We start from the raw sequence: 144,179 nt of genomic DNA, 5'->3' as shown, positions 1-144,179 counted from the left end.
ACAGCAGGGGTGGGCAACCTTTTCAGAGTGAGGGCCAGATGAGACTTTTGGGAGCAGCAGCCTGTGGGCCAGAGTGACAAATGAGAACACAAAAGTGACTATATACAGGTACAAGAATTTTATTGGAAAACATGCAAATCAGTGAGACGGCTGGTGCTGCTTGCCATGAAGAATTGATTCAATGTCCGGCTCAATGGATGAAGCAGACAACAGAAGAATGTCATTGAGGTGACAGTTGGAGAGCTGGGAGCATAGACGAGACTTCATGTACTTCATTTTGGAGAAGAGTTGTTCGCAACAGTAGGTGCTGCCAAACATGGCCACAATGCGCTGGACATGCACAATGTATTTTGGAAAATTGCTAGAAGGGAGAACGAGATCACAGAAGGGCAGCGGAGATGAGGTGCAGAACTTCACCTTCAGTTCATCGTTGCACTGCAGTTCCACCAACTCCATCTGCAGGGGGGCAGGGGCATCATCCACTGGGAAATCAAAGGGGGCAGTGAACAGCATGAAATTCGCAGCCAGCGGTCTGATTCCTGCAAAACGGGAGGCAAATTCCTCCCACAGAGAAGTGACAACACTGACACAAGTGTCCAGATCCATGTCTTCAGGGACACAAGCAGCAAGGCGAGGAAAATGCATAAATTGACCAGCAGTCAACTGAGCCTCCAACAAACACAATTTAACCTCAAAGGTGGTGATGTGCGCGTGCATGTCTGTCACAAGAATTTAATCTGTTTTGGCTGGGCTTTCGCGGGCCGGATTGCCATGTTCATGCCGGGCAGGTTGGCGGGCTGGACACTACACCTTCACGGGCCAGAGGTTGCCCGCCCCTGATCTACAGTGTATATGAATGCAACGGAGTAATTTGATTGCAAGGTGTTGATAAACCTGAGGTGAAGACTGTATCCAATGACGCACTTGTCCTGCGACTGAGGGACTTTCAGTGTTGTCTGCTACCTAGCTGGCAAGGTTGGTATGGAAACATTAGCATATCATATCATTTTTGTGACAAATATTTTCTTAGCTCAAACACCAATTAATCACTCTATCTCATACTCTTTTCCTGCTATTTCAATATGTAAAAAATTTACATTCATATTTCTATATACAAAAGTAATACAGTATAAAGCCATTTGAACACAAAATAATAATCGTACAGATCAATTTAAGATCATCTGCACTGACTTCACGCACCATGTGTTAGGCATTTTCGTGCCAGTGATTTCACCCAGCAGTTTTGTTTTCCCATGTCTCCAGTTTTGAAAATTATACTTCTTTTCATATGTAACATTCAGTATATTCATTTCAGCATTTGCCAGATGAAGCATTAATCTGTTTGAAAAATAGATGACAGGCATTTCAAAATAAACATGCAGCGAGACTTGTAATATGCGATGAATACTCTTGCACCACTTGCCGTTATATGTATTTTAGTAACTGTTCTGCAATATTTTTCTTAGTAAATCATGACTAGAAAACTGGTATTATAACTAATGACTACATTATTGCAAAATTTCTGTACTGTTCACAAACAGATACTGTAGAATGTAGACAGACCCATATCAGTGCCTATTTATCCAAACCTAACTTTAATTTTTGTAACAACCCAAGCTTATTTATCCTATTTTATGCTAACCTAACTAAACTTATCCTATCCTAACCTAACCTAACCTTACCTAACCTAACCTATCTCATATGCTATGTAATTATATTTTCCTTGTTTATTCACAGATCTTCTTCATACTCAAAAAAGCACTTCTGTACACCTTTACGAAGTCACCAAATCAATTCAAAGTTTGAGTTTCTTTTTCCATTTTTAAGAGGTGGTCCCATGTCCCCTTAAGGAGTACCTCAATTCTGTTTATTGCATTCACACCTCTCAGTCACTTCAGTGTGCTCTGTTAATATTCTCCCTAAATTGGGTGTGTGTGTGGGGGGTGGGTCTTCTCTATGACACTTCCGTTGCAAATGCATCTTTATCGTGGCTTAATTCTCATCCTGTACATAATTTCTACAAATTGATGAAAAGCAATTGATTCAGTTTGCACACCTAATGTATGAAATGCAGTATGACTTCTTGTAGGCTAAGTAGTGCCACAGTCATCACTGCCACACAGATGCATTCTCCCAGTGACTAAGTAGCGTTACTGTCAATTTTAGCTCAGGGAGTAGGAGGCCTATCCTTTCCAGTTCTATTTTGTATTAAGTAAACTCTCAATTGTCCGCTGACACAATATCTAGTCCAACACAATATCCGACGCTGTTGGCTCAGCTCAAATTAAGGCAATACCTGGCACCAAAATGGGACATAACCAGTGGTTCTATGCAATATCCGGCAATGAGGTGTATCAACTGGCTCGTAAATGGTAGCCAAGCAGCGCTGTACTACTGTACTGTATCATTATTTTATTGTATTTTATGCTTAATTTTCACCTTTTACTCATGGGAAAGTTTTAAGGATAGAATATCAAGATGGAGAGTAATGCAATATTGCATCCGGCTCGATGCTGAATACCGGTACTGAGCCCATGGGGGATACTACGCAACATCTGGCATTTTGCTTTAACTGGCATAGGGCTTGGCTGAATTACGTTGGATAATTGAGAGTTTAGCATGTTCAAGTCAGTATTGCTTTATTAGTTCTTGGTCGCTATACTCAGTGAATATCTCTTCTTTCTTGATAAACATGCTGATGCCGCTGATGTTTTTGGTGCTGGTTTGCCATGGTATGAACCAGCAAACGTCTGTTAAGAGGATAGATAACCTCCTGAGGTCTGCTAGCTTACCAGAACTGTTACGGCCCTTAAAAATTTTGTGTATGGAGTGAGAGACTGACTAGGACAGTGTATGTGAGTGAGGTGAGAAAGGTGAAGAGGGAGGGGACAACTGAGGATGAGATGGAGTGATGGAGTGGAGACGTATACGGGAGAGGCGGGTGTAAGCTGGGGGGAAGGCAATGAAATGACAGGGGACAGGGCAACATGGAGGGGATTTGTTTGTGCCCACCCCTTACGAGTTTAGGCTGTGGCATCTGGCTATAGACAGATAGATTGACTGATAGTGCTTTTTAACTATTTGTCTGCCTTAACAGATATTTGCTAGCAGTGAAAAGTTTTGTGTATCTGGGACCTGATGGCTAAACCTCACATTTCCCAAACTATGCCTGACTTGACTTTGCCTCTTGCTTCCTCAACATTGTTCACTACCCGAGTGAGGGATTAAAATGGCCGGCAGGAAATGGTAGTGTACGGAAAATGTATCGATCTTTATGAAGAACTATAACAGGTTGATAAACTTGGTTCTTTTATTTTCGTTATCTGTCTATCTGTTCCGTAATATGGGAAATGGTAAAAATAAACAGAAAGAACACATAAAACTAAAACAGATAATGTATGGTAAATACTATACATCTGAATAGGAACTTGCTTGAAATAAATGCTTTGGAGAGGGTATCACTTTTAGCAACATCACCATATTCACATACCGACATATGTTTTGCAGGTTAGTATAAAAGACAGAAATACAGTAAGCTTCTTCAACTAATCGGTGCTCCCTACGTGTCACGTGGGGTAGGTGGAGGATTAGTGCCCCTCCCTGTAAAACAATTAACTCTAAGCCCTTGGCCACCCCGGTTGGGATACATGGCGTCTGGCAATGAATGAATGAAACTAATCAGTCAATAGGCCAATAACTGATTTTACAACAAAGTGGCAGATAACTGATTACGCTATTCGACAAAGTGGCTGATTACTGACTACTGTCTCCCTCTTGCCAGATGCCTTAATCCCATAAGGGATGGCCACAAACAAATTGCCTCCATGTCGCCCTGTCCCCTGCCATTTCACTGCCCTGCTCCCAGCTCACACACCCCTCTCTCATATACCTCTCCACCCCATCCCTCCATCTCATCCTTTGCCTCCCCCTCCCTCTCACTCACATACACTCTCCTCATCAGTCTCTCACTCTCCATCCTCTCCACATGGCCAAACCACCTCACTGTGTTTCTCCTACCGCTTCCTATCACATCCACATCCACACAACAGTGCTTCTTCACTTCCTCATTTGTCAGTCTGTCTCTCCATGTGACTCCACATGCTCCTTTCAAATAACTCATTTCAACTGCTCTCACTCTTGACTTGTGTCCCTCCAACAAGGTCCAAGCTTCACTTCCATACATTAGAGTCGGTATCACAATACTGTCATGTAACTTTTTCACTTCCAAGCTCACTTCCCCATTTCTTATCACCGCTTTCAAGGAACCAACAACCTCTCTTCCTTGTTGTATCCCTTCAAGAACCTCACCCTTTAAACTTCCATTCTAACTCATCACAGTACCCAAGTACTTACATGCACTCACATATTCCATTTCCTCCTCATCCAACTTCACTGTACATTCACTGACTTCACTTCTCTCGAAGACCATAACTTTACTCTTCCATACATTCGTTCACCTTTACATTCTGTTTCTTACACACTCTCCCAGAATCATCCACCAAGCCTTGCAGCTCCCCTTCATCTTCACTGAACAACACAGTATCATTTGCAAACAACAGTACAGGAAGTTTCTAAACACTGTTGTCTCTCATTAGGGCCACTCCAACATCCACTGCCCTATCTTGTATCTCTTTTATAACCCCATCTATATACAGACTGAACAACCATGGAGCCATAACACATCCCTGTTTCAATCCAACCTTCAAATAAAAAAATTCACTCAGTTCACTATCCACATGCACTGTAGCCTTAACACCCTCACGGCATTCAACAACTTCCCATTTACTCCATACACTATATTCTTAATACTTTCCACAATCCTTATCTATCCACCCTGCCATATGCTTTCTCCAAATTCATGACAGCTGCATACAACTTCTTTCCCTTCTCTAGAAACTTTTCCACTAAAGACCTAAGAATGAATATCTGATCTACACAACCTCTTCCTTTCCTAAAACCTCCTTGTTCTTCTCCAACTAATTCTTCTGTTCTTTCCCTAACTCTGTCAGTAAGTATCCTAGCATACAGGCTACTTTTCCTAATACACTAAGAAGACAAATGCCCCTGTGATTACCACACATATTTTTTTCCCCTTTTCCATTGTACAAGGTAATAATTATACCTGACTTCCAATCCCCCAGGACTCTACCTTCCTCCCAGGCCAATCTACACATCTTCCACATACTACTACCTCTCCCCCATGCTTCAGCATTTCACCACACACTCCATCAATTCTTGGGGCTTTCCTCATTTTGACTTTCTTCACTGCTTCCACAATTTCCATCCTATTGATTTCTTCCTCTCTTCTCACATCCCTCCGTCTCCCAGCCATATATACTCGCACTGCTTTCATTCTCTATGTTCATTCCTTAAAGTGTTCTCTCCATCTGCTCACTTTTTCTCCCTTCTTCACCAGTAATCTTCCATTTTTATCTCTCACTCCTCAACTAACTTCTTTGACACCCTGTCTAACTCTCTGCACCTCTTTCCAGAACATTTTCTTACATTCCCTCCACTTTACACTCAAATTCCTTTGACACCCTGTCTAACTCTCTACCTCTTTCCAGAACATTTCCTTACATTCCCTCCACTTTACACTCAAATTCCTTCCAATTTCCTCATCCACTCTCTTCTTACTCTCTCTTACTAATCTTTTCACCTCTCACCTCTCTACATATTCCGACTCTCAACTTCTTCCACGCCCCAGTTTCTAATCCACTCACTACCACATATGCTCTCCTCTATTGTGCCTCAGCCTGTCTGATTACTGATTACTGTTCCCTGCACCCCTTTTCATCTTCTCGTCATCCCACACGCTGCACAGATTTCTTCCGTGAATATCTTGCACACACCTTCCATGTCCCCCATCTGCTCCAATCCATATTTACCCAATCGCTCCTCCACCTCTCTCTTATATTCTGCCTTTTCTCTGTCCTCTTGTAACCTTTCCACCCTCCTTGTATGAACTACTTCCTCCCGTCCTACTCTCCTTCTATTTCTCCATTTCATTTGGACCTTGATTTTCACCACCATCAAGTGCTGGTCAGAAAGTCCACTCCCTCAACCTCTATATGCTCTTGCATCTATTACACACCTTCTCATCGTATCATCCACACAAACATACTCAAATTATTGTCTTCCGTTCATTCAGTTCACCACCCACCCCAATTACCTGCCAATTAATCGGCCCAACCCTAGTTAGGTTAGATTTAGTTAAGCACATATGTTTGGGCAGTACTTTCCACCATTATGCTGATGAATCAAACGAGTTGGCACTGTGGAATAGGTTAAAACAACAGGGAAACAGATTACGCATGAAACGCTGTTATACCACCCCTGAAATAATTAGAAAAATATAAGTTATCAGGAAGAAGAACTAATTTGGTAAAGTGCTTCTGCCTCAAATAAAGCGTATGTTTACCTTACATAAGAAGGTAGTTGCAGAACGCATATATACTGGTCGAAAAACAAAAAAATGCAAAATTTATGGTAGAGTGCAAACAAAACTGGTGAATGCTACCCACCTTTGCCGCAGCAAATCTCGTCGTAATGGTTTCCGGTGTCAAGCTGAATGCACTCGATAGCAAATCTGTATGTTATTCTTTGTTTCATGGGCTTCAGTGTGTCCTCTCCTCTGTTGTAAAACATAAATCGTCAACAATGTTACAAAACCAATGCCAACACTGTCCACTCCTCACCACAGGTCCTTCTAAATGCTGCCCGAGACTCCGAGAGCTATAGATTATGCAGTGTTGCCAACCCCCACAGACCTCTCAGCGCCACACAAACGCTGAAAAATACCCTCCATTTCCCTCCATTACCCTACGACTCAGAGGATAATCATGTTACTAAGCTAGTTGGTACTGTTCTAGCTATATGCCGGTATATAGCAACAACAACAAAATGTGGTTTCTCTTATTAGGCCTACATCTTATTGAAGTTGCAGAGCGCTAATACAGCAAAAGGTGATGGGTGGTTTAGATTATACCATCATCCTGCGAAAATAATAATTTAAATATATATATGTAGATATTACGTCTCTCTGAATCAAAATCAAGCCTCTTTTGAAAAAGAAATAAACATTCTTAAAGTTTTATTATATAAGCATCCTTAAAGTTTTATTGGAAGTAATTTTATATTCTTTTTCAGCCCAAAACAGAAATATTGGAGCCACGCAATCTTAATTTACAAATCATTCTAATGATTTTCTTTCATTTTTGAATGCATACATAGACATTCTGTAGTTCATAGTGTTTAGCTCACTGAGCTGAGCTCTATATCATGCAGAGGCTTCCTCATGGGTGGTACCACATAGTTTGTGTAACCACCGCCAGGGGCCTAGGACGGCGCTGATGTTGTTTATGCACTACACCACGCCCACGCCTTTTGAAATATGGTGCCATGGCCCATTGCTTAGCTTATGTAAGCAACAGCGAAACAGAAACAGCAAGCTAAGAACAGTGATCCAAATGCATTACCATGATGGAGGCGACGAGTGCTGGTGTTTCAATGTGACCGCCAAAGTTATACGCTCGCTGCGAGGATAGCCTCTCCATATTCTTCCCTTGCTACCATGCTAGGCTTTGTTCCAAAAGAATGGCATTCTCTGTAATGATGGGTGTTGTGCTAGGTGTTTAAGGGGCGGCTTCCCGTCCCTAGAACACCTAGAAAGGGAACCCAGCCACACTCTAGGCCCTAGAGTGTGGCTGGGTTCCCTTTCTAGACCGGAGCTTAGACAAACTAGAGAGGGCAAGGACATAAAAACACAGGGCGACAATCTTACACGTATATTGACAGATTCAACAGCTGTGGAACAGGTAGACAATCTTATACAATCTCATCGGCAAAAATCAGTACATAGGCAAGTATTAGTGGGTAAAGTAAAATGCCAGGAATAGTCACCAAGGGCATCACAACACTCTCAGGAGGAGCCTACGGAGGGGCAGACAGAGCGCAACCCGACCCCGGAGACAGGGACGTAAGTCCACCCGGGCCGCGCGCTCCTATGACCCGGAACTCGCCCGCTGCCACCATAGCAGGAAACGGACACTACCTTGCGGTCGAGCTGACCGTCGATAGGGTAGGGGTGGAGCTACTTCCTCAACTCCAAGCAGCACCCCAGCTACGGCCAGAAGCCGCACCCTTTGTGAGACGGCCAGTAGCTGCACAGCCCTTCAGCTGCTCGGAAGGCTTCCCAGAGACGGCCGGTAGTCGCTCTGCCCTTCAGGAGACGGCCAGTAGCCTCTCCCCCGTCAGGTGCTGCTATACCCCCCTACAGGAACCAGTGACGGCCGGTAGCCACGCTGGGTAGAGAAAGGTACATCCCCTCTCCTCCTGTAGTTGCCTCAGAGGACACGACACAGGTGATGGTCGGTAGCCATGCCCGTCAGTAGGAGTGTCACGGGGTTTTTAAAATGAATGAAATTATTAAATGATAATGGTCAATAATATTGAAGAGCAGGGACATTGAATTGTCTTGCTAAATCAAGCAATGATTACTTTATACAGGCTTGCTTCGCTGACTCTCTCTGAACGAGAATTTGTAAACTTTCTCAACAGTACACAGCAGAGACTAATTACTCACAGTCGCTGTTTATTAGTACTGTTAGCCTCTGGAGAAAGTGACTTCACCCCTGACAATAAGTAACTAATGCTATTAATAATATCAGGTTCTTGCTGATGCGTAACTCCTAGAAGGCACAACGGATTTTAAGCTTAACCCGTCACGTCCCGAGGGTTTCCGCACCTCCGACATCCCCCAGTCCTGAGATATTTTCGATTTTTTTTTTTTTGGCTAAAACCTTCGCTTTTGGTGAGAAACATCGAAAATTCATAGAGAAATCGCTCACCTGAGGTTTAAAATACCCAATCCAGGTAGGAGTTCCTCCTTACCTGACTGGGTTTTCTAACATGCTGGCACCAAAGAAGACGAGTTCTATGGGAGGGTAACTATTTTATCCACCCATAAATGGTATTTATTTATTCACTTGGTACGAATGTATATGTAGTATGAGAGTATATTGGTTTTCAAGCAGTAATAAAGGCATTATAAGCATTGTTTCACTCACGAATCACCATACCTGACCTTTTTTGCCACATTACCTGATCATTATTTCTGGCTGTTTCTTCTTCTAATGCTATGTAAACATTGTCCTCCACATTGTCATCGATTGGAGAATCACTCTGGCCCTGAATATCTTTACTAGCCAGGTCACTGGTAACAGGTGAATTGCCGAGACAATGGCGTGAGGGGGGGAGGGGGGAGGTTATGCGGTGTAAGGCATTGTCCCTGCTTGGCATCTTGTAGAGGAATAGAGGAAGGTGTCCCGTGTATACATACGAAAAGTCGCGCGAAAATTGAAAATTGTGCAAATTAGGGTCCTTGCAATTGCACGACGTACCGGTACGTCACCGGGACTGGCAAATGCAAATCATTGCAACGTACCCATACGTCGACGGGACGGGGCAGGTTAATACAACAAGACTGGCCTAGGTACCAGTTATGAATAGCAAAACGTTTATGCAAGCTAGGAGCTATAAGGGAAATAAGCTTAATTGTGGAGAAATGAAACACAAGTTTACATTACATTAAGCTCAAAGAAAAAGAACTGTTAAATTTATTAATTACAAAGGAACAAATTCAACGTTACATTTCAAAATGAATTCAGATAAAGAGATCGCACTCACTCATTCACTCAAAAGCTAAATTCTTACGCCTAGGAAAACAACATGTGGCGCAGCCGGCCAGCATGTGAGGAAACAGCACACTTAGCTAAACTCTTAAGTCTAGGAAAACAAAAAGAAAATACTGGTCAATGTAGCGTATCACCAAAGAAGGGTGGGAGCCTGGAGAACTGTAGTCTAGTGGAGTCTGGGTGCTAGATGACCTCTCACTCTCTCACTGCTGGAGCACAGAACCTCACTCCGTCGTGACAGACAAAAGACTGAATTCAAATACAGGCCAGCCGAGAGAAGGCATGGCCAATGGTTGAGGCAAGCAGGGGTGAACAATAAAGAAACAATAATATCGTTCAGTAGAGCACTTAATGACGTTCATTAGAACGGTCACTTTTGAAACAGTGACGAATGTTTTGAAAAATGTATACCATCAAAATGGAGAGAGAAACGGTTAACTGAACAATACACAGTGAGTTTTCCACTAATAGTTTGTGGTTTCTCACAAAAGGAAAATGTCGCGAATTTGATTCGTGACATTACACCCCTACAAAATAAAAATTTTTCCTTATGGAAGAAAATTTGTGGATATATATATATATTTATATATATACACATCCTAACTCAGTCACACAAGATTCACACTGTGGTGTGTGTGCTATCCTGCTACAGGAGAAAATCACTATCGCCAATGAGCGTAAAAATCTCGTATTTACGTTAATAGAGGCAAGCTAGAGGGAAAAAACTCCGTGACGACGGTGAAAATCCTGTACTCAGGTCAAACTGAGCGAAAGGTTCGCTACATTTGCACTGACAACTAATTGTTGTGTAGCGTGGTGTATGTGATACACGGTGTAGGTGTACCTGCGTGTAAAATGACACAGTAAATAATAATATGGCGACAACGAAGGCAGAGGAGAAGAGGCGGTAGCGTTCGGCAGACGATCAGCTGGCCCGCAAAGCAAAACTTCTACACCCATCACTGTACCTGCAAAATCAATTGAGGTGGAGCATCAAAAGTGTCAATGAGACAAAAATTCTTATTACATTACAATTACTCTCTCTGCCTAGCAATAAGTACGTGCTACGAAAGGTATGCTGTAGCTGAAAAATACGAGTGACAGACTAAGCTTCGTACATTCGAGGTCGCCGTTAATTTATTAGATTATTAACCAGGAAACGTAGTTGTAAGGGTTCTTAGCGGGGAAGCTCTATCCTGGCATGCACCTTGCTCAACATGCAGCACAGCCGGCCAGCATGTGAGGGTACAGCACCTTAACAACATCCCATCACCCAGTTTAGGGGGAGCTCTAACCTGGCATCCACCTCGCTTAACATGCGGCACAGCCGGCCAGCTTGTGAGGGAACAGCACCTTAACAACATCCCATCACCCAGTTTAGGGGGAGCTGTAACCTGGCGTCCACCTCGCTCAACATGCGGCACAGCCGGCCAGCATGTGAGGGAACAGCACCTTAACAACATCCCATCACCAAGTTTAGGGGGAGCTCTAACCTGGCATCCACCTCACTCAACATGCGGCGCAGCTGGCCAGCATGTGAGGGAACAGCACCTTAACTACTCTATGGTTACGATTAATGACAGGAAGCTGAGAATCGCTACGCAATCTCGGGCAGGTCACGTTTTTACACCCACTGTGGGTGTGAACACTCGTGTGGATATTGTGCGAGGTTCCACAAGGTAATTATACACAGCCTCGGACTGTCTCTGCAGGATTCTCAAACTTCCCCCCTTAACTTATGGTATACATGTATGTACAGGCCCTGGACATACTGTGTCCTGTGGGGCCAATGGGCGAGACGTCAGGTCTGCACCCACTTCACCACTACTGTCTCTCAACTGTCTCAGAGATTACGGGTGTGGTTACAAACGGCACAGGAAGGACATGTCCCTGATTGGTGTTACATAGACACACATTGCAGGAACGCACAAAACTATCTATGTCTTGTCCCATCCCTGGCCAGAAAAAGTCAGCTCGGATACGGCCCTGGGTCTTCCTTTTGCCCATGTGACCTCTTGAGGCTGAACAATGACCCCATTGTAACACTGCTAGGCGGTACTTGGCGGGAACGACAAACTGCAGTCAAACCTCACCCTCGGGTGTTCGTGACTCACGGTAGAGCCGTCCTTGTTTGCGAAGGAACTTGGCTCGACCTTCCCGTGAATACTTTATCACTTGACCCTTTTGCTTCTTCCACACGACAGCAAGTGTTGGGTCAGAATGTTGTTCTTGAACAACAAGTTGGCTACACATCAGATCTTGCGGCGATTCAATGGTCACTGGGGTGACACAGTCTGGAGCCTCAGCCATGGCTCGTGTTACTGTAGCCGAAGTCTGAGTAGCGTCATCTTCGGTGCAACTATCCTTGACACCGGGAATATTGCCTATGATTAGGTCAAATAAAGGTTCTGGCATGACAACTGCGAGTGTCGTACCAGTATAAAATGGAGATGCCACCTGGATACATGCCTCAGGGAACAATCTCACTGATCCATCAATAAAGTTTGCATGGATCTGTCAACCTGTGTACTGCTCAGGCCGAACTAAAACTCTGCTTGACAGAGCAACCTGAGGATCCATTATCTCTCAGGACCTTCACAGGAATGTCTCCCACAAACCCTGGCTGAACAAGGAAGGTACTGTCACCTGTGGGAGGGCCTGTGGAGGAAGCAGCAAGCCACTCATGAGGCTGCTGAATAACTGATGTGGCAAACATTGTGCCTTGTGAATTAGAAACTTGAGGGGTCGTACTCACTGCCTGTGGAAATGGAACATTGGCAATCTGTGGAGGGGGGTTCACTGTCACTGTGGGACTAGTGAACTGTGGGGGAGTACCCGTACTGGTAGGGACGTGACCACCGTGCTGCTGCTGAGGAATGAAGGCTGCATTTGCTTCCTGCCTATCATTCACTTGAGCTGGTGGTGAAAAGGACGGTCCCGACGGTCGGTTGCATGGCTGATACTGCTGCTGGTTAGGGTACCTGTTGTACTTCTTCCACTCAGGTTTCTGAGTGTTTTGCCCCTGGTCCTTCCACTGCGGTTTTGGACCTTGGCCATTATTCTGAGAATGGCCTTGTTCCTGGGGTTCGGTCTGAGACGGTTTCCCAGATTTATCAGCTTTTCTGTTCCAGGTATGCTGCTTGCGAGTTTGATACCCATATGCAGTGAAATATGCGTCAGCCTTTTCTACCATTTGGCTGGCATCTTTCACCTGGCAGATCTTAAGCTGTGCTATGAGCTCAGCAGGCCACGACCTCTCTAGCTGTGTACGCAGCATAAGGTCAATTATCCCCTCACGTGTGGAAGGAGTTTCATCTTTCTCCATCCACTCACCTAAGTAAGCAGTGAGACGGTCGAGGAACTGAACAGCTGTCTCCTTGTCTTAGAGACGAGCTCGCATGAACTGAACTTTGGCGTCGTCTACTGTGAGACCATACGCCTTAATGAGAGCAGCTTTCATCATCTCATATGTGAGATTGTCTCCACGAATTCTGTGGAGAATATCGAGGGCAGGGCCCTCAAATAAACTAAGAAATTGGAGCCACTTAGCTTCCTCATCTAGTTGATACATGTCTGCCATGTCCTCAAAACGAGCTATGTACAGCTCGATTCGTTCGCCTTCCTTGTATGAAGGAAGCTTGATGCGTGGGGTCGCCAGGACATGTGTAGGAAGAGCACTAGTGGAGCTTGGGTTGGCTGCAGCAGATGTGCCTGAAGCCAAGGAATCTCGCTTGAGCTTCAAAACCTCAAGTTCATGTTTTTCTCGTGCCTCACGTTCGGCACGTTCATATTCACGTTGTTCCCGCTCGTATTCGCGCTGTTCTCGCTCCTGTTCGTGCTCTCTTTCACGTTGTTCGCGCTCGCGTTCAAATTGTTGTCGCTCTTGTTCCAACTCGAGCTCGCGCTGTTTCTGCTCGTGTTCGCGCTGTTCTCGCTCGTGTTCGCGCTGTTCTCGCTCGTGTTCGCGCTGTTCTCGCTCGTATTCGCGCTGAAGCTTACGCTCTTCACGGGCATTGTTCTCGCGCTGCTGCTCCTGATTATGCCGTGAGAGTATGTACTCTTTAATTGGGTCTGTAAGACCCATATCTTTGGCTTCCTGTAAAAATATGGTGGTAGCCATGTCGCTAATTTACTAAGCAAGCCGAAACTGAGTACTGACTGCTGCTTCGCAAATGAATGCTAATAAACACAAGTAAAGAATACAGACACAAGCTAGTGGTGACCAGTCTTATCTACTTAACTGGCAAAGAATAAAGCAAAAATGGAAATGACTGGGAAGACTCAATAATTAATGCAATGGGTACGGCGACTTCCCAGGAGCGAATAAAATCGTCTGGCGTTACCAAGAATAAAGTACTAAATAGAGTTAAGTACTCTATGGATTAATAAAGCAGAAATTCACTTGCTAAACTAACGGTAAACACCAGTAAGCTTGTGCCTATAAACTTTAATGATAAATACCTAAATATGAACGAGTGAGTATTATCTCGTGAATAGCTTTAGAGCTAGGAGTTAATATCCTGGAATGAGGTCGCCAATTGTCACGGGGTTTTTAAAATAAATGAAATATTAAATGATAATTCTCAATAATATTGAAGAGCAGGGACAATGAATTGTCTTGCTAAATCAAGCAATGATTACTTTATACCGGCCCGCTTCGCCGACTCTCTCAGAACGAGAATTGTAAACTTTCTCAACAGTACACAGCAGAGGCTAATTACTCACAGTCGCTGTTTATTAGTACTGTTAGCCTCTGGAGAAAGTGACTTCACCCCTGACAATAAATAACTAATGCTATTAATAATATCAGGTTCTTGCTGATGTGTAACTCCTAGAAGACACAACGGATTTTAAGCTTAATACAACAAGACTGGCCTAAGTACCAGTTATGAATAGCAAAACGTTTATGCAAGCTAGGAGCTATAAGGGAAATAAGCTTAATTGTGGAGAAATGAAACACGAGTTTACATCACATTAAGCTCAAAGAAAAAGAACTGTTAAATTTATTAATTACAAAGGAACAAATTCAGTGTTACATTTCAAAATGAATTCAAATAAAGAGATCGCACTCACTCACTCACTCAAAAGCTAAATTCTTACGCCTAGGAAAACAACATGCGGCGCAGCCGGCCAGCATGTGAGGAAACAGCACACTTAGCTAAACTCTTAAGTCTAGGAAAACAAAAAGAAAATACTGGTCAATGTAGCGTATCACCAAAGAAGGGTGGGAGCCTGGAGAACTGTAGTCTAGTGGAGTCTGGGTGCTAGATGACCTCTCACTCTCTCACTGCTGGAGCACAGAACCTCACTCCGTCGCGACAGACAAAAGACTGAATTCAAATACAGGCCAGCCGAGAGAAGGCATGGCCAACAGTTGAGGCAAGCAGGGGCGAACAATAAAGAAACAATAATATCGCTCAGTAGAGCACTTAATGACGTGCATTAGAACGGTCACTTTTGAAACAGTGACGAATGTTTTGAAAAAAGTATACTAACGAAATGGAGAGAGAAACGGTTAAATGAGTGATACACAGTGAGTTTTCCACTAATAGTACATGGTTTCTCACAAAAGGAAAATGTCGCGAATTTGATTCGTGACAAGGAGACAGCCTGTAGCCTCTCCTCATCGGCACGTCGTCCTCCACACAGGGCTTTAGCCATAGCCTGCTCCTGATGGCGTCAATGCTGGCAGGGGACCGCAGCCAACGGGCCCCCGAGGCTGCCCCCATTGGACCCCTGGGCCATCGCTGGTTTCTGTAGGGGGTGTGAGAAGCACTGGGTGGAGCGGCTACAGGCCATCTCCTAGTTAGTGGTCCGGCTACAGGCCGTGACCTTTTTTATGAGCGGCTACAGGTCGTCTTTGGTGCCCACTTACAGACCATGGCCCTTTTTGGTGAGCGGCTACAGGCCGTCTCAGGTGCCTGGCTACAGGCCGTGGCTGGGATGCTGCTTTGAACTGTTAGGCCAGTTTCACCCCGATCCTGTCGGAGGTCAGCTCGCCCAGAAGGTAGTGTACTTTGACTAAGATGGTGGTGGCGGGCGAGTTCCGGGGAATAGGGGTGCGCGGCCTGGGTGAACTTATGACCCTGTTGCCCGGGCGCGTTCCGCGCGCTGTCTAGCCCTCCGTGTCTTCCTCCTGGGGGTGTGGTGGCGGCATGCATTGTTACAGCCGGCATTTTAATGGGTGAGATATTACTTATCGCTGAAATAGTTTTTCTTTTGACATAGTAAACTCTAAAGGGTAATGAAGAATTTTTAAAATAAGCATAGTGGAAGAAAGATTGGGAAGGTATGAGCTAGAGCAGATGGAAGGGGTGGAAGACGTATGTAAGATATTCACGGAAGAGATAAGCGCAGCGTGTGAGGCGGTTTGTGGAGTGAGGAGGAGATGCAAGGGTGTGCAAGGGATAGCATGGTGGAATGATGAGGTGAAAAGAGCTGTGGAACAAAAGAAGAAGGCATATGGTGAATGGTTGGCGAGTAGAGGTAGGGGAGAAGATGAGAGAGAGAAGAGAGAGGTATATGTGAGCAGGAGAAGGGAGGTTAAGAGACTGGTGAAGGAGAGTAAGAAGAAAGTGGATGAAGAGTTTGGGAGGAATCTGAGTGTGAAATGGAGGGAGAGTAAGAAATTGTTTTGGAAGGAGGTAAAGAAAGTAAGGCAGTGTGAAAGGGGAAATAGTAGGGGAGTGAAAGATAGGAATAATAGATTGTTGGTGGAGAAGAGAGAGAAATTGAGGAGATGGAAGGAGCACTTTGAGGATTTGTTGAATGTAGAGAGTGAGAGCAGTGTGAGTATAAGTGGTTGGGGAATGGCTGGGAGAAGAAGAGATGAGAGGAGGGAGGAAGAGATCAGTAGGTCAGAAGTAGTGGAAGCGATGAAGAAGATTAAGCTGGGAAAGGCCCCAGGAATTGATGAAGTGTGTGGTGAAATGCTTAGGTATGGGGTGAGATTGTTGTGGAGTGGATATGGAAGTTGTGTAGATTGGCTTGGGAAGAGGGAAGGGTTCCAGAGGACTGGAAATCAGGTATAATTGTTCCTCTGTACAAAGGAAAAGGGGAGAGAGAAGTATGTGGTAACCATAGGGGTATTTGCCTTCTTAGTGTGACTGGTAAAATATATGGTAGAATACTCATTGATAGGGTTAGGCATATGACAGAGGAGCTAGTTTGAGAAGAACAAGGGGGATTTAGGAAGGGAAAAGGGTGTGTAGATCAGATATTTGTTCTAAGATGTTTAGTGGAGAAGTATCTAGAGAAGGGAAGGAAAGTGTATGCTGCCTTCATGGACTTGGAGAAAGCTTATGACAGAATAGATAGGCAAGGTATGTGGAAGGTATTAAGAATATATAGTGGAGGGAAAATTGTTGAGTGCTGTGAAGAGTATGTACGAGGGAGCTAGGGCTACGGTGCGAGTGGATGGTGAGCTGAGTGAGTTCTTTGATCTCAATGTGGGACTGAAACAGGGGTGTGTGTGATGTCTCCATGGCTGTTTAATATATATATGGATGGGGTTGTAAAGGAGGTGCAAGGTAGGGCAGTGGATGTGGGGGTGGCCCTAATGAATGAGGGTGAGATTTGGAAGCTTCCGGTGTTGCTGTTTGCTGATGATACAGTATTGTTGAGTGAAGATGAATGGGAGTTGCAAGGTCTGGTGAATGAATTTGGGACAGTGTGTAGGAGGAGGAAGCTGAAAGTTAATATAAACAAAAGTAAAGTTATGGTGTTTGAGAGGAATGAAGTCACAGAGTGTGCAGTGAGGTTGGATGGTGAGGATATGGAGAATGTGAGTGCATTCAAGTACTTGGGTAGTGTGATGAGTAAGGATGGAACTTTGGGGGATGAAGCACGTGAAAGGGTACAGCAGGGAAGAAAGGTTGTTGGTACACTGAAAGCAGTGATGAGAAATAGGGAGGTGAGTATGGAAGTTAAGAAGTCACTGCATGATGGTATTGTGATCCCTACCCTGACGTATGGAAGCGAGGCGTGGACCTTGCAAGAGGGGAACAAGTCAAGAGTGAGAGCAGTGGAAATGAGTTACTTGAGAGGAGCATGTGGAGTGACGTGGAGGGACAGGTTGACGAATGAAGAAGTGAAGGAACGTTGTGGGGTAGATGAGGATGTGGTTGAAAAGATTAGGAGAAATACACTGAGGTGGTTTGGACATGTGGAGAGGATGGAGAATGAAAGACTGACCAAGAGGGTGTATGTAGGTGAGGTGGAGGGAGCGAGAGGGAGGGGTAGACCGAGGATGAGGTGGAGGGATGGAGTTGAGAGGTATATGAGGGAAGGGGGGGTGAGTTGGGGGGAGGGGAGTCAAATGGTGGGTGACAGAGTGACTTGGAGGCGTTTTGTCTGCGGCCACCCTTTGCGGGATTAGGGCGTCGGGCTATAGATAGATAGATAGATAGACCTTTTTTTTTTAGCATAATCCCTATCTGTATGTCATTTATCTTTTGCAGCAAAATTCGTATCACTCATACCAAATGCTCAGATTTTGTAAAATTACCCTACTGCCCTACAGACAGGAAATGAGGCTGCGATACACTACGCGCGTAGGGTAATTACCCTACGGTTGGCAACACTGGATAGATATGTTGTTTCCTTAAACCTGAAATTAACTCTATTACAGTTCTCCTGCTGCAATACATATTTATTAATTTTCTATGCAACTGAATTATATCAAGAAAATTACAATCTATCTATCTTTAGCCCGACGCCCTAATCCTGCAAAGGGTGGCCGCAGACAAAACGCCTCCAAGTCGCTGTCACTCACCATTTGACTGCCCTCCCACCAACTCACTCCCCCCTCCCTCATATACCTCTCAGCTCCATCCCTCCACCTCATCCTCGGTCTCCTCCTCCCTCTCCCTCCCACCACTTCATCTACATATTCATTCTTCATTCTCTCCACATGTCCAAACCACCTTTGTGTATTTCTCCTATTTTTCTCATTCACATCCACATCCACCCCACAACGTTCTTTCACTTCTTCATTCGTCAACCTGTTCCTCCATGTCATTCCACATGTTCCTATCAGGTAACTCATTTAATTTCCACTGCCCTCATTCTTGACTTGTTCACCTTTAGCAAGGTCCACGCTTCGCTTCCATATGATAGGGTAGCGATCACAATAATATCATGCAGTGACTTTTTAATTTCCATACTCACCTCCCTCTTTCTCATCACCGCTTTCAGTGAACCAATAACCTTCCATCCCTGCTGTTCTCTTTCAAGCACCTCATTCCCAAAATTTCCATCCTTACTCATCACACTACCCAAGTACTTGAATGTACTCACACCCTCCATATCCTCACCATCCAACCTCACTGTGCATTCTGTGACTTCATTCATCTCAAACACCATAACTTTACCCTTGTTTACATTAAGTTTCAAATTTCTCTTCTTACACACTGTCCCAAATTCATTCACCAAACCTTGCAACTCCTATTCATCTTCACTCAACAATACTGTATCATCAGCAAACAACAACACTGGAATCTTCCACACCTCTCCCTCATTCATTAGAGTCACCCCCAGATCCACTGCCCTACCTTGCACCTCCTTTACAACTCCATCCATGTATATATTAAACAGCCATGGAGACATCACATATCCCTGTTTCAGTCCCACATTTAGATCAAAGAACTCACTCAGCTCACCATCCACTTGCACCGTAGCCCTGGCTCCCTCGTACATACTCTTCACAGCACTCTGCAATTTCCAATCCACTCCATATATTCTTAATACCTTCCACACACCTTGCCTATCTACTTTCATATGGTTTCTTCAAGTCCTTAATGGCAGCATACACTTTCCCTTTTCTAGATACATCTCCACTAAACATCTTAGAACACTAAGAAGGGAAATACCCATATGGTTACCAAATACTTCTCTCTCCCCTTTTCCTTTGTATGATTTCCAGTCCTTTGGAACCCTTCCTTCTTCCCAGGCCAGTCTACACAACTTCCATATCCACTCCACAACATTCTTACCCCCATACTTCAGCATTTCATCACAAACTACATCAATTCTTGGGGCCTTTCCCGCCTTGATCTTCTTCTTTGTTTCAACTACCTCCGCCCTACTGATCTCTTCCTGCCTCCTCTCCTCTCTTCTTCTCCCAGCCGTTCCCCAGCCACTCATATTCGCACCGCTGTCACTCACTGCATTCGACAAATCCAATAGTGCTCCTTCCATCTCCTCATTTTCTCTCTCCTCACCACCAAGAATCTATTATACTCATCTTTCACTCCCCTGCTATTTCCCCTTTCACACTGTCTTACTTTCTTTACCTCCTTCCAAAACAATTTATTACTCTCCCTCCATTTCACACTCAGATTCCTCCCAATTTCTTCTTACTCTCCTTCACCAATCTCTTCACCTTCCTTCTCCTGCTCACATATACCTCTCTCTTCTCTCTCTCATCTTCTTCACTATACTCGCTAGCCAGTCACTATATGCCTTCTTTTGTTCCACAGCTCGTTTCACCTCATCATTCCACCACGCTATCCCTTGCACACCCTTGCATCTCCTCCTCTCCACAAACCACCTCGCGTGCTGCTCCTATCTCATCCCTGAATATCTTGCATACCTCTTCCATCCCTTCCTTCTGCTTTAACTCTTACCTTCCCATTCATTCTTCCACTGTGCTCGTATCCGCTGCCATTTTCACACTCTCTTGCAACTTCTCCGCTCTTTTCACAGGATCTGTTTCCTCCTGTCTTCCCCTTCGTCTCATCCATTTTCTTTGCAGCCTTACCTTGGCCCTCATTAAGTGATGGTCCGGGATTCCATTCCCCCACCCTCTCCAGATTCTTGCATCCAGCACTTGTCTTCTCATTCACTCATCCACACATATAATCTATCATTACCTTTCGTTCAGCAAGTTCACCGTCCATCCTCTTCATGACTCTCCATGTATGCCTGTGGACCATCTTATGCCAAAAGAAGGTGTTGGCTATTGCCAACCCCTTACTAGCACAGATATCCACCAAAGCACTACCATTCCCATCTACTTCAGCTGGCACACCCCACTGATCAACCACTCCATCCACTCGTACATTCCCAACTTTGCCATTCATGTCTCCAGTCAAAAACACTCTCGCTCCTCTCAGACTTATCCATACACGCTTCTACACTCGCTCAAAACTCATCTTTCACACCTGCCACTCAGTCCTCTGTCGATGCATACGCACATACAATCGCCCAAGCTTGTATACCTACTTTCATCCTCATCCATACAGCCTTGCACCCACTGTTCCATACCCGGTACACTCTTATATTCCCCTTCCACTTCTTGCTTGTCATCAGACATACTCCCACTCTTTACGTACTCTGAACATTGTATCATGAAGTGCATTCAGTATGTTTACAATGACTGATTGGCCTATATTTATTGTTGTAAAAGTATAGAGTAACAGAGTACTTATACATTAACCCATTAGCACCCAGTGTCCTCAATATAGAATGGAACTGGGCATTTTCAAAATCTGATAAAGAAGGGAGCCCCGGGGTAGGGACCTATGGGCTTCGCGACTATGAGCCGACAGGCGGAGGGCGGTAGGCCTATCATCCTTCCAACAAAATTCCTCGCATAGGAAATCTAGGAGCCAATGGAAAAAAAAATGGTGGTGGGTCTTGCCCATTGAGCTCTATAGTATGGAGAGGCTTTCTCATGGGTAGCACCTCGTAGTTTGTGTGCCCGCCGCCAGGGGCCCAGGGCAGGCTGTTGATTATGCACTACACCCGACGTCCGCGCATTTTGAAATCAGCCAGTGCATTCGGAAAATATAGTACCATAGTCCATCGTGCAGCTAAAGTATAGTGTCATGGCCCACTGCTCAGCTTGTGTAAGCAACAGCCAAACAGAAACAGCAAGCTAAGAAAAGTGTTCTAAGTGCATTACCATCGTGAAGGCAACGAGTGCAGGTGTTTCAGTGTGGTGGCCACAGTCACTCGCTTGCTGCGGAGATAGCCCCCTCCATTATATAGAGTTCAGTGTTCTTGCCACACATATTCAGTGAACAGGTATATAAAGTCACTGATAAGCCTATGAATTCGTGGGTGTAGCCACACGCCCTTAAACAAATACAAACTATAATATATGCTATAAAATGTAAAGGAATTTATAAGTGTTACGCTAGGTGTTTAGGGGTCAGCTTCCCGTCCTTTGAACGCCTAGTGTGTAGCTGGGTTCTCTTTCTAGACCGGAGCTTGGACAAATAAGGGAGAGGCAGGACACAAAAACTCAAGGCAACAACCTTACACGTGTATTGACAAATTCTATATGTGCAACAGGTAGATGTCACAACAACAGGAATCTGGGTAATTATAAGTCATATGCAAGTATCATGGGCAGTAGTATCACGCAGGATACTATAAAATAATTTAGACAGTAGTTCAGGATAGCAGGTGAACAGCACAACGAACAGTGTTTGAGGTCTTTTGGGCAGGGGAATAGATCACGGTCACTTTGAGGGAAATATAAACTGTGCTTAGGATGGGCAACTTCTTCACAGGTCTTGCAGTGCAGAGGAATCACACTATGAAGGCCGAGTCTAATGTTCACTGAAATCACTGCACTCTTGTTGGATCTTCCTTCTTTCTCTCCCTATTTCACTATCTGCCCAAACCGTGACTATCACACATTAATATGCCTCGGACTTAGATTCTCTCGGATAGTACACTGCCTGATATTCAGGTCACGATCACACTGTCACTGCACTTTCACTGTCACTCACTGTTGGTGGGGCGGCGGCACGGTTAGGGGGGCGGTGGGAGAACTAACAGCCCGACTCCTGATGGGGGCTGAGTCCCACCTGTGGCCTCTATGTCCAGTGGCCACGGGATCATTCATAGGGGTGTCCTCTCTCGTCTGGAACTGTGGGCGGTGAAGGGCCCTGCACTGTCGGGGCTGGGGGCTGGAGTGCGGCCCTTGGGGCTGGGGCCAAAAAGCCTCCTGATGTACTCACTTAGGTGCCTGACGGAGGACGAGGGTCGTCTGTGTCGGGGTGGGGAGAGGCCTCGCCTGGGGGTCCTGGGGGCGGCCTCGGGGTCCTGGTGGCTGCGGTCTTCTGCCGTTGGGGATGCAGTCAGGGGTGAGCTGCGGCATTGGCCTTCATTGGAGTCTGTCCGGTAGGGTCCCTCTGGAGCCGGCTGGATGGAGAACAACCCTGGGGATAGCACAGGGCCTCTCCACAGATCCTCGGGACTGGGACTCTCCTCCTGAAAGTTGTCACGTTGTAGGGGTGTGGCAGGATGGAGGAGTGGCTTCTGGCTGTCTCCTGCCATAGGGCCCAGCTACTGGCCTTTTAGGGGCGCGGCTTCCAGCCGTTGCTGAAGCCCGGCTACTGGCCGTGGCCCGTGTGGGGGAGCGGCTACCAGCTGTCTCCTGAAGGAGGGATGAGCGGCTACCGGCCGTCTCAAGGGCACCTTCAGAGCGGCTACCAGCCATCTCCTGACAAAGGCGGGAGCGGCTACCAGCCTTCTCCTGAAGGAGGAGTGAGAGGCTACAGGCCGTCCCATGGGCACCTTCCAAGCGTCTACCGGCCGTCTCCTGGTTGCATCCCGAGCAGCTGCAGGCCGTCTCCTGAAGGAGGGTTGAGCGGCTTCTGGCCATCTCTTGGGCACCTTCCAAGCAGCTACTGGCCGTCTCCTGAAGGAGGTTCGAGTGGCTGCAGGTCGTCTCACAAAGGGCGTGGCTTCCGGCGTCGCAGGGGTGCTGCCTTGAGCTATAGGAGTAGCTCCACCCCGGTCTTGTAGAGGGTCAGCTCGCCTGTAAGGTAGTCTCCTTTTCCTGCTATGGTGGTGGCGGGCGAGTTCTGGGTCATAGGGGCGCGCGACCCGGTCGGACTTAAGTCTCTGTCGCCCGGGGTCGGGTAGCGCTCTGTCTGCCCCTCTGTAGGCTCCTCCCGGGGGTGTCGTGCTGCCCTCAGTCACTATTCCCGGCATTTTAATAAACTCCTGTATATTACATAGAGGAGAGAGAACTAGCACCAGAACAACACAGGAGCACAGTATCGCAGCACTTGCCTCAGCCTTATCAGTGGGTCGTATGGGGTCGGTGACTCGGTGAGTGAGTGGTGACTGTAGAGCTCAGTGCCAAACACCCACCAGCACGACACCATTCTCTCTCTCTCTCTCTCTCTCTCTCTCTCTCTCTCTCTCTCTCTCACTACTTTTAGTTATTTATTTTATACGTCCTTCATTGGTACACGCTAGCGTTTTTTTCTCTTACGTAGGCTTGAGTAGTATATTTGTTGGCGCTTATAGCTAGGTTGTGGAAGACGTAGGCTGTGAGATTACTTGGGCTTGAGTAGTATATTTGTTGGCGCTTATAGCTAGGTTGTGGAAGGCGTAGGCTGTGAGACTATGATGTAAATATACAAGCGAAATATGCACAGTATTGAGTAACGTAATGAATGTTACCGATAAATGTAAGGTAGATTGAAGAATAACTGCTTGTATGTGTAACTATACATGTTATGAATGTAGTGTTTTCTAGAACTTAGGTACAAATTCAGTTTTTTCACAGAGAATGGGAAGTAACAACCATCCGGTGTATTGAAAGCTATCTATCTATCTATCTATTGCCAGACGCCTTAATCCCGTACGGGGTGGCCACAAACAAATCGCCTCCATGTCGCCCTGTCCCCCGCCATTTCACTGCCCTGCTCCCAGCTCACACACACCCTCTCTCACATACTTCTCCACTCCATCCCCCCATCTCATCCTTGGCCTCCCCCTCCCTCTCCCCCCTCCACCTCACATACACTCTCCTTGTCAGTCTCTCACTCTCCATCCTCTCCACATGGCCAGACCACCTCAGTGTGTATTGAAAGCACAGCTCATAAAGTCCACTGCACATGGATTCCTTCCCATGCTGGGATACCGTTCAATGAAAAGGCTGACGATCAAGCTCACAAAAGCTCTGCATTTGGACTCTCCCGATAATAATGCTGAATACAGCCATACTTCTGTCAAAAATGTGATTAATTCTCTTGTTAGTCATGATATTACTGGACGGCTTCATGCTGTCATAGCAAATTGCGTTACTAGCTGTCTTCACTATGTAAATGTGTCTCAGAATGCTCAAGGAACATACGACCAAAGAGGTAGACTTTATGACGCTGTTGTCATGAGACTGAGACTTTGTTATAAATATTGTTACGTCCCCGTCCCACACTGCCACAGGCTCCAGTAGGAAGAACATTGCCCTGTGAGTTGTTCTTCTCATGGTCAGCCTTGCCCGTGCAACAACGAGATCAGCTCAGGCGTGGTAAATAAATACTGGCTTCTCAAGTTCGCTGTCTTTATTTTCCAAATAATTACACTTAATGCTTGCCAACTTCACTGTTTTCACAAGTACCCGAGCTATTGGTCTGCAGTCTGCACTGACATTGAAGTGACACTGAACTAAACTCAGACTGAACTGAGGCTTCTGCACTCTGCAGTCCCTCCCCCATCCTTGTATAAGCTCCCTTTATACTGGAATGATCTACTACATTCTCGCAGAAGCAAGTTACCAACTCGAAGAAATCCAGAATATCCAGAGTTTTCTTACACTAAGTAACACTCTAAATTATTTAGCATACAAACTGAGATAAAATTACATAATTTAAGAAACAGTCTCATAAATAAAACATTATAGAGAAATCCATCCATCCATCCATCATCCAATCCTACGTTGCCCCATGAGAAGCGTAGGAGCCCGGGGCTAGGCAAGTAGGTCCTGACATTTAAGATGAGAGTGACCAGCCTCACTCATCCCTGAGTGGCGTTACGTGAGTAATATATACTCCTACCACCCCTTGGATATAATCCTTCACCGACTCAATCCGATTGGAGCGCCGTAGTTACCCACTAAACCACTCGGTGCCAAAATTTGGTTATATGGTTACCAACCAGCATAGTAAATAGTTTCCTGGTGTACAGGAAACCATTTGGCTTGTCACTCAGTGTAGAGGCACCCACAGGCAGAATGAAAAGGAAAGAATGAAGGAAAGAAAGACAAAAATAGGAATGTAAAGTCACCCGTAGGATTATAGAGAAAAGGAGCATAAAATTTAATGCATAACTTTACATAATTCCTCCCCTCACAAATAGCAGACTAACCGGCATCTCTGACACGTAACTGAAAAAATACGGGAAATACTGACAACCTTCCAATACTACCTATCTAGCAAATCCCGCTTCTCGACAGTATTATTGGGAATTCACCAGAGATGACCCTGTACCATGTGCAGTATGTGGGGCACCTGCAGCACACACACTGTACCTCTATATATTGGAATGTCCATTTACTGCGAAGTATAGAAACCCACAACTTGTGACGCTGACTGAGGAAATCTGAAAGTTACTCGATGAAGTTATGTTAATTCCCATTGTCCGTGAATATATTGAATTTATCCCTAAGTTCTAAAAAGCACTACAATCATAACACGTAGCCTATAGTCACACATACAAATACTTGCTGTCCTTCAAAATATCTTCCACTTATCGTCAACATTCACTACGTTTCTCAATTTCTGTGCATTTTTTGCTTGTGTATTTATATCATAGCCTTACAGCCTACGCCTTACACTACGTAGCCATAGACGATAACAAATATACAGTGCTACTCAAGCCAATGTAATAGAAAACGCTAGTGTGTACCAATGAAGGACATGCATCAAATAAATGAACAACTAGGCGCATTTAAGATGAGAGAGAGAGAGAGGTCGTGTTGTGGGTGGTTTGGCCATCACTCACCGACCCCATTACACCCACTGATAAGGCGGTGAGATGTCATTATCTAAGGCTATGGCACGTGCTGCTATGCTGTGCTTCTATACCGCTCTGATGCAACTTCTCTCTCCTGTATGTAATATGTCTTATATATTCCTTTACATTTTATAACACATACTATAGCTTATATTTGCAAAAGGGTGTGTGGCTACAACAACGAATTTATAACCAATGACTGTATATAACTGTATTTGCTGAAGAAGGTGTGAGGTAAGACCCACCACCTTCTTTTTGTTGTGTAAGTACTCTGTATCCTTTACAACAATAAACATTTCAATTCACTTCAAATTTTCATTGATGAACCATGAAATTTCCTGTCATTGTAATAAGCTGTGGATTTCTATACCTCGCAGTAAGTGAACATTTCATTATGTAGTGATGGAACGTGTGCGCTGCAGGTGCCCCACACACTGCAGCAATAAGCAATATGAAGAAAAGAAATATCGAGAAGAACAAAAGAAACGGCAAGAGGCACAGAAATAAAAAAAACAAAAGAAATATCAAGGAAAAGGAAACATTAAGACAAAAGAATGATATCGTCGCAGTGTTGAGAGCACAGCAAAAACAAAAGAAATATCTAGAAGCACTGCAAGAAGAACCAAAGAAAGATATACTTGCAGAGCTATAAGCACAACAAGAACAAAAAGAAGCACAGGCACAACACTAAACAAGACTAGAGGAACAGCCAAGTGGGAGGATACAGCAGCTTCGTCAGCCATGTGAGGAGCTGCAGGATGGGACCAGGAAACTGAAAAAACAGCAAGAGGTGGCATTCAGCAAAGTGGAGAGAGTAAGCATCCAGGTAAGAGAAGTTAGGAAAGAAGTTTCCTCTATAATGGACGAAAAAGTGAGAAGTGATATTACAGGAAGTAAATGACACTGTTGAAGTCCTTGAACAGTGTTTCGTTGAAGGTCAGCATCCAGAACACCCCTCTGAAACAAGTGACAGGTGCATGGAAGGGTGTGATTAAGCGTGTTGAGTGGTTGTCGACACAGGCTTATAGAGAACTTTGGTACAGCTGGATATGGTGGGTCAGCAGTTTCCAGAATTTGCAACGGCTGTGTGGAGTCGCAGGGCGCTGCATTGGGCTTGGGGGACCAGTGGGTGTCGGGATGCGGTGAGGAGGAAAGGAAGAGGTCTTGGCCGTGTGTTTTGCCTACATCTGGGACCTCTGCAACTTGGGTTGGGACTGCCTTGTGTCCCACTACTGCCTGCCTGACTTCCATTCAGTGTGAATGCAGCTAAGAGGAGGGAGTATTCCTCTGAGGGCCATGGAGCATGGAAGTCTAGTAGTGGCGACCAGATGGACTACAGTTATCCCTCCCGAGTTCGAGATGCTGCTGCCCTGCAAGATCAGTGGCACGCTACACATTTCATTGGGACTGGTAAAGCACAGGAGCCAGGGCATAATAGAAGAGGGAGTGATGGTGGGCAGGACCTTGGTTGACGCAGTGGAGGAAGAAGCACCTGTCACCATAGCCAGCTTTTCACTTAGTCCTAAGAAGATACAACAGGGCACATTCGTGGGACTGTGCCAAGATCTCGATTAGAAGCCACCAAGTTGTGCGTGCAAGAGGAGTACGGTATAGCCCCAGCAAGAAGTACCCGACCACTTGCGGTATCTGTTTGCCAGGAATGTCCAAGATCTGGAGAGGCCACTGATGAAGCAGCTGAAAAGGCTCTTGGTGAAGTAAGCTAATGTATTTTCCACAAGAGACCTGGACCAGAGAAGTACACTTGGAATGAAACCAAGGACATACTGGACACCTGAGATACCAGAAGGGCCCAGGAGTCACGGAGTCATTGACAGCTCTGTTGATCTAGGTCTTCTCGCCGTGGGCACCGAGGTGGCTATCCTTCCCTTGCTTGATGCTCAGAACGCTGCAGTTAGAACGGATAACTTCATGGGCAGTTCGGGAACCGAGGGCACTCCAGACTCCGTTGAACCCAGACAGCAGAGGCAACAGCGACTATCCACTAATCGGGATGATTATCATGTATATACTTTATATAGGTAAGATTAGGTTGTTGTGTTGGTTATGACACAGTTTTGAAGGAGGGGCAGTGTTGTGCCGGGGGATTAGGTTAGTGGCTTATATCTGGAGGTGTGGGGAACATTCTAGGAATTTTGACATGTCTGTTTGATTTTCTTTCTTTTTTTCCTCATGAACTGGTCCTTGTAATTATTCTCATTGTATTGTTTATTTAAGTGCATTATTGCGAGAGAAAATATGAGATCTGTCCTAGACTCTAGAATATTCATTACCGCGCTAGTGGTAGAGTTGGGGGTATTTATAGGGACTGTCCCGCCTTTTCAGTCAGAGTAGAGAGTGATCAGCCAGTTAACGGACGGTGAGTGAGTAATGGTGAGTGAGGACGGAGGTAGAGAGAGAGAGAAGCCACAGTGTTTTGCTAGTGTACTTCAGCTTTGCCTGGAAGGAAGAAAACCCTGAAGTGTTGAGCGGCCTTTGATTAACATTCTGGCTTGCCAAAGTGTCGTGTTCGACGTACCAACGAACCCCGAGGTGTAGCTAGATGAATAAATAATATATATACCGTATATTTATTTGTCTTGGGTTGTACTCTTACGAATATTTTTCTAATATTTTATCCTGGCTGTATTCTTACGAACATTTCCGTTCTGATTTCATCTCAGGGTTATTCCCTTACAAAAAGAAGGAAGGAAAGAGGAAAAGGAAAGGGATGTTGGAAAGAGGGGTAAGAAAAAGAAAAAGAAAAATTTCTTTAATTCTTCGTTCTGCTGGCGCCTGTTCACATTCGACAAAAAAAACAGAGAGGAAAAAAAAAAAAAACAGTGAGTGACAATGACGAGTACAGACCAAAGGGTGTGAAAGAAGAGGAGGAGAGGTAGGCGATGCCGGAGGAGGGAAGAGAGGTGGCGGGTGAGGAAAAGAATGAGCAAAAACTAGCTGTGCAACATCGTGAGGAAAAGGAACAGCAGCATCAAGAGGAGGAAGAGGAACTGGGGCATCGCCAGGAAGAGGAACAACAGCATCAAAAGAAAGAAGAGGAAGAATGTAGCCTGAATGGAGGTAGAAGAAAAGTGGTTGCGGGTAGAGGAAGAATAAATCAGCAAGAATCGAAAAAGGGAAGAAAAAAGATAGCGTCAAGAGGAGGAGAAAGAAAGGGGGCAGGGTGTCGAAAAGAGGAAGAAATAAGGCGTCGAGGAAACAAAGAAAAAGAAAAAGAAGAGCATTGACCTAGAGCAAAATAAACGCTCAGAGGTGGCCCAGCAAATGGTCCAGCGAACTGAAGATGAAAAGAAGATGAAGGCCATGAAGAGAAAACGACTTGAAAAAGACAAAGATGAGGAAAGCGCGCAGCAAATAAAAGAAAAAGAATAAAAAATGAGTCTGGGAAAAAAGGTGCGGGTGGAGTAATGATTAAGGAGGAAAGAGAGGAAAAAAAAATCAGATGAAGAACGAGAAAAAGGATATTAATTTGGAGGCTGAAAAAGCACTAAAAGAATGTGAGGCCAGGGAAAGGCATCACGAGAACGGAAACGAATGTCAACAAGAAAATAATGATTTTCGTTTTTTTTATGTGTCCGACTCTGGGCAAAGGCTTCAGGGCCTATCCCCAGGGCATATCCTCAAGGCCCAGTAGTCCAACATCTCCACATGTCACCATTTCAGCGCTAACACCCACCGTCCACATCGAATATATGCTAGGGCTGTCTCATACAGGACTGGTGTATTGATATTAGTGGGGGTGCTTGTACGAATCTGACTAAAAATAATGAAATGGGCCATGAGGAATGCCCAGAGGAAGCTGGTGATGTGAGCATGGGTAATATTATGAAAACCGGCTCCGTGGGGCCAGCCCAGCCTCTCCGGAGGCCACTGCCCCGCCTGCTGCTGACGGACGTGAAGGGGCCATTTCCAGGGCAGACGGGAGGGTGGCCCGACCCATCCGTACTTTATTGTTCACTGATTACTTTGTCGTCTCAGTGCACTGATTTTTAAAATCGGTACTCTGTTATCCCCTGATTATTTTATCGTCCCTGTTATTCACTGATTCTCAAATCGGTACTTTTTTATCCACTGATTAGTTTATCGTCTCTATTGTTCACTGATTCTCTTATCGGTGCCTTATTATTCACTGATTATTTTATCGTCTCGTATTCACGAGTTCTCATAATGGTGCATTATTATTCACTGAGTATATATTTTATAGACTCAATTATTCACCGATTATCTTACCAGTATTTTATTATTCAGTGATTATGTCACTGACCCATATGTTACTCGTTTTCACTTGTGTACTTTTTAAATGTGATCTTTTGATGAAAAACAATGGCTGAAGGCAACAACTGTTGGCGTGTTTGGGGCCAACGTCCTGTGTAGTGCTGGGTCAGATTTTTGATGATTATGACCCTCACAACACAGTTCGCAAGGGTGGAGGCCTCGGTTACCCCCTGACCACCAGTGCCCAGTAAATTCGTCTAGGCTGGAGTGGGTGGTAGTGGCTGGTCAGACAGGAGCCCCAGCTGGCGTCGTCATCAACTTTTACGTTCCTCTTAAGTACTAACTATATCACTAAATCACAAAAAACACCCAACACATCCCTAATTGGATAGAGCAAGAAAACATGCTCGTGAACCACTACTCAAGCAATAATCAGCTAACATCAACACACTCTGAATATGAGGGAAAAAAAGAAAAGAAATCTCAACCAATCCTTTCCACTCGATCATAATGCAATCCCCTTCATTCCAGAACAGACGCATGACGTTATCAAGAACACAGAATATAAGCAGAGGGCTTATGACATCAGTAACTTCCACCTGAAACCTTAGGACCGTACGGAATTCAGTCCCTTACAAGCATCAGTAACGACTCATACACACACACTGTAGCTACCCGAGCATTTGACAATATAAAACAATCATCACTATACTTAGACCCATAACACTACTTGGTGGGCCATTCAAGATAACTGAATGCTTCATTCTCAGCAAAGTCACACCTTATGCTCCCCCCTCCCTTGCTCCTTCACAGCACGGATTTAAAGCACTTCACTTTACAAACACCTTATTAACCCCATACAACAAGCATCTGACGACGTAAACTCCGCTACACAAACACAACGCACACTTCTCACAACAACAGACATTAGTAAAGCCTTCGATGCCCTCTTCCAGCGCAAACCAATCACCAGGATTTACAACAAAGACATGGAAAGCAACATCAAACGCTGGTCTTTAAACTATTTATCTGGTAGACAAGTACATATTACACACTCGTACCAGAGCAAGTCATCACTAACACGAAATTTCCCTAACGGCATATCACACGGCTACATTCTCTCGCCCACGTTTTTCATCCTATTCTGTACATGCATTATATTTTCTCACCCTAGTCTCCCACAAACATTGCCTCATATGCAGATGACACCAGCATAACAATCACACATCACAATGCAGACACAGCTTGCACGACGCAAAAGGACTATCTCAACATACTGCAGGCTTGGGTCGAGGACAACTGGCTGACGATTACTTCAGCCATATCCACCACTACACTCATCACTAGCAGTAAGCATGAACATACGTACTCTCTTGACATCACACTTAACAGTATATCTGTGCCACACACCCTATACACTAAGACCATGGAGTGACATATAACTGGATTCATCTTCGAAGACCAGGTACAGGACATCGAGGTGGTGCACCCCCTGACTCAGTGTACTCTGGGCAACTACGGCGGCACACTTTGAGCAGCAAAATGAAACATTCTTCATTCTCTACAAACGATACATTTAGATCAGTGATGTCCTATGCCTTCCCGGCATGGGTCCCCATCCTCTAACACTCACTACAACACCTTGGAGGCCATACAGAACAACGTTCTGAGCATCACCACTGACTGCACAAAAAAAGACTCTCACAGCTCACTTACACTCTGAAACTAAAGTCCTCTCTGTTAGAGACTATGTTGATATGAGAGGTACACAACTCTGTGCAGCAGCCTGTGTCAATACACAGCACCCCTGTCATTACATTGCAGACGCACAGCACACCTAGCCACATAAAGTAATCACCACAAACATTATCATACCTTCTACAGCTACATCCCACCTCCAGACATTCCAATAGTAGCAGTGAATAAACTAGCCCCTCCTCCTGACATCCACCCATCGGAGGTGTCCTTAAATAGAGATAATCGAGTTCATGTAGCTGGGCTTGAAACAGGACATTACCCAGTCCTCCTTAGCTACCAGCTATAGATCTGGTTTGGGTGTTATCACAGATGGCACTTGCCCTGCTTTTAGAACAGACCCACACAACATAACCCACATAATGGATCACTACGCAGTTTATGTCACGCTGAGAGGTAGATATAATATCAAAGTTGTAAAGAGCTTGTTGGAGAACCCCTGTAAGGGCCATGCGAAACTTACTAAATTAAGCAATGTACTGGCCGGGATTTAGACTCAGGCCCTCACGCTCCACGTGTAACACATTGCATTTGAGCCAAAGAGAGGATCCCCTCGTTGCCTCTGGCAATGCAGGCTTATATAGACCTCATAACACTCCTGTTTTCTTCCTTTAGTGATTAATTTGATGAGTTTAGAACACAGGCGCACGCACGCACACACACACACACACACACACGCGCACACACACACACACACACACACACACACACACACACACACACACACACACACACACACACACACACACACACACACGCACACACACACACACACACACACACACACACACTCGCACGCGCGCGCACACACACACACACACACACACACACACACACACACACACACACACACACACACACATGAGTTAAACAATACCCGCTTTAGTGCGAGTATAAGAACTACGTCAAGGGACTGTAGGGGTTACAGCACATCGCTTGGGACCGTATTGCACTTTCTAACTCCTATTCCTTAGAGATTTAATTTGTGTATTTCCCCTTAACCTCCTCAACACGGTGCCACCACTTTTCATACATATATTCTTGTTACTTCCAGACATTTTTCTGTAGCTTAAGAGGTTAGGAAAGACTTCTCGTATCCAGTGAAGACTGTGTCTGTTGTAGCATCCCCAGTTCGAAAAATCCCCTTGAAGTAAATAAATATTCTAGATGTAGATGGCGCTTGCCCTGCTTTTGACTCTTCCATATAGCTCAGATATCGATATAAATAGCATAGATAACATACAAGTGAATAGATAACATATAAGTGAATAGATAACATACAAGTGAATATTGACGTGCTAAAGGCTGATTGGAACCGACAAGGAAGAGGTACATTGGAGCCCTCCACGCCAACGAGTATACGACCCTGAATGTCCCTTAGGCGAAGGTCCTCCCCACCCTCCATTTAGTCCAGATCCCGAGAATAAGTATACTCTGTTCACTTCATCGTGGCTAAAAACTGACATCTTTGTGTCTTGAACGCTGAATTGTCACACAAGAGACTGACACTAAAATACGGTGCTAGTCACGAAAATGTGTAATGGAAAAGGTGTAAGATCATAGTCCTGCATGTCTTATTTTGGCACTGAGGTGTAACGAGAAGTTGACACTAGAATATGTTGCTAGTCATGAAAATGTATAATGGCAAGGGTGTAGAAATGTAATATTGTTTTGGTCTACCACTAAACTATGGAAAAGAAGCTTCATAGTAATGAAAATCTCCACTAAGGTTAGGTGGACGAACTTCAGTAAAAGTAATCCACTTGAGACATCCCTGGGCTCTCTCTCTCTCTCTCTCTCTCTCTCTCTCTCTCTCTCTCTCACACACACACACACACACACACACACACACACACACACACACACACACACACACACACACACACACACACGCACACACACACACACACTAGTAATATTTCTTTAGTGTTCCATCCACTTTTTTTTTTCACTAACACACCAAGTACACTTCCATTCCGTGGGCGTACCTTGTCAACTTGCTGTTAAAACAGCCCAAGGAAGCAAGGTAAGAGTACAGTGCAATCTTCACATAAAAATTAGTCATAATACTGTGTGTTAAAGCAGTACTTTAAGCCAATTTCAAATGTATAGATATGTAGTGATCACTAATCTAACACTGTCAGGGACTCTGAGGTAAGCGTTGTGGTTGCCATGACGACAGAAGTCTAGCACGCACTGATATTGAACATAGAGCTCCCAAGCCGCGCTGCCTCCACTTGACAAATCTGCTTCTTATTATCCACAAATTACTTCAGCAAAGGTGGCATTTCGTGTGTGACAGAGCTGAATATAGGCAGTGCTTAGCTCGTGACTCCTGCATTGATAGTTTTTCTTTTGTCTCTGAGAAGTAAAATAACACCGATTCTGCTGTAAGGTCCTGCTGCAAGTTTGAGAGTTTGCCACAAAATCATCACGATGAAGGTAAGGCTTATTCTGTGACATATAATACTAACTTCTTGTATCACATATTCAGTACTCTGAAATTTGTTCATCTTTTATTTGTTTTCTTTGCTCAACTTTCTTCAATATAGTACAGACATCTTTGCTTCTTTCATCTTACATTCTCCCATAAACTTTCAGAGAGGAAGGAAAGCGTCACCATGAAATAATTGCAGTTGGTTACTCAGGTCAACAGGTACAAACACTATTTCTCCATGCCAAATAAACACTTCGTAGTTTCAACACCTTGAATTAATAAATCAACCTTCTTTGATGTTTAGCAGCTTGTCTAAACAACCTGACCGAACTAGCATAACCCCATAAACAATCTGACACATCAGTGAAGGAGAAAAAAAATATATATATATATATATATATATATATATATATATATATATATATATATATATATATAATGAAAAGACGGAGTACGCCTTCAAAAAGTGAGATTGGATATAAGTTATTCTAGTTGGGCACTAAAATGTGATATGAATAACATTCCTGTATTTAAGCATAATAACTTTTTAAAAAATAATCTCAGAGTTAGCACACACATACACATGGTGCTTTATGCCATTACACAAAGCATCTCTAAACTCAAAAACTTTGGGTCCTTCATATCAAGGACTTTTCTGTTTATTTCATTTCTGTTAACTCCAGATAGTTTAGTTAATTTCGGGAAGACTTTTCAAATTGGAGGGATCAGATCAATGGTTCGCAGCCTGGAGGCCATGGTTTATCTTTGGGGGAGGAGGCGGGCAATTCTTAACCACATTCCTTTGACAAAATGGCCATTGGAACTGTTAGAAAAGTGTGGAGGAAAACCACGAAGAGCAATAGATAGGGGCTTGGTTCAAGAAGCAAGCCACGGGATCTCACTGGGTGTCAGATTGGTGGGGTTTCGGGTGATTGGAACGATGGTTTGGGTACTGGGAAGCTTTTTGAGTATGGATAGAACAAGATCGAAGTTTTCCTGTCTTGCATCCAGGTATGGCAAAATGGTTGTGGATGATGAAAGACAGATTCCAACGAGTAAACAAGGGTACTTTGCTTTCATCTTTTGGAGGGTCAGATAATGTGGAACAGGTAACGTGGTGACGGTGCAACTCGATTCTATTCAGTTGCAGGTATGAGGTCACAGTTTTCAGTGGAGGACCTCGGGCTGGACACATTCTGCATGTTATGAGGACCAGTTATCAAGATAGAAAACAGTCAGCCGTACAGTTTTAACCATGTTCCTGAGGATTGAGAGGTGGCAGTTTATTCTTGTTTCATATGCTGATTTGCAGGCTGCTTATCTGGTCCTTCAGATCGTCGAGCCAGACTGGGAGGTCGTGTGAAAAGCAATTATACTTAGTGTACGACAGCACAACTGAGATGGTACTAATGATGAGGATGTGCAGCTGGGTTGGATGCTGAAGCATCTTGAGCCATGGTGAGGGTGATGGGTGAAGAACAAGAGAAAGGGAGGGAGCAAGTAGTGATGGAGAATTGTGGGACATCATAGCCAAATACAGGGGTGGGAGTTTTTAAAGTATGAGGTCTTTGAAGGAAAGTATCAGAAAGTTAGGTTCAGTGGGAGGTGATGAGTTCCTTAAGAAATGATAAGCAAATTCAAATGCTGAACGAGGATTGGACGCAGTCCCTTCGTGATTAGGCAAAAGCTACTGCAGCCACTTGTAATGCCTTCCTGAAAGCCTCCCTGAAGGAGACAAGATTCCGTCCTTGAAAGGATTATACTCAAAGACATCCCCCTCTTGCTGATGCTGCCCTCCCACTTCCACTGGGGCAAAATACGTCTTATGCTGCATAACTAGAGTGAGGCATCACCTCCTGACCTGAAACAGGATATCATGGTTCTGATAACCAGTCTCTGATATCCCTCAGGCTGGACCTAGACATTTCTAGTGAAGTGCATGCCTAGGTGGGTCCACAGGTGAGGGTGTGTAGTGTGGAATGTTGAGAGTAAGGCAGCACAGCGGAGAGGGTGTGTAGGATGGCACGTCAAACATTAGGTGGTTCATTCTCACAGACTGTAGTAGTTGTGAGGAAATATAATGAGGTGGATCAGCAGGAATATGTGTGCAGGGTGGCACTTTGAGTGTGAGGCTGGTTGTTCCCACAGCATGATGTGACAGTGAGGACTAAGCATGAGGTAGCTCAGGGTAAACAGTTTCAAAGACGGCAATAGTTGTTTGTTCCGGTTTTGCCGCATCCCCTGGGGTGTACGTATAACTTCATATCATCCAGCAGGAGTTTGCTCACATGTAGTGTTGTCATTCAGAGCTTCGCTTTTTTATCTGCTGCCTCACACCCATTATTTTATGTGTATCCCTTTACTGAGTGTTTTGTTGCTGCCTATCTGGTTCATCATTTTCTCTCTCATGGTGGACTGGTGCAATTTTCATAAGCCCTCATGGGTAGTGGCAAGTCCACTTCCTTCCTGGCCACATTCGTTCTTGTTCTTGGATCACGCTTGGTACTTGGAGTTCTGACTGGGCCGTAACAACCAGGAATATGAAGGAGATAATTTCGTGTCACGAAGGGCCACGTGTCACAGAGGAAAACCTGAGTACTGGATCATGAACAGACTGAGATATCCAGATTGCGCTGAGAAAAATATGCGTAAATTTTATACTTACGTTGAAAAAGTTAAGTCTGTTTTCACACACTACAGAGCGAAAGTGATATTTAGAGCACCACTCGTGCGAGGTAGACATTATGAGACTACGGAAAAGACGAGGCATTTTACACAGCGTCAGAGACAACGAAAGAAAGTACACTGAAGCTGTACTGATATTTTATAGAGTTAGTTAGGTTGTCGTGGAAAAAAAAGAAACGAAAAAGAAAGTGCTGTATGTGCTATTTAACTCCTGCAGTACGAGAACGTTGGAAGTTGAAAAACCAAGCAATAAGTGATGCCTTCTATTGTGAGATGAGTACAGTGATGGCTGAATAGGGAGCTGGAGGCAGAAGTGTTAATGAGTAGTAAGGTATAAAGCTCTCAGGAACAATCTCTTAAAAGTTGCTGATTCAGTGTGTGGATGAACAAGGGATCCACCATGACGTAAGATAACTAGAACACACTCAGAGAGCGCATACCTCCGCCAATGCCATTGCCATTAAAAAGGATCCGCATCCTGATCCGTGGATATATTGTGTGGAATACATAGGATCCGGATCGCCCCCAAATTTAATCAATTGTTCCTTGACCCATGGCTCACTCTGCACAAAATTTGACTGAAAATTACTGAGAACTTTTGGAGACATTGTGCGGGATACATAGGATCGGGACCCGGACCCACATCCGACCCCAAATTCTTTCTTGGCCCATGGCCCACCCTTCCACAAAATTTCATTGAAATTCATTAAGAGCTTTTGGAGATAATGTGCTGGATACTCCGGATCCTAATCCGAATCCGCCCCAAAATTTAATCAAATCTTTCTTGGCACAAAGCCCACTCATTCACAAACTTTCACTGAAACTTTTGGAGATATAGTGTGGACAAACAAATAAACGAACAGACAAACATTGATGAATACTTAGCCTCCTCCAACTTCGTTGGCGGAGGTAAAAATTGTTGTGGAATGAGGGTGTAGAAGTTGCAGTTAAGGAGAAAAGAAGGCTTTCCGGGAATGGAAAAAGGGTGGTAACAGTGAGGAATACTTGGTTGCCAAGAGTAGGGCTAGCACAGAAGTATCCTGGGCAAAATCTGAGTCTGTGAGTCTTTTACTGGATAACCTTAACAGTGCTGAAAGGAAGTTGTATTTAAGGTGGCAAAACAGATTAAGAGAGAAAACAGGGTTATCACTGGCGAGCAGTTTGTGAAGAATAATGAAGAAAAGGTAGTGGTGGATAGTGAAGATATTAGTGGTGCTTGGAAAGAGCACCATAATCGTTTGCTCGGCGAGAAGTGTGACTGGAACAGGGAAGGTTTGGAGTCAGCGGATAGAGTGTCTGGCTTTGGAGTCAGCGGATAGAGTGCTTGGCTCTTGGCCTTCGATTGTTGTTGCTACTGTCAGCAGTGCAATCGGCAGAATGCAGTTAAGGAAGGTGGCGGGTGTGTCTGGGTTGACTGCTGGAACTTTGACGGCCTCGGGAGATACTGTATTTTTTTTTTCTTTGTGTCCGACTCTGGGCAAAGGCTTCAGAACCTTTATCTCGGGGGTAGTGGCCTATCCCAAGGTCCAGTAGTCTTCCTACATCTCCACATGTCACCACTTCGGCACTAACACCCACCGTCCATAATGAATACATGCTAGGGCTGTCTCTCACAGGACTGGTTTACTGGTATTAACGAGGGAATTTTTACATGTCGGCGGGTCTTCTGGTAGATCAGGAAAGTTTGCTTTTCATGAAATTCAAATCCTTAAACTATTTCCTGCCCCATTCGGGATTCGAACCTGGGTCCACTAGGATTGCAGGCCATCTCTCTACCGTGAGTTGTTCCAGATGACTGACTGAAAAATGTGACTGTTAGTGTGTATAAGGGGAAGGGTGATGCCTTGGAAAGAGAAAATCATAGAAACATAAAACTTTTGAAGCAGAAAATAAAGGTAATGGAGAGAGTCCTGGAAGGTATGATAAGGGAATGAGGGAATAATGATGAGCTGTAGTTTGGGTTTATGCCAGGCAAAAGGACCACCCATGCAACATTCATTGCCTGACAGCTTCAGGAAAACTATATAGAAAGAAAAGGGAACTGCACCTTGTTTTTGTTGATTTGACGAAAGCTTCTGGCAGAGTTCCTAGGGAGATAGTGAAGTGGACAGTCAGAAAGCGGGGATAGAAGTGTGGATGATTAGATTTTTTTTTTTTTTTATGTGTCCGACTCTGGGCATAGGCTTCACAGCCTGCTATCAAGGCCCAGCAGTCCTCCTACATACCATACACCTCTACATGTCACCACTTCGGCGCTAACACCCACCGTCCATATTGAATACATGCTAGGGCTGTCTCATACAGGACTGGTGTATTGGTATTAGCGGGGGTATTTTTACGACATGTCGGCGGGTCTTCTGGTAGATCAGTAAAGCCTGATTTAATGAAATTCAAATCCTTAAACTGTTCCCTGCCCCAGCCGGGATTCGAACCTGGGTCCGTAAGGACTGCAGGCCACCTCTCTACCAATTGAGCCACCGCCTCCCCATGGTTATGACTGTGTATGTGGGTGCTCACACCCAGGTGAGAGTGATTGGAGATTTGGGTAATGAGTTTTTCGCGAATGCTGGCTTGCATCAGCGGTCAGTCTTGAGACCTTTATTGTTTATTATGGTGGTTGATGTAATTCCATGGGATATGTTGCATGCTAATGACTTGATGTTGATTGCGGAGAATGAGAAGAAGATGGAGGAAAGATTTGGGAAGTGGAGAAACTAAATAGGGTACAAGAGTTTGAGAATATGCGCGCATAAAACACAAGTGATGCTATGTATAGGGCTGGTGACGGTACTGTTATAGCAGAGGGAATGTAGTCACGTACAATATATTACTGTGGGGTAGGCAGTAACTCCATCCTGTGCAGTGTTTGTGATAAGTAGGTGCATTAAGAGATGTAGTAGTATTAGAGGTGCGCTGCGAAATAATGCTGACTTCGTGTGTACATTGTGTCTGGGAGAGCATGTAGAGATTAAGAGGCATGAAAGGATTGTTCTTGCTGGAGGGTCTCTGGTGTGTGTGGTGGAGTTTTGATATTTGGGGGACATGCTACATGCTGGACGTGAGGCTGGAGTTAGTTCTTGGGCTAGGGTATGAAGAGGTTGGAGGAAGTTCAGGGAGCTGTTTCCTTTCCTGACACTAAGAGGGCTCTCCCTCCTTGCTAAGGGGTCACTGTATGCAGCATGTGTTAGGAGTGTAATGCTGTATGGTACTGAGACCAGGGCAGTAAAGAGGAAGGTATTTGTACACTGAAACTTACAGAAATGATAATGATTAGATGGATGTGTAGTGCGTCCTTCAATGAGAGGCCTGGGTGGGGAGGAAGTTAGGATTCCGACTGAGGAGTTGAGAGGAAGGATGAGACTTAAATATATTAGGTATGTGATGAGGAGAGGTAGAGTGAGATGGTCTGAGTATGTGGAGAAGATGGAAGATGGCAACTGTCTGCGGAAGGCGAGAGTTGTGAACTTCGCGGGTAGGGTTGCGAGAGGTAGACCCCTCCTCAAAAAAAAAAATAATAATAATAATAATAATAATAAATAAAAATAACTGGGACGAGGGGATAGAGTGTGACCTCAGGGATAAAGGACTGAACAGGGAGGCTGCCAGAGATCAATCAGCGTCGACAGCAGCCATTAGGCGACCAAGGCCAGGTGAATGCAAGCATGTCGGAGCCATTATAAAAGCAAATAAAACCGTCAGGTGATTTATTCTGTCTTTGTTAAGAAATGTTAACTGAATAGGTTAGAAACAATTTCCACCAACTCCTCTGCTTTTATGACTTATTCTTATGACCATCAGATGACTTTGATTATCTTAAGGAAAACCTTTCGTACTGATGGGATTATTAAGAAATATACGTATGGACACCAAATACCTGTTTCATTTTTTTTTCACAGTAATGGCAGCAACTCACAAAATCACACAACATTTGATCCTGCATGAATATTCACATGTTCTACAGTCTCAAGGGCTCACCGCATGCATTGCCAAGGAACAACAATAGTTGGGCCACAAGTATCGTGGCTGACTCTCTCTGACCTAAGTTTGATGGCTGCATATATGACTGTTGTGAACCTCGACCTGTATTTACAATCACAGAGACTTAAGATATAACTAATTCGCTGTCATAGCAGCCAGAGAAGCGGTCGTTCTAGGAACAATTCATCATGATCAGCTAAATTTCCAACTGACTAAGCTCACAAACCATCCACATCTGATAAAGATCACGATATTGACGACGACAACAGTGATGATGATAATGATGATGATAATACTAATAAGAAGTTCAGATGAGTGCCCACCGTCTGGCTGTCTGGCGCCAGGTACAGGTCACGTCACTAAACCAGTTTACATTTACTGGTAGTGCACTGGGGATAAGCTGTAAAAGAGGTTGGAGCGTTGGAGCAAGTGTGTAAATGTACAGTACTCAGTGATACAGCATCATTCAGTTGTTGGTGTAGCACAGGAACCAATTGAATGCTTTTCCATGACTCTACTCCTTAAGTTGCCCGCCAGTCACCAGTGATACAGACTGCTCGGGTTGTCCCTAAACTAAGTGGTAAGAGAAGCATATCCGACCACTACCAGTATGGAAAAGACGGTAAAACTTTATAAATAATCTCTGTCACCATATTAAAGGAAACATAAATAGGGATGTGGTGGTCAAGCGGTTAGAGAAGTGTCCTGTTGTCTGGCAGAACGCTAGTTCTATCCCAGAATGGGGCAAGGAACACTCTAATGATTTGAGCGTCGTCACAGCAGAATATATCGATCTAACACAACTCCCACGGACATGGTAAAAAAAAAAAAAATCTAATAAGCTCACACCAGTTCTGAATGAAACAGCCTGAATACAATCAGCCTGTATTCAGTTTAGTGCCGAAGTGGTGACCTCTGAGGGAGTGTGACAATAAGAGGACTGCTGCGTGTTAGGCAACGGGCTATAACGTCTAAGCTTAGAGTCGGATTCATAAAATATATGTGTATATGCAGTATATATATATATATATATATATATATATATATATATATATATATATATATATATATATATATATATATATATATATATATATATGCTTTTTACTCATGTCAGACACTAATCATCATGTCGAGTGGTGCAAGTGAAATATTACAGTGTGGCCAGAGCAAAGGTTCCCAAATTATAACTAGATGCACACAAAACTTGTCTGTTCATTGATCATTATAATTGTTCCAGCATCGTTGTATGGGATAATATAATTCATTCATCCATTTCGATGTCTTGAGATGAAATATGTATTTCTAAATATTAGGCTCAACTTACGTGAACCTTAATTATACCTGAACTAGAACATGTCCGTGCTATGAGCGCCGAGGTTGCGTCAGACACTGTCTTTTGATTCTGTTCCCGAAAGCGAAGTCGAGGGCTTAAGCGGGCTCGAGCCGGGAGAACAGTTATCTGTGTGTCCGTCAGTCCGTCAGTCCGTCTGTCTGAGATCTAGTGGCCGCAGTTATGGGCCGATTTTGACGATTAAGGTGTCAAATGAATCTTCACCTGACGGTGTGCTCTTGTCGGGGTTGTCAGCACGCTCAGAGCAACGCGAAGGTCACAATGACCATTATTTTTTATTAACAAAAGTACAGGCAAAAAGGGCATCACTGGAAGGGCGCTCAAAGTGATGTAATTAATCTATTCATCACAGTTTTTATACAACCCACTTGAAACTGGCAAATTGTGCGCCCATGTCGCTAACTCGTTAGGAGGTAGGCAGTTAAGCAGGTAGGGAGGCAGATAGTTTGTAGGCAGAAAGGTAGGTAGGTAGGTAGACAGGCAAGTAGATAGGGATGTGGGTAGGTAGGTAGACAGGCAGTTTTGTAGGCAGAAAGGTAGGTCAGTAGACTGGCTAGTAGACAGGGTTGTGGGTAGGTAGTTTGATAGGCAGGTAAGGAGGGAGCGAGGAAGGTAGGAAGTGAAACAGGTAGGGAGATAGGGAGGAAGCAAGCAGGTGAAGGTATAAGTAGGTAGGCAGGGAGAGAGGTAGGTAGAGAGATTGGCAGGAAGGTAGGAAGGGAGGTCAGCAGGGATGCAGGTAGAGATATAGGAAGGAAGGGAGAGTCAGGTGGGTAGGTAGATAGATAAGCTAGGAAGTAGGGAAACAAATAGCCAGGGAGGTAGACAGTCAGAGAGGTAGGTTGATAGGTAGGTAGGGAGGTAGGCAGGGACGTACATTAGGAAGAAAGGTAAGTAGGTAGGATACAGGTAAGTAAGAAAAAACGACAAGAAGTGCAAGTTGATTTTTTATATGCTAAAAGAATAATTACTCGTATGATGCCTCCCGGTTAATGGATCAAACTGTCTAACAAAGTGGTTGCAGATCCTGTGATCATCGCGTAACAGACAATTCGCTGTACACGGCAAGGATTAAGAGACTTCATCTCTGGGACCCTGGCGTGGCAACTCAGTCAGTACGACTTATGGAGCAGACTGAATAGATATATTATAACATGTGTTCTTTCTCAGGGCTGGTTGGTCAACCAAGGACGAAACATAGTAACTTATTTTGCATTACAGAGTACCCTCCCCAGCTTAGCTTTGTGTATCACGCGTCAAAACTAACAGAAAATAATTTACCCTCATAAAGAATTGAGTTCTTATAAACTGTTGGGTCGGTGCCGAAGTATGATAGGTTCTCAGAATCATTATCAATGTTAAAGGTACCATAAACAAACAAATTTTGTGAATGCAGTCTCCAGCAACAACAACAAAGCATCATCAACAACATCAACACCTACAACAACAACACCAGCAACAACAAACACAGGGTATTCATAGATCTTAACAGCTTTACGTTACAGGTTAAAATGGCCAACATCATTATTGGTTGTGTGTGATATAAAACCGTTGTAGCTTCAAAGCTGGTTGGCGTCTCCTGCTAGGGACTGAAAGGATGAATGTTAAGCATCACATTTTTAATTCTGTAAGTCAAAAGATTTTACAGAGTAATTTCGTATTGACTGACCTAAGTAACACTATATACATGATTACATAGTATCATATATATAAATGTTACATGATGTTTTAATAAGTAGAGGTAGAAAAGGGTTTGCATGTTAAAGATTATGTTTTAAAATTTCATGATTAGGTTTATATAAATGATCACTGCATGATTGCATATGCATGTATCAATATTTTCCCAGATATTAACTACATAATGAGACACCTTAGTCAACAACAGTATATTGCTTAAAAAACTGTATTTTGCTGTGTCAAAATACACATTTTTCTATCCACGAGAATGAGCTGGAACCATCCAAGGAAAAGCAGTCTTGGCACCCGACACTCCCGAGTGACAGACAGAACCATCTGCTCGTCAGCATAGTAGCATTTCTAACACCTCATCGTTAACGATACATTTTCTTTACTACGCATAGTTGTTCTCATGCATGTTGTTTATATTATTTAAATACCGATACAGGCTGCATAAATAGCATTCAGTAGAATATTTATGTGCCATAAGCAGCAATAACCTAAGAGGAGGTGCTAGAAAGCCTCCTACGCTGACGCGAACACAGGCCTGGGGAACATATATTTTCACTTAAAAAATTAAAATCTTTGGTAGAAGACTCCAGAATGCCAAGAGATAACCAGAAACCAGGTTCCCAATGGTTTGTAAAGATCAGTCACGATCAAAGTTTCTGCGAGAGCGAGTAACCAATCTCTTTTTCCCGGTAGGTGTTTTGCGTTTTGTCTTTCTGTTGTGGTTACATAAACAAAGTAATCAAACTATAGATGGAGTATAGGGAGGTAGAGATGTCAAGAATCTTGGGTTGGCAGAACAGCTGGATTGCTCCAGGCCATTCCCTTTGCCTGCAATTGGGATTTGGTATAGACAAAAGGCTGTTGCTCTTGTTTCCTAAATCCGCATTAGGAAGGATACCAAAGCTGGAGGTGGGACTTCAGGTCAATGGGCAGGGTTAGTAAACCATTAAAGAAAAAAAAAAATCCACTGTGGAGTTTCCGAACCTGGGACAAAAGCCTGTTTAGATACAGTATATATAATATGAAACGATTAGTTAGATCTGATCACGAGTGTTAACCAGTGCTTCACTGTCCTTTCAGTGTTATTATTATTATTATTATTATTATTATTATTATTATTATTATTACTTGGTATAAAGGCCTTCACACTGGAGACATGAATCACAAAACAGTAAGGTACTGAAAACTCGGTCCATAAAACTTAGAGCTCAATACATCCACAGTCCTTTAGAATGGCGGAGTCATGATTATTCCACGCAGTCTACTGTCTATAGAGTAGGATACCCAGAGAAGCACTTCCCTTTGATCAAAGTGGGTCCATGAAACAAAGGGAAGCTGAACATTGTTGTAATACGCAACACTTAACAGTAAGACACTAAGCAGACTGGATTTGGAAAAGAACAGCAGTTTCCCAGTGGACGATCCATGGAATCGTAAGAACCAACCTCTGTTAACGTAGGATGTGTTATAAGAATAAGCAGAGTCGCTGAGACATGGATATTACTAATCACCGACCAGAAGGCGAAAGATGGTTCATTACACGCACAGTAACTTTGATCACGGCCATTCTTTCCAAACCACTGGGACCTTGGTTTCAAATTATCCTATGACTCTCCCGCATTTTGTGTCATCCAATACCAAGTTTCTCAAGTCAGATGTAAACATTCCTCAGTCAGCCATCTTCCAGGGAATGGCAGACCGCAAGAGACGATTTTTCCTAGTGAGGCTCCAGGAAATTAGCAAAGATAGAAAAAAATAAACATTATGTTGCCCCCTGAAACTGAGATAAATTTCTTAACAGAATTCCTAAAAGCATCTGTTATGATATGTAAGTAATTAGCGGGTAACACCTAAGTAGTAACTAGATTATATATTATTTCAGCAAATATAAATACATTTGATGTAATGAAGGACTGCTTGAAATAATATCTTGAGTAGTAGTTGGTCTTTTGCAGTGAATCAACCTTTTGGTGACGGTGCCTCTGAGAAAGATTTACTGTGGTTAACAGATCATGTATAATGTAATCCACCGCTGAGGACTTTACTGGTATTGTAATGGTGTCCTGCTTTCCATGCTGGACACACTACACCCCTGAACACTCGGCACATAGTCCCGAGTGTCTCACCGACAATACATGGGTCTAATTAATAATGATTAAAACACTGAGCTCAATAATTTAAAATAAGCCTACTGTACTGTACCAGTTGATTAATATATATTCACAAATTTTTCTCTCAGGTGGTCATACAGTGCAAACTTATTTCTCAGACGCATATGTCGTAATAAATAGACTAAACATACCGCAGCATCACGGCCACTGCCAAAAGCATACTAAGATGTGCCACGGTGCCTGGTACAAAATTTATTGACTGACATTGACTTGTAGGGCACTGCTACCTCCATTTGTTAGGTTACTTCGATTTTACCCTGGTGATAGTTTCTCCTACTTTCGTGTTTTCCTGCTCCAGTTTCTAGCTACTGTCTACTCCAGTACCCCTTCTTTCAGTATCAGGAAATAACTCTTATATGAAGATCTTCAACTTCCATCTTCATTTTCATTTTGTTGCCATCCACTTCAGTTAGATACCATTGTGTGATGTGGTACCATACGCAGGGAGGTGATGTGATAAAGTAGATGAATTGAAAGTTGCAATTAATGAGTATGAAGAAAATAATGAAATTAAATACTATTCACTAAAGACTCACTGAACTTATAATCTGAATTTGTTATTTCGATCATTTGATAATAGTAATAATAATATTGACTTCATGGTACGTGCTTTATATAGTGAGTAGACTGTAGCACCAGTCGAGCAGGGTGGTACTCCCAAGGGGATGGAAAGCTGATGACGGGGAGAGCTGGAGCTCCAGTTTCATCAGCCCTCGAAACTAGCTCCTGATCACCCCCCTTTGCTAAACTTTTTCAGTGTTTCAGTAACACAGAGAGTAGGACAGCATGCTCTCCAATATAAGTTCCTCTAACTGTCAACACCAAACTACATGCACATTACGCACTACACTTCTTATTCAAAATTCAACAAAAATGGCGTCCTATCACCAATCCTCAGAGTCCCTGGGGGGGGGGGTGGCATCAAAGCCCCCACCATTTGCCCCTCTCCCGGTGACGACCAAGCGAGATGCCTGGAACCACTGTCTGACTCGCCTCTTCATTTCTGCAACATTCGCGGCCTTTCCTATAACTTTCTCTCTGCTGAACACCACCTCTCCTCCTGTAAACCTCACCTTCCCCTCCACACTGAGACTCAGCTATCTGAGGCAACTAATAACAAACCCTTCTCTGTGTCATCCCACTTTATACTAATTTCAAAGTCAAAGGTGGCTGTTGTGTTTATGTAAGCAACGACATATCGTGCTCTCTTGTTTCTGAACTTGAATCTTCAGAATTCTCTACTTTCTGGCTTCGGCTATTCTGCCATTCTCTGACTAAATATATTTGTGTTGTTTACTGATCCGCTAATTCTACTGACTATGAAAAATTCCTCGACTATCTTGCCTCTAAGTTGGAACACATCCTCTCAATTTCTCCTATCTTTGAAATCTCCATACTAGATGATTTCGATGTTCACCACCACCTTTAGCTCTCCCGGTGAACAAGCCTACATATATTCTATCCTTAATGACCTGGAACAGCTTGTAGAGTCTCAACATACCTGACCTCTTCCTTACATCTAATCCTTCTGCTTACGCTATTAATCTTTCCTCTCCGCTGGGCTCCTCCAATCACAGCCTTATCACCTTAACCTGTCCTATCGCTCCAGTATGGCCTGTAGATCCGCCCAAGAAGTGGTCACTTTGACACTTTGGAGCTGCTGATTGGGAGGCCCTCAGGCAGTACGTCTCTGATTTTCCCTGGAATGGTTATTGTTTCCATGCCTGTGAGCCAACTGAATGTGCCTCATGCAATATGGAGTTTATTCTCTCGGGCATAGAAGCATACATTCCTTTCTCATATCCTATGACTAATACAAAAAACACTTGGTTTAATCACGCTTGTTCTAATGCTTTCCACAACAAGGAGAGGTCCTACAAGAGGTACCGGAGCCAACCCACCCCTGAATCTCCTCTCTTTTATGTTTATGCCAGGAATCGTCTTAACTTTTTTCTTCACTCTGCTAAAAATTATTTCATTCGTACTAAATGATCTAAAATCTCCAACTCAGATTCTCCTCACTCCTTTTGGCACCTTGCCAAAGCTTTCTAACAATCTCATCATTCTTCCCTCCTCTTTTCAACTTTGATGGTTCTGTAACTATTTCTTCGACGGATAAGGCAGAATTCTTCACTCAGGCTTTCTCCTTCAATTCCACCTTAGACGATTCCGGTGCTGCACTTTCATCGCTTCCCCCCTCTGACTTCTCCATGGCTGACATTAAAATGTCTTCAGTTGATGTATTTTCTGCCATCACTAGCCTCAATACCAACAAGGCATATGGACCTTATGGGGTCCCTACTGTGCTTTAGTGCTTACACCCTACCTAGGTAAACCCTTTCGCCTTTGCCTTTCAACTTGTACCTTTCCGTCTTGCTTGAAGTTTGCTCTTATTCAGCCTGTCTCAAAGAAGGGTGCCATTCCCAGCCCTCCAACTATCTACCGATTACTTTAACATTCTGTATTTCAAAAGTTTTTGAGTCTGTTCTTAACAAAAAGATTTTAAAGCACCTTTTCTATCACAACCTTCTTTCAGAGCGTCAGTATGGGTTCCCCCAGGGACGCTCCACTGGTGATCTTCTCACCTACCTTTGACTCCTGGTTATCCTCCTTTCGGAACTTCAGCAAAAGCTTTCACACTGCATTTGACATCTTAAAGATTTTTGAGCGATTCTGGCATAAATCTTTAATTTCCTAGTTACCCTCTTACGGTACCTATGTTTCTATCTGTACCTTCATCTATAGATTCTTTTCTGGTCGTTCTATAGCTGCTGTTGTATTTAGGTCACAGTTCTTCTCCCAGAGCTATCAATAGTGGTGTTCCTTTGGGCTCTGTCGTATCACCAATCCTTTTCTTTTTATTCATCAACGATCTTCTAAGCTGTACATCTAACCCTATCATTTCATACGCAGATGACTCCATCCTCCACCTTTCCATTCGCTTCCTACAATGCCTAGCTCAGCACTTACTTCAACAAAGAAAGGATGAGGCTATGGCACACCTAATGTCTGACTTAAGTCATATCTCTGCTTGGTGTAAAAGTAATTTTGTTGTACATCTTTCAGCCTGACAAAATCTGCAGGAGTATCCTATAAATTTTAACAATATCCAACCAATTCCTGCATCATCTTTAAAGGTACTTAGGGTTTCATTCTCTCGGAAATTATCTTAGGAAGATCTTATTACCTCTCTTATAAAATCTGCTTCCAAGAGACTAGGTGTGCTAAGCCGACTCAATGCCTCTTTAACCCTGCAAAGTTGTTGACTTTTCACACGAGTTTTATTCGCCCCTGTGTAGAGTACAACGCTCACGTGAGGGGAGGCTCCCCACATACAGCTCTCCTCAACAAGGTGGAGTCAAAGGCTTTTCGTCACATTAACTCTCCTCCTCTTACTGGCTCCCATCAACCTCTGTCTCTTCGCTACATTGTTGCATCTTCTTTATTTTATTTATTTATTTATTTTTTATCGCTACTTCAATGGTCACTGCTCCTCTGAACTGTCCGCTTGCATCCCTCGACCAGTTCGGCAGGCATGTAGCGAAACAAACTTTTATCCCTTTTCTGTCCAGCTCTCTAATGCAAGGGTTAACCGTTACTCCCAGTCCTTCACGTATGCAATAGGTCAGCTCTGGAATTGTCTCCCTCTTTCCATATTTCCTACTTCTTACGATACCCAGTCTTTCAAACGCAGTGTGTCCAGGCATCTCGAAATAAAAAGATCTTGAATTTGGCTCCCCGTTATCTTGTTTTTGTTTTTCTTGGAGGGAACAGTCTTGCGGGCTCCTGACCTTTGGTTCCTTCTTTCTTGTATCAATAAATAAATAAATAAATGAATATATTTATATACTGTATATACTGTATCTATATCTATATCTATATCTATATCTATATATATATAGATATATATATATATATATATATATATATATATATATATATATATATATATATATTTATATACTGTATATATATATATATATATATATATGCCATATGTACTTTAAACACAGAACTACATTATGTGATAACTGTAAATGAGTTATTTGAGAGGAGCCTGTGGAGTCACATGGAACGACAGACTGACAAATGAGGAAGCGAAGGAGCGTTGTGGTGTGGACGTGGATGTGATAGGAAGCGTTAAGAGAAACACAATGAGGTGGTCTGGCCATGTAGAGAGGATGGAGAGTGAGAAGCTGACAAGGAGAGTGTATTTGAGCGAGGCGGAATGGGGGAGAGGGAGGAGAAGGCCAAGGATGAGATGGAGGGATGGAGTGGAGAGGTATATGAGAGAGGGGAGTGTGAGCTGGGAGCGGGGCAGTGAAATGGCGGGGGACAGGGCCACATGGAGGCGATTTGTTTGTGGCCACCCCTTACGGGATTAAGGCGTCTGGAATTAGATGGATAGATAACTGTAAACCTGACTGGATACCAAAGATGATGCTAACAATGCTGGCGGGTGGTGTTTGTTCTTGTGTGACCACTACAGGACCAGATGGCACGGAAGAAGACCGAGGCGCAGCAGCTGTTGATAGAGTTGGACTGCGACAAAGACTGGACCAACGCATGCAAGAGGCCTGGCCTCCTCGGTGAGTTGATAATTTTTGCATGATCATAAGGAACATCATTCAGTTCTATTCTCACATATCTATAGTTCCTAACCAGCAGACTGAAATGCACGAAAGCACCACCGGTAGGATCTGCAGCCAGATACTGTATATAACACTAACCTTTGTCAGGTCTTAGAGCTTTTCCGCATACTCTTCTTAGGAGGCAATGACGTAGCAGTGATATTCCATGTTGCTGAGAGGGAGTGTAAGCACGTATTTGTGTACTTTTTGTGCAACCAGAATTGAGTGGGTTTAACAGACCTTTCGTGGTACAGACATCAACGCATATTTTCTAGTTGTAATTTAATTTTACTTTGCTGGTGACAAAAATAAAAGGAAAAGAAGATATCGGACCTCTCATTTTGCGACGTGGCGGCTGTGGGCCTGCTAACAACATTCCCTAACATCCCATGTCAGTGGTGGACGTGTACAGTGACTGGTGTGGCCCGTGCTCCTCCATGACGGGTCACCTCAGGCGCATCAAGCTGGAGCTGGGTGACGAGTTCTTGACCCTCGCCACGGTGGGTACTGATTCACTCACATACTCTCTTACGCATCCTCACTCGCTGACTTTCTAACTTCCCCACTCACTCATCCTCGTGCACTCATCCTTATTCATTCACTCAATCACCTATCTTCACCCAGTTTCTCATTCACACTCTTTCCATTCCTCCCACCCGCATTTTTCGATAATTCACATTCTTATCCTGGTATACTCAACTCACTACCTCACCCATTTCTTGATAGCTTTGTTAAAAAAAAAATTAAAGAAAAGTTGTATATGCAGTTACTACATCGCTCCTAGTATCTGTGTTTTGGTTCTTATTATAATCCATGAAATGTTTTCATAGACCTTGTACAAATTTCATACTGATTTTCGGGCGAATATCATTCGATTGAACACTCAAAGCCAAGCTGATAATCAAGATTTAGCAAAAGGAACAAAAATGATGAAAATAAAAACAGCTGGCCTTAGAAGTAGCCTGTTGCTGCCATGGACGCACGTGGATATTTCATTTAGAATTACATCTACACCATGTATTCCCGGTGTGGGAATTTTTAGTGGAACACAGGTCAGTCAAAATTGGTTTCAATTCTTTAACCGCAGGAATCTTTTTTTTTTTTTTTTTTAACTAAATAGAATCGTCTTGTGCTAATATAGATCAAATGATTTAATGCATCCATAGGCTTAAAAAGGGTTACTAATTCAAGCAAACCATGGACATGAGTGGAGCAAAGGAACAAACACTGACACTGACTTCAACAGAACGATATCCAGAGAGGGTGATAACAAGGTGAATTTTTTTAGCAGGTAAGGCGAGTGTTTGGCGTTGGAGGCTTGAGCTTAAATGACGTTTGTTTATAATTATATCTTAACTCAAACTCCAGTGAAACATGTATATGCAAAATCAGAGTGAATAATAAATTGAAAAATACGAAGAAAGTCATTACTATGGAGACGCGTATCGCAGAAACTGACGAAAATCCTTTGTGATTACGGACCCTGATGAACTGTACCCTACTGTGTTGCTTTTTAAGAGATTTCCTTCATGTACTCAAAAGTGGAGTCAAGTGCTGGTGAAAAGCAGAGTAAACTTAACGTTTCGCGAAATCAAACCTCAGCTCATTAACCTCTTCAGTCCAAGGACATATATATAGCTTATTTTATTTCTATAGCTACTAGACGATTTTATTAAGTTTAGAAGAGCCCCCTGATCGTAAAGGAGTTGAGGAAGGATATGCTGAACCCTTCCAATTAAAAATCTATATATCCTAAGCTGCTGTAAATCGCCGCGGGAGAGCAAGTACGATATAAAAATGATAATCTCTGGCTGAAGGAGCCAAGCCAGGTTAGGGATGTAGCCTATGCTATTAAATAGTATAAAATTTTTATGGTTAAAGCCCCAGCTGTTCTCTCTCTCTCTCTCTCTCTCTCTCTCTCTCTCTCTCTTCCAGGCCAGAGCGGACGCAATAGAGGCCCTCGCCAAATTCCGCGACAAAGCTGAACCGACTTGGCTCTTCCTTGGGGTGAGTTTTTGGCACAAAGACAGTCCTCCCTGTGTGTCTGAAATTTGTTCGTGAATATTATGCTTTTTACCCCATAACTGGTACTTATTTTGGATGAATCTGTAGAGTCAGCGTTGAGGTACCAATGGAAACTTGAATCAATTGGCTATGGTGGCTTTCTCATGGGCAAAGCCAAACATTAATCTTTAAGTTGGAATAAAGCATCAGTACAAAGCTCTCGAATCGTGACCAAAATGTTGAAACAGATTTTAACTTCTTCCTCTCTTATCCTTTTTTTTTCTTTCTTTCTTTTTTCTTTTCTTTTCCCTTTTGCCTTTGTAGGGAGTGACGGGTGTTAGTGACAGTGATGGTTGTTTGTAATTTTGGTGATATGTAGAGTATTATTATGAAATGGATAGTTCATTTTAATTGTCTGAACTGATCCAAAATAAAATACGAAGTTCTTATATCGCTGTCAGAGGGTGATTTGTATGTAATTTATTGTTGACCTGGTGTCCAAAAATTAACGTCAAATAAAGGCGGCATATGACGATGACTTCTTACTTTTGTGTGGTGTGTTTGTGAGTGTGTGGTGTGTTTGTGAGTGTGTGGTGTGTTTGTGAGTGTGTGGTGTGTTTGTGAGTGTGTGGTGTGTTTGTGAGTGTGTGGTGTGTTTGTGAGTGTGTGGTGTGTTTGTGAGTGTGTGGTGTGTTTGTGAGTGTGTGGTGTGTTTGTGAGTGTGTGGTGTGTTTGTGAGTGTGTGGTGTGTTTGTGAGTGTGTGGTGTGTTTGTGAGTGTGTGGTGTGTTTGTGAGTGTGTGGTGTGTTTGTGAGTGTGTGGTGTGTTTGTGAGTGTGTGGTGTGTCTGTGAGTGTGTGGTGTGTTTGTGAGTGTGTGGTGTGTTTGTGAGTGTGTGGTGTGTTTGTGAGTGTGTGGTGTGTTTGTGAGTGTGTGGTGTGTTTGTGAGTGTGTGGTGTGTCTGTGAGTGTGTGGTGTGTTTGTGAGTGTGTGGTGTGTTTGTGAGTGTGTGGTGTGTTTGTGAGTGTGTGGTGTGTCTGTGAGTGTGTGGTGTGTTTGTGAGTGTGTGGTGTGTTTGTGAGTGTGTGGTGTGTTTGTGAGTGTGTGGTGTGTTTGTGAGTGTGTGGTGTGTTTGTGAGTGTGTGGTGTGTTTGTGAGTGTGTGGTGTGTCTGTGAGTGTGTGGTGTGTCTGTGAGTGTGTGGTGTGTCTGTGAGTGTGTGGTGTGTTTGTAACTGTGACTGATGTGTATGTAACGAATTTTCTAATGGGTGATATATAGTGAGCAAAATACACTGTAAATTCCGTTACATGCGAAGTTTATTATCCAGCTGATATTAAACAGTGACTAATTTCTAATGAGTGGTATCTAATGAGGAATGTGTAGTGAAAAATATATTGTGAGTAATACAAGGTACTTAAAAAAATTTTGATACTGTACGTACGTAGCATTAACGGTTATAATGGAACAGAACTGACAATTCTTCACAGCATGTTGACAAAAATAGCCTATGTTCAAATCTGCAGAGAACCAAATAATTTCCATTTGTCAGCCATCATTGTCATCATGCTGCTGGAATCTTCTCAATGTGGTCTCCGGAGTTCTAAAAGACTAAAATATCACCCAAGGGCACTATGTTTTTCAAGCACCCCCAATTATAATGAATAGAACATAATGCATAATATCTAATTAGTGATATGCAGTGACTGTACTCTCCAGCCTAACTGTTTTCCCCTTGTGTCCAGTCCGGGAAGCCAATGGGTGTGATCCACGGTGCAGACGGGCCACAGCTTCTTAATACCATCAGGCGTCTGCTGCAGGTGGAGGTGGCCGCACATAAGGGCAGGGGGGAGAGGCCAGTGGTGAGACTGCATATATTCCTCACCACACACACACACACACACACACACACACACACACACACACACACACACACACACACAATTATTCACATCACCCGAAGCGTACTTTCGTTATACATACATGCTGGCATACATAAAATATGTGTATACTTCTCACACACACGTACTGATATACATAAAATACTACTATGCTTGCCACACATACATGCTGACGTATATACATCATGACACTTTCCACATACACGTTTTAACGTACATACCGTACATGTACATGTGTTTTATGTACGTCAGCAGGTATGTGTGGGAAGTGTAGCAGTGTCTTATGTATGGATGACGTTATCAAGAGAAACCAATTCTTCTCACACCTAGCGGAAGCGAATAGGATCGACGAACCATAAGCTCGTTATTCTTTCACGCCAGTTACCATGCACCGGGAAGGCACTTGGGCCCGTATTTTCGTCGGCTAAGGAGGCTTTTTACCACTTCTTCCTTACCAGCTTATATCTGTATTCTGGTGTGTCATTATTTTCTCCTACACTAGTTATGCATTTCGCATCAATATAAAACATATAACAAAGTAAGATGCAATACACAGGATAAATAGTTAAGGTGCTAGAAGCTTCTTGACCCCAGGAGAACATGACTCATGATGCCGTGCCTTCCCAGGGCCCACTGGAGCTAGGCAGTCCCGTACACTATACTCCATTTCATCAAGTTTGGCACATCAGTGATGTCCTTAACGCCTGTAGTGTTCATGTAAATCACTTGCAATAGGTGAATCTCTATTCATTACCTTAAGAACCAATATAAAAGGCAGTACAAAAAGGTATATCCAGTACTGAGGACCCTTATCAATGCTACAGGCGTTGAGGACACCATTGATGGTGCCAGACTGGGAGAAATGGAGTATAGTAGTGAAGAGTGTTTTCAAAGATGAAGATAAGATGGTGGATGGAGTGAATCTATTCAAGGAAGCAATGTATGCGGTGATGGCAGTCTGTGAGAGACAAAAATGAAAGGGAGTAAAATGTATGACCGGGAAGGTGTGACTTACTGGATACATAAAAAAAAAAAAAAAAAAAAAAAGACATTTCTAAGGCAGTGTTCCTTGCTTACAACATCAGCCTTGTTCGTCTGGGAGTTGCTTTCTTTGGACAGGCTATGATTTGTTAGCACAATGCAGGGCTGGGTTCAGGGCTCAGGAAAGGGGATGGGAGCATGATTCCTAGCGAAATTACCAATTCATCCAGCTAAAAAATAATTTATTAGCAAATTCCTCTTTTCACAGAAACATAATTCTACGATAATATTTAGGTAAGATATTGAATGCATATATTTTTGTACATAATATGATTATTATTATAAGTAATCATTGGTATGCCGAAAATATGGGGGAAGGGGTGTACTTTGTTCCCCCTCCCCCCAGTAGTTCGTGCCAGCAATGTGGATATTGTTTTTGATACTGAGGTTAACTATGTCTGGCAAAGGTCTACTTTAGCTAACTAAATCGTCTGGAGTAGCCAGAATAAAATATCCGAGTGATGTCTGCTCTACAAAGGCCTACTTGAGATAATTTGTAATATAGGTGTATACAACTGCAATTTTTCAGTATGTCACACTTACTGTATATTGGGAAATTATCACTGGTATTAGGTTATGTTGTTGGAGCATAGCATAACCCCTTTTGGGCGGCGTGCATTCCTCACCTGAATAAAAACCACTGGCCTGTATTAAGTAGAATATCATAAAATAACCCATCTGTTCATTAGAGGTTAAAATAGGTATGTTTCAAAACAAACATTGTTTGAACATCGGGGCCACATAGGGAAAGGGTGGCGTAGAGGGTCGGCTCGACGCTCGGTAGAGTAACAGTGACCCGTGGCAGGTGCTGCTGGATTCCCTCGTCAAGCCAGAGGAAGTGCTGGAACCTGACGAAGACCTGGACGATGTGGAGGGCGAACTGCATAACCTTGGTAAGATAAGACCGGGCACTAATGTCCTCAACAAAATCTAGAAACATAGAAATATTCCACTTATATTAATTCTACATATTTCACGAGAAAACTGTTTTGTGACCAATATGAACAGATGTCTGAGTCGACTACGACTAAGAAGGAAATAATGCAGATGTATATTTCATTGTCTCGTAACCAGTACAGTTTTAGATGACAGTATTTTAACGTCACGTATGCAAGTGTCCGACTGTTTGTCAGTACTTAAATTACCTCATTACAGACTAAGGACAACCGTCAGCTGTACAGTATGATAAATCTTACTGTCCCAGTATTTGCAACACTGTACATTCCTGTTTCGTGGCTCAGATTTCCACTCGTTTGAATAGTATGATAAGAGTGCGTGGACATAATGCTGCTGATTACATTACAGCCATTTAGCACCCAAGTACTTTAATTTTTCCTTCAGACGAGAGTGAGGAGGCGTCAGTAGAAGAGGAACCCGAGCTACAACAAGGCGTGCTCTTCATCCTGCCACACATCATCTCACAGGACAAGGCTGAGACCTTCCTCTCCAATGTGGTGGCTGCAGGTATGGTACTACACGAACGATATCGGCATAGCGGAAATATGTACCGGTATTTATAAAGGACTGTGGCACACCATTTATATTCATATGCAGTTATGACTGTAATATTAAAAATAATGACGTGTAGTTATCTGGATAATAATCAAATCAACGCTCTGCACACACACACACACACACACACACACACACACACACACATGTATGACTATAGAGTAATTGCATAGTCTATACATACAGCATTTATTGTATATACAGTTTTATTTGCTCAGTACCTGGAAATAAAACAGAAACTGAGAGAGAGAGAGAGAGAGAGTATAATGCGATGAAATATAGTAGGGAAGATAACCATTTACTTGAAGCTTTTTATTTTTAACCTCACGCATACGAGTGTTTGACTTTTTGTCGGCACTTAATTTACTTCATTACGGACTTTATTACTAACTCTTTCGGTGTTAACTGTCTGCCTTAATGACCCTTTTGCTGTCGATAGGCGTAAGTCTAACCTCCTCCTCCTCCTACTTCGATATTGGTCACGTTCCCAACCCAGAGTGTGAGATCAGGTAAACAGCTACTTTTGGCTTGTTAACTTGGCTTGGGGATTACATTCCACAGACACACACCACATTCATGTACTTTCACCCATCCACCCAACACACCACACCACATCACACCTCATCACACCACACTGTTAGTCTGTCAGTGACCCACGCACAAACACTACCATTCACTCACCACATCACACTACATTGCTAAATACACCACACCACAACACACAGTCCTATACCTCATCAAACTATACAGTCATATCACGCAATAATACACAACACTGTTTTCATATATTGGGAGGAGGCGGTGACTGAGTCGGCAGAGAGGTGGTATGATGTCCCAGTGGACGCGGGTTTGAATCCAGAATGGGTAAGGGAACAGTTATAAGAATTTGAATTTCGTTCAGACACTCTTTAGTGACCTACCATAAAACCCACCGACCTGAGCTATTATCAGTAAATCACTCCTGTATAAGACAGCCCTAACATGTACTCAAAATGAACTGTGGATGCTAACGCCGAAGTGGTGCATGTGGAGGTGAATGATATGTAGGAGGGCTGCTGGGCCTTGTGGAATTGGCTGTTAAGTCTGTGCACAGAATCGGACACATTAAAAAAAAAAAAAAATCATACCACCATTCGCTCATCACTTTACACCACACAGCCAGATCATACAATTTCACAGTCATACATCACTCTACACAGTCATGTACACATCACACCACACACTCACATTACTCAGTAAATCTCTACACAACAGTGTAATCATATACCACACCATACAACAGTCATACACCACACCACTGTTGTACACATCAGTAGACATACACGATATCACACAGTAATGCAAAAAAATAAAAATTACTGATGGCATGTGATTTTTTTGTAATGTACGTGTAGCACCTCAATAATAAGTAAAGTAAAATTATAGTTCTGAGACTACTTTACTACCACAGGATTCGAGATAGCAGGCCACGTGCAAGAGGAGCTGACCAAAGAGGAACTGCACGACCTCCTATTCCCTCCCAAGGATAAGGAGGGGGAGGAGGAAGATGAAGAGGGGGAGGAGGCGCCGGAGGAGGGAGGAGAAGGAGAGGAAGAGAAGAAAGGCGAAGGAGAGAAGGCCGAGGAGGAAGACGGGGAGAAAGAGACCGAGGAAGCAGATACAGAGGCAAACGCTGACGATGAGAAGGTAAGATAGAGAGAAAGATGAACGACTGATGGAGAGAAAGGGAAGAAGGAGAATGAGAGGAAGAGGAGAACAAAGGTGAATGTGAGAAGGCCGAGGAGGAAGACGGTGAGAAAGAGACCGAGGAAGCAGATACAGAGGCAAACGAAGATAGCGATGCGAGAATGTGAGAGGGAGGAAGAGACGATGAGAGAAAACGGAGAAGGAGAGGATAAGGAGAAGAAAGATGGAAGGGAATAAAAAGGAGAAGGTGAGACAAGACAGAAGGAGAATGAAAGAAAGAGAAAGAAAGATTCCCCAGGAGGGAAACGGGGAAAAAATAAAAAAGGCAGAGGAAAGAGACTGAGGTTAAAACAGATAGTAACGCTATGAAAGTAGGGACAAGATAGAGATGACGATGAAAGGAACAGTAAACGAGGAACAGACGTATGAGAGAGAGGGAGAGAGAGAGAGAGAGAGAGAGAGAACTCTGAATATTACTTTGTTTTTTATCAGACAATACTTGCCAGTATCACTCGCATTAATATTCTGACTTGCTAAACGTTCGAGCATATTGCATTATGATTACGGCAGCCAGAAAAGGAACATATACGAATGTATTTTAATTAACATGATTTTTTTAACATACTAAGTAACTGCAGTACACCCGAGAGCCCTTAAAACTGACTCGTCCCCGCTGACCCTCACAGGAGACTGATATCCCTTCTGAACGGAGGCTAATCCTAACAAGTAATTGCAACCCAGGCACGAATGAACTGTCTAGGACTTCGTGGCTAACCAGTCATGTTATCACGTTTTCATCATATCAGTCATATACGTGCCTACAAGGAAGATGATAATACTCTGCAAACGTAATACTGTATTTTAATACGTTGATCGGCCATGAAACACTTGGATAGGAACAATGGATCAGAGAGTTCAAGTAGAAAACGAAGACATGAATCATCTAAATAACCTGTAGACATCTACAAAACAAGGTTTGACCAGAGGTGTTGTGGCTGGTGGGAAAACCTGATGGCAGTGAGGGCACACACACACACACACACACACACACACACACACACACACACACACACACACACACGCGCGCGCGCGCGCGCACCGGACATCTGTATTGTTGACTGTTTTTTTCTAGATATCAATAAAGTAGATGTGCAGTTTCTTCTGTGCATTCGGAAAAAAAAAATGGAAACAGCATACCCAATCCTGCAGTATGTATGCAGGTATTGTTGAAATCCACGTACTAACTTTCCCCTGTTTTTGATCGTTTCTACTTTTTTGGAGGTGGGCTGTCTCCCTCAGAGAACTGACGGGGTGATCACGCTCCCTAAATATCGCACTGTGGAGAAGAGTCCACTGTACAACATGTACTAAGATATCAAAGCCATATCTGCACTCCTTTCACCATTTTTGAGAATTTTTAATTTCGTGTGGGGGGAGGGGCGACTCCCCTAAAAATTATGGCTGGAAAATTGTATATAGAGGAAGACCTTCCCAGTATTAAGACGAACTCACCTGGGAAATTTCATTCAAATCCATCTAATAGCTTAGGAGGAGTTAAAGCACACACACACACACACACACACACACACACACACACACACACACACACACACACACACACACACACACACACACACACACACACACACACACACACACACACACAGGCTGATCTCGCGCAAAGGTATAGGACGAGGTGCTGAATCTGATAACGTCCTGCTTCGCAGGATTGATGAATAAACCGTACTTGTTTTTTTTTTATCACAACCCAAACGCAATATCCTAATTTCATTATACGTCTTTGAATCTATGCTGCCTACATATCTTGCTCCGAAATAATAAGATAAATGTGTACAAGACTGGTGGGTTCATAAGTGTATTCGTACATCTTTTGTGCCTGGTAGTTAAGGTGAACTTCCGTCCAGAAAGGACCCAGGCCACGTCTCCTGCTCGGCGGAGGTGAATCAGTTTTAGAGTCCTCGAGAGTACTGTATAATGCATAACTGTTGTGTACAGTATAGTCTTCTCCCCTCCCTCGTTACTCATAAGCAGCTTTGCATCTGTTCGTCTTCTAGAACATAATAGAATGGCATATTATTTGCACAGACGACGACACTTTACTTTCTCAGGCGATTGATGGTGAGCCGGGCGAGGAAGATGAAACAGGTGAAGAGAAAGGTGAGGTGGAAGGCGAGGACGAGGACGAGGACGACCTAGAGCACTGGCAGGAGGAGCTCAGTCATGGTCCGCTTTACCTCCTACTTCTCAAGTCAGTCGCTCTCACATCTCAAACTTTTACATTTCATCCTCTAGTAAACGTGTTGAGTCACCTCTGATTCTTTAATGTTATTGTCGAATCACAGACTAGGACAGTCTACATAGATATTTTATGACCTTTATTTTTATTGCATCTTATTTGAATCTAATGCCCCTCTAGCCCTATTCCTCACAGAAACCCAATTCTCTCTCTCTCTACTATCTTATTCCCACACAGTTTTCATGGTTACCATCTCCTCGCTAACTTTCGTAACAAAGGTGGGGCTTGTTGCTTTATTAAGTCAGAATAAGCAATTGACACAATTATCAATTTCCTTTCTATTAATTTAAATTACTCGTTATACAAACTAAATTACCTTAATATAACCAAATGCATCTGTATAGTTTATCGTTCCCCCAGTGTTTCATCAGAACCCAGCATATTTAACTCCATAAACAGCTGACCAACATTAACCTCACCCTTACTAGTGAAATGACCTTGTTGGGTGATTTTAACGTCCATAATGTAGAATGGGTATTGCATTCTGCCAGGACTGATGGTACTGGTCTAGAGTGCGAGCTGTTTGCAGAATCGTTTAATCTCACGCAGCTGGTAAAACAACCAACCAGAATACCAGATAATTCTGACCACAGTGACCATCTCTTGTACGTATTCCTGACAAACAACCCACATCAGAACAGGATAGAGGTACTGTCACCACTTGGATCCTTTGACCACAATCTCTTCAAAATCTCATTCGTCAGTTGCCCCAAACCTCCCCGTTCTGAACCAGTCACGGTGACCAGAAGGCACATTGATAGGGCAGTCTGGGATGGATTTAAAAATTGTGTAACTGGTATTCCATGGCAGCCTGTCTTCTCCACTGACATCAGTTCTACCCAGAACCACATTAATGACTTTATACTAGTTGTATGGTATTGTTCATATCTTGTCAAAAATTTACTAAGAACCACCTTTCTCAACGACCATCATTTTACCCTTAGCTACATTTACTATTAAAGAAAGAGGCTCACATACATCGTCAGAACTCTGTATCAGTCAGCAAAGCTCTTGCTCGTTGTTGTCAGGTAACACAGCATCATCTACCTGCATCAGAGCTGAGACTCTCCACCCTCAACCATTTACTACTATCCTCATCCCTCTCCCCATAGATAATAATTATGTCTTAATATAGCCCACTGTACAGATCCATGAATGTATTCTATGCAACCATCATATATATAATACCATCAGTCACCCACCATTCATTCCATCAAAATGCAGATCGCAGTGGCGTAATGGTGGTTGGGTGGGGGGAATCATATAGATCCACAACCTCCTCTTTGAAATTTCGGAAAAATGCAAGTCAGATTAAAAAAAAAAAAAAAAACGTTATTGATTCCTAATCAAGACCCTCTTCCTTTAATGACTGTAAGTAGTGCAACCTTCCACTTTCGACCATGCTTCAAAACACTGCAAGCATGGAAGACAGAGTTCACTAACTACATAAAAAAAAATGATAAATATGGGCGATAGGAGGAGGGTAGAACAGATACATCGCACAGACTGAAACAGAAGAGAGTTGATGTGGACAGTGGTATGGTGTAGGTTTTGGTTAGCTAACTGTTGCAGGCAAGGCGTTAGCTTGTGTGCGTCCACCCCACAAACTCAGTGGCAGCCAGTGGAACTCGAACCCACCACTCAGAGCGGCCTCCAAATGTGGTGCCAGCACTATATCAACTGAGCCACCGAGCCACCCTATATCTACAGAGTCACTTCCCAACACCGTCCCCCCCGCCCCCTCCCCACCTCCGTCCGATGGTGTGGCTAAATAAGGCCTGGACTGATCTACATTCTTTGGGGCATTACTTGTGGAACATGGTTCTTAAGAGAAGAGAGGACGGCTGACAGGAGGCTGGTAAAGGAGCGAAGAGTGTGTGCAGCAGCACATATTACTGGTATGCGATACTTGCGATATGGTACAAAAGAATCAAGTAATGAAGAAAAAGACCTAAGTACCCAGGAGAAAAACATGGATGTTGATAAACCAAGCAATAAGAGATGCCTTCGTTAACGGGAATAGACTGGTGGCTAACCAGGGAGCTGTAGACAGAAGTATTAATGAGCAGTACATTGCTCTCAGCAAAAATCTCGTGGGAGGTGTGTGGTTGGCCAAGGGACCCATCAAGACATAAGGTAACATAGTAGTGGGATGAGAGTATAGAAACTGCAGTTAAGGAGAAAGAAGACTTTTCCGGGAATGGTAAAGGAGTGGTAACAAAGAGGAATAATTGGCTGCTAATCGCAGAGCCGGAAACGAGGTACACAGGGCAAAATTTGAGTCTCAGAAACTATCTATCTATCTGTCTATTGTCACCCATAAGGGTGACCACAAACAAATCGCCTCCATGTCGCCCTGTCCCCCGCCATTTCACTGCCCAGCTCCTAGCTCACATCCCCTTTTCTCATATACCTCTCCACTCCATCCCTCCATCTCATCCTTGGCCTCCCCCTCGCTCTCTCCCCGTCCATCTCACTCACATACACTCTCTTCTTCCGTCTCTCACCCTCCATCCTCTCCACATGGCCAAACCACCTCGTTGTGTTTCTCCTAACGTTTGCTATCACGTCCACATCCACACCACAACGGTCCTTCACTTCCTCATTTGTCAGTCTGTCTCTCCATGTGACTCCACATGCTCCTCTCAAATACAGTAGCTCATTTCCACTGCTCTCACTCTTGACTTCTGTCCCTTCAACAAGGCCCAAGCTTCACTTCCATACTTTAGAGTGCGTATCACAATACTGTCATGCAGCGACTTTTTCACTCCATACTCACTTCCCTGTTTCTTATCACTGCTTTCAAAGACCAGCAACCTTTCTTCCTTGTTGTACCCTTTCAAGCACTTCATCCTTCAAACTTCCATCCTTACTCATCACACTACCCAAGTACTTAAACGCACTCACTGTACATCCAGTGACTTCATTCCTCTCGATGATCATAACTTTACTCTTCCTTACATTCGCCTTTAGATTCCGTTTCTTAAACACTCTCCCAAACTCTTTCACCAAGCCTTGCAACTCCCCTTCGTCTTCACTTAACAACACAGTATTAGCTGCAAAGAACAGTACAGTAAGTTTCCACACGCTGCCCTTTCTCATTAGGGCCGCTCCAACATCCGCTGCGCTACTGTTGCTGGGATAGTGCAGAAAGGAGGAATGTCGTATTTAAGGTGACCATACAAATGGCGAGAGAAAACACGGATATCAAAGGTGGATGGTGTGTGAGGAGTGATGAGAGAAGGGTAATGGTGAATAGTGTAGATATTAAAAATACTTGGAGAGAATATTATTACCGGTTGCTGTATGAGGCTGGTGCATTGGAACAGGGAAAGATTGGAGTCAGCGGATCCAGTGTTTGGCCCTTTATCTTTGACTGACGTTGCTACTGTGATCAGAGGCAACAGGGAGGATGCAGCTGGGGAAGGTGGCTGGTGTGTCTGGGTTGACTGCTGACATGTGAGTGTCATGTCCAGGATGATTGGCTGAAGAGTGTGATTGTAAATGTGTGTAAGGGGAAGGGTGATGCCCTGGAAAGAGGAAATTATGGCGGCGTAAAACTTTTGGACCAGATGAAGCAGGTTATGTGAGAGTCCAAGAAGGTATACTAAAGGAAAGAATGAATATTAATGAGATGCAGTTTGAGTTTATGGCAGGAAAAAGGACCACTGATGGAATATCTACTGTCCAGTAGCTTCAGGAAAACTATAAAGGAAAGGAGACAGAGCTATACTTTGTTTTTGTTGATTTGGAGAAGGTCTTTGACAGAGTTCCTAGGGTGGTGGTGAAGTGGGCAATAAGAAAGCATGGGATCGAGGAGTGGATGGTTGGAATGGTTATGGCTATGCATGTGGGTGCCCACACCAAGATGAAAGTCAATGGAGATTTGGAAGACGAGTTTTTCGTGAATGTTGGCATGCATCAAGGGTCAGTCATGAACCCCATATTGTTTATCATTGTGTTTGAGGCTCTCGCGTGACTTCAGAAGTGGACTTCCATGGGAGGTATTGTATGCTGATGACTTGGTGTTGACTGCAGAGAATGAGAGGGAGGCGTAGTAAAGATGTAGGAAGTGGAGAGATGGAATAGGGTACTTGGATTTGAGAGTAAATGCGGAAAAAACAAATGTGATGGTATCCAGGGCTAATGGCGGTAGTACTATCAAAGCAGAGGGAGTTTGGCCATAAGCAGTTTGCTACAAAGGTGTGGGAAGTAACTCCATCCTGTGTATCGCTGTGAGAAGTGGGTGCAAAAGAGATATAGTGGAATTAGAAGTAGGCTGGGAAATAATGCTGATTTCTTGTGTGCGGTGTGTAGAGGAGAGCATGTAGAGATAGACAGACGTAAACGGAATGACATGATATATACTGGAGGTAGGGCTGGAGCTATGGTACGTGGCTGTGGTACAGAGTGGATGGAAAAAGTTTAGGGAGCTGTTGCCTCGAGAAGGCTCTCCCTCCGTGCTAAGGAGTCCTTGTATGTAACATGTACTGAGAGTGTAATGCTGTACGGTAGTGAGACATCGGCAGTAAAGGAAGAAGATATTCGTAGGCCCAAACGTACAGAGATGAGAATGATTAGATGGACGTGTAGTGCATCCTTGAATGACAGGCCTGAGGATGGTTAGGAATGCGAATGAAGGATGAGAGAAACGATGGGACTTGAGTGTATTGGTGTTGTGATGGGAAGGGGTAGACTGAGATGGTTTGGGCATGTGGAAAGGATGGAAGATGACAAAATGAATGTGCAGTGTGAAAGGTGTGATCGTTAACTGTAGGAGTGCAAGATGAAATAAGAAAAAGACCTGGGATGAGGTCATAAAGTGTGACCTCTGGGATAAGGAACAGAATAGAGAGGTTGCTAGAGTTCGAGCAGTGTGGAGAGCCGCCATTAGGTAACAAAGGCTGCCTCAAGAAGCGTGTGAGAGCCCTTATAAATGAAAGAAAATAAAGCCAACTTAACATATTCATGTTATGAATTTGAAGGAGAGAAGAAGCGTGGTAGGTCAAGATGGTGGATAGACATGGGAAATGAGTGTGCTAGAAAGAGAGGTATGAAGATAGTTGAGGCCAGAGATTGAAATGGATGGCTAATTTTTGTACGAAGTGCAAGACAAGGGTTTGACATCCCGATTTCAACGTGACACTTGTTGGGTTAACTTTGTCTGATAGGTGGTTTTGAAGCTATATGTAGAAGATGTGGGTATGAAGTTATGCTGGGGCCTGAATTGGACGTGAATGAGCTTACTCCTTTAATTGGGCATGCTCTTGAGTAGTTCTCCCGCTTTTTTTTTTTTTCTGCTTTCTGGACCCTACTTCACCCTACCTGCGTGTGAGAAAGAAGCGGGATGATGATGATGATGATGATGATGATGATTTGTGTCTGAAATTTACATCCATGTTGAACTGATGGGCGTGTGAGAACTGCCTTAGCATTTTTTCCTCACCATGAACGGTACGGTTACTGCAGCGAAAATTGTAAAAATGTACTAGGCTACTTTTTTTCTTTTTTTCAAGATATAACCTATAACGTAAATCGGAAATGAATGGAGAAAAAATCACCAGCTTTCAAATTCTCCGATCATACCTGCAGTTTTTGTGAGCAGAAAAACTTCAATATTTCCAACGTTAAAAATAAAACTGGTGAAAAGGACGACACGGTTGGCGAAAAATAGTTTGATGTAGATAAATGTAACGTGAATCGGCCTGTGATCATCGATTTCTGTTATGTTTTGGTCTCGAGCTGTTTGTAATCTACCCCAAGGGTCTAGCTATTTTGAATGAGTCCGTTTCTACGTGTATTTCTCCATTTATCTGTCATTACAAAGCAATTCAGATGACTTATCTAATTAGGATCAATCTGCCATTAAAAAACAGTTTTCATGGTTGGTTTGATTAGTATCAAAATTGGCGCATACACTGTGTGAGATGCGGGCAAGAGGTAATTCAGTTTTGGTGTAGATCATTCAAATGTCAAGGTCACAGGTTAAGATCAAAGTCCGGGGGTGGCGTTGAAGTGTTGTCTGAAATCGTTTGTTTAGCTTTATCTGTGTTATACTGCGTGCGATAGTTTCTTCTTGTTTGTATTACCGGACATTGTTCCTGTTAAAAGACATATTTATACTTTTACCTTTTACCATACTGTTAAACTTAGAACTCCCGTTTTCCCTGAGTGTATTACAGCCTGCCCCACCAACCATGGCCATCGTTGCCCTTCATGCCTCGTTATTTCTGTCCACTGCCACCAAACCTTCTAAGATCTATCCTTCCCACCGCGAAGGCCGCCCACATGCTACGCTCTTTTTCACAGGGTGTCCTCATCCCACCTACCCCACCTCCCAACACTATGTCAGTTCGTCTGCCTCACAGGATAACTAGAAGAAATGCTTGGCTCTTACATTACCTGTCGATGTGTAATGATCATCATCACAGTGTGTAATCCAGCCAGACCTGCAGGTTTCCAGTAGCTGATTATAGTCGTCTAATAGTAGTCGCAATACAACAATCAAATCCACCGAGTCTGAATGGGACAGCTCTCATCATTCGATACAATGCAACACCATCCCAGTCCAATACCCCCGCCCCATCCTTTCCTGCTCTGTTATAAAGACCTTGTAAAACTGTCAAACCTGCTTGACGACTCACTCCGTCAAATTCACAGGACATGCAAACCTCTCATCAGTCCCCCCATCCCCTGGCTGCAAAGCTTCCCAGGGGACTTCATCATCACTGTAAATTAGTCAGTCACTAAAATGATATGATCTACTGTATGTAACAGTTGACGCTTAACAGCCACTGGGGAAAAATATGTACCAGCAAATGAGATTTGCTGGGCAGGAGTCCGTTCACCCAATTTCAAGAGGTCTTTCAGTAAAGGCAGTCCTTGTGTCAGGGATGTGTTCCAAAAATAAAAACTTTTAACACATAAATGGCATTGTAAAATGAAAGCAGCTGGCAAATCTGCTTTACTGTCAGAAAAGGATTTGTATTAAGCATTTTTTTTTTTTTTTCTGACAGTGGTAAGTGGGGCGCTTTTCATTCATTCACTTAATTTTGTGCTGTCTCTAGGTGACTACACTGCGCTACAAGCCAAATGGTTTCTTGTATTAATACGCTGGTTGGTAACCATATAACCAAATGGCTCTTGGTGGTCTAATGGATTAATAAGACACTCCAGCCAGACTGAGCCTGTGGTTAGTGTTTACTGCTTACTTAATGCCACTCGGAGGAAGGGGAGGAGGGAGGCTGGTCACCCTCGCCTTCAACATCGTGACTGATTTACCTAGCCCTGAGCTCCTACGTTCCTGAGAGATCAAAAAGGACTGTATGATGATGATGATGATGATGACAATGAATTAATTGACTAATGATGATGATGATGATGATGATTTTTTTCTGAAATTTTCATTGGACTTGGCACCAACAATAATTATAGAAAAGGCGACGCATAACGAGGACTGATTGCATAAGATCTCTCAAACCGATAACAAGAGAGGATGTTCTGAAATCACTTCAATGCTGTGCCTGAACTTTGATCTTGACCTTCATGCAACACCAAATCCACATCTTCCAAGACCCCCACACAAAGCGTGTGTCAGTTGTAATTCAAACAAGGTTAGTCACTGGTGACATTTGTAAACGCACATACATACATACATACACACATACATATATGTAATATACAGTAGATACATGCATAGAATCCGACTCGAAGACAATAGCGGCCCCTTCGACGTGATTAAATATAGGTGACATAACGAGAATTGAGTGTATAAGATGGCAATTTCCGTCAGGGTGGAGGAGGGCGACGTGGTCTCGGCCTGGTACCAGGTGCTGGGACCACAGGACCTTGAGAAGGCCAGACAGGAGGAGCCAGACTCGTGAGTACCAACAAGGCACAGGTCAAGCCAGGCCAGGGAAGAGCGAGGGTATGTCAGGGAGTCAAGAGGTCACATCAGGCTAGGGAGAGGTCAGGGGATGGATTGGTTAGGAAGGCCAGGGTAGGGTGATGTTAAGAAATGGATTGGTTAAGAAGGCCAGATTGGGAAAGGTTAGGAGTGGAAAGATTAGTAAGGCTAAGATAGGAGGGGTGAAAGAGTGGCCGGATGGGTTTACTTCAAGGAATATATAGGTTAGGAGGGCTAGGACAAGGAATGATCAAAGAGAGGATAGGTTAAGAATACGGCAGGGAAGGAGTTGTAGAGGTTGCTTCAGCCCGGTCTGCCTGGCCGTGCGGGCCCGTCGACCGGAAGTAAAAAGCTGCCGTTATGGGGTCGTCTCATAGGTTCTTTACATCGTTGATACTGTGCTTGGGTCTTAGTGTGGCTTGTGTTGTGCAGTGCTCCATGGTGTGGGTTGTGTTGTGTGAGTCTGTTCTACAAGTGGGGCACGTGTCATCTGTGATCCCACCAAACCCGAATCTATGCTGGTAGCTGAGAATGGCTGGGTGATGTCATGATCCAAGACTAGTTAGGTGAATTTAACCAGCTCTATTTAAGGATATCTGCAGGGCTGGGCTAGATTTGGTTAGTATACGTCAGCGAGAGGGTAGGTTAGGGAGAAGATAGGACAGGTGAGGAGGAGGTTAGGAGAAGACAGATAGAAGATAGGTTAGAAACTGGATATGTAAAGTTTTCAGTACTGTGTTTTTATTTTTTGTATGTCTTAGTTACCTCCGGATGATTTATTTCAGCTCAGGGGAGATCCCTTGTAAGAATGAGGTTAATGAAGGGCACATCCAACCCCTGAAGCTCTAAAAATCTCTCTACAGGTAAATAAAATAGTTTGGTGGTAGTACGCATAACGTAAACACACTTCACCGTCATGAAGGAGAAAAGGATAGGAGAGGAGAGGAGAGGGGAGAGGAGAGGGGAAGGGAGAGGCCTGGGGAAGGGAGAGACCAGGGGAAGGGAGAGGGCAGGACAGAATGGGAGAGGGCAGAGGAAGGGAGAGGGCAGTCAGGGAAAGGGAAAAAGCAGGGCAGGGGAAAGGAAAGTGTAGGACAGAAAAGGAGGCGGACAGACAGGGGAAGGGAAAGGGCAGAACAGGGGAAGGGAGGGAGCAGGGCAGGGCAGGAAGGGAGTGGGCAGGGCAGGGCAGGATGGGAGAGAGACCAGGGGAAGGGAGAGGACAGACTAGGAAGGGAGAGGACAGGAGAAGAGAAATGGCAGGGTAGGACGAGAGAGGGCAGGGGAAGGGAAATTGCAGGGTAGGAAGGGAGAGAGCAGGGCAGGGAGGGAAGGAAGAGAGAGCAGGGCAGGAAAGGAGAGGACATATGGAAGAGATAGGGCAGGACAGGAAAGGAGAGGGCAGGGTAGGAAGGGAGAGGGCAGGGTAGGAAGGGAGAGGGCAGGGTAGGAAGGGAGAGGGCAGGGGAGTGAAGAGGGCAGGAGAAGGAAGAGAACAGGTCAGGAGGAGGTCAGCAGGTTTCCTTAATTCCTGTCTTATGCAAGCAGCATAACTAACATACTAGAAACAATGTCATGTCATCTACATAAGTAAACAAATGAGGAAAAGGAGTTCCAGCCAACCCCCTAAGGTAACTAGCATACTTCCCTCTTAAATATTATTTGTTATTCTTTTCATTCCCCTCTCCTTGAAACAACTTGCCATTCATTCCAGTAATCTCGCCCCTCCCTCCCTCGAGATATGGAAAGTACGCCCCCATATAACCCGCATTCATTCCATTCCACACTCTCCATCAAGTCTGGTCGCCCAGTTCGGTGAGGAGGGACACGTGGTTCCTGCTTGGCTTCCCAGGAGTCGCGTGCTTCAGGAGCGGCTGGGGGCCAGGTTCTTCCCACCGCCCCCTGACGCATCACTACCACGCTTACTACTGCTACCCGACACTGACCACCACCAGGTACTGTGTGTGTGTGTGTGTGTGTGTGTGTGTGTGTGTGTGTGTGTGTGTGTGTGTGTGTGTGTGATAATCCAGTCGAAGTTGGTTTAGTTGCAAAGTGTCTGTGTGTGGGTACGTGACATAACTGCGTGTGTCCAGGCGCTGCTACATGCTTTGAAATGTGCAACAACAAAAATTCCTTGCAGGATTTATAAAGAGGGAAGGGGGATGTGTGGGCTGTAGTGTGGCAGCTCATATGGCCGTGGATTCTTTACTAAAATAGGGTGGGGGGATTTAACAATATAGGTCTTATGCTGCAGACTTACATATTGAAGAGAAAGACAATCCTGACAGACCTCCAGTTTTTGCCGATAAATTCCAAGGTACACGGCGAGGACAGAACGTGTCTGGCATTTCTGTACCATTGTTAATTGCGCTTTTTAATGTGTGGTGCAGGTTGGTCATCTCTCTCTCTCTCTCTCTCTCTCTCTCACACACACACACACAAGGAGCCTGAGTATGCTATTGACTTTGATTATGGGAGGATTTTGATAAAGAAAAGCTTAAAATGTTATTGAAACACGACAACTAATCATCACCAAAGAATTGGACTGACTACTGTTTCATCCTCCCAATACAAACACCTGTTTCATGGATTAATTACGTCACTTGGTGAAGCCAGACTAATTAAAATAGTATGCTATACAGCACAGAGTTGAATTTCTGCTTACTTTTCGATAAGTGGCTTTAAAAAAATCCAGTGCCTACACTTCTGCTCAGGACGTCCCACTCATAGCCTGTGTTAGAAAGGCATTTATTTGTATTTATTGTACGGATTCAGTGTGAAAGACACTTGGACTATATACAGTATTTAAAATTTATTGAAATAGTGAACCAATAATTGACATGAATAACTGCTTAATCTAGTGCTAGCTCCGTTTTTGTAGGCAAGCCTAATCGTGGTGTCATCTTCTAAAGCCGCTTCATTGCGTTGATGAGAGTTTTATATTGTGAGATACTTAGCCTCTGGACTCTGACATTTGGACAGACATAAAGAAACGATGAGTCGCCATCGCAACTTTACCACACACACCCACACCCACACCCACCCACCCACACACACACGCAAATATATATATATATATATATATATATATATATATATATATATATATATATATATATATATATATATATATGGTTTGTGTATTTCCTAATGAATTCAACTTGTATAAGAGTGATGTATATATGAGGTAGTTGTGGAGCTGATGTGTGTAATACTGTGTTGTGTTATGGTGCAGGTGCTGGAGCGTCTGGGAGTGTGTGGGGTGCGGGTGCTGGCCCACACTCAGGCCACACTCAGCCAGGAGGCCATACAAGCAGTACCCAGTCTTGCTGCATCCCCACACATCACACAGGCACTCGGGTATGTACTCTCATGCAAGGTTATGTAAAAGCTTACCTCATAATTACCCATCTTGCCAATAAAGGATGCTGTACATTAGTATATTTTATGTAATGATGGATAAAGCGGCCTGGCAAAGCAGTGGTATGAACAATGAATGAATTCTGTTGAGAATATTCAGTAGAAATACCTTGTCGTATAGTGAGAAAGATATGCTTGCAAAATGATGAATGAGTGGTAGGCCTACTCATCTTTCACAAGGTAAAAGCGTATACATTCAGTGGTAAAGGAGTAACAAAGTGTAATGGCAGAAGAATGTACGCTTCTGTACAATGAATACCCATGGCTTTTGTAATACGAAAACTGAATCTGCCTTGCTCTGCGCTGACACAAGACCACATTCATTCTCCAGCAATTATTCAGCACACCTCTGTGGCTGAATCTAGCTATCTGTCCATCTATCTGTCTAGCTATCCGTCCATCTATTTACACGTATTTAGTGATCCTGAACAAACGTCTGTCTTATCTGTATAATACATTAGTGTAGCCCATTCTGGTGTTGTGGTGTGTACGCTAATGGCAGTGTTGTGTATTCCTGGATAAAGAGATGACAATAAGCGTCGTAACGTATATGCAGTTAAATAATAACAAAGCTTCAGATTCAGTTTGTGTTGTAAAGAATGTTCAGTCAAGGATGCTGTGAAGAATCCCTAAAACAGCATTATATTTCGGATTCATCGCAGGAACATTTTCTATCTATCTATCTATTGCTAGACGCCATAATCCCGTAAGGGGTGGCCATTTGACTTTGAGTTATTTGTTTTACAGGGAGGGGCACTAACCCTCCACCAACCCACTTGTTGACACGTAGGGAGCACTATGGTTATATGGTTACCACCCAGCGTTGTAAATGGTTTCTTGGCTTACAGGAAACCATTTGGCTTGTCACTGAATGTAAAGCCACATGTAATGGAAAGAAAAGCAAAAAGAAGTGACAGAAAAGATGGGAGAAATAGAAAGAGAGGAGGGCAGGCACAGAAAAAGAATGATAAAGGCTAAGGAAGAAGTAGGCAGCACTACATCAAGTGAGTGGATGATGGTCGCCACCACCTGCCACTAGGACCATTTTATCGTTATGAATTTAAAAAGTTTGGAGGCAACTGATCTGATCTGTGTCTCTACCTGTAATATTCCAGTGGATAAACCGGCCTGAAGCAAAAACAGTTAACCCATAGAAGCACAATACACACACACACACACACACACACACACACACACACACACACACACACACACACACACACACACACACACACACACACACACACACACACACACACATACACACACACACACACACTGACATCATTCGCCTGTGATTTAGTTTAACTTCACTTACCCAGTCCCATACGGCAAGGGCAGAGAGGCCTATCAGGGTCAGTATTCACAAACAAAACTTACAAGTAAATCTTAATAGGGATTTGCTTTTGTTCGACAGACATGGAGAGTGAAAGATTTTTGCTGCGTTTCTTGAGCTTTCTGAAAAAAAAAAAAAAAAATATATATATATATATATATATATATATATATATATATATATATATATATATATATTACGAGAAAAAATATATCAGATTTGTTATTTTTTATTAATTATATATTGATTACATGATAGGAAGCGTTATGAGGAACACACTGAGGTGGTTTGGCCATGTGGAGAGGATGGAGGGTGAAAGACTGACGAAGAGAGTGTATGTGAGTGAGGTGGAGGGGGGAAGAGGGAGGGGGAGGCCGAGGATGAGATGGAGGGATGGGGTGGAGAGGTATATGAGAGAGGGGGGTGTGAGTTGGGAGCAGGGCAGTGAAATGGCGGGGGACAGGGCGACTTGGAGGCAATTTGTTTGTGGCCACCCCAAACGGGATTGAGGCGTCTGGCAATAGATAGATAGATATATTGATTATCTAATTAGTCACTTGTGCAAGCAGGACAGGGAAAAGTGAGTGCTGATTTTTCTCATTTCTCTTTGTCTTCCTTGGAAAATTATATCTGAATTATAGGAGGGGGAATATCGTAGGATTATCTGCGAATCTGAATCTAGAATTGGCCCATACTCTAAGTAAATGACAAAGATGAATTGGGATGAATCAGCACATAAGTCCGTTTCTGGCTACTTCCTCTAAGGATTAATCCTCCGCCCAGTTATTTTTCCCATTTACCTGTTCCTGCATGAACCAGTTTTCCCACATGGGCCTATTATATCCATGGACCTATTTTCTCCCATGGTCCAGTTTCTCCCATGGACCTGTTTTCACCATGGACCTAATTTCCCCCATGGACCTGTTTTCTCCTTATGACCCCATATTCTTCCAAGTACATATTTACTTCCATTGCCTTCTTTTCCCTCATGAACCCATTTTCTCCATGGACCTATTTTGCCATGGAACTGTCTTCCCATGGACCTACCCTCTTCCAGGATTTATTTTCCTTTAGATTTATTTTCGTATTGGTCCTGCATTCCCCCTTGGATTTATTTTCCCTCCTTGGACCTATTCTATGTCATGTACCTATATTTCCCCACGGATGTAATGCCTCCATGGGTGTACTTTCCTACACATCTATTTTCTTCCGCTGGCAAAACACTTATTTCCAACACAGGTGTATTTTCTCTCATTGCCCTATTTCACTCATGGACTTATTTTTACCCTTTGGACTGTATTTCCACTTGAGTCCATTTCCCACCAGGATCGATTTCCCCATGGCCCTATTTTCCTTCATGGATCTGTTCCTCTGTGGACCTCTTTACCCCGTGGATCTGTTCCTCAAATGACTTATTTCCTTCCACACAACAGCCCACATACCCATCCATCAATGTAATGTTTTTAGTCTCAGCAGCAGCAGGATGACTCAGCAAGTTCACACACACACACACACACACACACACACACACACACACACACACACACACACACACACACACACACACACACACACACACACACACACACACACACACACACACACACACACAAGAAAGAAAAAGGAACAACAAATTTAATAGTATAGATTCTGTCCCAGTTAGCTACCTTCCCCCATTAGGAATATATATTGTTTACAACGCTAAGAAGGTAACTGTTGCTGTAGTGTATCCTGTACTATGTTTGTTTTATCTCAGCTTAAAATTGCCATCTCTCAATCTTGTATTCTGTGCTGTCGCAAGAGCTTAACAATAGAATATGGCGCTCGGGCAAAAAGTGTTGTGAAAAGGAAATGGTCACAGTATTCTGACGTTTGACATGGGGGTACGGGAAATAATCGGGGGAATGTGGGGTGGGGGACGGAGACGAAAATCTTCATGAGGTGGGCGAACTGTTGTCAACTTGTCATCTGTTTGTCATTCTAATATTAATGTAGACTGTGCACCCTCAGATCCGTTGTGCTGGCCGTGGTAGTGGCGGGTGAGGGGACTGAGGAAAGTGCCGCTGAGTTCTCGCCACTGCACCTCACCCAGGACACAGCCAGCGCTCAGGCCGAGGTGGAGCTCTTCTTCCCAGACCTCCTCGCACCCCAGGACCAGCCGGAGGAGCCACAGACGCAGATGCAGATCGAACAGAGCAAAGAAGGTGGAAAGGACTGAGGAGGGAAAACTCAAAGGACCAAATGAAATCCGTAGTGACCTGAAATCACTCCGTCTGTGGATGGTGGATAGTCTTGATTTTAAACAGCGACTGGGACAGGAACATTCCCATGCAAAATGAAATCTGTAGTAACCTGAATTCACTACCTTTTGATGATGAATTTCCCTGGATTTCAGAGAGGCTGCAATTAAGAACTTCTTTGGTGGTTCCTGGTTTGCCGTAAAGCGGAAAGAAGGGACTACCGACTCTTCCGTGTTGGTTGAAGGTGTTACATGAAGTATTGCTATGTGATACCAATATGAAGCAGACGACAAAAGAGTATGAGATGAAAGGACTGTCCTGACGTTCGGGGAGGAAAAAGAATGCAGGACACAGTGCTTACAGGGAATTGTCGGCCAACGTTTGCTGGTGATGTTATGTAACGAGAAATGTGACTAGGTACAACGAAAGGTTCTGTATTATCACCTTTTGGACATACTACCACGTACTGGGCGAATTATTGATTAGCGGAAACCCCACATAATTCGTGACATGCAAAATGTAAATAATGTGAGCCACTGATAATCTTTGGAGCCTTAATCCTTTCAGTCGTATTGTAGAACTTTGGTCTTTTAAATGGCTAATTCCATGATGTTTTAATCAGCAATAGGATGCCTCTACCAGTCAAAGGGTGAGATATAAAGTTATTGTCATCTATCATTCAATTGTTATATTAAGAAGTGTATTTGTCAGCAGCAAATCAAACACTTCACAAAACTGTACATAATCCTGATAAGGCTGGCTGCAGTATCTGGCCTTGGTTAGCGAGAGTGGCTCCAAATGAAACACTTAATGGAGCCAAACCTTAAAAGTGAACGTTAATTAGTGACCCCTGGCTGGGCACAATCCCTCATCCTTCAGCCGTCGTCCAGTGCAAGGATTTCTCGCTATAAATCTATTTTTTTTTTTTTAAGTCTCTTCACCACGAAAACGTCTTTTTACTTTATATCACAGCACCACCAGACGAGTTATTCCGTATATGGGAGACGGTTCATTCTTGAGAGGACTAAAGAAAATAATTTGCTAACCTCTTCAATACGGGAGGTGTTTCCTAAGCTGAATAAAATCTGATTGTAGTGAGGATAAACTACAAAAGATGTCGTCGTGTGTGTGTGTTTCTTGTTTTAAGAAGAAAGAACTAAAGGCTTGAAACCTGGAAAATCGCTGTTATTTTCCAAGAGAAAATAAACAGTCAAATTCAAGACCGTTCATTTCGCGAACGGTCTATGGAGATCATAGACTGAGGGAAATACAGACTGAAGAGGAGCGTTCCAGAGTTGTCCCGTTGCATTATATGACTGCTGTTTCTTGCAATAAGTAGCTGGACACAAAAAGGGTCAGAATGTATTGCCAGACTAGTGCTACGCTCCCGCCGTACTGGTGGAGGGACGCAAGCAGGCAGTTCAGAAGAGCGGCGAATTTGAAGCAGTGATAGTAAAGAGATAAAGATGCATCTGTGCTGCGAAGACGTTGGTTTTGAAAGGAGTTAGCTGATTAGAATTTGACTCCACCCTGTTTAGAAGAGGTGTATACGGGAAGGTCCCCCATCCCCATACACACACACATATGAGAGCTGTATTCCACACAGGGGTGAATAAGACCAATGTAGAAGTCAGCAGTTATATGTATAGTGAACGAGGTTAAATTTATAACTAGTTGCAGAAAAATTGCCTGTCAAGTTCCAGTACTGTATACAAAGCTGATGTGTCAGTTTCTCACAGTTTACTTTGTCTGTTGTATGGGAAAGTTTATGATATTTTGAATTAGAGCCCTGACGAAGTGAGGAGGACCCGGCGTTGGCGTAAATAGCCACAGTTTAAACGATTGTAATTTGTGATAGATGCTCACCACAATTACCATCACTATTATGAGTACCATCGCATTCATTACCACAGGCACCATCACTACTACCAACATCACTGCAGTCTACATTCACCACCATAACCATTGCTGCCACTATCACCACCATCTGTGTCACCACATTCACCGCTACACCGCCATCCCCATTACCATTATCACCACTTTCATCGCTACAGCTACTATCACCATCATCACTTATATTATCACAAACACTGCGACCACCATCACCACTGCTAATTTTATCACTTGATTACCACAACCACAACTGCCACCACCACCACTATCAATATCATAAGTTTTATTACCACCATCACCATTGCCTGTGTTATTACTTTCATGACACAATCACTGCTACCACTCTCACTAGTACCACCACTGCCATCATCAAGCATCACCATATTCACTTCTGTCACAACCACCACCTCCACTACTACCATCACCACCCTGCCTCACATTCATCATCACTATTACCAGCACTACTACTACTGTTACTACTACTACCACCACTACCACCATCATCACCACCACCACTAACACCGCAAAATGCATACATCAGGCGAGACAGGATAAAGGACGGAATTAAGAGAGATATCACTTTCTCTTATCTGTTGAAACGACTTTAATTATGTTCCTTTCCCACATGCTCACCTTCACTACATGGGAGTATCCAAGAAGAGTTACGACGAGTTTTCTGGCAGTTCTTCAGGTTAATCCGATTTTCTTAGTGTGCTGTGTCCTGTGACTTTAACCCTTTCTCTGGGGGAAGTGTTGGAGAGGAGAGGAGTGAGGAGAATGAAAGGGAGGAGCGAGGAGAATGAAAGGGCAACATAGGTGAGAGGTGAGGATGAGGAGGGACAGATTTTCAGTGGGGTCAGGGCTGTGGGTACGAGGGTGGGAGGGAATGAAGTGGGGAGGGATCCATTTCATATCTAATCCAGGTAAATACTATAGGGGATTTTGTTCACCATAAAGAACTCTTAGTGGTCATACGATTAAGCACTGCCGTGATAAAATATTCCGCTTCTCTGGACGACATTATCCCTCAGACCTTAGTAGATTTTTCAGTGACAAATAAAATCATCAATTGTTAGCCAAAAGGAAATAGATAAGTGGTACTCGGAGGCTTGAAGTTAAATCGAGATAATTTTTAAAAGTTATATTGAAACTAAGGCAGATTATTTTCTTCAGGTGTGAGACAATTTAGCAATAAAAAAGTTATTTGCAGAACCAGATTGGGTATGTAACTGACAAGAGACATATAAAGTATCCTAACTAATTCTCACGATAACCATGTCTCCGTAGTAGTAGTTGAATGATGTTTATCATTAAAGGGATTAATTTTGGTTGCACTTTTTCTTTTTTTATATATATTTACTCTAGCTTAGTTGTGAAGTGAGTGGTCGTTATACGGGTGACAACAAAAGTATATGCAAATCTTATACCTAACTTAAACTAAGGAGTTTTCATAAATATGACCCCAATTGTTCTGTTGATCAAGCATAATTAAACTGGACTCATTAGCTGGGGGTAATGTTTGTAATTAAAAGTGTATTTCAAGGTATCCAGCTTCTGTTAGTACACCAATAAGCAACGTGATATAAGGTTAAATCTATCACAATATTTTTACGCTTCTCTGTGAAATGTGAGAGACATAGTACTCATTCAGTCCTTGATAATTATGCAATATTATCACAGTTACACAATTCCTCCCTGAATACGGCAAAGTTAGTCAGGCACAAAGATAAATTAATTAGCTCAGTGAAGCCTATTATACTGTATCTTGTTCTCTGACGCTGCCGGCTGTTACGTTGCCAAACAGTGCACTTGCAGATGGGAAAATGAGGTAAAGTGGCCAGGCACAAAATAATCACGAGGTCGTACCGTATGTTTACTGAAGATATTGTGTGGTGAATGTAAAGGTATATTTAAGATGGTGAAATTTCTTATCCTGTTATTGCACGAGAGAGAGAGAGAGAGAGAGAGAGAGAGAGAGAGAGAGAGAGGCATGAGGGGATCGCTGCGTGCTCCTGGGAAACGAAATGACTGAAAATTGAAAATGTTTCCCAAGTATCTTCATCCATCCATCCTCTTTCTTTCCCTCCCTCCCTCTCTCCCTCTGCACCAATCTGTTTATCTACCCATCAGTTTTTCAGTCTATCTGGCTGTCATGTCTATCTATCTATCTATCTCTTCCCTAAGTTCCCTCTTAGAAGCTACAATATACCTTGAATAATTGGTCAACTGAAACACTGAATGATTTTGGCCAAGTACTAGGTGATCTCAATTTGTTGTCTTGATGTCAGATAACTAAACTGGGTTAAGGCGGTTATATAAGGGGCTCTAGGTTAATTTCGTAACCCCTCTTACTTAGCGATGTATATGCACATGACAAGTCAGTATCTTGTGGGTTATTAATGGAAGTTACCCCGATATCATGTATTAGTATTAGTAGTTGCGATCCCAGGCTTATTTGAACGTGAACTCTATTCTCTGCAGACTCACCTGCATGAAACATTCTGGATTTAACCTGATTAAATACTCAGGTTCGTCCATGGCAGCGAAGAGGTTCATCCTTCTTTATTTTGCACAATGAGGACTGGATAGAACAGTGGGTGGCAGTTCGAATGACGACAGAGGGAACAGTTTGCTGGTTTCAGCTTTGTTAAAAAAGTACTAACTGATCTTTCACAGCATCCATGGACATGTTTTGAAAGCATCCCCGCTAATGCTATCACACTAGTCTTGTAGGGCCGGTTGGTATTAGCGAAAATCGTTAACATTATGAAAATATGTGACACGTAGGAGCACTGCTGAACCTTCGGAGACTGAGTGTGTAGTCTATGCATGTAGTCGGAATCATAAACGAAAATGCCGTCTATCTGTCTATAGCCAGACGCCTTAGTCCTGCAAGGAGAGGTCCCAAGCGAATTGTCTCCATGCCACCTGTCATCTGCCATCATATACCCCTCCACCACATCACTCCATCCCAGCCTGGGTCTCCCCTTTCCTCTCCCTCCCTCTACCTCATTCATATACACTCTCCTAGTCAGTTCTTGTTCTCCATTCACTCCACATGGCCATACTGTCTCATGGTACTTTTAATGCTTTCTAATACAAAAATACCACCTTGCATAAACACGAAATAAACCACGGTGTAACGGACTTAATGACACCGTGGCGGACTACACATTCGGGTTCTGTAGATGTCAATGGCTGCCTCCCCTTCCCCACCGCCACCCCTTAACAGAAGAAGAAAAAAGAAGAAAAAGAACAATAAGAAGAAAAAGAAGAATAGGAAGAAGAAAAAGAAGAAAATGAATCATACTCCCATGTCCAAGTCCCCCGAGAGAGAGAGAGAGAAAAAAAAAGAAGAGAAGAAAAGGTTCATACGTCTACATCTTCAACCTTGACAATCTATGTAAAAATAACATAACATAAAAAGATATGACCAGAAAAGTCCATACATTCCTGTTCCTTCTTCACCCCTTCTCTCCACCACCTCCCCACCCCCCGTCTCACTCAGGAATCAATAGACCAGTTCATTTTGCCCTCTGTCTTCTGAAGAGACCGTCAGAGCTTCCTATACTCCTTTTACTCTAACTTGGCTCAAATTTTCGTCCCTTTGCAGCTTATTTCACGTAGCTGAATGACAGAAACTGCAAATACTATGGCTCTGCATCCTTTCCATAGCACTTGTTGATGACTGGCATATTCTAGTGCTACTCTATTCTTACATCACATCACTCGTGATGGAGAATGGTAATTTTAGGCCAAGTCAATGTATAAAGAGTACAGAACATTGTCTTTTCGAATCTCAGGAGAACTTTTGCTCGGTTACTAAACTTTTCGTTATTATCAATATCATCAGCGATCGTCAATCAACAATAGGACAAAGAACTCTCCTAACTTTGTCTCCTCTGGCTTGTACGTTGTTAGACTGTACAAATCCAGCTTGATATATGAGTAGTAACATCACCAGGCTTCTATTTGACACCCTCAGCTTGATGAAACCACCTACGTTAGTTGGAGTAAGAGAACTAGAGCTGTCCTGATAATGAGAATGTTAATGACACCAGTATCAACACTCAGGCTTATTCCCAGCTTAATAATGTCGTCTGACGTTGGCTGGAATAAAGTAGTACAGTGGAGTTGTTTCGTCCATGAAAGGGTTAACTAGTATCATCTTTCAATATCGTTCTTTGTGTCGTATTCCTCGTGGTTTTGGAGGTCAGTACGACCATTTCCGTTCGGTATATTACATCTCAATACTTTCCTGTATGTTATTCGTGCAAATTATGTCGATATTACGATGATATAAGTTACATACAAAGTGGGTTAATGTGTGATACGCAAAATAAATCGCCAAGGAACAGGTGATACGACGCGTCCTATACCCTTAGAACACAGCTCTTTGTCTACGTCTTCCTCTCACTCCATCTCCGGGTCGCCACTTGTTGCCCGAGTCGCCCTTCTGTTCTCTGTTCTGTTTTGTGCCGACGCCAGATTCACCAACAGGCCATCATCTCCCTCTCGTAATTCACATTTTGATATGCAGGAAGAACAAGAGACATGGAAAGTTTCTGCGGTCCCCTTCCCTAGTCCTTCCTTCTAAAACAATGGCGATTATATTCTGCCTCTCAGTACTACGAGTTATTTTTTCAGAAAGAAATGTAGGATGATTCTATTCGCCTTGCCCTTCCTATAAAAAATAAATCTGAGTCACGAGAGGGGCTTGTTCAAAAAATTAGTATCAAATTCTTGCCTTGGTTTTTATTTGTGGTTTTTGAATATCTAAAGCTTCTTCGTTCCCTTATCCAAGAAGCTCTCGTCCCATCCCTCCGTGTGATGCCTGCTGTCGTTTCCATTCCCCTCTTGACACACTCACATTTGCATTCTTAGGACTTGTTTCTGGCCCATAAATTACACCAGGAAGGAAACAATGATGCTTTTCCTTTCAGTTTGCAGATAGGATGTCTTCTTCATGATATAGCTCTACTGTAGTTCCAGTGCCGACTGATTTTGTTTTCATGAGATAAAATTGTCTAACCTGTGTCGTTGTTATTTTTTTAGTTACATAATCATCTTTGCCATTGTTTTCAGACTGGTTCAGGTCTATCAAACTCTCTCTCTCTCTCTCTCTCTCTCTCTCTCTCTCTCTCTCTCTCTCTCTCTCTCTCTCTCTCTCTCTCTCCTCTTTAACTTGAACAGGAAAAAGTAGGTCAAGTACGAATAGAGATGGTTGTTTACATCTGTGAGACCTTCAACCAATCAGCGTTCAGTGATGGATTCTCCCCTTTGATAAATCACATGTTGACTACGTTAATGCGAGAGAGCAGAGTGCGTGTGTGTGTGTGTGTGTGTGTGTGTGTGTGTGTGTGTGTGTGTGTGTGTGTGGTTTTGTGGACAGTTGACCTCTTGTGTTTGTCCGCCTGTCAATAAGATTACGAAATTCCCGTCCCCCACACACTGCACAGCTTAACCCCTCACACACGTGTACTCGTATGGACCACAGCACACACACACACACACACACACACACACACACACACACACACACACACACACACACACACCCGAACACCAAACAGAGACGTACAGTTGTTACATCACACACACACACACACACACACACACACACACACACACACACACACACACACACACACACACACACACACACACACACACACAAACACGCACGCACGCACGCACAGAGGCTGGGATCTGTGTCTCTAGGGTGCTTGAGCAACGTCTTTCATTATATTTTTTCCTTCTGTTCTTTGTAAGGCTTTGACCCCGCTAATTAAGGCACCCTGAGGCGGGGTGTAATCGGATTTGCTGAGGTTTTTAATTAATTTCCTACAATGCACTGAAAATGACGGTGTTAAGGACCGTATTGTAAATGGCTTGGATGATTTCGAAACATTAATTCCATCGCGACTTTTTCTCCTCATTATATTTCAACCTCCTGAGCTAATGATGTAAACTGTGCCAATATTCTAGGGATATGAATTACGTAAAAGTGTACTATGCAAAATAAACCACCGAGAAGGAAGTGTGAGGAATCTTTTAATGCCACCTGGAATAAGGACCTAAAACTCGTCCTGTGACCAACTTTTACTGTTAGGATGGAAATTGATTAGAAAAAACAACTTACTTTATCTGTCTTTAAGTTTTAACAGTGAGGATAGAATTTTGAAAGTATCCCTCAGTTAAAGTTCTTTCCTATGTGTACGTTCGCTTCTGTGTTAAGAGAAATCCTTATGTGGTAGTCAGTGGACTAGCCTCAAGAGTCCGAGAACTTTGTGTGTGTGTGTGTGTGTGTGTGTGTGTGTGTGTGTGTGTGTGTGTGTTTTGTTGCTACCTCCATGATATTTAATTAAGTGCTGGTAATTTTCTGACAGGTGGGATTTGAAACAGCCTTCATTAACCCCTTCCTTAACCTCTAAGTGAACAAAATCGTCCTAAAGTCGCCAGAATAAACTACACAAATACATGGTTGTAGTGAAGAGGTTAATCGCTTCATTTCTGTAACTTTTTCTTTTTAATCAGTTCACCATCAGCCGAGTTTTCTTTTCTTTTTTTTCTTTTTTTTTTTCAAGTCTATGAAAGACCTCTGGTGGTGGAAAGGTTTATACTCTCAGTCTCCTTTATTAACTCCAAGCTGAATGAAATTGTCTGGAGTTAGCTGGAACAGAATACTAGAGTTGTCCCGACCATGACAGGGTTACCGGTGGTACTGTTGACACTCACTCCTTTGACTCACTGTTAGCTGCCTAATATTTTCCTGCCTTACCTGGAACTGCATGGGCCTACCAGAATTCCTCCTACCATGAGGGGGTTAATGAAGGTGATATCGAACTCTTACATCTGGGAAAAGTCTCTCCTAAGCTGCATAAAATCGCGTGAAGGAAGATAGAATAAAATAGAAATGGCGTCCCCGGGATGAAATGGTCACTCCCTTCAGCTGCCTCCAGACGGTTTTGTTAAGCTTTGGAAGAAACCATTTGTAGCGTTGGATTTAGGAAGATTCTCCAGTGACACTTTCACAACCTGATTTTTGTCCTAAAGTTAAATAAAATAATCTAAAAGCGGCAAAAAAAAAAAAAAAAAAGACGCGACATCGAAGTTCAGTGGTTAATTCCTTCCATCCGATGACGTATTATATATCTGCTTCTTCTAGTCTGTCTCCAAACGGTTGCTCTCATCATAGGATAGGTTTGCGAACTGGACAGGTCAGGTACAGTACAGCCTTCATTAACTTCATCTCCACCAATGGGGTTCTCCAACACTGAATATAATAATCTGGCAGCTGCAAGTATGAAATGACAAGTACTTGTCGGCCACGTACTACCTACGTAGTACCCACACAATCATCATCTGGCATAGCCTTCTTCCGACAAGACAGTCAAATGATTATCGTTCGAAATAATCCATGCCACTTTCAGAGTCATTTAGGTTCGATTGAGTCACTTTAGGTCCAGTTAGGACAGTTCAGGTCCAGTTAGGCCCATCATGGTCATTTTGATCCATTCAGGCTCACTCATGTCATTTTACATCCGTTCACGACCATTAACTCGAACTTGGACAATTCTGGTCCAGTTATGTCTAATCTGGTCCAATTTAGTCTAGTCAGGTAATTTACGTCCATTCAGATAGTTCATATCCATTCAGACTCAGTTAGGTATACAAAGGTTCATTGAGAGTTAATTCAGTTCCATTTAAGTTAATTCGAGTCCAGTTAAGCCTACCCAGGTCATTCATTTCCATTCAAGTCAGTGCCGATACACTCAGGATCATTTAAGTCTAGTTATTTCCAATCAGGTCGTTTACATCTATTCTGGATTAGTCAGGTCAATTCAGGTCTTTTCAGGTTCACTAAGGTCCAACTCGGCCCTGGAAGGGGTACATTTGGAAGCTCTATGTCCATTCACATCTTTCACATCCATTCAGGTTCAGTCATGTCAGATCAGGGACATTCAGGTCCACTGAATCACAGTTAGGTTCATCAGCTCAGGGACAGGGCTTTTTTTATCTATTCAGGTTCAGCCAGGCCGTTTAAGGGATCTTCGGGACCATGTGGGTCCAGTTAGGTCTATTCAGTCTTCACATCCAGTCAAGCCGGACCAGGTCATTTCTGGTTAGCTTTGGTCTATTTTGTCATTCTAGTTCATTTCAGCCATGTTGCAACCTGGAACAGTAAAGTATTTGATGATTATTTCAGGCAATTCAGATTCTCTTCAAGTAATTTCAGGTCCATGTCGACTAATGTCAATAAAGATCATTAAAGTTTATGCCTACAAATGTGTGCCAGTAATCAGCCTAATCGGTGCATTTTTGTTTATGAATGACTTTTAAGGTTTGTTGGGACTGAGTGGGAAAAGCAGAAAAAAAAAAAAGTGGGGGGAGAAATGTGGGCGGGATGGGCCTGGTTGGGTGGTGGGAGGTGGGCTATGCCGGTACAGTACCGTGTATGCTATGGAGAGGGCTGTTTTAGGTAGGTTGGGAAGGTGGAAGTCAAAGATGGGACAACAAGAAGGATGGAGTAGGATGAATGTGGATGGGTAGTCGGGTAGGGGGAAGGTAAGTCGCCCTATGAAAGATGGGTACTGTTGAGTAGGTAGGCGGTCTGAACGTGACGATAGTTTATACTAACGAATTTCTCTCAAAAGGTCAGTGCTGGGAGCGTGACGATGATTTACAATAAAATTTTCTTCACTGACAGTAACAACACCACCAACAAGAGCAAGTAAGAAAATAAGTTAGCATGCATCGCTCTCATATATCCGACGCTCACGACACAGAAATTGCGTCCATGGGTTGAAGAGAATAACATTAATATCCGTGCCTGGAATGAGTGGTGAGTGTTGGTGCGACAATGGTGCCTCAATCAGGTCAGCAGCAGGGAGCAATGATCGATCCCCCCCGGCGTGGGCCGACATGGCAGCCTCCAGAGCGGCGTGAAGGCGGCAAGACGCGGCCCCTCCTCACCTCACGTCCTCATAACACCGGCTGAGCTCCCTGTAAACACCCCACCACCGCCTCCATCACCCACCCCGCCTCCCTCACACCACCTTCCTCCAACCAGTGTTCCGCCGTTTTAACTTCAAGGCAACCCGACTTCCTTAGGTCGATAAAACCAACTTTGTATACTCAGAGACTTACTATTCCTATTATTAACTGGGTGACTTAAGGTAGTGGGAGGGATAATAAAGCTGTTTCAGCACCAAAATCCAGTCGCTGTTTCTTCGAGGCAAACAAGCTTACTGAAGTGATGAAAAAAAAAAAGTATTGAAGAAAAATGAATATGCCCAGTGCTAACAATAACATGATGAGTTGGTTAGCGGGAAAAGAAACTAAGCGATCCTGTCTCCCTCGCATCGCCTTCCTACAACCAGTTTTCTGCAAATTTTTCTTCGAGGGAAACAAGTTTCTTCAGACTTCTACATAAACAGAAAAGTGCTGTTGAGTGCTAATACTAATGAGTGATTCAGTGGGTTGGGAAGTGGAGTGATCCTGCCTCCTGCCGACAACCAGTTTCCTGCAGTTTTCCTTCGAGACAACTTCTACATACAGAGAGAACTGAAGATGTTGAATGTTAAGGCTAATTGGGTGTGGCAGTGAAGTGAAGACATCGCAAGTCCTTTACATCACGCTTCCTACCACCAGTTTCCCGCCGGTTTTCCCAGCTTCTTCCTTCACTGCAAATATACTCCCTTCGGTGGATGGAAGAGCTATATACACAAAAAAACAAACCTGCTGAGTGTTAGTATTGGTTGAGTCTGTCAGCACAAAGGAAAGTGAAGTGTACTCCGATCTAATAGCCAGGATCTCTTCGCCTTTTGTTTAAGTATACTTCTCAAGTAGATAAAAACAACAGAGGCGGCAAAAAGAGTTTGCTGAATTAGTGGAAAAGGAAGGGAAGCTATCCCCTCAAGTAGGTTCTTTTTTCTTCAGGTCAAAGAAATTTACTTGGGTGGCTACACACACACACACACACACACACACACACACACACACACACAAACAAACAAACAAACAAACACGAAAAAACAATGATGCTGAGTGCTGACGCTAATCGGGTAAGTTAGTGGGAAGTGAAGTGCAGTGAAGCAATTCCGGAGCAGGTGTCGTACCCGTTCACCCGTGCTGCCGCTGCTCGGCCGCCTCACGCTAAAGTTCGACCAAGTTTGAACCAGGAAGTTTGAAGTGGCGCTTGAGAGCGGAAAACGTAGGCTGGAAGTTGAAGTGAAGAAAAACACTGGTATACTCGTGGTGGACGGAAAATGTGAATTTCATAATTCCTAAGCCTCGTGGTTATTTTCCTCATCCTTGCCCTGTCCTTGTGCGGAAAAAATGGTTATTATGATGTTATGGTGATGATGATGATGGTGGTGATGGTATCTTCACTGTAAAACTAAGCAAATCCACGAACTCTAAATACAGCAGGTTGATTACTTTGTAAAAGCAAAACGTATAGGTTATTACATTATCTGTTTGTGATTCTCCAGAACTTGAATTCTGATAAATGTATATAACTAAAATACAGAAAACCGTGTGCTTACGCATTTAAACTTATTACAATGTGTTCTGCAGCGTCAGTCATGCACCCACACCCCAGCGATATCCATTTGGACATCTGCGAAACATCTAAAGCTATTGCATCATTCTTCCCACAGCCACATGTAAAAATTAGCGACTCCGTACGTACAAAGTCGACTCCATACCAGCGAACTAGGACTACATACGCAAACTTGTTCTCCACGCCTGCCAATTAGGGGCTTCACACCTGGAAGCCAGAACTCCACACCTGCAAACGAGGACTCCACACCTGCAAATTGGCAGCTCCAAACCTACAAATTTGGCCCCCATACCTGCGAACCAGGATTCCACTCCTGCAGACTAGCTTCTCCATACCTGGAAATTACTCCAAACCATTGCTGTTACCATACCCGAAGCTGTAAGAGGTAATCAGACGATGGAGTGGGTGTGTATGAAGTAGCGACTCCACATCTGCAAATCAAGACTCCACACCTGCCAATAAAGACTCTACATCTGCACAATATTCCAGAATAGTGCTGTTTCCACACCTTCACTTGTAAGAAGGTGAGGGAGTGCATGTGCGTTCATTAGCTACTCTGCACTTGCAAATTTACGATTACACACCTGCAACATAGCTACCACACGCCTACAAAATACCCAAAACTATTGCTATATCACCGTGGGGTCGTAAGAAGGTGAGGGAGCGCCGTGGGTGATCAACAGGTGTGTGGAAGATGCAAGCACGTAAGACAGATGTGGCGTCGTCCAGCGGGCCACACTTGTATCCCGACTTGGTGGATGGTAGAGGTGAGTAGTGTGTGTGTGTGTGTGTGTGTGTGTGTGTGTGTGTGTGTGTGTGTGTGTGTGTGTGTGTGGTGTGTGTGTGTGTGTGTGTGTGTGTGTGTGTGTGTGTGTGTGTGTGTGTGTGTGTGTGTGTGTTAGGGAAGGACAGTTGTGTGTGATGGGGGAGGGAGACAGGTGTGTGTGACTCTCTGAACCTTCATTACATCTTAACACTGCTCCTCCTCTTGTCTATTTTCATTCTTCTGCTTTACTTTCTTTTATGTACTTCGCTTTCTTCCCTTGATTACCTTGCTTCTTCTCTTGACCTTCCTCTTTCTGCTGTCAGTCATTCTCTATCTGTCCTCTCTTGTCTGTTTGCCTGCCCGTCTGTCTCACTGTTTACTTACTTTCTCAGTCTTCACCCTCTTGTTTGTTCGCCTGTCTGTGTTCGTATCCTCTCTCCCTTTCTTCTCCTGTCTGTCTATTTGTCTGTCTTAATGTTTTCTCCCCCCTCTCTCCCCTCTCTGTGTAACTCTTTTTTCCCCTCCCTCTCTCCCCATCCCCTGTCTGTCTGTCTGTCTTTGTCTCTTACTCTCTCTCCCTTCCGTCTCTTGTTCGTACCTTTCATTTTTTTTTTTTTTTACCCTCCCTCCATTCCTTCTTTTGTCTGGCTCGATTGGCTGTCTCACTTTTCCCACCATCTCTCACTCCTTCTCTTGTCTGTCTGTCTGTCTGTCTGTCTGACTTTTTTTTTTCATCTCTCTCTCTTCCATCTCTTGCCTGTTAGTTTCTGTCTTTCTCCCTTCTCTCTTCCCCTTCTCTTGTCACTCTCTCCCTCTCCATGTTAATGTTTCTCTTCTCATTTTCCTTTCTTATTTGTGTGTGTGTGTGTGTGTGTGTGTGTGTGTGTGTGTGTGTGTGTGTGTGTGTGTGTGTGTGTGTGTGTGTGTTGTCTGTCTGTCTTTCTGTCTGTCTCACTCTCACTCAGTCTGTTCCTCCAAGCCTTTCTCTCTCTCTCTCTCTCTCTCTCTCTCTCTCTCTCTCTCTCTCTCTCTCTCTCCCCTTCCTATGACTTGTTGATCCGGTCTCGCTGTTGACGCATCCAAAGGTTATGTGTACACCCTTAAGGTACACACTCACACACACAGTACGTACACACAAACACGCCTCCTCATCATTGCACACACACACACACAAACACACACACACACACACACACACACACACACACACACACACACACACACACACACTGTCATTAGTATACACGTGCACCTAAGCATGACCTCGCTGTTTCACACACACACACACACACACACACACACACACACACACTCGTACCAATAGCCTATTCACACGGAGGGAAGGTGGTGTTCAAGTGGTAAGGTAGTGGACTGCTGGCCGATAGAACGCGAAGTGGATCTCAGGCAGGTGAAAGATTAAATTATATATTTTTTCGCAATAACAGATGCACTCCCACATGACCGACCACCGCGTTATAAAAATACCACCCCCGCTCACACCATCACACCGGTGTAGTATTAGCAAGGCCTAGTTTTGTGTGGAAAGTACGGTATTAGATCCAAGGTGGTGGATGTGAAGGTGTGTGTGTGTGTGTGTGTGTGTGTGTGTGTGTGTGTGTGTGTGTGTGTGTGTGTGTGTGTGTGTGTGTGTGTGTGTGTGTGTGTGTGTGTGTGTGTTTTATTCGTTGTGCGTAGGAAGACTGTTAGACTTTCAGGGAACGGACTGTATTATGTTCGTACCCGGATACAAACACACACACACACACACACACACGGCAAAACAAAACACCTCCGACCACAATTGTTCCTTTGCCGTGTTGTTGTTGCTGTTGTTAATGACGTCAAAAGCTCCAGCGAGGCGAGAGAGGCACCTGCTGTCTCTCTCGTTCAGTCATTAATTCCTTCACCTCGACGGCGCCCTTATTATCTACTCTTACTATTTTCTGACGATTTTATTCAGCTCAGAAGAAATTATCCGAGCCAGGGGTGGGGTTTTCAGACACACATACTATCGATTCCCTGCCGTAATTAGATTTGTGTTTGTAGGATTAACTAGGAACACGGGAATATATTGCACTCTCATTTCCTTCTTCTCCCTACAAAAAGAAGTTATAGATACGACAAGGAAAATTATCATATGTCTGTGTATCTTAGGCCAGGAGGGAATAGATGCATCCTCCAATGACCCAATTCACTACCAGAGGGATTTCAGAACTTAAATTATATTAATCTGTTAACAGCAAGAGTAAGGCGTCATTTTACTGAAAGATTGGTGTTCTCCCTCCATCATTTTTTCCTTTCCATCACTCCTCTCTCTCTTTCCTCCTTCCCTCTTTCTCATCTTCTCTCTTTCTCCCCTTTCTTCATAATCTCTCTGTTTCTTTTCCAGTTGTCATCATTAACTTTATTTTTTTTCATCTCTCTCTCCGTCTGTCTTTCTTTCTTGCACTGGCAGTCACTTCTCTATTCTATGAGCTATTTATAACTTTAAAGTTGCCTTCTTTTTACCGGCTGTCGCATAACTTTACGACTTTTCTTTCAGATTTTTCTTTTACCTCTCTGTCCCTGTCTGTCTGTCTGTCTGTCTCTGTACCCCCTGTTAACGTCGTCGCGCCTCAGAGCTTGTTGACACGATGCCTCACTCATGGGGCCACCCTTGCATCTGCTATTTTGCAAACGCGGAAGGCCCCTGGTTGAGATAACGCATATCGATCTGGAAAGTTCTAACCTTCATGTTTGTTCGTCTGTCTGTGTTCGTACTCTTTCTCCCTTCTTTCTCTTGTCTGTCTTTCTGTTTGTCTCTTCTCCCTTCTATCCCATGCATCACAGATCTGGGCGCCAAATCTGAGCAGTCGGGCCGCCTTTACATTCGATACTTTGCACACACACACATTTAGTCAGTAGTAAAGAAGAAGCCTATTGATTTTCAGGTTTCGTCCACTTGTCTTCTACCTCCATAACGCTTCACAGTTTGTGAGCGCCGTAACTCAATTACCTCACCATATTCTGATGTGCAAGTTAACGGACACAATAGGCCTCTGGTAATGGTCAGGCCTATCAATTTTCAGAGTTCTCAGTTTTTTCCCTCACCCTAGTGCTCCGCCTCCCTTTCGTTTTCTAACTTTACCCACACAGTAGACCTACGTTAGATCCCACGTATCACAGTTTGAGGACACCGTGTCTCAGTGACGAAGCTACCTACTGCAGTGCAACTTTACGCACACCGTAGACCCAGGGCAAAAGCGTAGCCTAACGCATTTCATGGTTGTAGGTCCTCTTTCCCTCACACTCACGAAGCATGGTAGTTTGTGGATGACGTATCACAGTAGTCGGACCACCTTGGGCTTTTCTACTTTTCGCACAACTGCTCCAACAAGTATCGGTCCATACTTCGCGTGGAGAGTCGCCAATACAGTAGGTGACTAAAGCCGGCGCATGTAGGCATGTTGGATCTTTTATAAACGAAATGAAATAAAACGTGGCGAGAGACAGTTTGACACCACGATGGCCATTGCAATATGCTCAATAATTCCACCTCACACTGGTAAACTTGCGTTCATACGAATACTATATAGCACTTATCTGTAACATTTCCTGCTCAGTATTGTCATCATATAATGTTCGGATGACAATAGATTAAGTATCTTGAGACATCGCGAGGTACAACGATCATTTAGATTATCATCACCTTCCTGCTGATATGTTTTGGAACTAATGTACATTATTAGCCTATGACTAAAGTCAAGCGCATTGATCTTCAAGATTCAAAATCCATTCCTTCCACCAGTCCTCACCGGATGTATCACAGACGGTTGATGCCATACCTTAGTAATCAGGCTAACCTTTGTTGTGTAACCTTACTTACCAAAGAGGCCATTGATACAAGTATAATGTATAGACATATGAGGATAATTGTGTGACGAAGGAGAAAACAGCAAAAAGTTAACACTCCATTATTCCGAGTTAGTACCTGTTAATTCCATACCTCAGAACTCAGCTCTTATGTGTGAACAATTCCATCTTTATTCCCCTGTACTCTGTCCTGCCCCTAACAGTGGATTCTTTAGCTCAGTAACTAAGGCATTTCTGGTTCTGGTGCATTACACACATATAGAGTCAGTGGTTAATGCCTAACCAAGGGAACAAGTTTCTACTCCCCCCTTCCCCACTTGTCCAACTGTCCCCCACGCCTTGCACCTCACCACCACACATCACAGCTTGTGGACCCTCTGGTAAACATGCCGCCGTAGCTTGTCCTACTTCGCACACATAACAGGTCCATGGTAGATGCCGTGGGAAATTCACTTCTATAGATTTTCAAACATGTAGCACCCTCCATTTCCTCTACTCTCCCAACATCATCAAATCTTGTGCAAGCCATATCTTGATAAGCGAACGACCATTGGCAATACAACCGAACATACAGAGTGGGTCCGTGGTAAGGGTCTGACCTTTTGAACTTAGAGCATCAGTGCAATACATGATCGAAAAAAATGGTCACTGAAAAATTCACAGATGTTCGATAGCCGGGGAAAGGGCTGAGATTAGTTTCTTTTCTTTTTCTTCCCTACCTTCCCTTCTCTTCTGCTAGATCTCTCTCTCTCTCTCTCTCTCTCTCTCTCTCTCTCTCTCTTACACACACACACACACACACACACACACACACACTCACTCACACAGCTACCCCTCTATTATTCTATTTCCTTTTCCTTTCCCCTCTTTTCCTTCCTGCCCTCGCACTTCCTCTTCCGTTCGACCTTCACACACACACACACACACACACACACACACACACACACACACACACACACACACACACACACACACACACACACACACACACACACACACACACACACACACACAAACCACAAAACCACACGCTCTCTACCTCTATCTAGCTACCTAACTATCTATTTATATCTACTTGTCCCTCTCCCATCCATCCCTCTTCCTCCTTTTTCTCCCCTGCCCAGAGAGAGAGAGAGAGAGAGAGAGAGAGAGAACAGAGGCTAGCATAATCAATAACATCACCCGATTGATGCGAGCTGACAGACGAATTCTCACACCAACACACTTCTCTCTCACCCTCTCTCTCTCTCTCTCTCTCTCTCTCTCTCTCTCTCTCTCTCTCTCTCTCTCTCTCTCTCATTTTTCTGTCTACCGCATTGTGTTTCCTTTTTTCTCATTGTCTGGTTTCTCTTGTCTTTTTTTATTTCCTTCTTTCTTTCCTCGTATCATTTGTCAGCCAGTCTGTCTGTCTGTTTGTCTGTCTGTCTATCTGATTTCCTCTCCCTCTTATTTTATCTTTCATTCTCTTTTTCTATCTGTCTCTGTCCTTCTTATTCTATCTATCTGTCTGTTCCTCTACTTATTCTCTCTCTCTCTCTCTCTCTCTCTCTCTCTCTCTCTCTCTCTCTCTCTCTCTCTCTCTCTCTCTCTCTCTCCCGGTACGACCACACGCATATTTTTCTCTCTCGTCCTTTCAACCTCCACTCGTCATGTTTTCCTGTATTTTCCCGCCTCAGTTTTGCAGATTAACCTAATTTCATCGACAATATATTTTATAAGACTTCTAATCATATCGATACAGTTTTAGAAGTAACTTATTTAACGAAGTGTTTACCAATATCAAGGAAAATGAGGGAGAGAGAGAGAGAGAGGGAGAGAACAAGGCCAGTTCCCACCAGTTAGTCTATTTGACTTTGACTTGTGACCTTGGCTTTCGACTAGTTGCTCTCCAGATCGATTTGCTTTACTTCTGCCTGACCCTTAGCCTTTCCGCCAACTTTGATGTAAGCATGTTGTTGATGCAATTTATATATTAGTGAGCATAACAGTCTGAGCTGACACTACCTTATGACCTTTCGTCTTTGATCTGTTATGCTCAAAATCAAATATCTTCATCCTTGGGTGATCCTCAATCTTTCTACCAAGTTTGGTCCAAATCGAATAAAGTACTGTTTTATAGCATTGAACGTTTGCCCTTGTCGTGTGACCTTGGCCTTTTAGGGATATTTAAGCGAAACTTTGTATTTACTTACTTCATCACAGTTTATCCACAGCTATATCAGATTTTGAAAGCGGTCTCCTTCAGCATTTAGACAGAACTAAACCTGGTGTTCCAAACTATCGAATCTTAGGCACAACCCATCAACAGGGATGGCTACATTTTCCCTTATAACGTTTTCTTTTAGGTGATGAAGTGTGAAAGGCTTGTTTTTAAATGCTTTTCCTTAGTGATCCCACTGTCAAGAAAATGTATTTCCCGAATTAAATCAGGAGATTTTTTAAAAATGCGCGGTTAGTTATAGGGTAGAACATGGTCACTGGATAAGTGCAGGTGACCAACTGATACTCACTCGTTGCAGAGCTGGTGAAATAATATTTAATTTCCGGTGTGTCTTTTTTTTATTTCAAATGTCGAGGAATTTCTAATATGTATTATATGACCAATGTAGAATAAAGTTTGTATGTATCGAGTTTGATTTCAATCCGTTCATTAATAACAGATACTCATATACTGGCGTTATTCTGGGGACTCAGAGTAGTGAATTACCCTGTACGCATATTACCTGTTGCATGTTAGTATCCTTAAGCATGTTGTTGATGCAGTTCATGATATATTAGTGAGCATATGAATGGCATACAGCAGATTATTCATGTATAATATGTAAAAAAATAAATACCAAGGAAAAAAAGGTATCACTATCTCCTATGCCAACGAGAACCAATGCTGAGAGGAATATATACTAGACGCAAATAGACGGTGTGTTTTCGCGAGAATTAAGTAAAGGTCAGTGATGTAAATTCGATTTCATCTTAATCTAGACCGAAAAATCCGTGTAGGCGAGTTAGAGAGTTAAGACTGAGTCAAGTTAAAGTCAAGATATTTCACCGAAAGTCTGCTGTAGATAGTTCCAGGGTATCTTAACTTTCCCCTGACTCTCGATCTTGGCTTTCTGTCCGTAAACAAACCTTGTGCCGCCTCATCCGTGTGCCTAATTGGGTATTACGTCTAATTTCTCTCGGCTCCCGTGACCTGCAAGCCTCACGACCATACATATTCATTTTACCTACTTACTCATGCCGCCCGAAAGATTTTACCAATTTACCGAAGCTACCCGAAACTTTTGCCGATTTACCGAAGCTGCTTGAAGGATTTTACCGATTCAATAAAGTTACCGGAGAGATTTTACCGATATGCCAAACTACCCAAAAGATTTTACCAATTTAATTAAGCTACCTGAAAGATTTCACCAATTTAACGAAGCTACCCGGGAGGTTTACCAATTTATCGAAGCTCCCCGAAAGATTTTGCCGATTTTATGAATTTTACTTGTGCTGCAACATTCACAGTATATATATATATATATATATATATATATAGCTTACTCTTTTCTAGTTCTCCTGCCTAGTGGAGACAACTCAACCCTTTTTTACCCGCTGGCATAGGTTTTTATTTTTGTCTTGCTATTTCCAGACGGTTATTTTTATCTTGGGACAGATTTTTTCTTTTAACTAGAGGAGTTAGATAAAGCCTTCATGAACCACCTCTCTAGTAGAGTGGCTCTTCTAAGCTTAATAAAATTGTCTGGCAGCTGCAAGAATAAAACAGAAATGAGGTTGCGGGGTAGAACAATTCAAACCTCCATACCACTTTCACCGCCCACCCTTCCTCGCCGGTTTTCTCACCAGGCAGTTGTCCTATAGAAATAAATGCGGCTCTGTTAAATTTAAGACATATACCACTTTCTCAAGAACAAGGTTGTGAAAAAATAAAGCAAATGTAAAATATCACTTTAAGCAAAAAAACAAAAACAAAACTCGTTCTCTTATGGCGTACGAGTCTATGCTGTTTGCCAAATATTTTTTCTTTTTTATTTAGCCGGCAAGATCGTGAAAACAGTAAAGATGACCTATTATCATCCTTCGTGACATGATTACAGCAGAGTTAGTTCTGTGATCGCTTCAGTCCGCTTCAGTTGGCTCAGTTCCTTTTATTTCATGTCACTTTGTCTTCTGGTATATACGTCGAGGACCAGTAGTGTCAGTTTGGGTCCATTCAGGCTGCCTCAGGTCTAATTAGGCTATGTGAAGTTCATTTAATTCCATTCAAGGCAATTTAAGTCCATAGTTCAGGCTCAGTTTGTTCCATTTAGATTCTGTTACGTCGATTCAGGCCAACAAAGATCCGCGTAGGCCTTTCCATTCAAGTCCCGCCCAGTCACATCAGCTCAGGATCATTTAGGTTAATTCAGGTTCATTTAGGTTATATCAGGTTCATTTAGGTTATAGCATTCATTTAGGTCATTTCAGGTTCATTTAGGTTAATTCAGGTTTATATATGACAATTAGAGCGGTGTAGGGGTAGTGAGGCTGCTTAAAGTCCATTCAGGCAGCTCAGGTCCATTCACGCCCTTCATAATTCATATCCATTCGGTTCCGGTCAGGTCAAGAGCCAACCATTCATGCACAGCCAGGTCAGTTAAAGACCAGTCATCTTAAATTATATCCATTCAGGTCCACTAAGGTACCTTAGGTGTAATTCAGCGACTTTGGTCCAGCGACTTTGGACTTATTCTCATCCAGTCAAATAATTCGAGATCTATTCTTATCATTTTATTTCCTTTCGCCGTATTCAGACCGAAGCATGTTAGTTCAGATCCATTTAGATTATTTCAAGTTTTTTCGTACCACTTCAGGTCAATGAGATCGATTGAGGGCAATGCAGATTCCTTCAGGAAATGTCCATGAAAAGAGTGCCAAAAACAGCGTGATTGATGCATTGGTTTGCACAGTGTAACAGTTCAGGCCTTTTAGGTCCTTTTATGCTCATTAACAGACTATTAGGTCCAGCCAAATCAATATTGATGGACTCTGGTTATGGAAATGAAGTTATACTCGTATGCCAAAGTCAGATCTATCAATATAGTCGTTTCCGATATATGATTATTTCTTTTCAAAAAAAAAGAAAAAGAAAAAGGAATTCAGTTTGGCCACAAAAATAATCTATTTTGCTTAACGTGAAATATTTTCTGTTAGCTAACTAAATTTTTCCAGAGAGGAGAAAGCATGTGGAGATACCCTATCTCCCCCATTCATACAGTTCATCATTCATAGTCTTATCCTAGTAATAATAATCAAAATATTCTGTTAGATATTTGATAAAAAAGAAATGTTTATTTATTGCACACTTATCATACGTATGTTTTCTCCAAGTTACAATAAACTGACTGACGTAGGTTATATGAGGTACGAGGAAAGGAAGATGAAACCATGGGTAGAGATTTCGTAGCACTCTTTCCACATGTTTTCAGTCATATACGAGTATCTCCTCTTGATATTAGCTTGTATGTTAATTAAGTGTTTTTAATATCAACGCATCTGTATCATTATCACATAAGAGGATAATAAATTGTGACGGAGGGAATAACTTGCTGATGAGAAGGCGCTACGAAGTGTATGCCACCTAGAACATACGCTATGACACCGGACCGTATTCTCGCTGGTTTAGAGAAATTCGTAGTCTTATTTTGCTTGCTACACCTTAATATATTATTATATGTTACTAGTACAGACCACATCGATATTAAAAAGACAAGAATAATGCTGAAGAACATAATGCAGTGTAAAATTAAGCATAAATTGTTAAAGAAGATGTATCAAGAAGTGCACCAACAAAAACAATAGTCAGCGACCTTACCGAGTACAAAATGGCCTCGTGTCAAATTTCCTCCCCTTATATATGGGACTTTACATCACACCTTCAATCTGGGGCAGCGAAAGAAGCGCCTCACCTCGCCTCACCTCCTCCATTCTGTCTCATCATTATGCTCCAACCCTGGCCCTCCATATTCACTCTCCCCTCTTACCTTCCTCCCCTCCATTATTGTCGCATCTACGCTCCCTCCCCCCATCCCTCCTCCCTCCACGCCACCCCCCCTCCCTCCTCCATCTGCCTCCTCAATCTCTGCCGCCTCCATGTTTTCTCATCTTTCTGCCCCACCCCTGGCCCTCCGTGTTCACTCGCCCCTCTTACCTTCTTCTATTCATTGTCACATCTACGCCTCCCTCTTCCCACCTTCCCTCGTCCAGCCCTACGTCTAACCTCTCCTTCCCTCCCTCCCTTCTTCCCTCTCCATCCCACTCCTCCCCTCCCCCGTCCTCGTCCCACCTAAGCCACTCTTCTCTCTCCATCCTCCCCCTTCCTTCCTCTCCCTCCCCTCCTATTCCCCCCAAAGGAGGTACTCGTCTCTTTGCTGCTGTCAGAGGGAAGATTCTGAGTCGGCCTCTCACGCCTCACCGCCTCACTCTCTCCCTCGGCCCGTACTCTCGTCAGCTTAAGAGGTTCTCACTTCTTTGTTTCCGACTCATCTTCAGTATTGCACCTTAGTATTCTGTTCTGCATTATTTGCATCTTTTAAAATATGGACATAAATTGCATAAACGACAAACAAGGGCATATGAAAGCGCTATATGCAGAAATAAACCGGTATGGAAAGCCTAGTCTGACGTGATTAACGGCCCTTGTCTGATCCTTCACATCCCATTACCATATCATTTTCCGGATTCTTCATCTCCCTTCCCTGCACATCACGCGTAACTCGTTGAATCAGGTGATCTATGATGCTGTTTTATTCTCAGGAAAGACCCTCTGTAGTGAAGCGATTAGTAAGTACCTCTTACACCTGAGTTCAAAAAATCTCTCACAAACTGAATAATGCCGTCTAGAGATAGGAGGAAAAATATCAAAAAAAGAGGAAGAAAAACAACAGTCATCGTTGTTAAAACTTAAACTGCCGCCTTTCAAAGCAGCAATAGTCATTTTACCATCCCTCTCCGACCACGTATTTTTTCCCCTTTATGTTGGTTATCAAATGGATGACTTTACATATCTTAAGAAAAACCTCTAGAACTGAACAGGTTAATGAAAGCAATGGCTAAAATTTCCACCTCAAAAAGACTGTCCTAGGCTGAATAAAATCGTCTAAAACATCTATCTATCTCTATCTATAGCCCGACGCCCTAATCCCGCAAAGGGTGGCCGCAGACAAAACGCCTCCAAGTCACTCTGTCACCCACCATTTGACTCCCCTCCCCCCAGCTCACCCCCCCTCCCTGTCTAAAACAGCAAGAACGAAATCTATAAAACGTCATCGTAGTAAAGAGGCTAACAACGCATATTGCTTTTCCACGTCCTTCCTTCCCATAGCCTCACAGTGGGACCCTCAGCCCTGGCCCAAAGCTCCAATTACTATTTACATTCCTCCGCTCTTATCCTCCCTTCGTCCTTCCCTCCCACTTTTCTCTTCCCATCCCAGCCCCTCCTGTCCCCTCCTCGTACCTCCCTTCACTTCCGTCTCCCATCGCCGTGCCTCCCCCAACAAACACGGTGTCCCCAGAGCCGTCATTTGTCACATCACTTTGGGGAGGGCAGCCAGACATGCGCCCCCTTAACACCTCGCTTCACTTTCGTCCCACGCACTTCCCTTCCCTCCCTGACTCTGGCCCTTATTCTCACTCGCTTAAAGACTTCCTAACATATCTGCCTTACCTGCTTTTTAAAAGTTTGTTGTTCCCTGTTTATTTAGTTTTTTTTTTTTTTTTAGTTTCACTTGTTTTCCTTTTTCTACATATCACTCATAAATATTCTCTTTTATTTATGCAAACTGTCGAGAATAAAAAGATCTGAATAACACACAAGATAATATTGAAATGTAAAATGCAAAAAGTGAGATGTACGCAACTGCGGAGGTAAACTTGCACACACAAATGCGCACATGCACACACGTAAACAAACAAGTATGCTATCGAACAAAAACAGTGGTCCATTGTTTCTGCTGGGTTATTGGGTGAGGGTCGCAGCTGCTGGAGTGTGTTCTTTAACTATTGCAAATATTCTTTTAAGGCACCGTAGCATTTAACATCTCTATTTTCTATTTGCTGATCTTCGTCATATCTTCAATAGCGATGAATCACAAAGTACTGAACAAACAAGAAGCGGTGCCAAGGCACAGCAAACCCGTCCCCGGCAGTCATTTTAGCGCTGACGTATGAACACATAATATTTAATAAAAAATGTCACATATCAAATTTGGAGTAAATCGGGCGAAACTTGACGATTTCATGGCCAGCTGAAATTTTGGGCCAGACCCACCTGACACTGACCTCCCTACCGCTAACTGGGGGATGACCCCCCTAACGTAATGAGGCATGTTACAGGATGCAGACTTGAAAGATGCACATTTAGGTTTTGGTTTCATGTCGATATTACGAATTTGAAAGGAGCTATGGGGATTATTTTTTTTACATTTTTTTACATTTTTGGGGCGAGCAGCCTGGGCCTTGGCCTAATTTGGCCCAAAATTTAATCAGGTGATCAGAAGGTCATAGCCCAGCATCCCTGTAATTTTAGTTAAAATCGCAATAATAGTTTTCGCGTAAAGTTGATAACAGACAGACAAACATACAAACAGACACACAAACCGAGTGAAAACAATACCCGTCACCGAGCCTCTCCGGGGTGGGGACGGGTAATTAAAACTCCGTTCATTTTAATGTGACAGGCCAGTGTTCTCGTCGGGTAAGGAAGTTCCCTAATTTTTGCTACTGAACCTTGCCATCCTATTCTGTGTTACTTACATCCTTCGAACATCACCATCGTTGAGTCAAGCTCAGCAGGGTCTTCTTTCCTCTCTGTCTGCTGCAGGCCCGTTTTGCATAAATAACGTACAAAATTATATTAAACAGCAGTATCCAAAAATAAATAACTAAGGAAGAGGTGTTAGGACGCTCCCTTACCCGACGAAAATACGAGCCTTAGAGGCGAGCTGAAACCAATTGATAGAAACATCTCTTCCCCTGCATCGCTAGGTAACATACTTCTGTACCTTGTCACGCGTAATAACAGCACATAACTTCTGTAACATTCTAATTCATATTCCCTTCAGTGGTTCAGGCTCAGTATTACAAATTGGTGAATGTTTTGTGAATATAATGGATAATACTTGGCACAAAATTATTACGACTAGGATGAACAAAGACCATCATACACTGTTGTCACTTTATTCAAACTTGACTTAAAACTGCCATCTCTCCGTCTTGAATGCTGAGTTTGAACAATAGATTAACACCGGAATACGATGCTAGTCACAAAGAGGTGCTATGGAAAGGACGCAGAGCCTTAACATATTTTTTTTGGTCATTCAACTAAGTGAAAGAAACTGCAAAAGAAGTAAATCTAGGTCAGTTTAAGGTGAAAGACGAAGCTTATCTCACCCGTTCCCCTTGCCTACCCAGGACCTTAGCTTTAGTCCATGTTATTTAGTCTTTCTGTCCTCGTAGGGTTGAGCTGGGTTTTATCAACATGCGATCACAAACCTTCATTAAATTCCGACTGTCATTTGCAAAGCCCTGAGCAGCATAATCTAGATCGACCCCATTTCAGACACAGCAAATGGATTCCCTTCTGTAAGCTTCCACGATATTACTTTTCACGAATATACTTTTTTAGGTCAACCAGAATTAAAACGAAGACGGAAACCTGGACTCTGAGGCCTCTGATAATCTTCTCCATAAACAAGATCGTGAGTTTATTATGAAAATTCCCGGAAAAGTTTGAGATAACATTCTGGACTCTTCGAACCCCTCCACACCGACCCGTATATCTCATCGGCTTGCGGATCGTGTTCCAAATAGCCTCGGAGATTTCGTGGTACATCTTTCTCAGCGATTTAGTTTGCCTGTTGAACCTTACTGGCCTCTGGTAGTAGTAGTAGTAGTAGCAGTAGTTGTTATTGTTGTTGTTATTGTTGTTGCTGTTGCACTTGTAGCCCTCACGTTCATCTGAAACGTGAACGCGGTGGACTGCAGATTGAGGTTGCCCCCCTCCTGCAGTTCACCATCTTTCCATCAAGTGAATAGGGCAGGGAGTTGAGGGACGTTTGTATAACCAGACAAAGGAGCAGCTCGGTTTTAATCTGTGCCATCACGTGAAGGCGTCTCTCCCCACCACCATTATCCTCTTGTAAGCCAATGATACAAAATAAATGGGTAAGAAAGAGATGCCCACGAAGCCTCTTATACCACCTGAATACTGTACAGGACTAGAAAGCCTCCTAACACCTTTTCCGAAGCGATTTATTTTGCATACTACTCCCTGCTGCTCTTTTATATGTTTTTAATGAATTTTTAATGCCTACATAGACAGCCAAAATAACGTACGGGGGATTATTAACGAGATATATGTAGAAATGAGCTGGTAAGGAAGAGGTGTTACGAAGTCTGTTTCAAACGGTGATGTACAGATAACCATAAAAGTATGTCCTTCTTACCACACGTATCATTCCGACCCATGAACGAAGCATTGCGATATAATCCACACTGTGATTTTAAGTCAAATTGTTTTAATAGTATTTATTAAGACTTGAAACCAGTACGTTACATATTGGCTGCTATATTTTTTGACCCACCAGGTTAACAGGATCGTGCGTGTCTGCAGAGCTCTTTCATTTACACATCCATTGAACCTCAGGGGTGTGATACTTCTTTCTTTTTTCATGTTCTTTTCTTCTTCTTCTGGCTGACTCTTTACATATTGCTCTTTCCCTCAGTAGAAGATTAATACAGTTTAGGGGGAATATCTTGCAGTGGGAAGGATGGTGAGGGCAGCATTTAAATCCTCCAAGTCGAAAAGTCTCCCCAAAGCTGCATAAAATCGTCGGAGGCAAGAGAGAATAAACCAGTAAAGTACATCACTGGACTGATGGATTAACCGACGGGAATGCCGTCCTGTTGCATCGCGACAAATAAAATCTATTGTAATATCAACCCAGATTTCACAACTTATGTTTCTAGTGTAAATCTAGTGCCACAGCTTAGCAATCAAGGTGGTGAGATGGCAATTGTAGGCCAAGTTAAAGTAAAAGGAGTATAGCCGTCTATTACCTCTCAGCATTTGGTAGAGAAAAGTAGCAAATTTCTGTAAGGAGCGTGAGATGTAGTTAGTGTATGTTTACAGTCAGGTCCCTAACTATCCTCCTGAGTGACGCTAGAAAAAAGCTGAGTCCCCAGTAAGTTACGTGAAAAAGAAACTGAGTAGGAGAGCATGGGTGGGGTGGCAGGAGGGAGAGACCGAGACCAAGGTACAGAGAAAGAGATCGAGAGTAAGGGAGGAGTCGTTGCTGGGTAGAGACTGAAACGCCTGGGAATTCTTTTATGAGGCAAAACTCTTCGTAGGATACGGTCCCAGACGATGAAGGGAGACAGACAGACGGACTGACAGAAAAGGCAGAGATGGAAAAAGTCAGAATGTGAGTAGATGATATAACTAATAGACATATAGAGCTAGACAGATAGATAGATAGCTTGACAGATAGCAAGGTTAATAGGGTAGAAAGAACTGAAACGCAAAGGAAAGACATGCAAATAGACTGGGGGACAGAAATGCCTGGAGGTCCTTATGTCGAGGCCACCTCTTACAGGATGCGGCGTCAAACACAAATAAGTAGATAGACAGATGGACAGATAGAAAGATAGATAGAGAGATAGACAGAAACACGGATTGATAAATAGGTAGACATATGAGCAGTCAGATAGACAAATAGGTGAATAGATGAATAGATAGAAAGATATAGATTAAGTGCAATGCAAAAGTCAGCATACGGGTAAACGAAAAAAAAAGTAAGCGATACAATTAAAAAATGGCCAAACTTCCGATCGGTCCAAAAATACCCCCGACCCATCACAACATCAACAAGAAAATTACGAGGGAAAACCAGCCATTCGTTAATATTAAATTTGTAGGGGAGGCAGGCAGGGTTTAGGCTACGGCTGCTCCCTAACACCGCTTCCTTAACGATTTATTCTTCAAACTACCCATTAATATTATCCTCTTTTATTCTGATAGCTTTTGAATGGCATACGAATACACCATTCAGGAAGAGGTGTTAGTAAGCTTCAAAATCGAACGAGGATACCGACCTTTGTGTTTTTGTATCTGCCGTCAAATTAAGTTGCTGGAATGAAGAAGGGGTAGGAAATTAGGAAGTGTGGGGTGAGGAAGAGGGGAAGAATGAGAGGAGGAGGAGGAGGAGGAACAGAAGGGGGATGAAAAGAATAATGATGATGATGATGATGATGACGATGATTATGATAATGTTAATGATGATGATGATGATGAAGATGATGAGGAGGAGGAGGTGGAGAGGAGAGAAGAAGAGGTGGGAAAAAATAGAAGAGGATTAGGAAGAAGAGGAGAAGAAAGAAGAAGAGGAGAAAAAGAAACAAGAAGAGGAGATGGAGGAGGAGGAGATGTAGCTGAGAAGACGGGGGTGAGGAGGGGGCAGAGTAGGAATATAAGGAGTGAAATAAAAATAAGAAAAGAAGGATGATGATGATGATGATGATGATGATGATGGTGATGATGATGATGAGAAGAAGAAGAAGTATTGTGAGGAAGAAGAGAATGAGGGAAGGTAGGGGGAAGAGTAGGAACAGGAGGAGATGGAAGAGAAAAGATGAAGAGGATGATGATGAGGAAAGGATTTAGAAGTGGGCGAGGAGGATGAGGATAAGGAGGAAGAGGAGGATGAGGATGAGGATGAGGATAAAGAGGATGAGGAGGAGAAGGAGAAGGAGAAGGAGGAGGAGGAGGAAAAGTTTTGTGAGGAAGAGGAGGATGAAGATGAGTAGGAGGAAGAGTATGAAGAGGAGGAGAAGAATGAGAAAAGATGAAGAAAAGAAGGATGAGGAAGATGAGGAATGAATTAAAAGTGGAGGAGGAGGAGGAGGAGGAGGAGGAGGAGGAGGAGAAGGAGGAGGAAGAGGAGGAGATGAAGAAGCAGATGGAAGAGGAGAGTGAGAAGATTTACGAAACAATGAAAGGGGGAGTGGTAAGGAGGCGGGTGAAAAGGAAGAAGGAAGAGTATAGGAAGATGAGATGAAGATAAGACAGGAAGGAAGAGGAAGAGAGGAGACAGGAAACAGTAGGATTTTGAGAGGGAATGACGACAATGAGTGAAGACATTTGAAATATACTGCTTTTTCTCTTCCACTCCTTGTCATACTTCTCTTTCGTCCCCAAACTTGCCTTCTCTGTTTCCTCCCTCACTCTCTCCCCCCACCCAATCTTCCTCCCACATTGATCTCTTTTTCTACCCCTGACCCCCCCTCCTATGCCATCTGTCATCTGCTCTTTCCAATCTGTCTCCTCTCTCAACTATCTTTCTCTCACGTCTCACACTCTCTCACATTTTCTATCGTTCTTTTCTCTCTCACGCTTCTCTCTTCATCTTTCACTTCTTTCACACAGTCTTTTTTAACTCCTAACCTCCTTTCGCCGTCTAATGTTTCTTGAGTCCCTTCTCTTCTATTTCATCTTCTTAATCGCGCATTTTCTCTCTTCACCTTTTACGTATTCCTTTTACGTTAATCCAACTTTTTTTTTATATATATTTCAGCCCCTCCCCTCTCTCTCTCTCTCTCTCTCTCTCTCTCTCAGTTTCCCACCACATTAATTCATCTCTACTCTTGTCCCCCCTCACAAGACCACCTTCTCGTCTCTTTCCCCTCTTAGCAGCCTCTAACTTCCTTATATTTACTCCTCCGTTTTCGTTTGTCTTCGTATTCTGGCCACACTTTTATCTTTATCTATTTTCATATGCTTTCCTCCACACCATCTGCCTCTTCTCTCTCCCCTCCTTCAGCTGTCTGTGTTACTTTCTTGTATTCTTCCACCCGCACTCGATAAGGGAGATCAGGTTTTATGTTCTGATTGGCGATCTCTCTCTCTCTCTCACGCGCCTTCTGCTCCTTCCCCTCTCTCCTCACTCCCCACTCTCTCTTCTCTCTCCCCGGTCTCTCCTTCCCATTCTCTCCCTGCTCTCTCCTTTCCCTCCTCTTTCCTCCCTCTCCTCTCTGTCCCATCTGTCTCCCTCATGTCACCTCCTCCTTCTCCTTCTCCCTTCTCTCCCTCTTTTCCTCCAATATATCAGAGTCTCCCTTCTTTCCTCCAATATGGCCAACTTCCCTCCTCTCTCCTGCCGTTCCGCCTCCGTCCTGAAGCCAGAGAAAAGATGGGAAAACCTTTATGTAGCAAGGGAAAATGATGCTATTCTTACGGCCTGACCCTCACTCTCACTCCCTCCATTCATCTCCTCTCTCTCCTTCCCTCCCTTCATCTCTCTCTCTCTCTCTCTCTCTCTCTCTCTCTCTCTCTCTCTCTCTCTCTCTCTCTCTCAAACATCCCGATTTTGTCCACCTCGATTCACCACTTTCCTTTTCCTGTCTCTCTTTCTCAACCTCACTTCAGTATGCCTCTCCCTCTCTTCGTTTAAAATATTTCCTCCTTGTTTTCCACTCACTATGCTTGTATTTCCTCTCACACTCAAGTCTATTTCGACGACGTTCTCTTTGTCCCTCCTTCCTTCTTCCTCCCTTGTCTTTTCTTTCATATTTTCTTGTTTTTGTTGAACTTCTGACTCTCACTTACGCATCTTCTACGTCCTCTTTGTCACCTTTTTTCGCTTCTCATTTTCTTCCATTACACTTCCTAATTTATTCCAGTTCTTACGTTAATTTTTCTTCCCTCTGATCCTCATTTTCTTTCGTATTTATTTCTCTCCTTCAGCTTTTTCCTGTGACCTAATTTTAAATCATTTCTTCTCGTTCACTTTGTCACACAACCTCATTACGTCTATCATTTTTCTTTCCTCCTTCCGGACTCTCTCCTTCCATTTCTTTTCCCTTCTTAATTTCTGACCTATCATTTCTTCCTTTTTCCCCCTCTGATTTCTTTTCTGTCGTTGCTTCTTTCTTACTTTTCCAACTTACGGGTTTATTTTCTGTTTTTCTAATGATTTGTCTACTCACTGCTACTAAGCTTTTTAGTAACCTTCATTCGTATATTCTGTCTATCTTTCATGTATTTGTATTTCTCCTTCGACTACCCTCCTCCTCTCTCCGCTCTCTTACCTCCTCTCCTCTCCTCTTCACTCCTCTCCATTCCTCTTTTCTCCTCTCCCTTTCTATCCTTTCTTCTTTCCATATGCTCATCCTCTTCCTTCTTTCCCGGCAGTTCTAGGAATCACTCTTGTTTATTTACATTAACTCACTTCCGCGTCTACGTCCCGAACTCATTCTCTCCTCTCCTGTCTTCCCCCTCCCCCCTTTCCTGCTTTCCTTTTTCCTCACTTCCTTCCCTCTTTCCCTCTCTTCTTCCCTGTTTCCTCTCTCTTCCTTCCCTCTGTCTCTCTCTTCTTTCCCTCCATCCCCTCCTTTCTTCCCCATTCTCCTCTCCTCCTTCCCACTTTCCCTCTCCTTTTTCCCTATTCCCCCTCTCCTCCTCCCCTCCTGCACTGATGAGGCCTATTGTCAAGGTCTAGGGAATCACACTACACAAATGAGACTATTCTTTTCCTTGCGAGCTAGCGCGCACGCACACACACACACACACACACACACACACACACACACACACACACACACACACACACACACACACACGCGTGAACTTTAAGAACTAACTTCCCTGCAGCCATCACCCACTACATCCCCCTTCCATACACTCGGCCTCGCATTCATATCACCGCCCCTTCCGGCACTAGCTTTTCTGCGTGGGTTCCTTGCTTCGCCTCTCTCTACCTTTACCTCATGTGTGTCTGTGTGTACCCGGTTTGGGCTGAACGACAGGTATATCATTTGAGAGTCATTTTTCCCTCTTGCTGCCACCACCTGCTTTTATTCCGAGTACAAGAGCCCTCAAGCAGCAACGGAGCTAACGCAGACTATATGTAATCTTTGCTGTTCGAGAAGTCTACCAGAACTGAATGGAATTGTCTAAAGATGGAATGAATAACATGAAAAAAAACGTCATTACACTGAGGCAATTTTTTTCCTCATCTACGGTACATTAGAATTTAAATGCTTATAACCAATTCAGCCACAAGACGTCATTTTCACTGTACTAAGGCTAGGACCACACGATAACATCAACGTATTGTAGTGAAGGATTTAATTAAGTCTATATCTAACCCTTCCACTTCAAAAAGCCACCCAGAAACTGAACAGAATTGCCTGGTAACAACAAGAATGACTTAGAAATATCGTTCTCATAATGAAGTCAGGATTCCGGAGGCTTAAATGGTGAGTGAATGGGTGTTTGGCTTATATAACTGGGAGGGCTGTTGATTAGTTCTCCCCCTATCATTTCTTTTTTCCTTGCTTTTTGGTTCCTACCTCACCCTACCTGTGGATGAGAAAAGGTCAGGATGATGTTGATCTATTATATATCTTGTGGCTTTATTTAACCTGTTTAGACCGAAGATGTTCTATAATTCATTCTTGTCTACTCCAGGCTGTTCTCTTTTACTTAGAACATATTTTTTCCGAATCAGGGGTGACAGCTACGGCATTCATTAACCGCATTACTACAGAGGGTTTCTCTTGAGATGAAATGTGATCGTGTGACAGTGGGTAGAACAAAATCAGACGTCGAGTTGCCCTTTGACTTTTTACTTTGCTCAAGTTACCAGCAAATGATTGTACAGTATTTAGCTTGGAAGAGACTTTCCAACTGGAGGGGTTAGATACAGATTTCATAACACTTGTCAGTATATTTTCTAACTTGAACATCGATGTCGGATAACAGAAAAAAAGAAAGATCGTACTGAAGAGCCCAATCTGTTCCATATGACACTGCATATCTTTGAGATGTCTTTAACTCTGCCCTGGTAAGCATTTTAGGATGGTGAAGTTAGAGAAAAAAAAATCGTTTTGAGGAAATTAACTGTTTCTGTCTGTCTATGTGTCTATCTGTGTGTGTGTGTGTGTGTGTGTGTGTGTGTGGTGTAAACGATTTTAACTCCATCCTGGTAATCAGTTGAGGGCGGTGGAGGGCGACAGGGTGGAGGATGTGGTCGGTCGTCGCGGCGGTCCCAGTCGCTGGTGCCGGAGAGTGCTGCGGTGGTGCGGCGGGCGGGACTGAACCTGACGCTGCGGCGGCGGGGCTTCACCACCATGGTCACGGGGAGCGTCACACCATCACCTACCAACACCTTAACACTACGGAGGAGGGTGAGCCTGCATGTCATGTTAAGAATCTCAGTCAGCGGTGAAATAAATTGGTCATGTACTAGTAACCCTCATGGTGAGTTTTAACTCCTGACAGAGGCTTTGCATAAATGACAGTGATTTCAGTATTATGAAAACGGTCGACAGTACTGGATATGAGTGTATTGTATTCAGTACTGTGACACCTTACTTTCCAGTTCCTTTGCTCATTTATATTTCTTTTCCGTAAGTGAGCAGAGATGCCATGCTTGTTTTCATCACCTCGTATCTCACCATTCACCATTTCATCACACTTACTGAGCCACCTCTCACAACAACCATCATTTTAGTCTAATCTATTTTTTACTCTCGAACCACGACACTCACAGACATCCACAAAACTGTACACTAATATGCAAATCTCCAACCCATTAGACTATTAATAAGCAACACAACATTATTTGTATACATCAGAAGCGAGATAATGCACTTTTCACCATTAACTGCCATCCCACCCCTCTCTCCAGAACTTGAGTTTTATTCTCTCACAGAACCCTACCTTTACATCCAGTAATGTTGAACAGCCATGGGAGCATCCCGTATCCTTGTCTCAGACCCAGATTAAGAGTTGTGGGGACTGAGTTGTGGGGACTCTGGGGCACAGCATCTTGTGGAGGCCCCTAAGTAAAAGTTGGCAAAGGTCAGGAGTATAGACATCCACCACATTTTGAAGCTATTCTTAGCCTATGCAGTACACATAGCAGTGTCTGTTCTTTCTGTTTTAAGGGCATTAGATTTCTGAGATCAGTATTAACTGTCTTGTGGGGGCCCATTATACGGTGGTGCCCCAGGGCTATAGCCCCAGTAGCAACCCCTTGAATACAGCCCTGACACTGATAATGAACCACTCACTTAGATCCACCTAATCTTACGTATGTTCAGGGGCGTACCTAGTGGGTGGCTGAAGAGGCAGTTGCGCAGGGCCAAGGTAATGGTGGCGCCAAATTGTCCATGATATTTTTAAGGAACATACCAAAACGAAAAGAGTACTCTAGCAGAAAAACCTGTACCACTATTGTACTAAATAGGGAAATTCATGATTTTCTGTTAATAACTACCGAGGATTGTTGTTAACTCTCTTTTTAAAACACTGATTGAGTAGCGACTGACAATCCGTCTGGTACCCCGTACTTCCGTTTGGTGGCCAGCGACGCCGCCGTCAGTACCCTACTCCTCAATCTCTAGTCACGTGCTGAAACTGGATAATGAGCATAGACAGTGCGTTCTGCTAGATGTAATCATATAATCTTGTTTGTAGTTTTTTATAGGATTCTCTCTCACTTGCTTGTTTGCTATCATGCTTACTGACCTTTCTAACTGGATTCTGTAGAATGCTATTCAAAAATAATGATGAGAAAGACATTACAATATCTCTAATTCATGCAATTCAACAAGGAAGCTGGGTTGTGCCTATGCTTAGTGTTAAAAGTAATTTTAGTGGTTTTATGTGATATTCATTGCATGTATTATTTTTGTGAGTGTGACGTATGGTAATATTATATGATTTTCAGTTATCTTATAATTCTAAGTTAGCTAGACCTTTCCTTTAATGTTCTCTCTCTCCCATTTCTAATCATATTCCCTTTCCTAGCTTGTTTGTTGTTTAGATTTAATAATCTTCAAAAGTAATATTACACCAGTGATCATCATCATCCTTATCATCATCCAGACCTTCTTTCCCACCCTAAGTGGGATGAGGTAGGGTTCAAAGACACACGAAGACCCACACAGAATGAGACATTAACCAAAGTTTGCTCAGATGAGTGGGCTACAGTACCATTCATTCATCATTCAGACCCCCGGAATCCTGGCTTCACCTGATGGACCAAAAAAGTATCCACACGTTGCCACACCCACCTGTCTGACAGTCAGTCCGACGAATGTCAAGTTAAAAAGAGGTTCCAAACCATGGCTGTTCATTCTTCCTCGTAAGAATCATCCAGCCAATCCAATGTCTTATCTGTTTTATAGCCTAAACAACTTCCATACCCCTCTTTCTCACACACTTATTTGCTATACTTATCCACCTTCTAGGCCTACCACGTCTCCTCCTACATTTAAATTCGCACAGATGTACAATTTTTACCACTCTATTCACACCCATTCTCTCCACCTGGCTATACCCTCTGAGCACTTTCTTTTCAGCTCTGGTGTTCACAGATTCCTTACTTTATATCTTTCACGAATCACATTATTGTTTGTCCAGTCCACTCTCACACACATTCCTCAACAGTCTCGTCTCCACTGCTTTTACTCATGACTGTTCATTCTCACGGCACACCATAGTCTCACATCCGTATTTTGGAGTAGGAGGTACAACTCCTTCATGCAAGCCGCACGCAGCCGCCACACTCAGACCTCTGATTCTTATCAAGGCCTTCATAGCACCAGCCACCTTCCTTACCTGTGCTACTCCACTTTCCATTATTTTGGCACATTTACCTCTCTTTTTTATCACTGCACCCACGTACATAAATTCTCAACATTTCATGTCTATCTCAGTTCAAGGTCACATCACACTGGAAGTCACCTTGTCTCTCAGTGGCCAGCACTTTACACTCATCTACATATACCTTCAAGGGGCGGCGTTCACACACGTCCACAAAACTCTCCACAGGTCTACCAGTACTTGTTCACTCTTTGTAAACAGCACTGTATTATCTACATCCATCAAATTTGAGAGATTCAGTCCTTCACCATGCATTTCCAACGCCATCCATTAATCGTGTTTTTATCTCATAACACCATTCTCATCATCATCATCATAGTCATCCAGTGCAAGTCCTTTGCTGAACAAAGGTCTTCCCCAACTTTTTTCGCGAATTCCTTGACTGAGCCAGTCTCTGCCAAGTTTAGCCTGTTGACTTCGCTATCTCATCTCTCCAAGTCCTGTCTGGCCTTTTTCTGCTACATTTACAAGCTTATGGAGTCCAGTCAGTCAGCCTTTTGCTGCATCGGTTATCCCTAATTCTTGCTAAATGACCTGCCCACCTCCATTTTTTTTTTTTTTTTCAACTTCTATAATGTCATTTTCTTTAGTTTTCTCTCTCACCCAAGCTTATCTTTGAAACGGATTTGTTTGTTTTCCATCGATTTTGTCTGTTTCAAATCTCACAACCGTACGTCATAGATGGGATTTCACATTCATTATATACGTTTCGCTTCATGCATACAGTACTGGCAAGCTACTTTCCATGATGTCTCTATGTTTACCGAAGGCTTTCCATCCAGTTGTAATGAGTCATTTTATTTCGCTATCATGGTCTTTTGTTAGTCTTCGTATTTGGCCAGAGGAATTGTACTTCTCGATTTCTTCAGGGATTTCTCATTTATTTTGATTACGCTCTTTGGTGCATTCGGATTTAACGTTAGTTTTACTCCGGATCATCATTAGCCCTATTTGAGGCTTTCTCTGTTTAGGTCATTAAGCGTTTCTTACAATGTCTCTGCTGTTTCTGAGAGTAGGACAATGTCATCTGCAAATCTGAAATGGTTTAAGTTTTCTCCACCTCCCAGTCTAGTTTTCTGAAAATACTTTCAAGACATGCTGTAAATAATTTTGCTGAAACTGTACGAGTATCTGACGCACGCCTTTCTGTCTTAATTTTTTTCCAAGTCATTATGTAGTCTAACTGTAGAAGTTCCCTCCTTATTTATGTTTTCGAGTAGTTTTACAGTCTTTGGTGGAAATGATAGTATGATGCTGCTGCTGATGATGAAACTTGTAAAAAAGTTGACACTACTCAAACAGGGATAGTGCCTGTTTTATCATAGTAAGAGATTAAATAACTTGTGAGGTAATGACTGGAGTAGAGAGGCAGACGCAGTGTCAGTAGGTTACCATCACAGTAAGTGGGAGCCAGCCTGGCTCTAATTCAGTGATGCACCTTGGAATTTTCTAAAGGTAGGCCTAGTGGCTCTGAGGTGGGATACACGCGAACATATTTACGATCGATTTCCTGCCGTAACCTGGACTGTATTTGCAAGAGGGACAAGGAAAAAAAAAGAGCCAACTCGTGTCTCCTGTTCCTCCTACAAAAGGCAACTCTCAGCTACGAGAGAAAAAGTACCGTTCGTTCTAATAGCAGCCCACAGGGAACATTTAGCTCTCATTACCCATTGAGTACGGTAGTGCCACTGACCTGAAGAGTAAGTATACAATTTGAGGTACTCTTGCATAACAATATGCCATGGACTAACTGTTGTATACTCGTATGTCACAAATTTCATAAAGTTGTTTAAATTTATTGCTTTGGACTTACATCACAAATGAGTGTGTGTGTGTGTGTGTGTGTGTGTGTGTGTGTGTGTGTGTGTGTGTGTGTGTGTGTGTGTAATTCACCGGGTCGGTCAGGATCACATGATGGTCGTGATCGTCAGCTTTTACCCTCCCGGAAGGGAGCTGAGAGCTCATATAGTCCGATCTAAGGGCAAGGCTGTGACCTTCACACACACACACACACACACACACACACACACACACACACACACACACCCGTCCCCTTGCTCAAGGGGGACAGTAACCACCCACTTCGTCAGTGAAACTTTTCGCAACCTGAGTGAGGCGCGAACTCCCGTCCACCAGTTGGCAAGCGAGAACGTTACCACTGCACCAGTGTGTGTGTGTGTGTGTGTGTGTGTGTGTGTGTGTGTGTGTGTGTGTGTGTGTGTGTGTTCTTACCTAACTGTTCTTACCTAATTGTATCTTTACAGGAATGAGTCAAGCTCCTACTGTCCCGTGTATTAAACTATTTTTATCATACATATTCTTAAATTTGTGAATAGTTTTGGCACACACTGTTTCATTTGGTAGCGCATTCCACTGATCAATAACCCTATTTGGGAAACTGATTTTCCTTACGTCTTTATCGCCTCCCTTTTTATGTAGTTTTTTGCAGTGTCCTCTTGCTGATGCTTCCCCATAGGTTATATATTTATTTATGTCTATTTTCTCTTTCCCTGAGATGCATTTGTATAGCATACTCATGTCTCCTCTTTTCCTTCTCTCCTGTAGTGTTGGTAGCTTCTGTTATTCTAGTCTTTCTTCGTAGCTTAGATCCCTTGAGCTTGATGCCCATCTTGTAGCTGCCCTTTGTACTTTTTCAGTGTTATCTATGTGTGTGTGTGTGTGTGTGTGTGTGTGTGTAATTCACCGGGTTGGTCAGGATCACATGATGGACGTGATCGTCAGCTTTTACCCTCCCGGAAGGGAGCTGAGAGCTCATATAATCCGATCTAAAGGCAAGGCTGTGACCTTCACACACGCACACACCCATCCCCTTGCTCAAGGGGGACAGTAACCACCCACTTCGTCAGTGAAACTTTTCGCAACCTAAGCGAGGCGCGAACTCCCGTCTACCATATGGCAAGCAAGAACGTTACCACTGCGCCAGCGAGCGGTGTGTGTGTGTGTGTGTGTGTGTGTGTGTGTGTGTGTGTGTTTGGGGGATGAGGATTCCAGACTACCATTGCATACTCCAGGGTTGGTCTGACGAATGATGTTATTATCTTTCTCAGCATGTTTTCATTTATATATGCGCATGCTGTTCTCATATTAGCAAGCAATGTATGCATGTTACGTACCTTCTCACTGATGTGGTCATCTGGAGATAGTTGTTATTGATAATCACTTTTAGTTCCTTCTCCTTTTCTGATATGTGTATGGTTGATCTTCCTAACTTATAATCTCAGTCTAGTCTTTTCTCACTTTTACCAAACTTAATTTGGCTATATGACACTTGTCCACATTAAATTCCACTTGCCATTTATTGCCCCATTCATGAAGCTTATTTAATTCCTCTTGCAGCTCTTTGCAGGAATCTGTGTTAGTAATTTTCCTTCGTATTTTTGCATCATCCGCAAACATATTTAGATAGCTTCCATTTCCAGTGTTACTGTCTATGTCATTTATACATAATAAAAACATAATTGGTGCCAGCACTGAGCCCTGTGGAACTCCGCTAGTCACCTCCCTCCATGATGAGTAATTTCCCGTTAATACTGTTCTCATGTGTGTGTGTGTGTGTGTGTGTGTGTGTGTTCTCATGGGTGTTAATTTGCTTTTTTTTTTTTTTTTTGGTGTACCAGAGCAAGAAAATAAGATGGGGTTGGGTAGGACTAAATACCGTAGTGAGTGTAGTGTAAGCTGATCACTAATTGACTTATCTGTCCACAGTCCTCGGTGCACAAGTTACTGGTGAGTACCCGGTCCGACCCCACATCGGCGACGCCCCGGCAGTGTGCCAGCTGCGGCGACCATCCCGAGCTCTGTTTGGCCGCTCTTGGCATTCATGACGCCCACATCACCCACGCCTCCACCTCCTCCCCAAGACGTGTGCACTCCCTTCTACGTCACCACAAGCATCGCTCCGCCACCGCCCGCACGCCCCGCCACAAACCCCGTGCCATAGCGGAGGAGGGCAGTGAGGAGAGTAGCGGGGTGTGCACTCCAGACAGCGACGTGTGCACCCCCGACTCTGATCTGTCCCCCGCCACCGCGACAGGGAATGGTAACGACGGCGGCAAGGTGGGGGACACGACAAAAGCGAAGGGCAGGGTGACGAGGCGGAGTAAGCGGCATCTGAACAGCAGGGCAGTGACGCTGGACGGGGAGGGAAGCAGAGGAGCGGGTCTGGAGTACAGTCCAGGGGTGTTGGAGGCCGTGGTCACACAGATGCGACGGATGAGTATATGAGGCACACACACACACACACACACACACACACACAACCTCTTGCTTCCTCAACACATCTCTTCACAGGCTATTCTTCCTCCTGATTACTTTTATTTTTCTCCCCATAGTTCGTCAGGTTGTGGAATCTACCTAGTGTAGTCGTGCCACACTAAGGGTTCACAAGTAAACGCAGACAAGTCCCAATTATATTATTTATGTAAATCATATAATTTTCTTGCAGGTTAGCAAATGGATAGGCCACTAAACATGAGTAATTACATAAAGAAAACGACAAAGTAGGCTACAATAGATACCCTTCGGTCAATATGATGAGACTGTTACCGTGAACAAAGAAACATCTACTCACGCATCACTGACACGGGACACTGTATACGTAATATATATATATATATATATATATATATATATATATATATATATATATATATATATATATATTCATTCATTCATTCATTCATTGCCAGACGCCATGTATCCCAAACGGGGTGACCAAGGCTTAGAGTTTATTGTTTTACAGGGAGGGGCACTACTCCTCCACCAACCCCACTTGACACGTAGGGAGAACGTTATATATATATATATATATATATATATATATATATATATATATATATATATATATATATATATATATATATATATATATATATATAACAGCCAGAAGCAATAATTACGTAAGGGATGACCGTTTGACTTTGAGTTATATAGCTGTTTTACAAGGAGGGACACTAACCTCCGCCAACCCACTTGTTGACACGTAGGGAACACGTATGGGTTGGTTATATGGTTACCACCCAGCGTTGTAAATGGTTTCCTGCCTTACAGGAAACCATTAGGCTTGTCACTCAATGTAAGGCCACCTGAAAAAGAAAGAAAACGAATAAAAAGTGACAAGGAAGATGGGAGAGATAGGAAAAGAGGAGGGCAGGCACAGAAAAAGAATGATAAAAGTGAAGAAAGAAGTAGGCAGCACTAAATCAAGTGAGTGGATGATGGTCGCCACCACCTACCACCAAAACAGCATATATATATATATATATATATATATATATATATATATATATATATATATATATATATATATATATATATATATATATATATATATATATTAGGAATAACAGACGTTCTGGCACTGAAGATGTTAATACACAAGACAATAATATCTGCCATAAAAGTTGTTTTTCCTCTCAGTTTGTGTGGAAACTTGCTGATGGAGATTAGTGGAGTAACACCGAGAGTCTGAGTTTCAGCGCTTAGAAGATACTTTCCATGTGACGTCACGAGTCACGTGACTTTTGTTTACGAAGCCCCACTGGACAGCAAATTATCGGAAGTCTAGAGAGAATTGCAGATTCCACAATGGTATTCCACTGCTGTGCCTTCGGATGTAAGACAAGGCAGAAAACTGGAAGTGGTGTACACTTTACCGGTTTCCAGGCAATGAGGAAAGGCGACATAAGTGGATAGGTGCCGTGAAGAGGGAGAATTGACAGCCGACGGTCTACATCCGGCTCTGTAGCAAGCATTTCATATCAGGTGAGCCGATGATCTGTGAGTGGATACGGGCATATTTATCATTCTTTGCAGCTGCAGATGTCATGGTATATCCTAATAATGTTAATGTCACAGAGTACAAGACCCAAATGGCCATGTGTGTGCGTTGGAAAAGAGGGGTCGGGTCCATGACACAGGCCTTGTTTTGGTATTATTCCAGAGTTTCACCCAAACGAAATTGGGCATAATCTATATTCTCCTGAGCAGTGATGATCAAGAATGTTAGATGCGTAAGTCAAACTGATTAAATTACAGGTTATGTCATACTGAAGGTAAGGTTAGGTAAGATTAGGTTAGGTTAGGTTAGGTTAAAACTTAAATTTTTATTTTTTCAATGTTATTGAGTGGGATTTATTTGAAACTGATATTTGTGTCATGGTGGATCACTTTAAAGGTAGTGCAGCATAGGACGCTACTGAACACTTCAGTGTAAAAGTGTTATATACCACTGTGAGTCTGTATGCTAAACTACTGTATGTTTCAGTTACAACTAAAGCATAATTACTAGTACTACTATGTATAATTTTCATTTTTATTGCTCCACTGAAAGCCAAACTGCCAATACATGCGCCATTTAAATATACTTTTTTCCCTGAGTACAAAAATACATTAATCACAATTGAGAGGATAAATACTGTACTTACCTGTATATCAACAGCCCTTTATATTTACCTTTTACCACGTATGTACTATGACTTTCTTGTCGATGTAAAATGTAATATCATTAAAATTATATTGTTGAAGTCTTTAAGCTTTATGTTGTGGTATTCATCAGCATGAAATAAATGACCTTAATTTAAATCTGTGCCAATGTTTCAGTTGCAATGTAAAAGTTAACCTGACAGTTTTGACAATATATTGTCAGTTATGCATTTTATGTTAAACTATTTTTAAACATATATATATATAGGCTGTGTGTATGTATCTACTGTAGGCCTATAATTATTGAAATTTCCAAAGTAAGTAAATTTTTGGCAAATTTCCAGAATTACACTTAACTCACACTGAAGCTTAAAATCTTCATTTTTCTATGTTTTATAATGTGATTAATTTGAATCTAATATTAATTTGTCGGAAATTACTTTTTTTCTTTCACCAAACAAAGCTAATCCAACCAACCTAACCTAACCTAACCTAGGACCTAACTTGATTAAAACAACCGCAGCAGGCCAATAGGCCCATGCTAGACAGCTTCCACAAAAGTGTGACTTATCTACCCTGCCTAAAATAGCTCATGTAGGCCCATACCAGGCAGCTGTCACAGGAGTGTGACCACAAGAATGACAAATTTTATATGCAACCTATACCTGCCAGATGCTTATCCAGTCTATGCTTGAAACTTTCTAGAGGGGGGGACAGCAACTACATTACTGGGTAACCTATTCCATTCGTCAACTACTCGATTCACAGTCAGTAAATAAGTAAATTTTTGGCAAATTTCCAGAATTACACCAGACTCACACTGAAGCTTAAAATTTTCATTTTTCAGTGTTTAATAGTGTGATTTATTTGAATCTAATATTCATTCCTGTCGGAAATTACTTTTTTTTTTTTTTTTACACCAAACCAAGCTAACCCAACCAAACTAACCTAACCTAACCAAGGACCTAACTTGATTAAGAGGAGAGAATAACTGCAGTAGGCCAATAGGCCCATGCTAGACAGCTCCCACAAGTGTGTGACTTATCTTCCCTGCTTAAAATAGCCCATGCAGGCCCATGCCAGGCAGCTCTCACAGGAATGTGACCACAAGAATGACAAATTTTATATGCAACCTACCTGCCATATGCTTATCTAGCCTATGCTTGAAAGTTTCTAGAGAGAGGGCAGCAATTATGTCGCCGGGTAACCAATTTCATTCATCAACTGCTCAATTCACACTCAGTGTTTACAATCCCTACCCCCTTGGCCCCACGTAAAAAAATTTACTGATTACCAAGATAATTTATATGTACTGTATCAGTTGCAGCTAGCTATATTACACATATACAATGTGAATGTCTGTTTACCATGAGGGATGCCCCGGTGAACTTTGACGGGGTGTTCACCAGTGATAGAGGTCGCCATATCTGAGATCTGGTTTCGGTACTCCCCAATCCTTGAAACTAGATGTGGTGTAAGGATCCAGCCCCAAATACTTTACCTTGTTGCTGTACATATCGTGATGGCGTTGATCCAGATTTCTGCATATATCTGATAGTTCCATCTCTGACAGCCCTGTCTGGACAGCCACTACTGCGAGGAGTTTGCCGTCCATTATCGAGTTGTAAACAAAACCACGTGATTTCTATGACCACTGGAAAAGGTCTATTGGTTGATCTTCGAATGGGAGAAGCCGAGAAATGCCCTCGCGGTACTGGCACATCCCACTGGTTGGTAAGGATAGAAGACGAAGCTTAAGGGACTGACGTCATAGATCTCAACAACTTTCATTGGCTGAGTATGGAAGAGCTGCTGAGATGCTGCACTGCAGATGGATAGGCAAGTTAATGGGTTTCCTGTACGACCAGGCATGTTAAGATTCAGCTACCTTCAAATTTGCAGCCAGAGTTCATGTATTAAACGGGGAGAGTAGACTAGCTCCTCAGCTCGCAAGGGTTGGTTCCGCTGGTGGGGTTGGCCCTTTGGGGGAGGCATAGAACCCTCAGGTCAGTTTTCTAAACGGGTTGACACCAAGAAGTGTAGACTTCCTCGGAGGATTATCCCTCCCTGGGGGAGGGGGGAAGCCCTGAGAGGACATGGAAGCGCGTGCACCCTGAGGAGGGTTAGAAAAAGTCTATTTTAAAATGGACACTCTTGTATCACTTAAACTTAAGATCCAGTGCCGGAGACAAACTAATGTTGCCAGGAACCCTTATTCAGCTACCACAGATCTTGGGTTATAAGTTACTCAGATCATTCACAGGCAAGGAATTCTCCCACAAGTACACAGAATCAGAGTTTTTATTGCATATGCCAGATTTTGTTTTTACTCAGGATTAAGCATACGGTAGTAGAACGTTAAGGATTTCTCCCAACTAATAAAAAAAATATTGAGTAGAAATCGGTGGTGTGGAGAGAGTGCAGTGGATGATGGAGCATAACGGGGAGGACATACTCTATTAAGGTGCTGGTAGTCTGCTAAGAGGGAGGGCCGACAAATGGGTGGAGTGAAATAGAGAGGAGTGGGCATGACCTACTAGAGTGATTGTGGACGGTGGTGCAAGGCAGAGTGAGTCACACCATGCTGGAGTCTGTGCTGAGCAAACGGCCGTAAAACCTGTCAAACTGATCCCTGGTGGTGTCTGTAGGGCAAGATGCAGATGGATTTCAGCGGGTCTCTCCTTTGTGAGGGCCTGAATCCTGGAGTGACTTCCCGAATAAACTGCCCCACCAGCGGGAATATACAGCAGCCGTCAGGTGATCAAGGATGACCTATGCAATCAAGGAACATTGCCTTTCACAGTGAAAAAGAAATTTGTGGTTTCTTTTATCACAAAGGATTTTTTTTTTTTCTTTCACCCTGCTTGTGCGTAACTAATCAAAGTACTTCGCAAATATGTGAGACTCCTTTTAAATGTAACTTGAACAGTTAGTTTTCCAGATCGTGAGATATCTTATTTACTTTATTCTGACTACTGCCAGACGATATTATTCAACAAAGGAGTGTCCTGCCTCTTTGTGTCAATAAAACCAGCATAGATCCTTTGTGGGTTTTGGAAACGTATATCTGGTACAAAAACACATCCAATTTCCATCTATTTTGTTTGATTTGTGTTTGATTCTTTGATTACACGAAATGTATTATTGAAACCCATTTAAAGTTAACCCTTCCAGCATTTGAGAAATCTTAACTACTTTGTCCTTGCTATTGCCAGACTATTTGATTCAGCTAAGCGACCTTTCTAACGCCTATTATACTGTTGTGTGTACTACCCGAGCAAAAATCCGCAGTCATTCTCCTGCCAACATTGTGTCCTGCTTTCACTAATTCTTATTCTTCCCCGAACGTCTGGGAGTATCCTTCCTTTGTTGTATGCTTCATATTCCTGTCCATAGAAATTTTTCAACTTACACTTTCCATTGCCACAGTCGTCAGGGAAATGTCTGCAAAACTTTGATGGTGACAGTACAATATCCTTTCCGGGAGTGTGGGTAATCTGTCGACAGTGTGATGCTGCAACGTTATTACCTCACCCATCGTTTACATCACCCATCGTTTACATCAGTTGCGGTCACAGCCTACACCATTTGAAACTTTTTGTCGTGTAACATGTAAGCCGGTTATTTCGTCAGGTTTAGAAAGTCAAAGTCCACCATGAAAGTTCGATTTCAAGTAGACCTATCCAAGCAATGTATACATCGTGTAGGAAGAAGAAGAAGAAGAAAAGAAAAAGAAGAAAAGAACAAGATGAAGAAGAAGATGAAGTTGAAAAAGATGAAGAAGAAGAAGTTGAAGAAGAAAAGTAGAAGAAGAAAGGAACAAGAAGATGAGGAAGAAGTTGAAGATGAAGAAGAAGAGGTTGAGGAAGAAGAAGAAGAAGTAAAATAAGAAGAAGAAGGGGGAGGAGGAGGAGGAGGCGAAAAGGGGGCTTAGGTTATTGCTGTTATTTTCTAGGCTCATGTGAACGCTACCACTGTGGACTGCGGGCTGAAGTTGTCCTATGGCAGTCAACCATTCTCCTGTCGGGGGACATGGAGGGAACTGGGGACGTTTGTACACAATCGGGTAGCGAAATTGACCGATTACAACGGTGCCACACGTGAAAGCGTCCCTCTCCAGCACCACGGCTTCAATTAATCACTGTTACATGGGTCCCCCCCCCCCCCGCAAAGAATCCAGTTTTCGCGATGCCTCAAACTTCCCCGAGGATGCGACTTATAACAGTCGTTGGTATATCCAGAGCCGAGATACACAACATAACTTACGATCGTTTCCTTGTCGTAGCTGTGATTTACTTTTGCTGGAGGGACAAGAAAGGGTTTAGAATATTCCCATCCCTCTTGTTCGTTTGTACAAAGCTTAGTTATGAGGGGAAAATGATCGTAAACTATTACTTCTTTTTACAGGAAGGACAGGTAAAGGCGACAGCACTAACTTCCCATGTCGCCTGTTGTTCCAGCGAATTAAAGTCTGTGTTATGACGGGGACATATTCATAAGTGTGTTTGTGTATCTCGACCCCAGGTTCTCAGTTGTGCTGGTGGGTAGGAAGGCTGTGGTGCTCAGGTCAACATCAAACTTCAGTACTGACAGAATTACGTTTAAGTTATTATTCGTACTGCTCTTGGTGCAAACTAGACTCTAAACTGAACTGACTTTTTTTCTTTTTTACGGTAAAGTGGATCCCATGTGTATATCAACTGCTATTTTACTGTATGTTTCTATCGGCCACATTGCTCTATGACTTGATTTAAGAAACATTGTGACAAAATCTCTTCTGACAGACATTCTTCATGCAAAATCTGAGGCAAAATTTCGTAAGAATATTTGAAATGCGTTGCCGTTCTCATGGCTTCTTAAGTGTTGACACTGGTTGGTATGATAAGAGTCACATTCTTATCAGCTGAGCTGGCCTGAAAGCACATTTTCTCTGCCAGTATATTGTACTACTGATTATTATTAATTTGCATATGTCTGTATTAAAAGAAATTAAATAGCTACCAAGACAATATGAAGGAGCAGTATGCAAAACAAATTTCTAGGGAAGAGGTGCAAAAAGTCTCGCAAGTCGACGAGAATACGGGCCTTGGTGAGAGCGAAGTTTTCAGCAACCCACATGCGTCTGGACGTGGTGTTTGATTTGCTCTCTGGGTATTTGTGGTCATTTCACAGGATATTTGAAGGCGTGAATGATACTTCCATAAGTATTCCAATTCTGCTGCTGGAATATTTTAATGACAGTTAAATAAACCACCGTTCACCTCCCGAATAGTCTCTTTGGTTCACGACAAGGATGGGGAGGAATTTACATTCAGAACAGGGTAATGTGCTGTGAAAATCGTCCTGTTTATTAGAGGAAAACCCAGATATTTCGTTATTTAATAGCCAGTGTTGAACGATCGATGCAGAAATGTAATGTATGAAAAGAGATTGTTTTACATCTTGAAGTGGGCAAACATACAGTAGTAAAGATTTGCTTGTTCAGGGGCTTTATTCTTCATGATAATGAATGAAGTCACTGATTCCTAGCTATTCTCTGAATTACTGTTGTTATATAGTAACAAGAATGCCATATAGAGAAGAGAATGAGAACATCGAGCTACAGTACACTGAATATTCTGAGCCGGATAATCTCTGTTTTTACCTGACGAAGCTAGGACACTCCCACACTTGAATGCTGAAATCCGATAAACCTGTGGTTATGAGTCAAGAATGAAACTCTTTAGTTACTAATCAGATCGACCCTCCAATTTAACTATTCTTGGCTGTTGAACTAAAAGGGGTCAGGGATCTTCGTTAGGTTAAGGGGGGAAAAAGCGCTATAATCTGATCACTTCAATCCGATCGAGGAAACAAATGAAGTGATATATACGAGTGTATATATATATATATATATATATATATATATATATATATATATATATATATATATATATATATCCATCATGGCCATAGGGGCAGTTGACGTGAATGCTGTAGTGACGATAATTTATTTCATGTGGCCTGCCTTTGACCTTAAGCTTTTTGATAACTGCTGTCAGTATTGATATAGAATTTTGGTTGATATATTAATCTTTTCAAACCCGTGACGTATTCTTCATTATATTCTTGCAGTCTCCAGTCGAGAAGATATATTTTTTGTAGCTTACAGTGTTAGATATACCGGGCTAATGTATGGCCCGGCCTCCACTATAGGTGGAGGAAATCTTAAAACGAACGAACGTGTTAGATATAGCCTATACCGACCCCATCAGTTAAAAAAAAATTATCTCCACATATGTGTAAACTCGTTTGGAATATATACATACATACAGAGAGAGAGAGAGAATGTCATTTAATTCAAGAGGTTAAAGCATCCTTGAGAAGGGGAATACTCATATGGAACACAACCCATGTGTTCCCTGCAAGTCATATAAGGTTGGTAACTGGGGCAGGAGAGGAGGACCGAAACCTCCACTCACTCTGTTTTGGTGTGTGGGTGTGGTAACTGGCAACCCTACCAGCCAGCAATTTTGCAAGTACTGTAGTTTCGTAGCTCCTACATCACAGGGAGAGGAGAGGGGAAGTCGTACACTACCTAAGCTTGCTGTTTTCCTCAGACCCATGATTCTAAAGAGATCGGAGAGTCGTACTGTAAATCTTCCCTTCCCATGTGAACAGAAGAAATTGGCCAATGAATACATAACGAAGTTTCATCCGAACCAGGACTCATATTTGTTCCTTCTTGCATCTGTCAAGGCTTCGATCAAATAATTTAGACGCAAATGAATCAAACATTTATGAACCAGAGGGGCTGCCTGAGTGTCAATACAAGTTTGGAGCACAAGTGTTTTTTCACTAACAGCGTCCGTCCGCGCCCGTGCTCGTTTCTTCACAAAAGCCTTACATCTGAGGCCGGAAATTCAGGTAAGCTCCACTTCCATTACGACAGGTGGGAGCCGATTGATGGTATCATGCCACTCTTCGTCACTCCGGAGCTATTATGTATATATTAAGCTTGATGGAAAGGTAATGCACGACACTAATTTCGTTAGTTCCCTACTCAACTGCCGAAGTGCCAGTGGGGGGGAGGGAAGAGCAGCATCAGTGTTGGTGGTGGTGCTCGAAATAATAATATACTCTCGTCGCCTGCCACAAGGAATAATAGAAACAAACCGTGCATGCTGATTAACACCTTGACATTTCCTTCCATTATTTTCATGCACGGTATATTTTTATGATACTACTGGCTTTCTTTTGCTGTAAGGTATTTCGGACATGTAAACTAATGAAATATATTTCTCTCTCTCTCTCTCTCTCTCTCCCTTTATACCATAGATACATATCTATGTCTGTCTGTCTATCTGTGTATCTATCTATCTATCTATCTATATGTATATATATACATAATACTGACATACATGTGAATATGTATTAAATATTGTACAGACATGTAAGTGGACAAAGGTCTCTGTATCAGCTTTAAAACTGTGTATTTATATACCTGTAAATTTAGATAAACACAACCAACATACCTCACTGTAACCCATAATTAAGAATTTCGTTGTTGATAAGAGTGTTCTTATAAGCATGACGATTATTGTGAAACCTAATTGTTTTTATTATCCTGATGCTGTGGTGATACTGCCTGTACTGGATACAATAAGTCCTGGACCACCTAAGGCGACTACTCTTATGTGTATAGTAAGGCTCTGCCTCTGCTTATCACGCATGTGGACGCCATGTCTCAAACTGGACCAGCTTTGGTTACCCAACCTTATAAATATACGATAACAGGCCAATGGTAGCAGCGCGGGCAATTGATTTTCTGTTTTCTACGTTCCCCTTCCTACCAGCGTCCCCGAATAGACTGAGATGCCCACCACCCACTCCCTTGATGCTGTGTTACCTTCTCGTATCCGAACGTTGAATGGCAAGCCCCCAAAATGATTTTCTACAATCCAGGGAACCATTTACAGTATATTGTCCCGGGCTCCTACACTCCTGATGGGGAAAAAAGATTGGATTATAAATATATATATATATATATATATATATCTATCAGGCACGACAAAGTTCTGAAAATGAGATTATCAATTTGTATTGAGTGACCAGTTACTCGTGTTATTGCTTGTTGTACTGTACATCAGTCACTTTTATAGTTGCCATATAGGACCAGACAATACGATGAAATATGCAAATGCTCCATAGAAAGTGCAAAAGTAAGGTTATATTAACTGCCCATTGAAAGCAGTGACCCAATATGCGCGAACAGTAATTAACCGGCAAGGAGCATTTACAAATGCATACAAGTGTGACTAAATATACCTGGCTTCTTTTCATGGCTGCATGAAATTCGATGGGCCTTAGTCATGAGGTAGGAATGAATCTTAATCACTGATCAAATCAGTCTCCAGTTTGACTACATCTGGTCAACAACTGAGCTGAAAGGGGTCAGGGATTATGTCAGGTTAGAGTAAACGCGCCATAGAGAGACACCCAAACATTCCCTCAGACTATGGCACGCAACTGTCGAGTTTACAGTCTAGGTCCCTGTTTCAGTTTTAGGTGCGAACAGTCTGGAGCAAAGACACTGTCCGAAGGTCTTGTGGTTGCTCCGGGAACGAACGGCGGGCCCCTTGGTTGCGGGTCGAGTACGCTTCAGATCACACCACCACAGCCACCGAATTGGCCAGATATGGGAAGATCCTATGCAGAGAGAGAGAGAGACATATGGTCAACTGTAGTACTCTGTTATCTAACGCCAGACGAATCATGGGAAACTAAGGTTATTGATACTGTCATCATTAACTCCCTCATGGTCGGGGCCTACTCTCTTCCAGCCTACATTACATACAACTGAGAATGACTGATTGTCATTGCTGTGACCATTAACCTCTCATGGGCGGAATAACTCTAGTAACCTATTGCACATGACGTCAAACGCTTTTATTCAGCTGAAAATGAGACATAGGAGCCTCAGAGAGTTATATGAAAAACTGGAACGTACTTCATCTTGTAATCCCCGCCAGTCCTCTGAGCCCTATAGCGCCATCTATGGAATACACGCCGAAGTTTGTTCGTCTGCCTTCAGAACAACATCAGACCATCAGTCGCACCGTAGGCTACTTAACTAGTCTTGTGAGTTGAAGGTCCTAATATTTCCTGCCCTGCTACAAAGGTACTGTATTCTGTTGCCTCCGTACCTTCTTTACCCCTGCACATTGCACAGTTGTTGACTTTATACACGGGTTTTATTCGTCCATATGTACAGTACAACTCTCATGTGTGGGGGAGGCTGTCCACATACAGCTCTTCTCAATAGGGTGGAGTCAAAGGCTTTTCGTCCCATTAACTCTCCTCCTCTTACTGGCTCCCTTCAACCTCTGTCTCTTCGCCGCACTGTTGCCTTTTTATCTCTTTTCTATCGCTACTTCCGTGGTCTCTGCTCCTCTGAACTGTGTGCTTGCATCCCTCCACCTCTACGACGGGCGCGTAGCACCCGTCAAGCAACAAACTCTCATCCTTTTTCTGTCCAACTGTCTAATGCAAGAGTTAACCGTTATTCCCAGTCCTTCATTAATGCAACAGGTCATCTCTGGAACTGTCTCCCTCTGTCTGTATTTCCTACTTCCTATGATCTCCAGTCTTTCAAACGCAGTTGTGTCCATGCATCTCGAAATGAACAGATCTTGAATTTGGCTCACTTTTGTATTGTTTTTGTTTTTTTCTTGGAAGAAATTGTTTGCGAGCTCCTAGGCTTTGGTTCCTTCTTACTTGCATAAAAGAAAATACAGGGTATGGATGAAGCCATGCATTTTGTACTGATATCTATTGATAAGGTACTGTTATAACCTATACAGTGTGAATAAAAGCTACTAAGGTTGCAGTAAGGTTTGCTTCATGATCCAGGCAGGCTATACACAGATACAAACCATTTCTCTCGATAAAATATAACCATTACTATCTCCTAGTCCCTTCATAACAGTCAAGTTCTTCAACATTTACTGAACTTAGTCTATTCTCTTCGTTGTAATTAATTAGCTTTTCTTCTGAACATCCTTCTCATAAATTCTTATAGGTGGGGTTTGGACTGAACAACACATCCAGGTTAAGAACTGTTTCTGATTGCTTTATTTTATCTGATAAAGGGAAAGGTAACATCTTCAGAACAACACATTCAGTTTCGTAATAGCAAAGATCAGCACATATTATGGTGACTGGTACCAGGGAAGGTAAAAGCTAATTATTTTCTCCGGTCAGTAGTCCACATCTTGGATACGATTAAAAATTATGCCTTGCACTACATGTCTCATACCCTCAACTCTCATGCCAGCTGGAGTGATAACAGTACTGTCTCATGCACTGTGTACTGACATTAAGACATGCCAAAATGTGTGTACTGGTACAGCTGTGCATTTTGTGACTAGCAAGTTTTTATACGTTTGACCTTACGAGTACAATTGAATAGCACAGTTTATTTCTGCCTTTAAAATCTAATGGAATTAACAAAAATTGATATGTTCACACTGACGCATTTTCCGATATCCCCTGCAACCGCCTCGGAAGGTACGAACCGCAGATCCAGACAACCTAAATTTTCAAGATTTCCCCGGGGAGAATACCACTGGACCCCTCCAGGACCCCCTCCCTCCGCATATAAAATGTTTTGGTTAAGCCTCTGATATACGTTGGTTAAAACACGTACGCCAGTGATTCACTCTCATGCTACATAAATTTTTTTGGTGTTGGCTGTTAGGTAATAACTCGTCCTGACAATGAGAGGGCTAATGGTTCTAGTATTAAAACTCAGGATCCATTATTCATCATTATTCGGTCTTGGCTGGAGTAAATATTAAGAGAAAACGGGAGAATGGGAGGGTGAACGAATGTAAATTGAAACACTAATTGCATGGGAAACGATCAAACGAAGGCATATGAGCACGACTCCCACTCAGCGCCGACCTCAGTGACCTTACCTACAGAGAGAGAGAGAGAGAGAGAGAGAGAGAGAGAGAGAGAAGCGAAGAGGAAAAGGTGAGAGGGTGACAGGAGCAGGGTGTAATGACAGGTGGATGGCTGGGCTTTACCGCATGACGTCACTGGGGTGGATTAACGCTACTGGAGAGGACGGAGAGTAATTGAGTGACTTTAAGCAGGTGTGGAAGGTCAAGGGTAAAGGCCATCATACCACCAACAGGAACTAGGTGTACTTTACAATACACAGCGCATTTTCACAGATTCAAACCGGGTGTTTATTCTCTCTGTCTCCAGGCTGTCTGATTCAACTTTGGAGAGACTTTTCGAACTGGAGAGGTTAGATTTCTAGCTATCTCCATGCAGTGTAATTCAGCTCGGGAGAGATTTTTTTTCTTTGAACTGGAGAGATCTTTTTAGCTATCTCCAAATGATCTTATTCAGTTTTGGAGACATTTTTTTGAACTGGGATGGTTAGGTTTCTCGCTACCTCCAATTTGATTCAGCATTAGAGACACTTCTCGAACTGGGGAGGTCTTTCTAGCCATCTGAAATCGAATGCTAGAGCTGTTCAGTCCATGCGAGAGTTTACAGTGGCAGTAGCAATACACTCTGGCTCTTGTGAATCAATCTGGTGAATAAAATCGTCTGACGTTAGCCGGAATAAAATAATAAGGTTGTCTGTAGAGGGATGTCTAATGGATGGAATCGTTTGGAATAAGCAAGAATAAAATACCTTACAGTAGTTCTGGTATCACCGTGGACGATTTGGTCGTTTTGATCCTATTTCCATCGCAGTGTCTCAATACGGTGAACATACTTACTGGAGCTACTAAGAAAGGCACCCACAATTTCTACACTTACAACGGCACTGAAGTAACTGTCGGTAGCTTATTGTAAAGGTGGCAATAGACGCCATGAGGCACTTGGCAGTGGGACTCATCTTCGTAACTTGGGTCTTTGAGCCTGTGACGTGTTATTCATTCATTGTTCTACGGTACAATGCCACTGCATGATTTAGGTTACCGCGGCTACTTAAAGTACTCCCGGGTACTCATTTCGCCTACCAACCCACAAAAGGAGGCTGGACACCTGAGTCGAGTGGTGCCAGCTGCCCGCACCAGTATTTGAACCCAGGTGCAAACGGGCCGGGAGGCTTCACACATAGCAACACTGCACATTTGACTACCTTTACGTTTTCAAAAATAATTTCTTTACATGTATAAGAGAACTGTACCCAAAGAGACAAGCAAAGCGGAAACCAAAGTCATGAATACTGAATGCCGTGTAGGAAATGTTGGGGTGAAGAGTAATGCGACCTTATCCCTTGTAAATTGGCCGGGTGTTTTCCTGCCGCGGGATTAAAACTTTGGAGGCATTATGTAACAAGCAAACAATTCAGCAACAACATCAAAGTTTCCACTACATTTTCTAAAATTTTGCTTTCCTTTCCAGCTCTGAATATCTCAATATAATGTTCGGCATGGTAGCTGAAAATTGTAGGTACTGTAACTTTCCTCAGGACGTGAAGGAACGAGTTTATTCTTCCTACCGCTAGGCTTCTTTATTGATTTATTCAGTTTTGTGTGTCCTGTAGTAGTCTGAAGATTAAACAAGCACCAAAGCACTAGATAGATGCGGAATCATCAGGGCCGTAATATAGGGCTTCTCTAAAGTCTCCGGGAGTGAAGCATCGCGCGACAGAAAAAAAAAAAAATTAGGGGGTGACTGATGGACAGGGCTGCTGTTAGAGAAATTCCCTCAGCTTGAAAAAAAAAAAGTCTTCAACAACCCTTTCTTTCCGTGAAAAGTCTTGTGTTAAAGATGCTTCCTCAAAAAAAATAAATAAATAAATAAATAAAATAAAAATCTTCAATAACTTTTTCGCGATGCGAGAAATCTTACCTATTACTCTTGCTGCCACCAGACAATTTGATTTAGCTTTTATCATCCTCTCTGTTGATTAAACTCCTTCAGTCCATTGGTGTGTGTTTTTTATCGTATTCTTGCTTCTCCAGACGATTTTACTCGGCTTAAGGAGAGACATACTAACGAAGGCTGTATCTAATGAATCCAGTTCGAAAATATGGCTTAAGATGAGTAAAAGACTTTGGAAATTAAAAGTCCCCCCCCCAAAAAAAAAAAAAATGCATCACCAGACTAATAATAATAATAATGAGTGGTAATAATAATAATAATGAATAATAATAATAATAAAATGCATCACCGGACTGAAGGGGCTAATGCATACAATAGGACATTACTGAGGCAACTTACAAACCCCTGGAGAGTCAGCGGAAGTTTGGCGTGATTAGTATTCAGCTGAGGCAACTTCCCAGAATCAGACGAACAAATATTAGATTCTCCCAGTTGTCTTGCTCAGTATTGGTTCTCTGAGGAATAGTATTGCTTAAGGTAAATATCTCGCTGCTGTCTGACGTTGTAAGATAATGAAATGAGGACAGTGAAGGATAAAGTGACTCTTGTATCATTTGTGTTGCATTATTACGCACATACAAACGTACACACCGCCTCTCTCTCTCTCTCTCTCTCTCTCTCTCTCTCTCTCTCTCTCTCTCTCCGCTGGATATGACGCAACCTGATTTACATATTTCAAGGTACCCGACCCAGAAAGAGGGACGGAGAGGAGGTACAGAGGTCTGAGTGTGAGGGAATAGGAGCACTGGATGGAAAATAATGATGCTGTACCCTAAAAATGCAATTAGAAAAGAAAAACCGTGAGAGAGAGAGAGAGAGAGAGAGAGAGAGAGAGAGAGCAAGTAGAAAAGAAAGCGGCAACATCCAGTCCCAAATTTCCCAAGTTTCCCTTCATCGAGGTGAAGGGCCCCCGGGACTAGGCTAACGTTATCCAGTATATTTATGGGTAGTGATCGGGCTACATCCTTTGGTGGCGTTACGTGATTTAAAGAAATTCCAATCACCTCTAGAAATTTGAACCTGTGCAAAGCCATTACCTGTACTTCGACTGGGGGTTTCTAACCACTAGACATTGACTTCATATTCCTCAGTTCCGTCATTTTAACTGAAGGGGAGCCACATGTATGGAGGAAGCACTTTTAATATTGATAATTGCAGTACCCAATATTTTAGACAGGCCTTCGCTATTGTAAAAACACAGCTGGAGGGGAAGGAGGGAGTGGGTAAGGACACAGTTGGGGGGGGAAGGAGAGAGTGGGTAAAGACACAGTTGAAGGGGAAGGAGGGAGTGGGTAAAGACACAGTTGCAGGGGAAGGAGGGAGTGGGTAAAGACACAGTTGGGGGGGATGGAGGGAGTGGGTACAGACACAGTTGGCGGGGATGGAGAGAGTGTGTAAAGACACAGTTGAAGGGGAAGGAGGGAGTGGGTAAAGACACAGTTGGGGGGGATGGAGGGAGTGGGTAAAGACATAGTTGCAGGGGAAGGAGGGAGTGGGTAAAGACACAGTTGGCGGGGATGGAGAGAGTGTGTAAAGACACAGTTGAAGGGGAAGGAGGGAGTGGGTAAAGACATAGTTGCAGGGGAAGGAGGGAGTGGGTAAGGACACAGTTGGGGGGGATGGAGAGAGTGTGTAAAGACACAGTTGAAGGGGAAGGAGGGAGTGGGTAAAGACACAGTTGGGGGGGATGGAGGGAGTGGGTACAGACACAGTTGGCGGGGATGGAGAGAGTGTGTAAAGACACAGTTGAAGGGGAAGGAGGGAGTGGGTAAAGACACAGTTGGAGGGTAAGGAGGGTGTTTTCGGCGCGATTACAGGTGGTGGTGACAGGAGAGTACAAAGAAATAACTACCTTTCTAGTTTCGTCTGAAGAAAACTTACAACTGGCGAAATACAGTAAAAACCTTATCTCTACCAAGGCGTGTTTCTAATGGTTCGATTTTCCCGACAGTTATTCCTTAGTCTTTGGGAAGATGCCTGTGTCTCCCTTTCTACCTCATTCCCTCAGCAACAGTGTATTTCAGGAATTTCTTTGCTCTAGAAATTATGGGAGAAATGTTTGAACATTCTTTGTCCCTCAGCTGAATAAAATCATCTGGCGTTGGTTGGAACAGAGTACTAGAGCTGTCCCGACCATGAAAGGTTAAAATATCTCGGTGATTTCAGTGTTGTTACGCAAAGGGGGGAAGGGAGGGCCCTGGTCGTCCTGTGGCGGAAGTGGAGAGAGCGAAGGAGGCGGGGCGCTGGGGTGACAACTGTGAGTGTCTCCTCAGGGATGGAGAGTGAAAGCGGTTTGTTGTGGTGGAGCAGCGGAGGTATTATTTTGATGAGGGCTGCCCGGTGTTCTTTTGCAATCGTGCATGCAGATTGTATGCATGCAGTTAGGCGGGCCTGGATGATGTTGTCCTCATCAGTTGGACTTCGATGTGGGTGTTTGCGTCGAACTGGGGCGTGGCTGGATCCTTTCACTTGACTGCAAAAGGGCCGGTGATGGAGGCAGCTTCTGGCCCCTTACTCCATTTTTTTTCTTTTTAATAAAACTCCACTTTCCTTCTCCGCCAAGGACTTCCCAATCTTCCTGGGATTGTTTTTTTTTTTTTTTTTTTTTTTTTTTTTTTTTTTTGATGGCGGGGCGACGGACAAATATGTCCTGCTGGTTGTCCATCTTCGTGATGAAGCCACAACCCGCCTTGAAGTTATACATTTTACCGTCCCCGAGGTGGTGGTGGGTGGGGAAAGAGTGGTGGGCGGCCTGGAGAATATCTGGGTCCCTGTGGTGGGCACGGCAGGCTGGGGAGAAGCTGCTCCGGCTGCTGCTAGACCGGAAGTGAACAGAGTACAGTTTAGTCAGCATGCAGCTGAGGTATATCGAGATAGCAGTACATACCTCAGCGTTACCAGTCAACATCTCTCTGCCAGCGATTTGTTGTGTGTTGCGGGGACGGCTCAGTCAGCATTATCATTATCTAACGTGCATCATCTCTGAATTTCCTACTCCCACTGCCACATTCACACCCACACCAGCAGCCTGAACCGTCCCCGCAACAGACAAGATACCGCCAGTTGAATTTCTAATGGAGCGCTATTCAAGGAAAACCCCAAACGTCCAGCGTCTATTCCGAGGAACAGTTGTCCACTCAGACGAAATGATGCACCTCACACTCTGACATATCCACCTTCTGTTTAGTACGAGTATAATGTCATCGTTGTACCTCGCGTGCTGTAAGTACTGGAGTTTCTTAACTCTTTTCAGCTTAGGTGATAGTCATGTATAGTTAAATTGGAGGATTAATTTCACCAGAAACCAAGGAGGCTCATTCCTGCCTCAGAACTACAGAATGCTTTGTTCATATCAATTAAGGGTAAAATTGCCATCTCACTTTCTAGGGTGCCGAGCTGTAACAAGAGATTAACACTAGAATATGGTGCTAGTCATGAAGTTCTGTGGATAAAAGATTGAGCGTCACCACTATTACATTCTACTACTGAGCTACGGTAAATAAGCTGCAAAACAGAGGGGAAAAAAAAAAATGCCAAGCGGAACTGAATAAACCAAAGATTCACCGAATTTCATGCACAACATTTAGTGTTCATGTTGCGAGAAAAATCCAGTCCCATCAGGTGAAAAACCCACTATGGAAACATGAACATTCAACAGAGCCTACAACTACGAGTACTACAACCGCAACCACTCGCATCTCTTGTTGTTGGTGGTGATGGTTATTTATACTGATACTAGAAACCGCTCAGAGAGCGTATATCTCTGGCAATGCCATTGTCATTAAAAAGGATCCGGATCCGCCCCAAAATTTTATTGATTCTTTCTTGGTCCATGGCCCACCTTTCCACAGAATTTCATTGAAATTCATTGAGAACTTTCTGAGATATTGTGCGGGATACTCCGGGTCCGTATCCGCCCCCAAATTTAACAATTTCTTCCTTGGTCCATGACCCACCCTTCCAGAAAATTTAATAAAATCCGTTCATAACTTTTTGAGTAATCCCGGATCTGGATCCGTGGATATAGGATCCGGATCTGGATCCGGATCCGCCCCCAAATTTAATCAATTCTTTCTTGGTCCATACTGCACCATTCCACAAAATTTCATTGAAATTCATTGAGAACTTTTAGAGATATTGTACGGGATACTCAGGATCCGGATCCGGCTTAAATTATATCATTTATTACTTGGACCATGGCCCACCCATCCACAAAATTTCATCAAAATCCGTTCATAACTTTTTGAGTAATCCTGCTAACAGACAGACAGACAAACAAACCAACAAACCAACAGGGGGTAAAGCGTAACCTCCTTGGCGGAGGTAATAAAAATATTGCGGATTTCTTTTTCAGTCGTGTCACTTGTTTTTGTTGTTGATGCTTAACTCCGGTCTGTCTGGCCGAGCAGACCGTGGACCACACGTAAGTAATTCTGTGGAGCCGTCCTGTAAGTATAGTACAATATATTCACCGTGTAGGAGCCCAGTGCCCCCATATGGTAGATAACGCTTCTCCAGAGTAGGACCAGGGTACTTTCCACTGCGAGCTGCAGGAAAATATGGGGAGGTTTGGCTGCCAGGTGGACGCCGCAGCCGCTCCATGCCGGGTGCACAGTTCCACTACGTGTTGGCTTCTCATCAGCGCCTGTGTCATTAGTGAGGGGTTGAAATGGTTTTAATGATAATCAGATTTTCAGCGAGTTCCTTGTAACCACTGGGTATTGAAACAGCAACCGTTAGTTCAGCTTGACCAGTTGGGGCTCACTAGCAGTACGAGAATAAAGTATCACTTTCCAAAAAGGACACTAGAAATCACAGTATATAGATTAACAGTGTTATTCAATATTCTTTACATCATCATCATCATCATCATTCATAAAACGAACTGAAGAGGGTAAGGATTCTTTAAACTACAAAGGTATCAAGAATACAGCACTCGGTGAGCGCAAACCTCCGCCAGTGCTTATACCAGACAACTCGGATCTCCATCAAAATTGAATAATTTCTTCCTGGACCCATGACTCACATATCCACAAAATTTCATCGAGATCCATCAATAACTTTTTGAGATTTTGTGGACAAACACACACATGCAAAAAATAGTCCTGAATCGGGACTCGAACTCAGATCACCACCAAAACTTAATAATCTTTTCTTTGGCCCATGGCCCACATCCACAAACTTTCATCTAAATCCGCCAATAACATTTTGAGGTATCCTGTGGACAAAGAAACAGACAAACAGGAGTGAATACCTAATCTCCTCCAACCTTGTTGGCAGAGGTAATTAATACTGATGTGAGACCCACAACGGCATTTAAATAGTAATGTCACAGCGCCGTCGGTTATACGAAAAGAAGAATTTTTTGATGTTATTAAGGAGATTCAGCAGTTTCGATCGGTATTTATTTCCTGAATGACCAGGTCATCCATGTGTGAATAAATTCTTCCAATAACAATACACAGTACTGACCAACTGATATCTTAGCAAAAGAAGTTTATCGTCTAATTTAGGCGTCTCGATGCGAAGTGTTGGTTATCAAACAATATGAAGAGAATCCTACATGCATGACCTGCAGATTTACAGCTTACAAGCTTCACCGTGGCATAATCGAAGAACATGTGGTGTTGGCAACAAAAGTCCTGTCACCTGCTCTAATTTTGTCTCCAGGGACTTTGAAAATTTGCCTGGTGAACCCGAAGCAAGCGACACTGATGACACTGACCTGTGGCCAATTAAAGTCATAACTGCAGGTTGCTGCGGATTGTAGAAGCGAATTGTCAGTGCCCACAGAGAAAAAAAAGCAGAAGCGACACTGCTTATGTGTTCAGCTGTACAAATAAATCACATCCTACCAGACGTACTGCACAGTAAATGTGGACTAGCGCTGACTGGGTTTATGACACGGTAACGGAAAAATACGTGAAATGTACAAGTGATGATTGTAACGACTGCATTTGATAAATGTGTAATGATGCATCTATCTTCTTTTTGGGGGGAAGGGGAGGAATTAATATTCAGTCAGCCTCCCTTACACCACAAACTTTCCTAGTAAACGTATTATTGTTATCTCACGTTGAATAACTGATAACGAATGTTGATAATGTACTGGTGATGCTGTGACATCATTCACAGGCTTTATGCTTTTTCATAAATAGCATGAATTAATAAATAATATGTTATAAATGTTATCAGAGATCTCAATCCTCAGCTAAACTGCCCTCCTCAGTCTGTATTTAATCCTCCATACGGCCTCCAGTCTTTTAAGAACACTGTGTTCAGGCATCTAAAATGAACAATTATTGATTTTGGACTTCTGTGGTTCAGCCTTGCCAGGAACGAGCAACTTTTTGCTGGCTACAGATCTTGGGCGCTTTCTTTTTTGCACTAGAATAAGAAAGCGGTATTAGAGAGATTAATTAGTCAACGAGAATAACCATCTTTGTCAAGAGGCGGCATTACAAGACCCCCCCCAAAAAAAAAAAATAATAATAATAAATAAATAAAAAAACTCCACACGCCTCCCACGGATTCGATAACAGGCGCCTAAGTACCGTACATGGCCTTCACCCAGTCTACTGGCTGTGGTGGTAGTGGTGGTGGCAGTGATGATGCAGGGGTTGGTAATGGTTATGATGGTGGTAAAGGTAATGGTGAAGCTGATGGTAGTGGTGATGATGGCGATATTGCTAATGGTCACGTCGTTGTGATGGAAGCGATAGTGTTGGTGGAGTTGATGATGGTGGTAGTGAAAGTGGTGGTGATAAGTGATTATGGTGGTAATCGTTGTACTGATGGTGATGGTGATGATGCGTGTGATAATGGTGGTGATGGTAACAGTGATGGCGGTAGAGATGTTGGTAGTGTGGTAGTGGTGATGATGATATTGATAATGGCAGTGTGGTAGTCGTGATGGTGGTAATAATGATGGTAGGCTAGTGATAATAGCAGCAGTGTGGTAGTGATGGTGGTGATAATGCCAGTGATGGTGACGATGCTAGTGGTCATAGTGGTAATATGGTGGTGGTAATGGTCGTGATACCAGTAGTGGTGATGGTGGTAGCAATGATGGTAGTAATGGTGGTAGTGGGGGGTGGTATGCGCCTCCTCTGGGGGCGTCGCCATGACAACCCATCTTCCCTCAGCCCCGCTAGATGGCAGCACCGCCCCCCTCACCTACTTCCACTCTGCTCTCTGTTACCTTCTTTGCATCTTCTTTGACTTATTTTTTCCAACAACTTTCCCTTCAAAAAACATCTCATTTTCGCCCCAGATCTTGAATTTCTGATCGCAGCATATCCTAGTATGGCATATGAGCAAGCAGATTCTATGCTGATATCATTTTTCACCACCTAATTGAATTTCTAGGTCTGTGGAAGGATATTTTGGCTCTGGAAACGGGTCATTGCTCCCGCCGCCCCCGCCAGCTACGCCATAATAAACCTTAGTATCCAGGGGTGGGATTCTCAGACGTCTTTACGATCGATTCCACTGCGTAACTTAGATTTGTTTTTTGAAGGAACTTCTAGAAAAATGGTGAGATTCTATGTTCTTTCTCGTACTTCCTGCTAAAACATTTATATGAACCTGCGATATTTTTTTTTTTCACTCATAACTAAGATTTCTTCATGCATGAAAAACAAGAGACATGGGAATTTCGACTGCATTCTCTTTCCTTGTCCGTCCTGCAATAACAAATAACAGTTAAGACAGGGAATTCATCATAAATATGTGAATCTGGCCCCAGACTGTTAGAGGGAGGGATATTTACATGTTTATGACGGTGACATATTCTTCATTTTACCTAAGCTACCATCAGACGTGATTATGCAAACCTTAAGCATTGTGCGAGCTGATGTAGGCTATACTTAACCCCTCCAGTCAGTCTCTCTCTTAAACCAAATGAAATAATCTGGTAGCGGCAAGAAAAACTGAGAAATATGTCACTGAATTCAAGAGGGTGAATTTCCTTAACTCACAGTGCTGAGTGATTGGATGGGAAGGGAACAAAAATGAAGAGAAATATAGTAATAATTGCGCACGAATCCTCGGCTAAAACAAGTAATACTATTTGGAATTATTTATCAGAAGCATTGGCGATCATTTGTGTGCTATGGCCGTTGACGTGGAGGGAAAGGGAGATTCCAGGCCAGGAAAAAAAAATGCACCCCAAATTTTTCACTTTTGGGATCCAGACTTGGCTCCTTCGGCCACAGTCTTCGGTGGCATTGGGGAGGTCGTGGCTCACTGATTAATTTTGCAGATAATAATATTCTTTTTTACCTATAAGTGTGTCGCTGAGGCAAACTACATTAATGTATATGTACGTATGTATCGTAACGGCCGGGATGTACACGATTAACGTTGGTAGACAGCTCCATTAAATGTTCAAGCAGTGTTTTACGGGTCGTGAAGGGCAACGGATTCACAGGGCCGATGAACACCATTTTCTGCCACTGGAGAATTTTCCAGCCCCCGCCCTCACCTTTACATATGAGTATAGGTGAGAACATACAAATAACAGAAAAGATATCAAATTAACTGCCACCTACACCACCAAAATACGACCCATACCAGCGAGACTCGTTGACAACACACCCACACATGTGACTCAGTTTACTCTGGCGTTGAAGTGTGCTGCCTGGAAAATGAATATCCACTTTTTATTCATTTATCTTTTAGAATTATATAGAAAACCACATGAAAACTAGAGACGTGGAGGATGAACCTGTAGGCTATTTTAATTACCTTGGTGGAGATTTTCGTCCTTGTGCAGCTTATTTCCCAAGCTCAGTAGCAGACAGTACTACATACTTTCCATAGCTCTTCTTCGTGACTAGCATTATATGATATTGTTAATTTTGCTACATCTCAGCGCTGAGGATGGAGAGATGGCAGTTTCAGTCAAGGCTTACGTGGGAAGAGCATAGATATTCCAACTTCAAAAGGAAGTGGTCTTGCAGTGATTAATTTTTATTTTAGTGCAGAAATCTAAAAAAAAAAAAAATGGAAAAAAGGAACTCCTCTCTCTTTCTCTCTCTCTCTCTCTCTCTCTCTCTCTCTCTCTCACACACACACACACACACACACACACACACACACACACACACACACACACACACAATAACATTTGGCTCCTCCTCGAAGGCGTTTGACTCCCAGTCTATTATTATTATCCATCCATCCATCTAATCCAGTGTTGCTCCATGAGGAGCATAGAAGCCCGGGGCAAGTTGGTCCTGACATTTAAGATGAGAGTGACCAGCCTCACTTATCCTTGAGTGGCATTAAGTGAGCAATAAACCCCAACCACACTTTGGATAGAAACCTGCACCGGCACAATCCGACTGGAGCGTCTTAATTACCCACTAAACTACCAGATGCCATAATTTGGTTATATGGTTACCGCCCAGCGTAGTAAATGGTTTCCTGGTGTACAGGGAACCATTTGGTTTGTCACTCAGTGTAGAGTCATCCGTAGACAGAAGGAAGAGGAAAGAATGAAGGAAAGAAATACAAAATAGGAGGGAAGAAAAGAAGAAAGGAAGAGAGGAAAGGGCAGGCATCTGAGAGCATCACGACTTCGAGCAAGTGGGTGGTGAGCGCCCCCACTTATTATTAGTAGTAGCAGCAGTAGTAGTAATAGTAGTAGTAGTACCACCAGCAGCAGCAGCAGTAGTAGTAATTGCTCGCATTTTCAGTCGTAAAACCCAGTATGTGGATGTTGTAGACGTTTTTTTTTTTTTTTTTTTTATGTTTGCCAGGCTCAGGGTTTTTACTAGACAGCCCGTTCCCTGAAGTCAAGTAGTTCTCATACGGACTGTGGATGGCGTCACACAGCTTCACGTGTCACCTCTTCGGCTCAAATTCCCACTGTCCATACTGAATACATGCTTGACGTTACCTCACCAAAGACTAGTGAGCTGGGATTAGTGGGACTTTTTTAATGACATGTCCCTGGGTCTTGCAGAAGATTGATTATATATGTTATTGCAAATTTAGTCCCTAAACTGTTCCCTGCTTCTGCCCGAGATCGATCTTGCGTTCTTTCGGTCCGCAGTCCAGTTCTCAACCACATAACCATCATCTCCCCTCTCAAACGTGGGTTATCGCTGTCCAGGATTGGGACTGGATGAATGGGGTGGTTACGGGTGTGAAATTCCGATAACGGGTGCGGACAGAGGAAAGTTCAGGATATGTAGCAGTTAACTGTTTTACTTTGTGTGAAAGAATACTCGTACATGAGAGGTGACCAGGCATCCTTAGGGCCAGTGTGTGTTGTAGTGTAGTCAGTGGCTGGGGCACGTAACTGAGGAGAAAAACACCCAAACACCGCACAAAACTATGAAACGCAGCGGTCACTTTGCAACCTAGGTTCCCATTTCTAATCTACTTACGAACAAACTGGAGCAAAGACGACCCTATACAAAAGTTCTGTCGTCGGCCCGGGAAGCGACCTTATGACCTCCCTATTGCAAGTTGAGTATACTTCTAATTACGTGGCATACAACAAATATTGCTCGCGTATCGTATCAGCTACAGCACTTTTACATCCTCTAACTAGCGGTGCGCTCCAACACGCGTCTCTACCTCAGGACAGAGTGGGTGGCAGTCTCATTCAAACACTTTATACTTCATCTAAACACACTTTTATAAGCCATGTTCATCCTCTGTATTTCCCGTAACACGCTAATTATTCGGATAATTTTTTCTTCGCTGAAATTATCCAGTTTCTGTGTACTAAGCTTAGTTCACTTCTTACCTAAATGCTATTATATTTATCTTTTTTACTCCATTTTCACATGTACATCAGAAAAAAAAAAAAAAGCTCAGTTATTTTTATGTATAACTCAGGATTTTTTTGTTTTTGTTTTTTACGTTTCAGATTTTTTGCCTTCACTTAGCGGTATACTCGCCAGCCATAGTTTTTGTTCACCTTCCCCTACCACTGGCTGGAGGGAAGTCGTACACTCATTTTGCTCTACCTTGGCCTAAAATTGCCATCTCTCATAGGAAGCTAAGTTGTAACAAGAGATTAACACGAAACTCTGATACTAGTCACAAAGAAGTGCTATGGAAAGGATGCAGGCCAAACACTGGACTAACAATAACAGGTCTCCGTCTGGCGAGAAACTTTTACTCCCGCTTGCTTGTGGCCAGAGACGGATATTGTTCTTAGTGTCATGGAGATTTCGTAATACCTGTTCCTAAGAGATTTATTCCTCACAGTGCACCTCAGAATCTCCTCGTGATATTGACTGAAGCTATGTTGATATTAAAAAAAACATAAATAGCATACAAGAGA

General features: G+C 43.1%; 4 protein-coding genes across 5 annotated transcripts in view; 2 read left to right on the top strand and 2 right to left on the bottom strand.

Annotated features, from left to right (window-relative positions):
* The window catches only part of Ciao1 (cytosolic iron-sulfur assembly component 1), a 120,851-nt gene extending 114,159 nt beyond the window's left edge, over positions 1 to 6,692 (bottom strand). For both annotated transcript variants that reach the window (XM_080282205.1, XM_080282206.1), the window contains exon 1: positions 6,525 to 6,692. The gene's annotated coding sequence lies outside the window, so the exon portion shown is untranslated. The remainder of the gene's footprint in view (positions 1 to 6,524) is intronic.
* LOC145412153 (general transcription factor II-I repeat domain-containing protein 2A-like) lies at positions 139 to 717 on the bottom strand. The gene has a single exon (XM_080282087.1). It carries the CDS (start codon positions 715 to 717, stop codon positions 139 to 141), a length of 579 nt encoding a protein of 192 aa, XP_080138213.1.
* Positions 6,693 to 51,253: 44,561 nt separating the features above from the next.
* LOC145412152 (thioredoxin domain-containing protein 3 homolog) lies at positions 51,254 to 89,592 on the top strand. The gene is made up of 14 exons (XM_080282086.1): positions 51,254 to 51,347; positions 51,786 to 51,889; positions 53,325 to 53,396; positions 55,137 to 55,253; positions 57,139 to 57,226; positions 57,675 to 57,797; positions 59,296 to 59,531; positions 61,685 to 61,800; positions 69,641 to 69,727; positions 71,553 to 71,709; positions 72,990 to 73,114; positions 76,521 to 76,714; positions 89,225 to 89,331; positions 89,407 to 89,592. Exons 1-14 carry the CDS (start codon positions 51,254 to 51,256, stop codon positions 89,590 to 89,592), a joined length of 1,806 nt encoding a protein of 601 aa, XP_080138212.1.
* A 312-nt stretch (positions 89,593 to 89,904) lies between these two features.
* Positions 89,905 to 117,781, top strand: LOC145412150 (uncharacterized). Its single transcript, XM_080282085.1, has 3 exons — positions 89,905 to 89,977; positions 110,858 to 111,051; positions 117,263 to 117,781. Exons 1-3 carry the CDS (start codon positions 89,905 to 89,907, stop codon positions 117,779 to 117,781), a joined length of 786 nt encoding a protein of 261 aa, XP_080138211.1.
* The last annotated feature ends 26,398 nt before the right edge of the window (positions 117,782 to 144,179 follow it).

Source organism: Coenobita brevimanus, chromosome 92, assembly GCF_032717465.1.
Source record: "Coenobita brevimanus isolate Jiangsu-jjx chromosome 92, ASM3271746v2, whole genome shotgun sequence".
Taxonomy (NCBI): domain Eukaryota; kingdom Metazoa; phylum Arthropoda; class Malacostraca; order Decapoda; family Coenobitidae; genus Coenobita; species Coenobita brevimanus.
The sequence above is the reverse complement of the archived record's forward strand: the minus strand, read 5'-3'. Positions and strand labels throughout refer to the sequence as shown.

Bases quoted from the DNA above. Each gene is read 5' to 3' on its own strand.
- LOC145412150 (XM_080282085.1), top strand. From the start codon at position 89,905: ATGCAAGCACGTAAGACAGATGTGGCGTCGTCCAGCGGGCCACACTTG. The intron at 89,978-110,857 runs GTGAGTAGTGTG...CCTGGTAATCAG, and splicing joins CGACTTGGTGGATGGTAGAG to TTGAGGGCGGTGGAGGGCGA. The intron at 111,052-117,262 runs GTGAGCCTGCAT...ATCTGTCCACAG, and splicing joins CCTTAACACTACGGAGGAGG to TCCTCGGTGCACAAGTTACT.
- LOC145412153 (XM_080282087.1), bottom strand. From the start codon at position 717: ATGCACGCGCACATCACCACCTTTGAGGTTAAATTGTGTTTGTTGGAG.
- LOC145412152 (XM_080282086.1), top strand. From the start codon at position 51,254: ATGGCACGGAAGAAGACCGAGGCGCAGCAGCTGTTGATAGAGTTGGAC. The intron at 57,798-59,295 runs GTATGGTACTAC...TTACTACCACAG, and splicing joins CTCCAATGTGGTGGCTGCAG to GATTCGAGATAGCAGGCCAC. The intron at 89,332-89,406 runs GTACGTACAAAG...CCTGCCAATTAG, and splicing joins ATGTAAAAATTAGCGACTCC to GGGCTTCACACCTGGAAGCC.